Genomic DNA, 115,563 nt, shown 5'->3' with positions numbered 1-115,563 from the left:
AAGTGACTTGAAATATACCAAACTCACAAGAAGACACAAAAAGACGCAGGATGGGCAGACATGGAACACGGGAGGCAACGCAGCACGCAGGGGAGAAACACAGACGATCTGACAAGGGAGACACTGAGACTACATTTACACGTGCCCGGCTATTTTCATAAACGGACGTTTCACCCTCTCCGTTTGGCTAAATACACAAGGGAAGACACAGGTGGTGCAATCAGGACAGGTGAAACACATTAGGTAATCAAACAGGCAGGAGAACACAGGAAGACAAGACAGGAACTTCAAAATAAAACAGGAAACAACTCAACTACACAAAGAAACAGACACCAAGACACACACAGGGACACAGACCATGACAAGTAGCCTACATGGCTACAAGAGTCTGGGTTAGTTGTTACAACAATGAAAAATGTGAACCTACTCCAACCAGAATCTCAATAGCATGTTTTCTTTCAATTTCAGTATGTTGAGGTCTTGAAAGAGAATGACAAAATGGTTATGGTTAGGACAGTAACTAACATACTTGAGACATACACAGGTGTTACACAGATAACATTTAATAACAGACACATGTAACTAGTTAGTATCACATTTTGAACACACTATAGCTTTGAAGAACTTTGAAGATACAGACAGAAGTGTCAAAAATGTTACAACCATGTTACAATCACTAAATTAACATCCGTATCTGTACAGTGTGCACTGTTCCTGGTGGTATCCACACGCAAGGCAAGGACACACACTGGACACTATAATGGCAGCACTGGATGTTATGCACAGGGTTAGGGTGACCTTAGGTATTCCTCATTCAAACAGTATGACATGAGGAATACTCTTAGTCTTTATTTTTTGTGACTACAGTTCTGCATAGGATTGATCTAAGACCTGAGCCAGACTTTAACAGGTTGCTTTTAAGATGTACAAAAGACAGTGAGGACCACATGTTCTTCTCTTTTTGTTTTCTTTTTAACAATTTTGTCTTTAATCCTAGGATTTTGACTTTAAATATAAGAACTCTCTTATAAAGATGCAACCTGGCTGATCTTAAAACGGTCTTTTTTAACATATCATCAGGTTCAGTTGTGGTGACAGAATATTATCGTTTGTCCAGGTTTCATTTCAGAGTTAGAGTGATACTTCAGTGTCAGATAGTGATTATGTAATGATGTGGACTGTATAGAAGTGGTGGTGTTCCTGGTAGCTGCATTGTTTTAAAATACACTGGTATATGAGCTCGGAGAGTGGGAGTCATCAAAGAATGTGGTCTATTATACTTCAGAGGAGGCAGAAAGTCATGTGTATGGAGTCGGATCCATTATGCTGCCACTTGATGTGATTTGAAGTTACTATTATCCATGGGTTGTGTGTGTTTCTATAGTTGCTGATAGGTGAGAGTGCCTGTGATCTTTTGTTCACACCTCAGAGTTGTGGCCCAGCATCAGGTGTGGCTGCTGATAGGAGCTCTATGACTGGGCTGCTCCACCCTGGGCAAATCCTGTGGGTTTGTTGTGGTGACCTCCACTTATTACCTGACCAGACATGGTCTGTCCAAACCTCTAATGAGTAGCCTACAGGACCATAAATGTGGGAATGCATTTCCGTGTGTGTAACTCCACGTTTTGGGATGTTAACTCAAATTCAACTGGACAGGTAATTTTGCCCAGATAAGGCTTGTGCATATTCTCTCTCATCCGGTGATGCAGATTGGATGGTGCCGTTGTGCTTTCTGTGGCTGACTGCTACAGGGTGATTAATGTGTTCATTTCCCATTATTAAAGACTAGAGCAGTGCTGCAGGCTACAGATATAGGGCCTCATCATAAATCTTAGCCAAATGAACAGTCAAATAATTGCTCATCAGAAATGAAATTTGGGTTCATTAATACTGACTCCCAGACTGGGGGACGAGGACACACACACATACACACACACACATAAATACACACACAATGAGGACTTGAGAGGTCTCTGGAGCTAGTGTATTCCTCAACACATGGAACACTAATTATTAAAGAAGAACACACACACAGATTGGTCTCATTGGTCACACACAGGACAATGTAATCACACAAAATAATAACTTGTGCACACGGTTTGACTCCTCAACCCCCATGACTGCCTCATGGTCTCTCCATAGATTTATGGCTCATAATTTAATGCACACTTGCATACCATGTTTAAACAATTTTGTTGTATCCTTGCGCATATAATAATGATATATATATATTTCCATTCCAGTTAGTGAAATCACATGAGAAAGTGAATAAACAAAAGGATACAAGTTCAAAGTTTAGATTCATAATAATAATAATAAAAGCTGTGGCAATATTTTGGTTTTGTTCTTTGTTTTTTTCTTCAGGGAGTTCTTAACGAAAGGAAAGTCTGAAGAAGCAGAATATTACAATTCATGCCACAGCCATGTAAAGTTATGATGATTATGGTGGGACGATTGAATCAGATGATTCGTAATTATTACAGTGTACAAAATTATATCTCAAAGTGCTACAGACATAGCTAATAGTGTCATTGTATGAAATAAGCCACACTCTGGATGCTTCTGTCCACGGTCACTATGATCACTTAAACTCCTTTGTTGTATTTCGTGTTGTTGATGGATCAAACGAGTTGGAACAGGCTCTCGATTCCCATCCCTACTGCTCTCCTGGACTGTCCTCCCTGGTCCCTCTGAGCAGCAGTTCTTGTCCTGCCAGTCTCAAATTTAGCTGGACCTTCATCAGTGCTACATGTGCATTCATCTCACTGGGTTTAAGGCAGTAATTATTGAGCTTTCATCATTTCCATAAACCATGAATCAAAGCTTACTTAAATCTGTGAGCTAATGCAGCCTGCACACACCATTAATCTTTCTGATAATCAATCCTCTGTGGCTATTAATCATTTCACTGCAGCCTACAGAAAGTGTATCGCCTGTTGTTCTGTCTTTTCACAGACAGGTGAACAGATTTATTGCATTTAACTGCAAAACCATGCTGTGTATTGCGTCTAGACGTGTAATATTGCAGTCTCCATGTTGTTAAATAAGCAGGATTGAATGGAACTGAGCTCACAGCTGAAGGGTGAGCTTAACGCATGGACATTAAAGACAGAGCAACTTTTGTTGTGTTGCAGAGTCTATGCATTAAAAATGACTAATGTTATGGATCCTTCTAATGATTCCTTTTCATCCAGTAATGATGAATGATGCCAATATAGGCAAGAGTTCCCCTTCAACCCTAAGGTGACCAGTCCCTGTGAGGAAGAGCAGTATTGGACGATGTCCTCCTCATATATTGTAGTGTAAAGTGTCCTGGTGACCAGTTCCTTCTCCTTGCGTTCTGCAACCATTGCTAGAACCTGTCACCATTGCTGCACAATCTTCATCTGCAATCCCTCGTAGGTTGATTAAGTACAAAAAAACACATGCAACAATTCAAGTATTAAATTATAATTAAACATCAAACCCTAACTCATTAAGAAATAACACATCACAATAAATATTTAACTTCACAGTTACAAAATCACTAAGCCACTCTATGTATGTATGATTAATCACAATATTAAGTGATTGCCCTTTGTTATTCCAGCCGTCATAAGTGGCAATCTTAACATTTGATAAGGCTGGTACACAGTGGAGGGCACTCGAGCACAACAACTCGGACAGTGGTGATGTAAAAGTCTTTACTGGCAATAATTTGGCAATCAGTCATGGATACAGCAACCAAATCCGACAAGGAAAAGGCATGGACAGGGTCCAGGAGGCAGAGCACGGATCAAAAAACCGAGGGAAAGACTGGAAAAGGTTGACACAGGGGTAGAGGGATGAACTGGCACAGGAGACTGCAGCACACAGAATATACACAGGGGAGGTGGGGATGATAGAACAAAGGTGAAACAAATCAGGGCCCGGGCAGAGAATCAGGAGTGCATGAGGGCACCTGAGGATAGGCAGTGGAATCTGAAAGGAGAGGAGAGTAACAGGAAATGAGAAAAATTACTTGCGAAACACAAAATCATAACTTAAAGCAGAAGTAAGTGATATATTTGTGTTAATATAAGTCTTAAATAGTTATATCTTCCGACAGCAATCACTTACATAGAGTGTTTGGACTGAAACACGGGTCTGTCAGTCACTCTGCTCTGCTCTGAGTCGAGGAGAAAACATTTATCGTATCCTACAGTTTTTATCCAATGAGGAGAGAGAACGGCATGCAGGGCTGTGTGTGCAGCCAAGGGACGCCGTGAATGTGGCGACGTAGGGACGAGGACTGTTATGGTGCGTTCAAGGAAACTCGTATTTTTCCGACCGTGAAGTGGTACCAGTTCGATCTGGTAGGAGTTCACCGGTCAGAAGTTACGAGTGGCCGTTATAGTGACTTTCACCGGTAAAACAGGTCGGAAAAACACAAGTGGGTTGCCTGGAACGCTACAAAGTCGTAAGTTGTGACTTGAAGCTGTAATTTACGATTTCAAAAGCCTGCCTGGAACGCAGCATTAGCGAAAACGACCGGACCACTTACTTCTGCTTTAAAGGGATACGCCAACATTTTTTTGTGTGTCTTGCTGCACTCCCGAGTCCATGACAAGCAGATAGACACCATCCTTTCGACTGTGCGTGCAGTAACAAGGGAGAGCCCGTATCACCCGTAATTAGCTCAAACGCTGGAAGTGTATAGGTAATGTTAGCCTGCCTCCACCTAAAGTCATCAGAGAAACTCTTCAGCAACTCTAAACGGACCGATCTTCATCTCAGAGCTGACAAAACTCTCCGGTAAGGCATCTTGAGCGGTCAAATGCCGGTAACGGGACGAGATCGGTCAAAACGGAGGGTTCAAGCAAAGACGGTTTATTTTGATTGAAGCTAGCTATGGTAGGGTAGCTTCCTATTTCAAAGTAAAAGCACTTCTGTATGTAAAGGGCAAAGGGTGTTTTATTTTTGTGAAAGTAACCGGAAGTGCGTTGGTCACAACGGCTAGCTTGAGTAGCGCCTAATACGTCTGAACAAAATTGTAAACAGCTGGTATTTAGACAAATTAACGACACACTGCTGATCTAAGTGTCCTTGGGCAAGACACCTTACCCACCTTGCTCCTGATGGGTCGTGGTTCGCGCCTTGCATGGCAGCTTCCGCCATCAGTGTGTGAATGTGTGCGTGACTGGGTGAATGTGATGTACTGTAAAGCGCTTTGGGTATCGTTCAGGTATAGTAAAGCGCTATATAAATACAAGACCATTTACCATTTACCATTTAAACGGCTACTTTCTCACCTAAAATGTTTGAAATGTTGATAAAGTGATAGCCTATATTTACAGAGTTTAGAGCTAAAATGAAATCAGCTTCTGATTGCTGATTTCGGCTCGGGTAGGAGGCAGGCTAACACTAACAGCGTTTGAGCTAAGCTAATTACGGGCGATACGGCTCCATCTCCCTTGTTACTGCACGCACAGTCGAAAGGCTGGTGTCTATCTGCTTGTCATGGACTTGGGAGTGAGGCAAGACACGAAAAAAAATGTTGGCGTATCACTTTAAGATGCGGACTACCCATGACAGTGTTGACCATATCTTGTTGTTGGGAGCATGGATCAGATCCACCCCTCACTCCTCCCCAGTTCCACCTTCTCGTCTCAGTAAAGTGTCTTTTGGTTGCAAAAGACTAAAGATGGCCGAGCTAAAGGCTTTACAACAGCAGTTCACAAACCAGTGGGTAACACTTTGGAGGGGAGCCACGTGGCTTTCACCAGCAGAGTGACAGTCATTTCGTCACATTTCATCAACACAGCACAGCTCACAGCAGTTCAGCACACACACACACACACCCACCCACACACACACCCACCCACCCACACACACACACACACACACACACACACACACACACACACACACACACACACACACACACACACACATCTCTGTTGTCCTCCCTTTCCCAGTGAGTTCTGACAATTCTAATGACTCTCACTGAGGCACAGGATGACGGGTGACAGAGCCACCTAGACCAGGGCTGGCTGATGATGGAGGGGCAGAGGGTGTAAATGGGGAATTGGAGGGCTGTGTGTGTGTGTGTGTGTGTGTGTGTGTGTGTGTGTGTGTGTGTGTGTGTGTGTGTGTGTGTGCGAGAAGCGTAATGGTAGAGGGAGAGGTCAAGAGTGGTGGTGCACAGGCCCCTTGTCTAGTGATGTGTCAGAAGTGATGCACCATTCCCCGGCTCGATGCTAATTTATTACAATTAAGACAAGGCCTGACATCCTGAATCAGCCTCCATTCAGATCACATCGGCTGGCCGGGGTGGTGGGAGAGTGTGTTTGTGTGTGTGTGTGTGTGTGTGTGTGTGTGTGTATGGGGGCGTGGGGAGGGGGGGTTAAACACAAAGGAGGAGAACGTAGGAAGAGGAGAGAAAGACTACATGGAAATGATATGCGATGAGGGGAGATGTAGCCAGAGGCATGGTGCATGTTTGGCCTGTGTCCTTATAGTTAGTGTATTTATAATTCAAATATATGCCTTAAATAATTCACACATGAGGCATATCAAAGGAAAGTGTATAGCAACAATATTTCTGATGATAAAAAAAAAAAAAAATTTGGAATTATTCCACTTCTTCAACAAATACTTTGTCAGAGAGAAGAAACAAAGCGGGATCAAGATATGAACGTCATCATTTACATTATGTTATCTTTTATTATAATATCACTTGATTCAATTTAATGTTTTTCATTTTAATTTATTTTCAACAAGTGTGTGGAGACAGTTCAAGGAGTTGCTGTAATATTGCTCTAACATTCCTGTGTTGCTGTGAATTCTCTCAAATGAATCAGTGACTATTCAGTGATCGAACGTGAACGTTTTATCATGTACAAAGAGCTTGTTTTCACTCATTAGGGTTAGATCACTGATTAAATCAATTACTTATTATTAAATCAAAACTGAGGCATTCAGTGAAACCTTGTTGGAAGAGTGACTGGAGACCTGAGACTGCAACATTCACAGATTCACAGGGAAGATGAGCAGATGACTGTGAGACATCCTTAAACATCATGTTTATTAGACTTCTGTACATAACTGTGATTTTGGATGGTTGGTGCACAGAAAATATGATGTAGTGGTCTTATGCTACAACCATACCATACTGTGTGGTCAGTAAAAGATGTACAGTAATAACTCAATCAATCACTTGACTTAATGTGACTCAGTCTGTGTTTTTAACTGAATTGAAAATGAAAGGTAAGAGTGACACAAAGAAGAAGAAAATAAAGCAAACAAAGATGAAAGTAAAGAAAATAGTAAAAATCAAAATAAAAGCAGGAAAACAGCTAAAGAAAAATGAGATAAAGAAAAGGATAGAGAAAAGGAAAAGAGATGTTTTAGCAGCAGTTTCACAATACAGTAGATGGCTCTTAAAGGAGACCCTGACCCCAGACCCCAGACCTCTGACCTGACAAAAACAGTGTAAGGCGCTTTGAGTAGTCCGAGTGACTAAAAGCGCTATATAAGTGCAAGTCCATTAGACTGTAGTTGACCTTGTCAGGGTGAAATCCTGAAATCCTGGTCCTGATCTGCTTCTAGCAGCAGAATGTCCGCGATCATGTCTTACACTTCACCTCACATGTTTACTTATCCAATCCTGACATGACACTGGATGAGGGTCTTAATGCATCAACCCTGTGTATTTATTTCATGTAATATTCATTTACAGTAGGATTCACCCACTTCATATCAAGGTTGGTAAATGCTCTTCAGCCTCAAACAAGCAACTAACACACAAGCTGGTGTCCTTTTGTTCTTCATTCATTCTGGATGTATTTTTTCATTTGTAAAATGTGCATATAAATCAAATGTGGTCAAAGAAGTAAACAGTGTAGGGTACGTTATTTACGTGTAAAGTGTATGTTATTCTACGTGTTTTAAAATAGCAAACGTGCCCAACAGCGCTGGTGACAGTATGTACTGACTGACTTTGCATCTTCCGACACACGTGACAAGATTTTGGTTGTTTAAAGTTTGAAGGACTGCATTACAGAGTAATTAGAACGTTGGAGAGAAATCTGTCAATGATACTGCCCTACAAAGGCAAAGTGCAGTATAAAAAAAAAAAAAAGAAAAAAAAAAAAGCCTAACTGAGAAAAACTGCTTTTTGTGTTTTTCATTGTGAGATTTAAGCATCAAATTATGAATAACTACCAAGTCTATATTTGATTAGATAATGGAGGACTGAATTAAATGTATTTTGTCTTTCTGATCAATTTTGACCGTTTTATGGCATATTTTGTGACCAATTTTGATAGTTTTATGGCAGATACTGCACTTTTGCCTTGGTTTTGGTGCAGATACTGCACTTTGGCTTGGTATTAGCTGCAGATACTGCACTTTGCCTTGGTTTCACCGTGCTTTTTTGGATGGACAGCAAAATAAAAAGCCCAATAACTCTGGAAATTTTAGCAGTACCAATATCAAATTCTACCAGATTGAAGAGAATATGCTACACATTTGATTGGTCAAAAAAAAAAAAAGAAAAAAGAAAAAATGCAGATACAACTGCACTTTGCCTTTGTATGGCAGAATAGACTAAACACTTGTATGTGTTTCCTACAGGGTCAGTCCAGTAGGTCGTGGCTCACGTGTTTATTTTGAAAGTAATGACCGGAAGACAAAGTTTAAAAACACAGTAGCTTGTCAGCCCCCCCACCCCCACCCCCTCTCCCCCTGCCTTCGTCATCAGCCTATAGACGCTCCGCGGCGAACCTGTACACACTGAGCTTGACGGCGCGCGAGGCATGGGCACGAGAGCGCTGAGCACAGTGTACTGAGCTGGACAGTCAGTCAGTGGCGGCAGTGCACACACACACACACACACACGCACACAGCATCTAACACATGATCACAGAGCCTCCAGCCGGTTGTCGCTGTGTGTCTCCTCGGTAACGGGCCGACCGATGCTGTTTCCTGTCCGCTTCACATGTCCGCGCGCTGACTTCAGTCCACAGTGACTTCTCGGGACAGAGCGGGATTATAATCTCTTGTTGGATTTACGGGTTTCCTCTTCATCAGACTTCTCTTCACACGGCTGGAAAGTGCGCGCGGAGATGGCGCAAAGGGTGCGTCTCATTTCATTTCATTTCATCCAGGCAACATTTTCTCTCATCTGACAGATCGTTGACTTTATGCTGATGTATGAATGAAATGTTGTAGCCTACTGCGCTCATGTGTTGAACGGGTTCCAGGTCTGACACAGCCTCCAGTTAATTGATTGGAATATCAGGTGTCACTTCAACCAAATGTGTCCCAGGCAGTTTTTATTCCTAATCATTTAGACAGAAAGAGAAAGGTTGTTTTTGTCACCGGTTGATGTCTCGATGTCCTCTGCAACTGTCACCTCAGTACGACGAGCTTTCTCATTATGGAGGCGCGATGGACGGAGTCGGAGTGCCCACCATGTACGGTGACCCGCATGCCCCCCGGCCCCTGACCCAGGTCCACCACCTGAACCATGGGCCACCCCCGCACCCGACCCAGCATTACGGAGCCCACGCGCCGCACAACATCATGCCCAGCAGCATGGGCAGCGCCGTGAACGACGCACTGAAGAGAGACAAGGACCAGATATACGGGTGTGGATAAAAAAAAAAAATTAGCCTATTATTATTACAAGGTTGACAATAATAACAACTCTACATCATCATCATTATTATTATTATTATTATTATTATTATTGTTGTTGTTGTTGTTGTGGTGCTTGTGGTTGTTATAATTTCCGGTATTGTTAATGTTAATGTTTTTGATGTTGTTAATAATAGCCTATGATAAAGTAATAAAGTGGTTATTGTTTTTAATAATGTAAAAAAAAAGAAGGTATTATTCAACAGTAACAGCAACATTATTTATCTTAACAGAACAATAATAATGACATGATATTATTATTATTGTTATTATTATTATTATTAGTAGTAGAGCTGTTATTATTTTATAATTAGAATAATTGCTGCTATATGTCTATATAAAAGTCTAAAAAATAGATAAGGATTATTAAAAATAACAGCCAAATAAAACCGTTGTTATTATTAGTAATAGTTTTTGTGGTTGTGATTCTTGTTATAGTTATATTATTTTAATATTGAGGTACAATAATACTTACTTTGGTTTTCTTGTTATTGTTTCATAATAAACTGGTTTTATTTCAGCTGTGAAACTGAAATGTGTTAGAAAAGTTGCAGTCATTTTCGATGCAAGTGAAGTCTGACATGACATGAACGGCTGTTCTCAGCTCAGTGTGAAGTGATCAGACCTTAGTTCCGATGCACGGAGAAGGATCGAGTATAGCCATGAGCTGCAGCTCCTGTGTGCTGGTGTTTGGTGTGATGTGGTGTGAGTGGAGGTCCAGGCCTCAGAGGGAGTGTAACCAGCCTCTCTGGTCCTCTGTGTTGCAGCCACCCTCTCTTCCCTCTGTTAGCGCTGGTGTTCGAGAAGTGTGAGCTGGCGACCTGCACACCCAGAGAGCCCGGGGTGGCGGGGGGAGACGTCTGCTCCTCCGACTCTTTCAATGAAGACATAGCCGTGTTTGCCAAACAGGTGAGTAGCCTACACGTGCTGAAAATGCGGGAAGTAGGCCCACATTTCCCTTGGAGTGTGTGTGAAGGCTCTCCTTTCTTTCCCGCTTCAGATCCGCGTAGAGAAACCTTTATTTTCCTCCAATCCGGAGCTGGATAACCTGGTGAGCGCCTCCTCCAATACCTCAAAAACACCGTATTATTATTATTATTATTATTATTATTATTATTATTATTATTATTATTATATTCGTATTGCGAAAGGTATGATCATTTTAACAAGGCGGCTTGTTTTTAATTCACCTGTTTCAGATGATTCAAGCGATCCAGGTGCTTCGGTTTCACCTCCTGGAGTTAGAGAAGGTGAAGTTCTCTGCCCTTTGCTCACGTGTTACTCCTGCTCACAGATAAAACTACAGGCTCTAACGGACTGACAACCTCACTCCGCAGGTCCACGAGCTTTGTGACAACTTCTGCCACCGGTACATCAGCTGCCTCAAAGGCAAAATGCCCATCGACCTGGTCATAGAGGACCGAGATGTCTGCAAGTCGGACTTCGACGACCTATCAGGATCCTCCACCAACCTGGCAGATCACGTGAGTCCACCTGCCTCTCTGTGTGACGTGGTTATGAGAAATGTGTGTGTTGCTGAGGAGCAGCCCCGGCGTCAGGGGGTCAATTAGGGGGGCAGTGCCCCCCCGCCCGTGCCTCCTTGCCCCCCCATTGGCTGTTAGAGGAGCAATGAGTTTTTTTTCCTGCTGAATTTTTTTTGGGGAGCAGTCATAATTTGTTTTGTGTGTCGCATTGTATTCATTCATTCAGTTAACTGAAATCAGTAAAATTTAAAATACAAACAAATATTTCATTATGATTTACGTCTCGGCTTGTGTCACGTGACGCGTACGTGCTGCTGCAAGTGACGCGCGGAAGTTTGTTTACATTCACACTGCCGTCTCGGAGCGAGAGGAAACGTGTAGGCTAATTAAAAACTGATATCAATGGATATTAGGAAGTTCTTTTCCGACCACCGCCACAAACACTACCTCTGATAGGACAGAGCAGCAACCTGAGGCACGAGTGACAGCTGAGCAGGAGAACCGTAACAGGTGTGTGAGTGTGCGTGTGCTCGCGTGCGTGTGTGTTTGTGTGTGTGTGCTCGCGCGTGTGTGTGTGTGTGTTTGTGCTGCGTGTGTGTGTGCGTGCGCTCGCGTGTGTGTGTGCTCGTGCTGCGTGTGTGTGTGCTCGCGTGTGTGTGTGCTCGCGCTGCGTGTGTGCTCGTGCTGCGTGTGTACATGCTGTAAAAGGTTTTATTCTATAATCATAGAAGGCTGAAAATCTCAGGACATGTCCGCTCCAATTATTCAGCAGTATAAAGCTAAAGCATGTGTGGGTCTTATATTAATAGGCTATCTGACAGTAGCTACAGCTATCAACATAAAGATGAAAATAGGGCAGAAGTGTGGAAGGAGACAGTGAGTTCCATGGTGAAGCAGAGGAATCAGGCCCTTGAAGGCTGGTCCAGGGCGAAAGATTTAAAAACTGAGTTTTGTTTTTGCTCTCCAGCCACAGCTCCCCAGACCAGTTTCATACACTAGCCATTCTTGCCATTACAATGATAGGAACCCCAGTCAGTAGGCTACTGAATCTGTTTGTTTTTTTTAATATGTTTTTTCATCTGAAGCAATGTTGTCTTTCCCCCCTATTTCTCCTCAGAGTGCACCAGAATGCCTCATTTATGTGTTATTTATTTATTTATTTTTCTGGGGGACTGCCCCCAGACCCCCCTATTGCAAGTGGTGTGTGTGTGTGTGTGTGTGTGTGTGTGTGTACTTGTGAAGGGGGGGCGACGACACTCTATTAGATATTACAATATTTTTTAAAAGTGCGCCCCCCTGAAAAGATGTAATGCCCCCCCTTTGATTTGGTTCTGCAGCCGGGGCTGCTGAGGAGGCCTTTCATGTCTGTGACAAGATCCAGAATTTATAGAAATCTGTGTCCGATCGACTGGAGCTCAAATACATGAATGGACTTTCTGTAAGTCCTGGACACAAATAGCTTCTCTCAGTTTCCATTCATCAAGATTGAGGAAAAGTGGCTATAAGGATTGTTTTGACCTGTAGGAGTTGCAACAGTTCAGCAAGTGGTCACTTAAAATGGTAAAAGAGGAAGAACCTCAAAATCTCATCACTTCTTAACATCTAATGGACATCAATAGCCTACTTATTAAATGAATGAATGAGGCTGCTGGTTGATAGACAGTATTCAGATTTCTTCTGATTTTTTGCTTCAGCCGTGTTTTCTCACTTTATTTGAAAAGTACAATGATGATGATGACGATGATGGTGATGATCTTCACACTGCAGCTGCCAGTGCTGTGTTTGCTCTCGTGCTTTAGTAGTCCCTCTCAGACAAGTGTTTTCTCAGCCAATTGGATTATTACAGCTGAAGTGGAGGGGGTCTTTGTGGGGCTGCCCCCCTGCTGCGCGCCCTGACACCGCCTCTTCCTACGTTTCAACCTGTGTCCATTTAGAAAGAAGAAAACTCAGATGGCGACTCAGTTACAGACTGTAGGTCTACCGTCTAATTCATCCACATGTCAGTGGAGTCTGCATGGACCAACAACACTGCTGCTGCTGCAGGTTCCACACTCATAGAGGTGTGTGTGTGTGTGTGTGTGTACATCATAGACTAAGCGATGTTTGTTAAACTGTGACACCAGCTCTGACGTTTGATTTTCTTATACAGTTCAAATCGGCCTAAAGTCTTCAAATGATTCTTCTTTTTCTTTCTTTTTTCTGTCTCTTACTAGCCTGTCATATACTTGGTGCTACAAAAACTGTTCAATTTTCAAAATGTTCAGCTTTTTCTGCAACAATCTATATATTTTTCAAAAGATTAAGCTTCGTCTGCAATATTTTTGCCCTTAGAAATGAAAGGGGACGGTGTGAAAACCCTTGAAGTCGTTCTGCTCTGTGAACTCGAACTACCTCATTCACACTTTAATCTAAATACTTTTCAACCTTAAACTGCTCACAAGACTTTCAGCTATTAAGCTTGCACAGATTTTACTCTTTAATTTGTGCTTGCTTTTTTTTCTCCCCACAATGCTAGACACGTTTGTTTTAGTTCAGAAAATCTAAGCTGATGGACAAAATCATGAGCTGATTTGCAGAGAAAAGCAGAAATGAAAAGACAAAGGATGTTTGTGAACATCTTTTGTTTCTTATTCCCTTTGTCCCATATACTGTAGGATATTTAACTTTGAGCCCTAATCTTTGTCTCAGTGGGGAAAAAAATAGCCCACTATATATAATAACCATGGCAACCTCTGCATGGGGGCACACACCTGTGTTAAACTAATTTTTAGGAACATGTAGGATTTTTTGGGTGTGTATTAACTACTCTGCCAAAGTCCAACACACACACAAACACAAACACATTGGATTCAGACTCGTGGATTGATTGAGTTGGTGTCAATCAAACATTTGGCAGTTTTTCCCAGTAAGTCATTATGATTTAAGTCCAGGCCCAGTGGAAACACTAATGAAAAAAATGTAAACAATTAAAACTGGATTTGAGTCCAGTTGTTCATGTTTTACTGTGTCCTGTTGTATGACAAATTCGATTTTTTTTCCTCAATTGGAAAGCCAGATGAATGGAGCTGATGAAATTATATTTGGACAGGTTTTATTGAGGCAGCGGCAGTAGGCCTACAATCTTTTTCAAATCTTCACTCTCAGCATCAGGTCAGACTCACACTGTCCTAATTGCACAGTAATAATAATATCACAGTGCTGAAGTTTAAAGATTGTGGTGGGTGAAGCATCCAGATGAAGACATCACTCCGGTTTGAAGCTCACAGTGGCCTGCTGTGCTGTTTCCATCTTGCCAGCACTCAGCCGAATGCCTGGCTAACCCAAAGATGTGCAAAGAGAGGAACGTATATTCCGAGGTAGCTGTTTGCTTTTTCCACAGTCGACTGTCCTGAATCCTCTGGATTCCCTGAATCTCTCCTCTGATTGAATGTATTGTTCCTGATATATACAGCACACAGTCCAAACTGTAGGATCCTACAGTCTTTGTTAAAATAGCAATAACAGAATAATGTCAGACTCAGTTTGATCTGACAGTGCTGAACAAGCAGTCTCTGCCATGTTGGAGGGAACAGCTCGTATTGGTTGCGGCTAAAATTAGGTGGAGGAACGTGTTCACGGTTCCTCCTTACCTGTGTGTGGATGTGTGTGTGTCCGGTTACCTGGCTTTGAACAGATGGGCTGTGAGGACATAAGATCTTCATTAGGTTGATAAACGTGTACACACATGGCGCCTCATTGAGGAGCTGCGTGTTCTCAGGAGTTGTAATCATTGTGTGGCCGGATAAGAAAAGAGGGCCCATCACTGAGGGGCCTCGTTCACACTGCGCCTTTGTCTGTGCTTCATGTTGTCATCTGCCAAGCTCTTCATCTGAACGCCATCCGGCAAACAGCTGACGCAGAGAGGCTGAAGAGGAGATCTGTTGTTTGTTTTGGGCTTTGAGCCGTCTGAGTAGCTGAGTAGCTTTGCCCCATAAATACAGGTTTCTCCTCAGCCCTGGTCTCAGACAGACCAGGACACAGAAGGATTCACATGCTGCAGGGTTGCTGAACTCTTTACTCTACATTTAAACCTCCCTATCTGAACTCAACAAAATGGTAATATTGTCCTTATATGTTTTTTTCACAGCTTGGCTCCTCAGAAAGCTGTGTGTGTAAACTGCATAAGGGACCTCATACTATTGGACCTTTCTCATCTGTTTCTCCCCCCTCTCTTTCCTTATCTCGTGTCCCCTGACCCCTCAGAACCCAGCGTCCTGGAGAGACATGGATGATGCACACTCCACGCCGTCCGTGGGCACCCCAGGACCATCCAGCGGGGGACATGTCTCTCAGAGTGGAGACAACACCAGTGAACTCGGTAGGATCTCTCTGCATTTCTCCCCCATATGAAGCTTTGACTTCTCTGTGACCTCTCCACCAGGCCTGCTGACAGGACAGTCATTATGCGCTCACTTAAATCACTTTCTTCATTACACTGATCATTACTGTAGTGGGAAACAAACTAACTGTCAATCAGTCTGCAAAAATGTTTTTGCACCTGTATGATTAACATTTAAAACCGAGTGTTTATTATCTTTCTAACAAGCCATTATCAAAGACTGACTGACTGACATGAACCAGACTGGCTTTTATCAACTGGAGAATGATTTAACAAATGACAGAAAACTGACGAAGTACATTCTACATTTAGAAGTAGACCTTCATGGAGGAGGATTAGAGTATTAGTAAGTTTTTTATTTTTTATTTTTTTTAATCACTGGTAAGTGGGGATAGACAGATTTGTTTTTTAATGTGTTTATTTTATTTTATTTTTTACCAATAGCAAATTAATTCAAAACTACTTCCCCCTAGACTGGAGGGGGAAGGGGATTGGGTGAGATGAGGGAATCAAAACATTTAATATGTTGCTCATCATAATATTAAATAGAATTATTAATGTAAAAATCATCTTTATGCCCTGTGTATTAGTTTCCAGCTAAGTATAGCACTAACAGTAGACATAGAACAACATTTAATTCTACTGTATGATCATTGAGAGGATGTAGTGTTTAGAGTTGCATTGCATTTTATAGAGGAGTTTCAGTTTTTTCTGAAATGATTAAAATAATAGACACACTTGTGGCAGTTTGCATGTATAAAAAAACATGGGAAAACTTGACATCACTTGCAAAAAAAAAAATGTGTAAGCTGATCTACTAACAGTGCGCTTTCAAATGAGCAAAACGACATGCGCTGTCCATTTAGCACCTTGGTCCTAATGAATATGTAACTTGGGGTGTTTCTGCCCAGTTGAGCAAAATGCTGTGAGGATAAAATGCAAATAGCTTGATTTAAGACACACATTGTGATTCACTTAACCTGGAAGTAATTGCGATGATTGCGGCTATGTCTGTATTTAGTAGGCTATGTTTGAAAGGAATGTGCTGATCAGCCCAGACTTCCACACAATTGCTGCTGCCACTGCAGAATGAGACAAAGACATGAGAAAGTACCTATAGGGAAGGAGTTTTTCTCACTTTTTCTCACATTTTTCTCCATTTTTGAAATGGGGAAAAAAATAATTCAGACATAAATCGTTTCTCCAGCTGAGTCATTTCGGAGACTATCATACAAAGTTCTTGTATCTCTGCATTTCTTCATGTGCGGCTCAGTCCAGCTACCACAGCTGTTTCTGCTGGGGTCTCCCAAACCAGTTTCCTCTGGTGCCTTCCTCTCCTCCCTCTCCCTCTCCAGTCCCCGGCTGCTCAGCTTGGGGACCACTGGGACTGAGAGACCCTCACCACTGCCTTCACCCCATCTCCGATCCCTCTCACCGGGGTATTTGGGGCCATCAGACCAGATACAGCATTGAACAGCTGCTGAGTGTGGCCCAACGTCCTGCCTGAGCGCTCACGCCATAGACGACTTGCACATTCTGCACAATATATGACAGTCCATCCTCAAGTAGCCTACTGCAGATGGATTTTTTTTGTTCCTTTAGCAACTCCTCATCAATGTAGAGGGTTGTACTCCATTCCTCATCGCACAAAATGAGCTGCACCTATTGCACAACACTGGCCTAAATTTGATCATTTTTTCTTTCATTCAATAACTTGCCCTATTCTCTTAACTTCATCAGCTGTTTTTCTTGTTTCACCAGCTGCAACAGAAACCCTTCCATGGTGTGTTTCCACTTTGCTTTAGGGTTTAGGGTTGCCTTCCACTAACACTAACACCAGCTCAATTGGATCAAATTGTATATTGCACCAGTGGCCATCCTTCTTTCCATCCAAACTCTACATGGCAGAAACAATTAGCTACAACACACAAATCTCCCATTTAAATACTGTTGTTTGCTCCGATTACCCAATTACTCCTCAAACAAACAAACAAACACAAAAATGTGTATTTGGGATCTTAGGCCCTTGAAGTCGTCTTGTAGCATCCATTAAATTTAAGAATTGGGCCTGAAAGAAACACGGGTCAATCAGATGAAGGGTTCACCGCTAGAATTAAATTCTTGAAGCTACAGAATATAATTGTTCAGATCCTCAGTGGCTGTGGACAACAGCAGAGGGGGGAGGTTGATGTAGACCTGTGGCTCCCTGACCGACAGCCTGTGTGGGTTCTCAGTTCCAGGTCAGTTCATGCTAAGATCATGTTGACTCTGGATGTGTGCTGCCTCTGAAGCTGTCCTCCCTCTCTTTATGTGGTTTCTGATGTGCTAATTGGAAGCTAAAAGGGTTTTATGGCTTGTTTTTGTTTTTCTCCCCTTTGGCCACAGTAAAAATAGAATGGACTTTAAAGCAACTTTCTACCCTTTGCCCATCAGGCATCAGTGAGTCAAGCATTGACAAGAACAATAGGAGGATGCTTTGCAAGACAAGAGATTAGGAGACAATCAGAAACAGACAGAGTGTTCTGGGTCTGCTTTTAAAACTTCAGCTAACAGAGAAGTGTGACATGTAGGGCTATGCTTGGTCATTTTTTGATTCACCTATATCCAGCATTTTGTCTTTAGGTGAGTTGAGAAAGTGTGTGAGTAATGTTTTTTCTTTATTCTATTTTTTATGATGATGGTGGTGGTGGTGGGGGAGTGAGGGGGGTTGGTGTGGGAGGTGGGTTGCCCTTTTGACCTGAAGGAGAATGTATAGAGGATGGGGGTGCAGAGTGCTCCCTGTAGGGATGTAAGGACAGAGTACTTTATGTTTGAGGAACAAAGGGGAAGAAGAGGGCAGAATGATCAGAGATGTGGTTGCTGCAGCAGGATCTCCTGCATGCTACCTGCTGCTTCTCCCCGGGTCTGGGGTCTATTCTCAGTCAAACACACAACCTGAAAGGATAGGAAGCTAGGATAGGATGCTAATCTGGTTTGGAGGAGTCGGCCTCCATGCAGCTGCAATAATGCATTCATACAGACATGATAAGGCAACAGCACCATCTCTGTGATTTCATCCTATAATAAAGGGGTTGTCCCTCCAGATCCCACAGACTACATCCAAACTGCTACACATATTTTGCAGTGTTTCCCCTGCCATCGCAATACTTTGGCATTTTGACACTGAGGAATACGGAGGAATAATAAGACAAATAGAAATAGGATCTAAACAAATGGAATTAAATGGAGAATAAATAATAATTATGTGCAGTTTGTGCAGTTCAGAGTAAGTGGTGGTGCAGTTGAGGCTTAGGCTGTTCAGTGCTGTGGTGTTGTGCAGTCTGATGGCTGCTGGCACAAAGGAGCTTTCTTTGCTGTTCCTTAGTTAGTATTTTTGGCATCAGCTACAGAGAAGACAATCTGCTTCCTGTTTACACTAGCTGGCACACATGCCCAGTGTACGGGATTGTGCATGTTTACAGGTGCGGGTGTTTGGATGGTTTTGCATTGGTTTCTTATACAAAGCTAAAATAGACATCTGGACAGAGAACCATTTAGTTGTTGAGTATGTTGTGTTTGCTTTGACATCACAATTACTTCCAGGATTCTGCCGATTGTCTTTTCTGAGCCACCGTCATGTGGAAGCACCGTAGGTGGTGGCACTGTGGCTTTCATCACCAGCTAACCACAGGTAGAGGATGTATGTTCCTGGTGGTTTGGCCCCTCTGTGAGCTCCCAGGCTCTGCTTGTTGTTTTGTAAGCTGTGTGATATGCAGAGAGAGCTGATTTTTGATAGCTCAACCCCCAGGGGGACTTCTGGTGACCACAGCTACAGGGGCTGAGCTCTCCAAGGAATGTTTGGGAAGGGAACTGGAGGAGGAGGAGGAGGAGGAGGAGGAGGGGGCATGAAATGTCCATTACAAAGAGCCTAATAAAACAAAAGACCCTGCACACTGGTGTAGAGAAGAGGAATGAGAGGAACAGCATGGGTTGCATCTTTTTGTAAAATCCAGAGCATGAAGAAGTGAGGTGCAGGTGTTGACTTATGAGTGATGTTGCAGCATCCCCGAGACTGCAAACATTTGAAAAATACTTCAAAAAGAGATATAAGATGTTTGCCTATTTAACTCTTGTTTGGTGATCTTACTTTGCAGTGTATATTCCTGAAAATGTTAAATGTCACAGAATGGTCAGGGCTAATACAAAGGAGCTGTTCTAGTCAAGTGTTTGGAGATTTGTCTGTAGTGCAAAGTTGTGAACATGTATATTACCATCAGTGACTATAGGAGAGCAGGTGTGAAAACATGCACACAGATCTCGATATGTTGGAAAGACATTTTGCTGCAGATTTTCTGAAGAAAAAATATCTGCTTAACTCCAGATCTAAATGAGGAAGTACATGAACTTAACCTACAGAACAGAGTAAGGGTTTGTTTAAGAGACACAAACCGTCTTCCGGTTTTTAGTGATAAATTCTGTGAGGTGCAAACTCTTCACCTACAGTCTGATGGATGGCCTGGCTGGGAAACTGCCTGTTTCACTGGATTTGGTTCATGTATTTCTTCATTTCTGCAGTAACACTTTGTAACATGGCACCTCTCATTGTTGTGTGTTGCTGTTGTTACATGTGAACTGCTCCTCCATTGCGTCTCCAATCAGCAGCTTCTAATCCTGTTCACCCCCTCACAGGGAGGGTTGCCCATGTGTTGGAAGCCTTCCAGACTGCTCCATTTAGAGGCCTGTATCATGTCTAATAAGGGGAGGAACTGCGAGGTGTCACTGATGATGGATCAGAGCCCCACTGAGCTCATTAGGTGGGCTGGGCTGGCTTTGCATCACTGATGCAGCTGGAAGTGTAGCAATCAGCTCTGCTAGACACTCCACACTTTGTCTTCTGGACATGTCAGCCAGTCTATCAGCCACGGTACAGACCGGAAAAAAACAAACTACATTTCAAAATATACAAGAACATCTGATCCAAAATCATAAAAAAGCTGAACTGTGTGGGATGATAAAACAGTTAAGTAGTGACAACAAACTGAAATCAAATCTGAAACAAGACTATCAGGAGAATATGTCAGCATGTTTGTTCCCCCTAAATTTTATTTTATTTTCAGTGATCATTATCTCAGGACTGTGTAAGATTTTTTTAAGATTTAAGATTTTTTTCTAATGGATATTATGACAGGAACCTTGAATTGTGTTTACTTTGCAGTTATTTTATATTATCTAATCAGTTATCAGTTATTTTATATTATCTAATATAAAATAACAGCTGCAGTGTGGAGCAGGAAAAAAATAGAATGGAATCCGGTGCCAAATGAAATTAAGAAATTGCAATAATCATAATAATTCAATAAGTCTTTCAGAATGAACTAAGAAAGAGAAACAAAGAGACTTTTTGTGTCAAATTCACAGCTTGATTAGTCCAGTGTCAAAGCTTATTGTTGCTCCAGTGTACAGTACAAGCTGCAGAATAAAAAGGGTGCAGTCTCATTTGTCAGTAAGTCAGGTTTATGCAGCGCTGATGGCATCTCTCTTCTGAAAGTGTACAAAGCTTTTGGTCGGAGCAGTCCTCCTGCTACTGTTCATAAAGAGGACTGAAGTGTGTGACAGCAGCTCGGCTAGAGGACAGGAAGACCTCTCTTCATATCTCAAGGTGCTGCTTTTTGCTGCTTTTTTCTCCCATAGCCTGGGGGCAATATTCCAGCCACCCCCCCACCCCCCACCCCACAAACATACACACACACGCATACATACACATACACACACCGTCCCGCATGCAGACACTGGCAGGCAGGGAGGGGGTGAGGTGAAGGGGGCAGAACAGACTAGCACGGGTGTACAACTTTGGGACTGCATCGTCACACACTGGTTAGATCACCCGAGCTGCCATGGAACAGTCAAAAGAGATTAGTGTAGCGCAGGATCTGCCCCGCGGCTTTCCCTCTCTGGAGCGCAAGGGGAGGCGGGGGGGGGGGGGTGGTGTTCCTTAGATATAATTAAGCAGAGCCAGTCCTGTTTTTTCTTTCTTTCTTTCTTTCTTTCTTTCTTTCTTTCTTTCTTTAGATCTATGATCTGAAGGTGAATCATATAGTTACAGTACACTACACCCACACATACATTCAAATCACTGTTTATTACTTTGGTTACTCTTTGATTATTTGATTTTGTCTCATCACTTGCATCAAGCAGGTTGAAAAAAACATTTACTTGCCTGAAATATTTAGAATCCAAAATAACAAGAATATAAAAGAACACATAGGCACATATTTCTTATAAAGTATATAGAAAGAACATATACGACAATAACATATATAAAAAGGCTACAATGTGTAAGAGTTAATCAGAATTGAATAGATATTATATAGCTTGATGAGACGCGTTCCTCTTCATCAGCCTCCTTCTTGACAGAGGAGTCACTGTTCAACAGAATAGCTGGACATTGAGGCAGGTTGTGCGTTTCAGAGTTTCTATTGTGTAGCAGTCTTGTCCTCTGTCTTAACCTCAACACATTGATTATTCTAGAACCAGGTTGTCTTCACCTTATCACCAGTGAAACTTTAGAGTCTCTGCCACTGATTATCTCCATTCACATAACTTTGTTCTGATTCTGATCTGATTTATGGAGAGCTTAGAATTAACACAGTACAATACTATGAGACAGGAATACAATGATACTAGGACTACTAGGATTTTACCAAAACCACACCACCAGCACCACCACTTTCACCAAAGGGAACCTGCCCCAGAATGGTGTAACTTAACCAACAAGCTGCTGGAGAGGTGGGGGACAAACCACAGAGAGGAGGACAGGCAGTATGAACTCTGATCCAGTGTGAGTCAGGGCTGGACACCATCAGTCAAAACTCCCACAACCCCCAGAGCCCTAAACCCTTGAACACATCCTTTTTAATGTCAATATTCATTGGGTGAAATATTTATGCATGAATATGGCTCATATAGGGGTGTTTGATTGATGCATCTCTAAAAACAAAAAGACATGCTAGGGCAAATCTTAAGAAAAGTAGGGTTTCTGTCCCGCCTCGGGGGAGGAGTCTCTCAGATGCATAATTCACATGCCCTCCAGGCAGGCTTTCAAGGCTTCTCTGCCCCGAGGGCAAGAAAAATAACCACCACTGTTAAAAGTAAATCATCTCAGCTGATGCACAATTAATGGCACAGAGGGAAGGAATGGGAGTGCCCCTTGTGTAGTGAGAAAGAGAGAGTTATCTTGCAGGGGCGGAAATCTCAGCTTAGAGGAAGCCTCCTGTTTCCATCCACAGTAGTTTCCTGCTGAAATCAAACAGGGATGCTGCTAATGGAGGATCCCGACTCCCCGAGCCCGGGATGCTGCCGCACTGCAGACAATCTGACACAGACGTTGTTGTGTGGGGGGTGGGGTCGGGGGTGTTGGTCACTGAACACATGAGAGCACAAAGGTGATGGCTTCATGTCCTACTGACCCTTCCACCCACACATCCTCTCATTCTGCCTCAGTTGCTTGGGTAAATGTCTGACTCCAACTTCAAAAAAAGCACAGGGTTTGATGTTGGCCTGACTTTACTTATAAGGAAATCATTAGTCTTATTTCAAGTAGAGGTCACATATAAATAAGTAGTACATGGCACTGATTCTGACTGCAGTCTGCACGTTCATTATTTCATGTCAGGCGCGCAGCTCCCACACTCATTACTTCATGTCAAACGCGTGGCTCAGATTGAATTAATAGCTCACAGTTTTATGGAGCTCCCACCCCGAAAACTCCTCTTCATTATCCAGCGGCTGGGGAGTCAAGCAGAGGTGAGAGGAAGATTCTTACGCTGTCGTGCCACAGAGGAAAATTCCCCGCAACTGCCCCTTCACAGCACATCTCAGCAGAGGAGGATGAAGAAGAAATGAGAATGAATGTTTTCTCTTTTTTTTTCTCTTGTGTTTGATTGCAGGAGATGGCCTTGACAACAGCCTGGCATCACCGGGCACGGGAGATGAGGACGATCAGGACAAGAAGAGGCAGAAGAAACGAGGCATCTTCCCCAAAGTGGCCACAAACATAATGAGAGCGTGGCTGTTCCAGCACCTCACGGTAAGAAGAACCCACCCTGCACCCTGTGAAGCCGCTTCCTTATATGAGCCAGATCCAGCTGCAGCTTTTCTCAAACACATTTTGTCCTCTCTGTAACGGCACCCTTTCACTAAAGCTAGAGATGACTGTTGTCTAACCCTAGCCCCCTCTATTTTTTGCCGAGGAATGAGCTCAGGCAAGATTTCCTAAAAGCATCTCAATACCAAGTTCATCTTTGTTCTGTTGTAAAAGAGTGAATGTGTGAAGCTCCTTTTGAAAACCGGTCTTGGGTTTGTAAAGAAATCAGTAGCCTCCTGCTCACAGGCAGCAGCAGAGCGCTGGGGTGGGTGGGTGGTGATGTCAGCGTGGGGAGATGAAGAAAGTCCCAACCAAGATACCACCACTGCTTCCTCCTCAGCCTTTCTGCCTCTGCTGCTCTTAGATGTGGTGTAACCCTTCACTTGTTAAGTTTGTAAGAGGCCCACACAGGTCCTGTACTTGGAGTAATCCCTTCTTTTCTGCAGCCCACCTTTAGATTTTCCAGATAAAAAAGGGGTATAATTGAATTATCCCCTCTCTGTTCCCCGTCCTCTTTCAGGCCTAATTTGTTAAGCACAAGTGTTTGCCCTGGCAGGATGTGCCCATGAAGGGTGTGCAAGGAGACTTTGGCCTCTGAAAAGGACTATTGCAATACCAAAGCGATCAAGCATTCATCAATGGCCGAGTGTGTGAAAGGAGCAGGATTATGTTTTGTCAGATGTTTCAGTGTGAGGCCGTTGTAAGAAGGCCGCCGGGGGCAGGGGCTCTGTCCACCACCAGCCGTAGCCTCCTGCTTTTGTCATCTATTCTGTGTTGTGAAGACCCTTAAACATCCCCTTTTGAGGAGACTGTGGAGAAAGCAGCTGTGAAAGGTTTGGTTTAATTATATTATTTGTTATAGGGCCATTAGTCCATCGTAACTGTTGGTTTCCTGCATTTAATCAAAGAGATCTGTGTCACAGTTTGAATTTGAGGAGCAAACCTGGACTCCACAGGAGGCAACAGTGTTGTATCAGAGGCAATGGAAATAAAAGACTGAATTTATTTAGTTCATATGTGATGTAAAATTAGAAAAGAACAAATTGTTCAACTCCTTGTTAGCAAGATCTTTAATGGGGCTGAGGTTGAATGGCAAGTAGAGCTACTTCAATCACACTGTCAAAATCATGTACAGCAAAGTGCAGTGGAAACTGTAATATAATTAGTGTATCCTTAACAGACATAAGAATAATGAAAATGAAAAGGTTATTTTCTTGTTTAGTTTTTTTTTACATGGTCTAAATATCAGATGAAGAGGAGTTCAAAGGAGTGAGTCCAACTTGATTAGAATGAGTGTGACTGTGATTTGGTTTTAGTTTTGTGCTTTGTTTGATCAGATTATTGATTGTTGAATATTGGTGAGTGGGAGACTGCTCTAGGTTTTTTTTAATCTTTTTTTTTTCTCGGACAGATCTTAGATTAAATCTATCATTCAGATGATTACCTGAATCAAGATTAGTGTGTTAGATTAGTGTTCGTATAGAGTGCACATCTAAGCCATCCTCTGTGTGAGACGGAGGTGCAGATCCATAAAAAGTTTGATCCTGATGAGAGGTGTGTCTGCAGCTCACTCACTGCCTGATGATGATGCTGTAAAATCAAAGTCACCTTATCTCAGTCCAGGTGAACAGGTGTTGGAGCAACATGTTAAGAGTGCTCTCCTCCACCATCACTGAATACCACATATATATATATATAGTGTTGATCCTGCTAGAACAAACTTGGAGCAGTGGAGCTGATCTGGAGGATCAGTGTTGGTGGAGTCACTGTTGCATATTCATTGCATCTGTGTATTCATGACTGTGTGCATGAATGCTCTTTTATGTCTGCATATATAAGTGTACTGATGTGCGTTTGTGTGTGCGTGTGTGTGTCTGCTGTGATGAAGTGGTTGAAGATCATCCTTCACTGACGACCACAGGAGGCGGCTGCTGGTCTGACAGCAGTAGAATGGGGACTGGCTCGCAACCCTGCTCTCAGAGCACAGGTCACCTCTGTCTGCCATCTGCTGCCCCCCTCCAACTGTCTCACACCGAGTCAGCAAATGGACTGGGGCTGGAGGGCAAGGGCTTTAGCAAGGGGTTCAGGACGGGGGGGGGAGGGGGCCATTGTGCCTCTTTGTATCCCACCCGGTCATTTGTCAACCTATGTCAAATAATGCCACGTGCTTTCAGCCTCAAGTGTTTGGGGCCACACTGTGGTCGGCAAGGCCTGGTACTACATGGCTTTGATTAGGAGGCAGCGAGAGGTGTTGACTGGTCGCTAGGGACAGGTACCAAGAGTACTTGAGTACTTGTTGACATCATTATTCATGTAGTGTTTCGCTACTCATACACTCATACACCTGCCAAAGTACAGTGTATCAACTCACATGGTGTTGTGTGCACCACGGAGGCTGAGACCAGGAAAAGTATATTTAAATTACTGAAAATAGCCATCCCTATAGGTGTTCTACAGTAGTACAGCTAGCTATACTATCTGTTTGCCTGTTTCCTGTACAACATGTTCACATGTCATCACTGCAGTCATTGAATCAAATAATAGGTACCCTCCACCTCACCCTTATTTAGGGAGACGATTTTATCATTATTATTACCCATTTATATGGGGCACTATAATAGAATTGACAATGTCAGTTTGGGCAAATCAAAATGATAAATATAAGTATAGACAGAAATTAAAGGGACAACGAGGAGTTTCTATTTGGTTATAAAAAAGTCTCACGTTAATGTGGATGAATCCAAGCTACCCACACTTGTTAATGGGCCCATTTTCGATAAATATATCGTTTTGTCTCTATCGTTATTTTGTTATTATTAGTGGTGGCAGAAATGCTGGTCGAGCCGACCAGCGTTGCTTTACTTTCGGTTTTGTGACGAGTCATGAGAATAACGCAGCTGAATCGCCGTTTATGGTCAGAACTACAATGGTATGTGATCGTCTTTGAACCTCTGACTTTAATTCTTGATGAATGAAAACATGAGTCTGTCTTGCACCGGTCAAAGAATTTCACGGTGCGCACGGAGGCTCATGAATGTAGTGTGAAAACGCTTCGCTTTTCCAAAACTCCTCGTTGTCCCTTTAATGAATGAATGAATCTTTATTGTCATTCTAAAAAATGTACAATGAAACTCTGTTTGGCTTTTCTTGGTTAAAGATAAAGTAGAAGCACACAAAAAATAACAACAAACAAGAAAGTAAATGGCAATGATAATAGCAGCAGCTTTATAATGCATTAACTTATCAAGGGGCAATGGCAGCCACAGCTAGTCTTAGTCTGCTCTCCCCATCCAGTTTTTATGTGGCCAGACCAACCAATCTGATATGAATAAAGTTCCATTTGAATGTGGCATATTGATCTAATCAACAGGAAGAAAATAAAATACTCGAGACGATCTGGTGGAGCAGACAAAGCATTTGGTGGGGTGTTGCTGCCCCGTTTCCTAGGCCTGTCGGTCATCCTCTGTGTCTCCATCTTCTGACTTCTCCTGCACTTAAGGGAAAATCATCACATCTTGATATTCATGAAGTTTGACTCACTAAATGACTTATCTTTTTGTCCCTCACAGCACCCATACCCCTCAGAGGAGCAGAAGAAACAGTTAGCGCAGGACACAGGCCTCACCATCCTTCAAGTTAACAACTGGTAAGGCTTAAAAGCAGTTTATCACATACTTTTGATCTGAACGTTCTCACACCCTAAATCAGTCTGGGCCTATGTAACATCAAACACGTTTCAGTTCATATCTCAGTCTGTGAAGGAAGACAGTATTTGCAGGCTGCAAATAAAATGTTTAAATGTGAATATTCTGGCTGTACTATTGTTGTCAGTTTGATCAGTATTTCAAACTAACATGATTCCTTAGTCTCTGCTGACATTATGATTGGTATAATGATTACTTGCAATACATTTCTTACATATAGCTCCTTTAATGTTTAATGTATCAGGTTTCCACCAGACCTGCTTATATAGACCCACCCCTGATCCATGAGCACAGACCAACACATATCAAAGGCTCAGCATTCAGAATAAACTGTGAGACTTTGGCAAAGAGGTTAACCTCACCGCAGCCCGAGGCTACAAGGCTAAATCTAAATCAATACATTTGTAGACGTGAGACTTAGTCATAATGGAATCAACTTGGTTATTAGTCGGATCGATGGAGACACAGTGAGATACGACTCTGCTTCAGAAGCTACCAAATCAAATGTGATGTTTCAGAAGATGCATGTACAGTATATCTTCAGAAATAACCAGTGAAAGGAAAAGAAACTGTGATTCCTGTTTAATTAATCATTTAAACTCACTGCTATTTCATTGTCTTTTTCTGAGGCTTTTGGCTGTTTCTTGTGGCCTTTTTTGTGTTATTTGCTCTGGAATTACATGGGAGATGATGTGAAATATTGGGATTCAAGTCAGAATTCTACAAAAAACAACAAAAAACAAACAAATTACATTTTGCACTAATCCTCTAATGTAGGATTTAACCTGAAAAAGACCATGACTCACTGTCAAAAACTCATAGAGATGCTAGAAAGTGATTCTTGAGTTTTCATGTTGATTTCATGGGTCAAATGTGTTGTGTTCTTTGTTTCCAGGTTTATTAATGCAAGGAGGAGAATAGTCCAGCCTATGATTGACCAGTCTAACAGAGCGGGTAAAACCTCATTCAATGTTCAGTGAACTCGATGACAGTATGACAGTGTGGCTATAGAGTGGTGTTTGTCTGACACTCCAATGTTTCCTCCAACAGTGAGTCAGGGTACAGCTTACAGTCCAGACGGCCAGCCAATGGGAGGTTTTGTTCTTGATGGGCAGCAGCACATGGGTCTTCGACATGGAGGTGAGCAGTCTTTCACACATGTAGGCCTATCAAACTGCTGAAAATAAGACAAATATTACATACTCTACAGACTGTGTAGACCCTAAACTCTCTGTATCACTGTCTCCAAGACAACCGTTGTACAGCAGCAGCTCGGTTGAGGTGTAAAGCCCTCGTTATACTTGCTGTAAACTACGCGTACGCGAGCGCATCATGGCTGCCACGCGTAATCTGCGTCCGTTTGATGCGTCGGCTGCGACCGAACGCACATATCGACGCGAGGTGACGCGACGCAGGATACGCGCGGCAGCTCGCGTACGCGTAGTTTACAGCAAGTATATCTCGGCCCTAAGGGTTGTACCAACAAGTTCACCTGTTGTTACAATGTCAATCATTAATACCAGTACTTCCCTTGAGTCTAAGAGAACCACACTGAGTTTTCATTGGAAGTCTTTGTTTCCTTCATGTTTCCTGCTCTCAGCAGCACAGTGGTTAACACGGTTGCCTTGCAGCGAGACAGTTTTAAGCTATGCATGTTTTCCCTGTGCCCGGTGCATCTGCAGTTTCTCAATTGGTTTGATTAACCAACGTTAATGTTAATTCTCTGGTTTTGCAAAATCAACCAACATGAGCATCAGTGTCTGTAAAACTTTACAGAAGGGGAACTCCGAGACTTTAGATCAGTACAAACTGTTTTAGTCTAAATCTAAAACCAGCAGGTGAAGACTATACACTTGTTAAAACTCTCAGCTGTAGGTGACTAAAGACAAAGATCATATACTGACACAGTAAGACATGTTCTATGTGAGTCACACAATTTCTGTACTCATCATCATTCATATTACAGCTTCCTCTAGCAGTGACATGATTACACAAAGAAAAGGCGAGGCAGTTTTATTTGTATAGCCCATTTTTACAAACAGTTTGTCTCAAAGGGCTTTACACAGCATCATAACAACATCCTCCGGCCTTAGACCCCCACACCGACTGACATGTACAATATATAACAATAATAATTGAATAATAATTTAAAGGGATAGTTCACCCAAAAGTGAAGCCCTCCGTGGCTTCTCTGAGTTACAGGGGGTCTCGGCGTAGCAGTGCATGTCCATACTGTATAACGGTTGCAAATGGATACCAACTGTCTTTGTAACAAAAAGACACAGCAAAAAACATCCAAATACCTCCATGCTGCTCGTATGTAATGTCCGTCTTGTATTGAAGCCCCGAAATGCGAAATTGTCCCGAAAAAAATTAAAAGTGACATAACTTTCAAGCTTGTTTGTAGCGGAAGCTTCTCTTCCCGGTTCGTCAAATTTGGACGAACCAGGGTCTGTCCTCTTCCCGGTTCGTCCAAATTTGACGAACCGGGAAGAGGGTGAGTAGATAATGAGTGAAATTTTAATTTTGGGTGAACTATCCCTTTAAAGATTTGAATCGTAACCTCTTATTATAAACGTCACGTGGAAGAATGTCTCCATTAGTTCCATGGTTTGTCCTCTGTGTGTCACGCTGTCGCTGTTTAACACTACAGTACATTTACTTCTTTGTTCTAGGACCCATGGGTGGCATGGGCATGAACATGGGCATGGATGGGCAGTGGCACTACATGTAAAACCTCTCCAGTGAGGCGAGCCTGAACAACAGGGTGAAGTAAGTCTCAGTCCATCTCCATCTATCTCTGTTCCTCCCTCTTTTCTTCATTGTCTCATCACAGTGTCCGTCTGAGTAAAGTGTTAGCCTTAAACCTCAAAGCCTTATATGATTATGATATGATTGATTATTTCTTCACCAGGGTTTAGTTTAGTCCTGTTGATGTTACATCTTTTAAAACTGCCCCTCTCTGTTGCTGATGGATTTAATAATCTTTTGCACATCTAATCACTCACATGTTGGGAGACATTTCTCTTTCCACGTAACTTCCTCTTTTGCTCTCATCCCTCTAACCTCTTCTTCCTCCATTTGCCTTTACATCGATCTCCCACATGCGATCTGATTACGCATGGGACTAATACTCCCCCTCCTCCCCCTTCAGCCTATATCAGGTCCCGACCACCGCTGACAGTTCTCAAATCAAGACACATTGGCTGCCAGAGGCACCGGAGCACGGAGAATTTTATTTAACACCCACTCTCCACTGCTCAATGAGCCTCGCTGTAATGACACTTACCTTGATTAATAGAGCTCTTTATATGTAAATACGGGCTGCATTTGCTTCAGTTTTTTCAAGGAGCCAATTTTCAGCAACATCGCCCCCTTCTCTCCCTGGGTCTGGTAATTCCCCTGGTTCTGCTAATAAAGCTGAGAAAACACTGACACTTCATCTCCAAAATAATAAATAAATACATTTGGATTTGCACTGAGCTACCAGCTACCAGCCAGAATTAATGCTCTGTATGTGTTTTTGTAGTGTTTATGTGTTGAGAGTGTCTGCCAACTGACAGTACATTTTTTAGCACGGAGAGATGATGGGCTTTACATTTGGAATCATATGTTAAAGCCCAAACTAAGACATTCATCTATTATGGAAAACACAATCTCACCTTTGCAGGGCCGTTGCTAGGAATTCTGGGCCCCTGGAAAAAATACTAAAGTGGGCCCCTGCCCCCTGACTTTTCCACTTTTTTTTCTTAGACTACATATGTATTATAATTTTTTTTATTTAGCCTACTTTGTTTTGATGCTAATGCAGCATTATTGTGAGTACTAGTCAGGGTCTTATGCAGAATAATTCAGTCATACAAAGATTAGACTACTGTTTTTTTTTGTTGTGGGTTCCACTGGGCGCTGGGCCCCTAGAATTAACATCACCTTTCTCCCCTATACAACGGCCCTGCACCTCTGCTTAGTGCAGCTGACTCACTGTAGGTTCGTTTGACAAAGAAGACCAAGCTGATTTCCACAGTGACCGTATGTGGTTGAAAGCTTCAGCACAAACTTGTTGGAGTTCAAATGTCTTCATTTTAACACATCGGCAACAAAGATGGAGCAAAATGCTTTTTTCTTCTTCTGACTCCAAAGGAGATTTTCTAGAACAATGATGATGTTTGTGTTGTGATTCTGAAGAAAACGCTCAGTCCAGTTAATATGCCATTTAATCGTGTTGGTGTGTGGTGGGGACATTCTGACCTTTAGTCCTCTTCAGGGCCGTTGTATAGTTGAGAAAGGTGATGATAATTCTAGGGGCCCAGCGCCCAGTAGGGCCCACAAAAACCCCAGTCTTTGTACGACTGATTTATTCTGCATATGACCCTGACTAATACTCATAGTAATGCTGTATTGGCATCAAAACAAAGTAGGCTAAATAAAAAATGATAATACATATGCACTTTAAAGGGACAACGAGGAGTTTTGGGAAAGCGAAGCGTTTTCACACTACATTTATGAGCCTCCACGCACCGTGAAATTCTTTGACCGGCGCAAGACAGACTCATGTTTTCATTCATCAAGAATTAAAGTCAGAGGTTGGAACGATCACATACCGTCGTAGTTCCCACCATAAACGGCGATTCTGCGGCGTTATTCTCATGACTCGCTGCAAAACCGAAAGTAAAAAACGCTGGTCGACTCGACCAGCATTTCCACCACCACTAATAATAACAAAATAATGATAGAGACAAAACGATATATTTATCGAAAATGGGCCCATTAACAAGTGTGGGTAGCATAGATTCATCCACATTAACGTGAGACTTTTTTATAACCAAATAGAAACTCCTCGTTGTCCCTTTAAGAAAAAAAAGTGGAAAAGTCAGGGGCCCACTTTAGTATTCTTTCATGGGGCCCAGAATTCCTAGCAACAGCCCTGGTCCTCTTACCCTCTGTTCTTTGACATTATGATCTTTGTCATCTGATTTTCTATCCTCGCCCTCTGACTCTGTATGTTCTGATCTTCTCTCCCCTCCGACTCTCCGTCCTCTGACCTCCTTCACTCTGACCCTTTTCATTTGTCCTCTAATCTTCTGACCTTCTGTCCTCCCACCAGGCCTCCATGGTTGGCTCAGGGATTTTCTTCCATCCAGCAGTGGAGCTCAGAATGAAGTTGTTGCTGCAGCTGCACATCACACCCACCTGACCACTCCAACCTCACCTTGCCTGAGCCTGCATGGTGCACATGTGTGTACAAGATCACCATGGAAATGCCTAACTTCTGTACGAGAGACTGCCCCCATGGACTTGAACTTTTACAGTGAAGACAGACTGTGTGAGAGAGCGTGGAGTCTTCAGGCTGTTGGGAACCACACCGGAGAAAGAAAGCAGTGTGACATACTATCTCCTCCATTTCCATTAAATTATTTATTTATTTTTCTACGAAGAAGAAGCTCCCTGTTCCTCTCCTTTTAAAAGTTCTGCCCCACCACATCCTTCCCCTTCACAGGATAGAAAACACTGTGGGACATGTGAGATGTGTAATTATTGTGTGTAGATTTGTGCCCTTCATCTGGCCTTTTCTCTTCATGTTTGTGGTTATTAGTCTTTAGATGAGCTCCTGTTACGTTTTTAAAAGATTTTGTAAGAAAAACGATGTGACTGTTTCTGTTCTTCACTGCACCTCTCTGTCTTCTGTTCAAATCCACTTGTTCTGAAACCTGCAGCTGAACAGACTCGGGGAATAAGAACAGATGCGAACTCACCTCCCTTTTTTTGACAATGTTTTAAATAGTCTGGTTAGCACCACAACACAGAAAAAGTCTGGTCTGCACTAAGATCAAATAAAGACTTACCTGAGGAAGACAAACACAGCACAGTGTCCTGATGTTATTATCACAGGGACAAGGGTCAGAGCAGGGACAGAGTGGTTGAAGCTGCAGTACAGTTCAAGGAGCAGGTCACTAAGCCCTGGCTCCACTGTATGTGTCTGCTTTGCGTGGATGGATGGATGGTGACATGGATGATGGATGATCACGTCAAATCAGCTAAGGTGGCAGCTTTTACTCCCAGTTGGTGTGTGTGTGCTCGCGCATGTGTCCGCGCGCCCCATTTAGAGTAATTAAAATGCTGAATACAGACTTGTCGTTCTTTGTCTAAACTTATTAGGAACATGAACAAATGAAACAACTCACTAATTACTGTCAGCAGATAATGACCTCTCATTTCAGCGTTTATGATCATTGATTGTTCATTTGAATTGTCAGGCAACGTATCTGATCGCGCGCTCTGTGAGTAATACCGGCAGGATTTGACTTTATACCATTTACCATTTCTAAATAAATAAATAATAACAATAATAATGTTGTCTTCTTGCTGTTATGATTATGAGACATATTATAATCATTGTCATCATTGTTATGCTCTGATAAATTAATTCTAATTTATATAACCATACCTTTTATTATTAGAAATATAATATATAATTTGTTATAGTAATTATTTTTATTTACAACGGATGAGTATTAGTCCGATTTGCCTCAGCAGCCGTCACACTCTTCTCTCTCTCTGTCTGTTATTCCCTTTTTTCTCGCCATCACTGAACCAGACAGCGCCATGCAGCAGGCCTGTTAGTCCGACCCACTGGGCCTCTCCACCGTGACTGCAACAAATACGTTCATGTAAAATAATGTTCTGTTTTCTTAGACCCGCCTGACGCAATCGAATAAAACCATGATCGCGGTCAGTGAATCGAGTTTCCTCTCTCCAGAAAAATCTCTTGCGGGATAATTGGTTAGATTCCCATGCGTTCACTTGATCATTCGATTTTCTAAGAGTTTTTGTTTCATGGTAACAACGGATAAAACGTGTTTTTAAATGCCACTAACGAAAATCTCCTTCATCATCTCAAAGGCCTCAGAATAAACGGCGATCGAGCTAATGCCTGAGAATGCTCGTCTCAGGCCTGATTCATTCAGCCCTGTCGACTTTACATAAATCCATTGTGAAGGCTGCCGGAAAAGGCACGATCCTGCCGACATGAAATATGGGTCAGAGCTTCAACGGAGAGCTGCATCACACGATGAACACACCCGGCAACAGCAGCATGAGCACGATTATGTTTGAGTCGCTTTAGATACTGGGGCATAGAATAAACTCTATGTGTAACCCGTTTAAACACATTACACCACAATAATAGGCTAATTATAAATTATTGAATATTTCACAAACCACAGGAAACATTGAATGAAAATCTCACTGACAGTTTAAAAATGTAAAATATGAAATATAAGGCACAGAAACACCCAGCATACCACTGCTGGGATGAGTTATTAAATTCCATCTCGTGATTTTCTTAAAAATTGTTGTAGAAAATCGAAAATCACTACTTTTTAAATTTATTTTATTTTATTTTTAACAAGCCTTCATTTTACTATGACCCATTTACATTTCGCAGCTCTTTTATTTTGAAGAGGTGTTCTTTAATGTTGCTTCGTCCCATGTGCTTATTATCTTATCTGATTAGGCACCTGGCTGGACTGCGAATAAAATAAACATGGCATGGATGTGGGTTTGATGTAAAATTTACTTTGATTCATTTATCTGTGGCTTTTACAGTAGCCCGGTGTGAAAACATCACCAAACACACATTAATGCAATTCTGATAATTCCATGGGAGTGTAAGGGGTTTGGGGTAACAGTTTGGAGACCTGCAACATTGTTTTTCCAGATATTAGGACTCTTTTGAAGGTGAATTTAGCCACAGCCATTTAGTAATACTAATAATAACGACGCGACGTGTCTGTATTTGTTGGACTTACAAAGCATGTCGAAATTTGGGGAACGGGGACGTGACCTGTTAGCTACCGTCGCTGTTTGTTCTCCCGCCACATATTCCAGTTCTGCCCATATATTCTCATATTTTTTTCTGAAGCAGACTAGATAAGTCAGTGGATACAAAACAGCTAGTATTATTATTACTAAAAACAAAAGTATCAAGAAGGACCTTTTTCATTTGTTTAATGTATTTAATCATTCCTTCTCGACTGAACCCTTTTTTTTTTTTTTTGCCAATAATGCTCAGATGCAGAACTGGGAGTACTGCTCAATAAATATACAGTACAGTCTACCACAGTTGATGTGTTACCCTGTGTTTGTGCTGTTCATGTCAAGTTGATCATACTATAGAGTCCTCTGATTTACTTCCCAGGAAGATCTCAGTAGGCCTAATGAGTAATTCTAGTATTAAGATGTGTGCCCACAAAGTTTAGGAGGGGAAAAAAAATACTGTTTCATGTATTTGCAATTAAGGTTTCTTGTATACAGTATGAAACAAGACATCACCCGAAAACAAACCAGAGAGCCATAAAAAAGTATTGAAGAAATGCCGCTTCATTTCTTTTTACAAAATTGTGAACCTTTTAAAGCAGAAGTAAGCGGAATGTTTCTTATAAGTCTTAAATAGTTATATCTTCCGACAGCAATCACTTCTATAGAGTGTTTGGTCTGAAACACGGGTCTGTCAGTCACTCTGCTCTGCTGTAAGCCGAGGAGAAAACTTTCCTTGTATCCTACAACCTTTATCCAATGAGGAGAGAGAACGGCATAAAGGGGCGGTCCTCTCTGTATGTGCAGCCAAGGGATGTGCGTGAATGTGGTGACGTAGGGACGAGGGCGGGGACTGCTACGACATCTATTGCACGTCTGTCCGTCCTGGGTGAGGGATCCCTCCTCTGTTGCTCACCCTGAGGTTTCTCCGATTTTTCCCTGTTAAAAGGGTTTCCATGGAGTTTTTCCTCAGTGGATGTGAGGGTCTAAGGACAGAGGATGTTGTTACGATGCCATGTAAAGCCCTTTGAGACAAACTGTTTGTAAAAACGGGCTATACAAATAAAATTGCCTTGCCTTGCCTTGCTAACTCCATCGGCTGACAGGAAGTTAGCAAAAACGACCGGATCACTTACTTCTGCTTTAACAAAAGATGCTCATTTGCTGGGTACATGCTCAGGGGTCCTAAGGGGTTGGGTGGAAGATGGGACCTGGACAGGCCCTACAAGAGGCTGACAATTATTTTTGCACAAATGACAGTGTGCTAGAAAATGGTAAGAAAAATGATGAAAATGGTGAAAAGAATGAATGATAGGGCCTAGTCCCTCATGTGATGTGAGTCGTGTTGTGTCTAATGTTTGCTTTCAATTTTTTAAAGTCTTGTGTGCGGGTGGGGAATATAGTGTATGTGTGTGTGCTCAGGTGAGAGCAAGTTTGGTAATATGTACCACCATGGCCATTATGATCATTTTGACCATTTTCAGATGTAGGCCTATGTGCTTTAAAGATATGGTTGGTAATCGTTCAGAAACACTTTTTGTATACTGGGTGAAATGGTCCTTCTATCCTGAGAGTAGTCAATACATTATGTATTCAGAAAAAAAAAGAAAATAATCAGACCTCTGCAGCTGCAGGACTGACAAAACTCTGACCAATCCATGCTTTTCACTCCGAAAAGGAAAAACCAATCAGATGCCTTCATGTCTAGTTCTGCCTACACCCAATCAAGCTGCCTCTTCTCTCCCTCTCTCCCTCTCTCCCTCCTCTCGCGTGCGCGACCAGAGTCTTCACCTACTTCCGCAGAAAAGCCACACTCTGGCAGTGCACGTTGGGTGTCTTCACCTACATCCATGGAAAAGTGAAGGTGTGGCTTCAGAGAGAAGTCTGAAGAAAGGAATCTGAGGAATCTCCAACCCTACCTTTAATTGAATTGAATTGAATTAATAAAATATGCTGTAACTCATGCAAACTCGTAGAAGGAGGCGCAACAAACAGGACAAACTGCCATTTCTGAACACCTTTAAGAGACAGAGCTGTTTTCTAGGCAAATGCAGAGTCTGCTTGCCAAAAAACTGCTTCCGAAGGGAATGCGCATCAGCAGTTTTGTATCTATTTACCTCGAAAACAACTCCATCTCGAACGTTCCATTATTATCTCATAGCGTGGTGAATGTGCAGGTCACAACTTGTCCACCAGAGCTTTTTGGAGTTTTGGGATTTTGTATTTGATGAGTTTGATGAGGGAAACCAAGAAATCCCAATAGCCTCCGTAGCGTAGCTCTGAGCAGCTCACGGCTCTGCTCTGCTGTTCTGTTTCCTTTTTTTTAATTTTTATTGCACAATTAAACACATATTACAGGACAATTACACCGACAGTTAGACGTGTACGAGAACGTATGGGACAAGGGACGCTTTTACAAAACAAACAAACATACGAGCTAGGAGAGATCTAATCACAGATTGGAGAGTGGAGTTACGAGAGGGGGTGTTGAGCAGATGTATTGGGAATAAAACAAAAATAAAGATAGGAATAGGAATGAGGGGGAAGAGAAGGTGGGGCAGATATATTGGAGAAAACAGAGATAAAGATAGGAATAGGAATAAGAATGAGGGAGAAGAGAGAGTTGGGGGAGGGGGGGGGGGGGGGGGGTTCGAGGAATCAGCTCTGGACGAATTGCATGAATGGTGACCAGGTTTTATTGTAATGGGTGATATTGTCTTTCATTGTGAATGTGAGTTTTTCCAAATTTGAATGTTCAGTTAACAGATTATACCAATGTTGTATTGAAAGTTTTGTTCTGTCTTTCCAATTGAGTAGTATTATTTTTTTGGCCATGGTTGTGGCGATGAGGATAAATGTTTGATGATGTTTTGGGATTCGTAAATTAGAAATGTCACCGAGTAAGGCTATGGTGGGGTGGATTGGGATGCTGAGGCTGAGGATCTTGGATAGTTCTCCCATGACCTCCGACCAAAAGCGTCTAATTGGGGGGCAGTACCAAAGTGCATGGGGGTAGTTGTCTATTGTGGCTGGGCAGTGTACGCAGGTGTTGGTGTCGGTGAAGCCCATCAGGTGCATTTTGTGGGTGGTGATGTGTATTCTGTGTAGTACTTTATATTGAATTAACTGTATATTGGAGTTGGGTGACATAGTGAATGTGTTATTACAAATGGTTTGCCAATTGATGTCTGTTTGGATGTGGAGGTCTGAGGTCCATTTGTCTATCGGTAATGAAGTGGTGTTGTCATGATGGGAGAGAAGTTTGTAAATCTGGGAGAGAAGTCTCTTGGGTTTGAGGAGATTTAGTTTCAGTAGTAGGGGGGGGGCTGGGTTGTGGAAGTTGTTAATATCAATAATTTTTTTAATGGTTTCTTTTAATTGTAGGTATTGGAATTGACAATTTTGTGGGAGGTTATATTTCTGTTTTAGTAGGTCGAAGGTCATGAGAGAGCCATCCCTGAAAAGGTCCCCTAGGCTGGTTATTCCTCTCTGTCTCCAGGATGTAAAGTTGATTGTTTTTTTGTTAATTTTGAACATTGGGTTGTGCCAGATGGGGGTGGAGTTGCATGGGGTGAGCTGGAGATTTAAGATTTCATTTGTTTTCCACCAGGCTGCAAGGGTAGTGTTTATAGTGTTGTATTTGAAACAGTCATGGGTTCTAATGGATTTATCTATGAAGATTATGTCTTGGATGGTCAAGTCTTTGCAGATGGTTTGCTCGATGTCCAACCAGGCAGAATTTGTGCTGTTGGTCCAATGGTGAATATATTGCAATTGGTGAGAGAGACAGTAATGGTAGAAGTTTGGGGCACCGAGTCCTCCATATTGTTTTGGTCTTTGAAGGGTGGTTAATTTGATCCGGGGTTTTTTTCCTTTCCAATAGAATGAGTTTACTGTTGAATTCAGAGAGGAAAACCAGCCCAGGGGAGGATTAATGTGTGTCATGGCAAATAGGTAATTGATTTTGGGGAGAATGTTCATTTTGACAGATGCAATACGGCCAATCAGGGATAGTGGGAGTTTATTCCATCGATTGAGGTCTTCTTTGATATTTTGCAGTAGTGGTGTGAAATTTAGTTTAAATATGTCTTTTGGGTTTGTTGGGATATGAATTCCGAGGTATTTGATGGACTGAGCTGCATGTTTGTAGGGTAGATCCCCAACTTCAGCATCCCAATCAATGTGAGTAAGAGGCAGAATCTCGGATTTTGTCCAGTTTATGGAATAGCCAGAGACTGTGCTAAAGCTGTCTATAAGATTATGGACTGATGGAAGTGAGGTGGAGGGAGATGTTAGGTACAGTAAGATGTCGTCTGCATATAAACTGATTTTGTGACGGTGTGACATTGTTTGTATACCTGAGATGTTATTGCTGGTTCGATAAATAGTGCGAAGAGAAGTGGTGATAACGGACATCCTTGTCTTGTACCTCTGTGCAAAGTGAAGGGTTTGGATATTAAACCATTGGTGATAACAGATGCTGTAGGTGAGTTGTATAGAATTTTGATCCAATTTATGAAGTATGGGCTGAAACCAAAGTGATTGAGAGAGGTGAAAAGGAAGGACCATCCTACCCTATCGAATGCCTTTTCTGCGTCCAGAGTTAGTGCTATGGCAGGGAATTGAGTCTTGGTGTGAGTTTTGTTTCTGTATAGTTCTATTATGTTGAGTAGTCTTCTCGTGTTTTCTGAGGAGTGTCTCCCTTTAATGAATCCGGTTTGATCTGGGTGAATAAGTGATGGAATAACGGATTCTAATCTTATTGCTAGGGCCTTGCTTATGATTTTGACGTCTGTGTTTATTAGAGATATTGGGCGATAGCTGGAGCATTGTGTGGGATTCTTGTTTGGTTTGAGAATGAGTGTGATCAGGGCTGTATTCATGTGGTGGGGGATCTTTGAGTTACAGAGGGTTTCAGAGATCATATTGAAAAATAGAGGGGAGATAAGGGACCAAAAGTGTTTGTAGAATTCTACAGGGAAGCCGTCTAAACCTGGGGACTTGCTGTTAGGCATGAGTAGTAGTGCTTTTTCCAATTCTTTTATTGAGAGTGAAGTATCTAAATAGTCGGTTTGATCAGTGGACAGTTTTGGAAGGGAGACACTCCTCAGAAACGTTTCAACATCTGTAAGTGTGGGAAAATGGTCCGGAGTGTACAAGTTGGTGTAGTAATCCCTAAATGTTTTGTTTATTGCTATGTGGTCCTGTGTTATATTTCCCATTACATCTTCTATTGAAGTTATGTTATTTTTTTCCCTTTGTTGTTTCAGTTGGTTGGCTAAAAGTTTACCAGTTTTATTGCCAAATTCAAATTGTTGATGTCTGAGTTTGAGTCTGCTCTGCTGTTCTAAAAATAGCTTGCACCAACAATTAAGGTAACAGACCTACTCCTAAAACTACAGGAATTATGGCAATGGGCCAATTTGCCAAAATGTTGAACTATCCCTTTAAGAATGGATGTGTGTAGGTTAGCAATGACATCGTTTTGGCCCTGTGTGTTTCCAGGAATGCATCCATCCATCCATCCATCCATCTTCTTCTGCTTAGCAGCAGTCCTAAGCAGGGATGCCCAGACTTCCCTCTCCCCGGACACCCCCTCCAGCTCCAGGAATGTTATTAGCTTGTCTTACCCTTGTTAATAAATTTGTGTATGCCTAATTGGATTTGACAGATCTGTTGAGGATGCTTGTACAGTATTACTGTCTATTCATTTGGAGTGCAAAAATTATTGTCAGAATGTTTTTTATGGATTATAGCTCTTTCCTTTAACACTATTGTGCCACATTCTGTGACAAACTGTAAACTGTTTTCTTGTCTGTAACAAACATCTATTGCACGTCTGTCCGTCCTGGGTGAGGGATCCCTCCTCTGTTGCTCACCCTGAGGTTTCTCCGATTTTTCCCTGTTAAAAGGGTTTCCATGGAGTTTTTCCTCAGTGGATGTGAGGGTCTAAGGACAGAGGATGTTGTTACGATGCCATGTAAAGCCCTTTGAGACAAACTGTTTGTAAAAACGGGCTATACAAATAAAATTGCCTTGCCTTGCCTTGCCTTGCCTTGCCATCAAAACTAAAGCTGACCTGGGGCTCTACCGTGTGCAGGTGGATTTATGACTTTCTGACAGGCAGACCTCAGACAGACAAGTTCATTCACAGTTGTTCTCAATACTGGAGCTCCTCAAGGCTGCAAGTCCATCATAGATCTATGCATTATATTAAATAAATGTAAGTCAGACAAATTGAGTTTAAAGCCTAATGCTGTGGGTAGGGAGGCTGATGGAGTGCGGGGGATAGTTCAGACGTCTATGCCCTCAGCTGAGCTTCTGACACATGAATAAGACCTCGCTCAGTAGCTGCACCCCTCAGCTCTACTTGAAAAGTGTCCTGTGTGTGCAGGGCTGCAGCTCCTGTACAGACATGCGTTTACGTCCACACATTGGTACAACAAAGCAACGTGTAGTAACAAGGATACAAAGTTTGGGTGAGATGTCAGCTACCCATTGTAATAAAGTGCTCAGCCTAATTTAATAACTGTCTAAATGTGGGACATGTCAAGAAGATTTTGAACAGAATAAGAAAAGACAACCTTGGATATCACATAAGCTCCTGCAGTTCCGAGGGGCGCTCGATTTTCTTACCCAGCTGTCCATATTATGTTTTAGTATTTTGTGCGCACATTATACCTACAGTACAGTATGTCATGGCCACAATAAGTAGCTACTAGTGCGCACGTTATATATATTTTGTGGCCACAAACGATTTCACTGGAACAAATTAGTATTTTGTGTGCACGTTATACAGTATATCGTGGTCATAATTGATTTATTTTTTCCTCATGTCTGGGGCTCCATACATTTTGCCATATGTGCAGAAACCGTCTGGACTGGTCATAATCTAATAAATCTAATAAAGGTATAAACTATTGAGTTGTCAGATGTCTGATGCATCAACAGTTTGTACAAATACAATAAGAAACTCTTATGTATGTCAGAAAATTTAATGTTTTGAGAAATTCTGATCTGAGAATTACAATGTGATTAATAATTTATGATAATTTAGTTAATTATGTTTTATTTTATTCATCCTTGATATTTATTTAAACATGATTATTGACTCAAGAGAATACAATTAAGTAAGAGCAGTCAGGTCATAGTATGTTCATTAGTAGTGTGGCTTCATTCAGCAGTGGTGTCCCCCCCCCAGAAGATATTTCTTTCAAACCCGGATCATGTCCAGTTCCCTTAGGTTTACAAAGAAATCAGTGGTTTCTGTCAGCCAGACTCTTCTTCCCCCACAGTCCTGTCCATCTGGCTCTGGATAGAAATGTTTTCCTTCAGATTAGGGGGATACAGAGGAGAATTGGGACAGGCATGCTGGACACTGAACTAGCAGCGCTGGCCTCTGCTCTGGAATCAAAGTGACACATGTCGTCCCAGGTTCTTCACCTGACATTTGTGTTGTCACTGTTGTCCAGTCTCTGGCACGGCTCCTCACACTAGTTAGGACAAATCTTCAACCCCTGATCCTGCTGCCCTCACCCACGATTCAGATCCTCGTCTCCTCCTCGTCCTGTGGAGAAATTCAATGCCACTTGTTTTGTTTACAGGGTACAAGCAAAGATTTTAATTCCATTATCCATAGCTCTGTAGAGAAGGCTGGCAAATGCACCAGCAGCAAACAACTGAAAAAAACAGGTTAGCAGTGTGTGTGAGGCTGTTTTTTTTTAAATTATCTATGAATAAACAGAGCATAAAACATAGATGGAGAACATACTGAAACGGAGGAATTGTGTATTAAGATACAAAACACATTCACCAAAAATGTAGGCAAAAAAGGACAACATACACATTTAAATGCCATGAGTATTATTTATTTTATATTTTGTTGTTGTTGTTGTTTGTTAATTTAAAGCTGTTTATTTTTATGAATATTTAGTTTCTTTACGTATCATCATAACGGGAAAAAATGTGTCTTCTGTGTTGTGAGACGGACTGATTTGGCTGTAGCACTCCACTCTAGAGAAGAGTCGGAAGAAGTTTATTTTGTAAGGTGGAATCAGTGTCTCAGGTGTGCAGCCAGTGAGGTACTTTTATTTTTTCACATATCATGTATGTGTGTAAATGTGTTTTAGTTGTGTGTCTGAACAGTTGAATGAATAAAGTCATAAGTCCCGCAAGAGCTGTGGTCCATGTTTCCCTGTCGGAAGTCTTGAGTTGGTTTTGGAATATGTCCACAGAGTTTGCACGTCCTAGTTCCAATGGGGGTAGATCCAAAGTCCACTGTCTCCTGAGCACCTCGGAGGCCTGGTGGTGAAGTAGACCTCTTAGCCCCGTGCTTGGCCATGTAGTGCTTTAGAATGGATAATTCTAAAATGTCTTCATAATTTGACTGCAAGGGAGTAGAGTTGCAACAATTAATCAATTAATTGAAAAATAATCATTTATTAAATTAATCGTCAACTATTTTAATAGTCAAATAATCGTTTTGGGTTGTTTTTATGAGGAAAAAAAGTCAATTTCTCTGATTCCAGCTTCTTAAATGTGAATATTTCTGGTTTCTTTGATACTTTATGACATAAAACTGAGTATCTGTTTGGTTTGTGGACAAAACAAGACATTTAAGGATGTCATCTTGTGGAGGATTCATGGTGTTGTCAGAACTGGCTCAGATCTCTGACAAACAAAACACAAGAGGGAAGATGCTGGCAATAATACTTATTTAACAAACTAACAATAACTAGATACAACCTATATCTGTAGTGAGGTAGGTCAGCAGTGTGTGTGGGTGCATGGCTGTGTGTATGAGTGTTGGGTCAAACTGAAAACAATAAGGAGAGGACAACAGGTGAGCTGCAGGGTGCCAGGCCGGGAATGGGAAGAGAGAGACAGAACTGTTCTCCACATGGCTGTAACGATGTGGCCCCACCCTCTCTGGGACGGGAAGGGAGAGAGCCAGAGGGTCACCACACACACAACAACCTTACATCCATGGAAATGCCTTCACTTTTCCATGGATGTAAGTGCGACACCCAACATGCATTGCTAATGCTAGACTGCCACCCATCAGACTGGAATGTGGCTTTTCTGCGGATGTAGGTGAAGACTCTGGAGTTTTGTCAGTCCTGCAGCTGCCACAGAGGTCTGATCATTTTCGTTCCTATTTCTGAAAACAACCACACCCATTTGGGGTTGTCACAGTGTCAAGTAACAAATACAATGTAAACACAAAAATAGGACACGGTTCTTAACCCAAATGATGCAGTGTTTAGGGTGTACATCCAAAAAAGTTCACGTTTGGGTGGGGGGCTCATACTGTACGTGAATAACAGATGGCGCAATCCTTCTTATCTGACTGTTAAGGGCACTCTGTGCTGCCGTGGTTTGGAACTTCTAGCTGGAGCAGCATGTGAGATCTTTCACACGTCAGTTGCACGGCTACAAACTCAGCACTCTGAAGCTCTTTCTGTTACATATCGGAAGACTTTAATCGTGTCATGGCTGACTTTCATCAGTTTGTGGATTGTCCAACTCCTAAAATGTCGATGCCCACTTGGCAAGTGGATTAGCACGTCTTTTATGGGTGAGTGAGTTAAACTTCAGTACCACTAACCATCACACGCTATCACTTCTCCTGACTGGTACCTCATGACTGTGTTTCTCTGATGTGGTCTCTGGTTCCGCTGTTGTGGGTCCTGGTGCTTCTTGTCTGGTCCCTAGTTCCTCTGATGTGGTCCCTGGTTCTTCTGATCAGCACAACCTTTAATTCCCAACCCCCTCAGTAAGATCTAACGCAGAATTTGTCCAGCTCTCAATAATCAATAATTGGTCCTCTTGTGTGCATTCAAAGTGCTAATTGACTGATTGAAGCAGCACCCTATAGAACCAATTCAGAGTTGGACTTGGGAGATAGACCTTTCTGGATGAAGTGAAAAAACATCCTCACATAATATCACTGAAAATTGTGTCAAAGAGAATATTATAAAGGGTTTGATTTATATTTCATCACATTACCTCTGCTCCATATACAGATACAGGAGGGAAGAACTTCACAACTCAGCATTAACACAAAGGAGGCACAACTTAATTGAAACCAATCAAAAATCACAGGAACCTTTAAATTATTGAAACAGCACACAAACACAAGTCAGCAGGTGATGAATGAGCAAGCTGGGGCCAGGCTCATCCATCACCATGCCGGTTCGCCTGGCAGCACCAACGTGACAGGAACGGTCAAATAACGTTTAGCACACTGGGAACCCCGTGTTTGGGGGGAGATTATTACTGTCACAGCTTTAATGGATTAGCTTGGACCAGTGCAGGTTCAGCCAATGGTGTATGAGGAGTGTGCATTAGCATAGCTATCAGAGGTCCAGCCAAGCAGCAGCAGGTTGGTGATTGACAGATGGAGGTGACTGCCCAGCGGACATGTAGCCAGTCTGAGGCCAAACAGCAAGGAGCCAATTATGTGGGGAAAAACAGGGTCATTCATCATTCAGTTAGACACCTGTCCAGCCACACAAAGGAGACTGGAGAGCCTCAGCCAGCATCCCCAGACAGAGATGATGCTCATTAGATTGGACTGGGAGAAATTAAAAAACGCACATGGTTTACATCTAGGGCATACAATACAAAGGATGAAAATGTGAGCAACATAAAGCCAAAGGAGCAGAGCTTCTCCTGTCCTGTGGACCTCAAGCAAAGAGAGGGAGGGCTCCATGCGCGCTGCTGCACCAGACCTGAACCTCTTAGGTGTGGTTCAAAAATATTTCAGTAGAATCTGTACAGTCTGAACAGTGGTGACATCACATACAGATACAACACGTGTAGATGTACAGTTAAGAAAACACATGCGAATACATGAACTTACTGCTCACTGCTTCTGTTTAATTTGTTTGAAAATTAGCAGTTTGTTTGGTTCATTATAACATCACTATTCCATTATCAGAAGAACCAGAATCACATTTATTTGCCAAGTAGGTATAGACATACAAGGAATTTCTTTATCGTCACTCGTTTGGACACACATATTTATATAACAGAGCATGCATACATGTACAATATAAATAAGTAAATTGGCTGGTGGATTAACGATGGTCAGTTAGGGTCGTGCAAATAAACAATGAGGTCGTAGTGCAATGAGATAAATAATACTGTAAATATGGCAATGCAATGCAAATGTGTACTGTCAGCTTAGGCTTAGTCTTTTTCTTATAACTGATGAAGCCCCTCGGATAAGAAGTGAAACGTCTTCCTACTACAAGTCCAGTTGCCTACGATTCAATTTGCGAGAGAGAACAATGACCTGGATGAATGAGAATATTCATAGACAGACAATCATGGATGTGTGTATGAAAATGCATCCATGTACTGTAATATCTCAGTCTGGACCAAAGACTGGGTTCCTGTGAGCGAGCACAATGGAACTAATATTATCTTTTAGTTTGGTGATCTAGTCTCCAAGATCCAGTTTTCTGTTTTATTTTATTTTTTCCCTTTACAATAGAACCTCTTTCGATGGACAGATAGTTGGTGCTGTTAGTTGCTTCTCTGACCTACCAGAATATTATGGAGAGGGTTCTCCAATAACAGTCTTGACTGAGTCCAGTCAAAACAGCTGCATTGCATACAAAATGTACAAAATTCTCATTGTCAGTTGTGACCACCAGGTAGAGGCAGAGCCATACAATAGGTTGCACTGAAATAGATTTCAAGTGAGAATGCAGACATGTTCAATGTGTGTCATCAAATTTGGACAGTTGCTGGAGGAAATAAAGCGACTTTCTCCTTAATTTGAGGACAATATGCAAGAAAATGATGTGACTCTCAAAGATGACAGATGGAAATCAATCAAGTGTGTGCTCCACAGGGGCACACACTGTCAAACCTCAGACAGAGTCAAACCAACCAACTATCAAACCTCAGATTCAGGAGGAACAATCCAGATTCTGTCTTGGATGAGGAGCAGTGGATCAGCCCTTTACCCTTGCAGAAGTTCTGAGGGGGTTGGAGTTGAACCAGCCACCCTAAATGTGGTTATGTTTTGTGGACCTGAGTAAAGTGTATGCCTGTGTCCCTGGGTGTAGGATACTTCAGGCTCACTGATATGAGCCATTCGCTCCCTGTGCAACCAAAGTGAGAGCTGTGTCTACATTCTCAGCACAAGGTCAAACACATTCCTGGTGAGGGTTGGACTCCAAGGTTTTCCTGCAGATCAAGTTTGTGATCTAATGGACAGGATCTCAAGATGCAACGGAGTGTGTCAATTTTGGAAACCTCAACGGGGCGTCTAGTCTGTTTCACTGGAGCATGGAGGCATACACCACGCACTTCTTGCTCACTGCTCCATACTCTTGTTTTAACCACCACAGACAAAGAAGTTGGCCTCACAGTGGGCGTATGTGTGCCCAGTGCCTCATCTGCCCCGCCTTGGCTCCCTCCACTGATCTGACTATACAAACGCTTTCCAATTGCCCCATATCCAAGGCTGAACACATGTTTAATCAACATTCGTATCCCCCTGGGACGCTGCAGGATCTCCCTGCTCCACCACCCCGGCCACATTAGGCGTGTTCACCGGGGCCATCTTGGCAGACGTCATTGTTTATCTTCTTCCAAACTCCGCTGGAGACAGTGTTGTCCCCCTTTTTCCTGGGCGTCTTATTGGACATGTACCAAATCAACCACAGGAATGTCGTTTTGGGAACAATCTACCTGCCACAAAGGGGTCAAGAATACTAAATAACAACCAATAACAACCCTGACTGCTCTTTCCCTGGTCGAGTTGCCCAGCCTCCGTCCTTGACAGTCCAACAGACCTAGCAGGACAAATATCTAATAACCCTGCAGCCTGAAAACAATATAACGCCATAATTTCAAACATATTTCCCAAATTACACCACCTGACCTCTTTAATTAAGTCAAGAGACTGTCACCTGTTCTAGTGTAGATCAGTTAGAGTGAGGTTCTGTGAAAACCAACAGTGTTGCCTGGTCAGCATCCTCTGTCCTAGCAGTAACGCCATCCCTCAGGCCAATGAAGGAAATCTCCAGGATACTGGACCCGACTACTGGAGAATAATACATGATTATGACAAGCCTGACCTAAGGCCCCAACTAACATACAAAGGTAATGCTGAGAAGAAAATGTTAGAAAAGGAAAATCCAAGGCCCCTCAGCATGCTGGTGCTCCTTATATAGGATGATTGGAATCACCTGGAAAGGTAAGAAAGAGGATCATGGGAACATGGGAGAAGGGGAAACATGACCAGTAGATGGCACCACCAATTGTTCAACCATGAAATTCAGAAAGAAAATATCAGTGTTTGTGGTCAAAAATGTCAAGATAAGGAAATAATAAGTAGTTGTCGCGAGAAAACGGACTTATCACGGGAAAACGGTCCTTGTTATATCGAGATAACAAAATAATAAGTGGAAGAGAAAATGGACTTTGTTATGTCGAGATAAGAAATAATAACTAGATATCACGACAAAAACGGACATTGTTATGTTGAGATAACGTAATAATAACTAGCCAGTTATCACGAGAAAACAGACTTTGTGATGTTGAGATAATGAAAAATAAGTGGGTAAAACGGTAATAAAAAAAAATGGACTTCCATAGATAGATAGAAATATATGATCTGTGGTCGACAACTGGGGAAACGGTATGCACCAATACAACATGAAAAGCACACATGCTACACATATTCCTAAAAAACATTTTGTTTTCAAATAATGGTTCAAAATCACTGTACAACTCCTGGATACACAATTGTTGACTGTGAAGTTCACAGATCACACAGACAGAGACAGAGCAGAAACCGAGCTAGGGACACACACATAGAGCACAGACAGAAGCAAGGATAGGGAGAGAGGCTATGACAGAGAATAGGGACAGAGAAGGACAGAGACAGAACACAGACAGACTTGGACTGCATGGGACAGACACAGAGACGGAGACGGAGCAGGCATAGACGTGTCTAGGAATTGCCAGGCAGCTGATCAAACAGAAGATTGCCTCTGTATGTATGTGTGGTGCACATATAAGTGGATGTGTCAGTGGATGATGGATGACCAGGGCAATGTGCTGCATCCCCGAAGTCTTATACAACCAGCCCAATCCCCCTTCCATCTGAGCCTGCCCCAGCTTCCTCATCTGTCAGGGAAAAGCCATTTTCTGTGCAGCAGTGCATGATGCTTAAGGTTATTCAATTTCTTTATCACAAAGCAGGAAGTGGTCCTCCTAGTAAACTGTACACCAGTCCAAACATTGACCAGCTGCTTCATAACACACCTTTAATCAAGCTGTCATTGCTTTAACTCTCAGAATATATAATTACCGCATTGAATCAGATATTTCTCAATGAATTCATTAAAACCAAGACACCCCCACCACTATGACAGGAAGCAATGCAATGGGAGCCCATATTTACATGGCAGGCTGCCTGCTGTGTGTTGATCTGTGCAGGGTTAATATGAGATAGGTCATGTTTGGAAACTGTGCTGTGCCGGAGAAGCCACATAGTGTGAGACAAAGACAGGGCCATCGTCATCATTAATCTTAGTCAGCGGGCAAGGCTGGCCCAATCTGCATGACCGGGGCAGTGACAAATGCCACTATTGGACTGGGGCATCGCATCTCCCCGGCTTCATTTCCCATTAATGTCACATCCATCATGGCCGGCCCTGTCTTGCCATGTCAGAGGAGATGAGACTGGTCATGGGTAAGAATTAATTGGAAGGACAAGAGTGAGGTGATTGGGTGTAAGCAAATCCTCAGCACAGCAGCAACTTAGAGAAGGAGAAGGAAGGAAGATCCTTTCAAAAATACCTTTTTATTGTTTCTCATAGCTGGTGTTGGAAACAGAGGAAATCTCTTAAATACTATAATAGCTTAAGTGTTAATATCGTTACTATAAAGAGTTGTTAAGTAATTAGACTATTGCTTGTCTTCTAAATGGTGGCTCATCTTTGTGTGTGAGTATGGGTTTATTTCAGGCTGCACCCAGTGACACACCACTGCCCTCTTGTGGTATAGATTGTCTTGACAAACAAGAGTGACAAAGCTGTGTGTCCATCTACACTGGCAACAAGTGATAGCTCCACTGACTATCATAAATGCAGGAAATATTTATATTACAAGTATTGATATTGACTTGCATTTATTAAGTTCCTCCTTAAGTAGAAGAGGATTGCAAATGTTGTTTCAATCCATCCTCAAATTATTACTAAATGGAACTCTCATTTTTAATTAACTTAGTAAATGCAACCAAAATCACCACACCAACAGTAAGTAACTGTTGAAGAAGTAGTGTGTTCAACATGAAGTAGCTAACAAAATACAATTATTCACAATGTAAAATAAGAGTAAAACACACAATGACTAATTCACGCAAATTTAGGTATAGAATAGAATAGAAAGAAAAATACTTTATTCACCCCGCTGGAGGGAAATTGAAGTCGTCCAACAGCTTACAATTGTTCCCTGTTAAAAGGGGTTTCCCTGGAGTTTTTCCTCAGTGGATGTGAGGGTCTAAGGGCAGAGGATGTTGTTATGATGCCATGTAAAGCCCTTTGAAACAAACTGTTACGGGCTATACAAATAACATTGCCTTGCTTTGCCTTACAATAACACATGACAAAAAGGATAAAACACACACAGAGCAATAATGATATGAATACAAAGTAAAGGTGTATAGCCTAACAAATGGCATTGTGCATCTTGATGGCAGCAGGAATGAAGGATTTCCTGAATCTTTCTGCTCTGCAGGTCAGGGAGATGAGCCTGTTACTGCGACAGGTGTGTGTGTGTGTCTGTGTGTATGTGTTGACTGATTCAAAATGGTTGCTGTGGCCATATGGCCTAACATACTACAAGATGGTAATATACACAGCAGAAGACGATAGAATTTGTAATGTATGTGACATCTAAGAGGTGGAGAATGAAATTCATTTTGTGTTCTACTGTCCTTCCTATGACTCCTTAAGACAAAAATTGTTTAGTAAGATAGATAACGAATTAGTGTGGTTAGACGATGCTGAGAAGCTAAAACATCTTTTTCAGTTGAACATATTTGCATTTTCTTTATTTCTTGAAAAGGCTTGGGCAATGAGACGAAGAGCGATATATAGTTGAATACTGAAAGTAATCTGAAATTGTTTATTTATGTCACACCTGTGTGGCAGGTAACACCAACAGGAAGGACTGTCTCGTCTTTTTTTGTGTATTTGTCATTAAATGTGTCTTGTAATCTCATATGGGATGGGCCACAGTGGTGGCATGACACGAAAATAAAAAATGCATTCATTCATTCATTCATTCATTCATTCATTCATTCATTCAGAGTGACAAGGACAACAGTGTACTTTTTAATATCGGCATAGACAAATTAGATAAATAATTTTTAAAAAATCTGTTGAAAGTGATAGGAAGCATGCTGTCTTTGTTCATTTTTATTTACATACATTTATTTTTTTTTATTTAAATGCGTTCGCAAAAGCAGTGTTGTGGTTTAACGTTTCAACAAATTATGTATTCATCTTCTGAAACTCTACAAGTTATATTTAAAGACCAAATTTTTTCCTCCAAAAGTATTTCTTCATATATTGAAGGTGCACAGTGACTGGCTGATTATCTCATGAGGCGGGTAGCAGGCTGCTGATAGCTGCCAGTTCTTTCCCATACCTCACATCCAACAGATTATATTCTCCCTCTTCCTCTCCAACTCAACCAGTCGAGGCAGATAATCACCCAACATGAGTCTGCTCAAGGTTTCTGCCTCTTAAAAGAAGTTTTTCCTCACCACTGTTGCCATGTGCACTTGCTCTTTGTGGGATGTGTTGGGTCTATAAACTGTATTTATAGTACAATTTCTAGTGAACTCATGTTGTGAATTGGCACTATGTAAATAAAACTGACTTGACTTGAGATTTTGTTTACAATAAAGAAAACATAAATTCACCCAATCCCCCTCTACAAAATGCCCCTGGGAAATGACAAGCCCCAGAGCCATCACTGGCTGCAGCTCCATCTTTATGGAACGTTGCAAATGATGACAAATTCCTTCATCCCTCATCATGTATGTGCAGAGAATTGGTGTAACACACAGGGATGGGCATGTCTTTGCACTTAGCTAAGGGGCTGAGCTGCCTGATTAAATCATTCAGAAGTAGTCTGTTCTCAGACTTCTGTCAGACTGCTCAGCGCTCTCTTCTGGCCAGGGTCTCCATTCACTTACAACTAGAATCTTTACTGCTTTCATTACTCCCATTCATCATAGGATGAGCTTGTCAATTCTACTCACAATTTACATGTCAGTGCCAGGCAGAGGACTGTGCATTTCATATTTCCATGGCTAGAATACTGTCTCATGGAAAGTATCACCTTTCTGTCCCCAACATGAAAATATCACTTGGGTAATCCCAGCTCCTCCACTCAGTAGTCTCAGGATGTATCCCTGTTTATCAAGAGTCATAAAATATTAACTATTTATGAGACATTTTGTATATCTAATAATGGCTAAAACTTTATTTTCAAAATCGGGCTAAAATCGTACAGTGTATGCCTGGCTTCATTGACTACCAATCAAAAGTAGGAGCTGATTTTTTGTCCCATGTTTCTGGCTCACAATAAAATCTCCGATCTTTAGAAACACCAAAATGTGAGTGTGTGTGTGTGTGTGTGTGTGTGTGTGTGTGTGTGTGTGTGTGTGTGTGTGTGTGTGTGTGTGTATATATATATATATATATGTATATATATATACATTATTTTAAAAAAAATGTTCTTCATACTTCATAACATTCAAACAATTCATATATTTTCACTTGTTGCTTTAGCTGTCAGGTTGCAGTGCTTTTTGGCAGCTAACTTCAACTCTTCAGACTCTTCAACTGTTATACTTAATAATGTAGGATTTTCCAACATATTCCTCTGCATTTCCAATAAGTCTACTGCTTTCAGACTTTTAACACATTTACATTTTTTACATTTATCCAAAACAATTCAGGAATTTTCCCACCATGTCATGTCATTCAGCCTCCTGCTTACATGTTCTACTTTTACCCTTCAGATATTGCTTCATTTGAGATTTGAGTAGTTTACAACTTTTACATTTCTAACTAATCTTCAATAATTCAAGTAATTTCCAGCCATTTCATACAAAATCAGCCTTTTTCTTACATGTTTTTAATCTATTCTCAACCATTGCTTCAGCCATGTTAGTGCTGGTTTATCAGTTTTCCTTCCTGTCAGATATCAACTCTTCAACTGTTCAATTTAAACATGGAGGATTTCTGCCTTTTCTTCTAACTTTTTTAACTTTTCTACTGCTTTTCACCCTTAGAAAGGCATTCATCTCTCAGCCTTTTAACTTATATGTTTCAGCTTTAGCATCAGCCCTTTTCAACATTTCTTCAGCAGTTTCTTCAGCTAATTCATCATTGTTTCAATATTTTTTTCAGCTCATTCAGCATTGCTTCAGCAATTGCATTCAGCTGCTTTCAGCATTCACACAATTTCCATTCTTGGAAATACTTTTTCTAGTCATAATTACATGCATTATTTGAAGTTGTATGCATTTGCCATGCACACATTTGGTTGTTCTCTCTGAAATCTAGCTTACAACTTTGTCTACACAAGAAGGAATTACTTTTTCTACTCATTCTTGTGCCTTGTGATAAACAATGGATCTGACAGACCTTGGTTTCCCATCCAACCAGTAAATCTGTCATCAGTTACACTTGAGCTGGAGCTGCTGCTATGTGTTTTTGCCTGGGTGCCATCTGGTGGTCAAAAGCTGAACAGAGCTGATATCCTGGAGGAGTGTAATACTGTAACAAATTCACTGCTCAAAACACTGGTCCAATCTTATTTAATTGGTTCAACAAGATGAGTAGGAACATTGTCAGTAGGTCAATACATCAGAGACATTTACATCATACATGTGATAACTGCAGCTAAATCAACAAACAAAACAGGCAGGTGATGTTTAGTTAGAATGAATGAATCCCCTCTGGTCCAAACTTCAGGGGACAAATACAACATTCACTGTTAAATGGTCAAACACATAGAACAAATACAAAGACCGGCTTCACTCAGATTGGTGACTGAGAAAATTTCTCACCTTATCTGACCCACATGACCTGCCACCTTCACTCTGCTCACACACCAGACTAGACACAAACAGAGAAAACACACACAGACCAGACAACACAACAGTAGACAGAACATAAAATGACAGATTGCTGCTCAGGACATAACCCGAACCACACACAGGTTTGACAACATGATACTTTACTGTACACTGGACTCTGTACTGGACACATACACACACATCAGGAACACAGAAATAAGCACCACAAGTGGTGATGACAAACATCAGAATCAAATTAGACATGTAGTGAAAATAAATGTAATGAAATCCTACAGGGATAGTTTTCCAGAACCATTCCCTCTGAGCAGTAGCCTACCACCTGTCACTTATATCTAAGTGAGGCTGTCACAGGAAGATATGCAGTGGCTTGAAAATAAAACTTAAAACACAATAACTTGGGCTTGTTCTCTTCATACAGCACAGTATTCATCTGAAACAGACGCAATGGCAGAGGATCATCAGGTGGCAGAGCAGAGGAGTCTCCAACAGATGAAGAGTAAAATCAATGGGTTTTAAAAGAAGCAGTTTAGTACCAGTCTATGCCAGAGACTCTTTTCTAGTCATCTGGGCTCATAGCACCAGACTGTGTTAGTGTTGAGTTACAGGATTCTTCATCCTCATCCTCCAACAGACTCTACTTCGAATACTTCAGGGCCAGCTGATTGGGAAAAATAAATACACATTCAGATATATGCAACATTATGTTTATTGATAATTTCACCTATAAAAGGGGTGTTGGTTATATATAGTTGTGTATTTATGTCACCTTGTGGGCGTTGTCTGCAAACTGCTGAGCTTTGCGCATCAGCTCCACAGTCTTGTCCTCAGCATGAGTCAGTTTGTCTCCACGCTCCCCCAGAGCCACATTCACCCTATGGACAACATTACTCACAGCGCTCCCTGTGAAATGCTGACCTATTCATATACACAAAAAAGTATATACATATTTACATGGGAATGTATGAGAAACATAGATCAGCATTAATACCAGAGATGGACAGAGTACTCGACCCCAGTACTTGAGTAAGAGTACAAATACTACTGGTCAAAATTTACTCCGTTATAAGTAAAAGTAGCTCAGTCGACATGTTACTCGAGTAAGAGTAAAAAAGTTCTTGCTTTTAAAGGTACTTAAGTATCCAAATTACTTTAAGTAAGTAAAGTAAGAGTAAATTTCTTATTTTTCACATCAATGAATTACTATAATTTTCTCTAAATGAATTTAAGGAGCTTTTAACTCTTGTTTCTCAGAATTAACTCTTTGAAACCATTTTAAGATGTGCTGCTTTTAGTGGTTAGGGTTTCCTTCTTTGACAAACACAGCCTGAAAAAAAAAAAAAAAAAAAAAAAAGAGCAGACCTGAAAGTAACGAGTACTTTTCAGCCTTCCTAGAAATTAACTTGAGTAAAAGTAAAAATATTTGTCTTGGAAATGTATTCAAGTAAGAGTAATAGTACCATATAAAAGTAAAAAGTATAAAAGTATAAAAGTACCAAAGAAATCTAATACTCAAGTAAAGTACAAATCCTCTGGATATGTACTTAAGTACAGTACTCAAGTAAATTTACTCCGTTACGGCCCACCACTGATTAATAATCTTAATCTAGGGATAGGTCAACATCCACAGTGGTCCCACATGTACTTGCCCCCCCGCCCCCCCTCATTTACTGAGACACTGATGACACCTTTCACAGCTGATGACAAGTCACAAACACAGAGAGATGTCACCCATCCAAGTGTCAAAGTGATTGGATGAAGCATGACACCGTAGTCAGCTGTCGGATCAATGACACCACACCAACAGGTCGACTGAGGTTAAGCTTGAATGTGTTGTTGGACTTGGTGCTTGGCTGCAGCCTGGCACGTCTCCCATGCGTTACACTGGCCTTGTCAGTGGGTTCAATGGGGCGCCGCGCTCCCTCTCTCTGTCTCAGGGCCTTCAGCTTCATAAAGACCGGCTATTGTATCCACCTCCCCGAAATACACAAAGTGTCCTCTCACTGGACCGCTACGCCACAGAGAGGCCTTTCTGCTACAGCAGAGAGGTGCACCACAGTGAGGACAATAGACAAAAAGACAGAGACGAAAATCACACACTAGCCCAGGATCATGTGACCTGACCAGACAACATGGTTTCTGGCAGGGAAGGTGAGAAGAAAACCTGAGACAGGAAGTCTCTTGATTCAATATCCTTGAGAAGGTCTAAGTAGAGCTTGTCCTCCTCTCTCTCTGATCTCTCTCCTGCCTAAATACTTTTCACAGTTTGACTGACTGACTGATTGATTGATTGACTGACTGATTGGGACTCCGGATGGAAATTAGCATTGATGCTACAATCCGGCACATTTACATGTTTTTTATATGTACATTGATGTGCACTGTCCCATCCAAAGAAACAAATAAAGTCAAGTGATTGATTGATTGATTGATTGACTGACTGATTGACACTGATATTGTGCTGAGCTGATACTAACCGATGAATAATTTGCATAGAAAAATCACATCAGCTGGCCATCAGTTTATCCAGCACTGGGAATGAAAAACAACAGTGACAAAGTTACAGAGTTGATGATGTGTTCAGGGACCAATGTCAGCAAGGCTGTGACTGTTGGAACCATTAGGAAGCAAATTTGTGTATCAACATTCACATCCCTTAGAGTTGCATTAAGAAGGGGGTCTTTTCACAATACAGACATCAACCTCAAACTATTTCAGAGAGCACATTGTTGTGACAGAAACAGTCGATTAAAGCTTAGGACTCAATGGTGGGGAAACAGAGCCCACCTCCACAACCCATTGCCCATGGATGTTCCTGCTTCCCCCCACGTGCAGCAGTGATAGTGATACTTGGTACCTTACACACACTGCAAAAACTCAAAATCATTCGAAGAATATTTGTCTTATTTCTTGTCGAAATGTCTAATTTCTAGTCAAAACTAATCTCTTTCCACTTAAAATAAGACTCATCACCTAAAAAATGGACTTGTTTTTAGATAATTTTCACTTGTTTCAAACACATTTTCATTTGAAATAAGTAGAAAAATCTGCCAGTGAAAGCAAGTTCTTTGTGCTTATAATAAGAAAGAAAAACTTGCTCCACTATCAGATTATTTTAAGTGAAAATCTGCTTTAAAGAAGTAAAAAGTGTCTAAAAACAAATTACTTTTTAATGTGATGAGTCTTATTTTAAGATCAATGAGATTTGTTTTGACTGGAAATAAGAGACATATTCTTGGTAAGATTTTGAGTTTTTGCAGCGCAGGCCAGGGTCATGTCTTTCAACAAAGTTATGACAAGAAGCTGAGGCTATTTTTTTTTTTAGCTTCCTGTCCCAGTGACCCTCTCAAAAGTTTAAAATAGACACTATAACAATTTAAGTGTATTTGTTTCCAGGGTGACCTGATGGGCCGACACCATACAGGTGTATGTATGTACTCCATCAAATGGAGGGAGTCTCAGAGTTTTGATTCCAAGCAGTTGTAGCCATTGTTTCCAACACCAATATACAGGAGTTCAGCCACATTATTAAAACTGGGCAACATGTGAAAGAGAGCAGAGGCCACAGTGGGTCAAAAAACCCTTAATCCTATATTTCCCAACAGTTTAGTTTAATCCAACCTCACAATTACATCACTGGCTATCATCCCTGATTTTACTAGGAAACATGATCAGCAAACATACCTGTTGGGCGCCGTTGGTTTGCAACTATCATCTTCCTCATACGATTCAAGAAGGCCTTGCAGCGATAGATCACCAGATTCATGGTGCGGGCATCTGAAAAAAAGATAGCTTGTTACAAGTAGCCTACATTCACACATGCACTAAACATCAGTCAAGGACATCAGTTATACGTACCTGCTGTGAGTTTGGACTGACAGTTAATGAATTCAGTCTGTTTAGGAGGAGCGTAGCTCTTCCGTCGGGCCTGCAGGGTTCTGGATCCAGGGCCTGGTGAGGAGGCACTGGGACCAGCTCCAGTGTCACGGTGAGAACCATGACTCAGCCTCCCCTGGGGGCTCTGCTTCACCAGCTTTCCAGCCTTGTCCAGAGGCCCGGCTTTACCATCCCAGTAGGTCTGGCAGGCATGGTACAGAATATGGATAAAGATACACTTCTCTGCCGATGAGCTGGCCACCCACTGATCCACAGAATTATCAAACACCAGGTCAAACTCGGGGCAGTCCTGGAAGGGCAGAGTGTACAGACATACTGACATGGCAGCAACACATCATTTTTGTAGATTTGTCAGCTTTCATGATGCCAATCTCCAATTCTGCTACATCCCAAAGCTGTTCTACTCGATTCAGGTCTAGATTGGACAGGCTAATGGCGTTCACTTCACTCATTGTTGGTGAAACCAGTCTGTGATGTGAAGCATTAGTCTGCTGGATCGATCTGTTATAAGATGATAAACTGTATCCATGAACATGGTCAGCAACAATATTCAGACTATGACATACAGACCATGATTGATTAGTATTAAGCAGACATTCCCACACCATAATACCACCAGCACTAGCCTAAACTGTTAACACAAGTGAGGTTGAGTCAAACCCAGATTCTGTCAGGTTGGTGAATCTGTATCCACTACAGCCTCTTTTTATATTTTGGTGACAGGAAGTGGAACCTGACATGGTCAGCACAGTTGATGAGTGACCACAGCCTTGTCAGCTCCAACCAGTCTGTCCATTCTCCTCTAACCTCTGTTATCAACACAGAGCTGCTGTCACAGTCAAATCACATTGTCCCTCATTTTCTGAAGCTGAAGGAGTGGACGCAAGACTAAGCAAGCACACAATAGTCCTAATCAAGTGCTTGCAAGGTTATGTATGTGGATTCATAAATGTGCTGCTCACCTTGTTGGGATTGATGCCGTTCACCTGCTTGAGCTTCTCCACTGTCCACTGAGACCTCTTTGTAAAGGAGGAGGAGCCACCAAACTGCTTTACTTTTGTGACAAGGAGCTGATGTGGTCTGGTGTTGGTCACTATAAAGAGGTCATATACAAAAACTAGATTACTTTACTAGATTTACAACAATATTAGTGACATTTGTCATCTTTACTTTTTATATAGGAAAATATGTCATGTATTCACAATGAAACAATCTGAAAATGAAACCAGCATTTGACATTTAGGTCTTACACTGGGGACTTCTCTCACTAACCCCAAACTCTGAGTGGAGAGATGGGAAACTCAACGTTCTGAAAACTGAGCTTTCAGTGCCAGAACAGCTGATTTCTTAACTTCATGGGGAATATGAAAAGCCATTTTCAGTTGAGCTCTGAGGGAATTTCAATTTCAATTTCATTTTCAATTTCAATTTCAATTCAATAAGCATCAAGGTTGTTGAAGCTGAGTTTTAATTTTCAAATGTCTACATGTGAAAAATCTTGTTCAACAGCATCAGTGATTTGTAGTAAATTAATATACAGTAACTGAAACAGATTCAGACTATCTGCAGCCTTCATTGAAATGTTCACTTTCAAACTACATCCAGTACATATTCAAATGTTTTAAGTGTTTTTAGCTGCACTTGGGTCACCTTTGCTCAGAAACATCATATCTACAGAAAAATACTGGGGGGCATTTGCTCTCAGGACTTTCTGGTTTAGATTTTGATTAGGAATTTACCATGATGATCCTATATCGTAGCCACCTTACTTTGACCTATGATACTTTTCAGCAGAAAAGATTGTGTCATTAAAAGCTAGAACCACTGTCTACGTTAAACTTGCAGCAACCATCTACTGACAGATGTTCTTGTTCCACTCTTCAGCAGTGAATTAGCAGTAGCATAATAACATAGGTTCTCCACCAGTGAAACAAAACTATGTGTCACCAGCTACAGTCCAAGAGAGTGGAGTGTCTGTCAGTCTGTGGGTCGACACCTGCCTCCTGTAACTTAGCTGGGTCTATCCAGTCAGCAGTGACTGAACCTTCAAATCAAAACACCTAGCCTACTCATAGCAACTTGTAGATAACTATCAGCACTGTCCAAACCAATACTCAATATGAAATAAACTAAGTGACGTCGGTTGTTAGCACACAAAAGATAGCATTATGGGTGAAGAATAATGCCAAGCAAACAAGCACTTGAAAAAAGTGTTCAAGTGACACAAAGATATGAAGTACAATGGCGAGGATTCGTACAATAAAATCAAAGTTAAAACAGCAGGCTGATTAGTACATGGATTGTGACTGTAATGTGATTTTTTTTGTTTGTTTTTTTGCCAGATGGACCCTAGTTTAGATAAAGGTCATAATTTGGGTTAACGAGACCTTTTCACAATGGTCACCACATACAGGCCTGTTCCATATCTGAGGACTGAACCTCCTTTCATTTGCTCCATTCGTGTAGCTACATCACAGACTGTGAGTCCTTCAACAATGTTCCCCAGATACATGGTCTATCTATGCGGTCAGATTGTACCTGACACACAGATGAATGTGACATAGTCTCCTTTGGCTCCAGTCAGGAAGGACATCCTCTTCCTCTTCCTCCTCTGCACCTCCACTGCCACCAGCAGCCGCTCATTACAAGGGACAAAGACCTCTTTGTTGATGGCAGACTGAATGTTCATTGTGGTCCTGAGACCTACAGGTGATGGATAGACACGACTGTGCTTGTTAAGACAGTGAACCAATGTCCATTGAGCATGGATGTGCAGCGCTCTGCACATTATCTGAGGGTTCAAACAACATTACATTGTAATTATATAGTGCCATGAGACAGCTATTGATATGATTTTCGTTTTTTGAATTCCCATGGCATTTTCTGGTATAAAGTCTCAGAAAATAAATCCACTCTTATTTGATCATTCATTAATGGAGTCATTTCGTCAAACACAGACACCAATGTTACTCCACTATGAGTTTGAGCTGCTGTTTGGAATAAAAGCGCTTGATGTTTGGTGACAAAGACATATCTATGCTGACCACAGCATCTGACATGAATGTTACAGTAAATACAAGTGAAATCAAAGCTCAGTCAATGTCTTTGATTTGGTCACTTAGTCATACAACCTTAAGTTTATTTTTTTTTAAATGGGAATTGGGAATTTTAACAGCAAAGCAGCTACAGATGTTACTGCTGGTTAACACGTCCCCTTAGTGGACCATGTTTCACTAGTACCGTATTGTGAGGCCAGAGAAAAGGACAGAAGAAAAGATAAATAAAGTACTGAAACCAGCTGAAGCTATACTTGATGTTGTCCCGACCGATACAATGGCTAGACGTAGTCCTTTTTAGCCTTGGTAGAGGATTTACAGCTAATGCTATCACAGTTTAAATCAACCAAAAACTTTTCATTTCCAGTGCATGATTGTCTTTCTGCAGGTGGGTTTGAGATAAGCCTACCTGGTCTTGTCATCTTCTCCACCCAAATGCTGGACTCTTCACTCCCACGATGGTTTCTAGTACGGCGAGATTGTCTCCATAGGTCAAACATAAAATAAATAGTAGTACCAGTGTAATTTATACCCAGGCAGACCCAGCAGAGAGCCTTGCTCTGAAGGCACAAATTAACCACAGTCCATCCTATTTCAAGAGACTGACAGGCACGTGGTGAGATGCTGAATGTCAGAGAACAGTCACCAGCTGTCTTTTGGACACACACACACACACACACACACACACACACACACACACACACACACGCCCTGGTGGTGAATGTGTATTATTCTTCTACAGAGACCCACATTTCTTACAAATACTATATTATGGAAAACAACAACAAAAACTAAAAAGAAACAGAAAAAACTATTAACTAAGCTATTTTTTATCTTCTTATGTCTTGTCAGTCAACGCCATTCAATCTGTCATTTAGAATTTGTGTCACTGGTGATGGATAAGAAATCAGGAAACATGACTGACTATGTTCAATGACAGATGATGAGAGACAGATTTGATTTGATTCAGAAAATTAACTTTTTCTAGGAGTGTGGTGAATGCTGTAACTCCACAGCAATGTGCAAGCTTGAATTATACCAGGAACAATTGAATTCAGTCTGCTGCCTGTGACGACTACTGCCATGTTTTATCACAAAAACGTGGTTCGATACAAATCTAGTCAATAGGAAAGGGAAGTGCGTCATCAAATCAGAGGAGCACGGAGTCTTCACAATCACTTCCTGTCACTGTAGTGAGCACATACACTGCCTGTCCAACAAAAAAAGTCACACACTCTAATATTTCGTTGGACTGCCTTTAGCTGTGATTACGGCATGCATTTGCTGTGGCATCATTTCAATAAGCTTCTGCAATGTCACAACATTTATTTCCGCCCAGATTTGCATTAATTTTTCAAAGATTCTCAGTGGGGTTCAAGTCTGGACTGAATGGTCACATTGGACCATGTTTCTTCATTGAAGAAGATGTTTCCCCACTCTCCTTCCAGGTTTTAATAATTCGTTGGACAGTTCTTAACCCAATTTTAGTCTCAGCAATCCCAGATGTTTTATTTGCTTGATGCATGTCAATAAGTTGACCCTTCTGAAACAGATTGACATCCTTTCCATAACCACAGGATGTGTCTTTCAACATGGTTGTTTAAGAAATGAGACTGCATTAAGTTTTTCCAGCTGAAACATAATCATGCAGTAATTATCCAATTGGAGGCTCTTATCTATTAGCTTAGTTAAATCCAAGTGACTATTTTTTGGGACTGGCATTGTATTTACAACTTATCTTGGTGCAAAAGTAGTAGAAGTGCTCCCTGCATTGATGTGAATGGAGCTTCATTCAGGATTCAGGAGTATCCTCCTGCAGCTCCTCTGGTCCGTGTGTGTGTGTGTGTGTGTGTGTGTGTGTGTGTGTGTGTGTGTGGTGGCAGAGGTGAAGTGTGAACAGATAACTTGAAAGTGACCTGAGTTGATGTGACCTATATACAGTATGAAATAAAGAACTGATCCTATAAAGAGAGAATAAGTAAAGGGATGCCAACACTTCACTCTCACTTTACAGCAGAAGGAAAACTAGTACTTAGTACTTAATACTGAGCTCAGACACCATTGTTAACCAGTACAGCTTCATAAAGGAGCCTCCAGGGTGAATCAGTGATCAGACTGAATGAACGAGGACCAGAAGTGGCTTTGTGGAGGCACAAATCTCATTTATTTTAATGAAAAACCAAAGTCCTTTGAAGGAAAAGCACCACATCATCCAAGAAAGAATATAACAGAGTGGAATAGAAGCATGGCAAACAACTGACAGTGCAAAACACACACACATAAAGGAACAGGAAAACAACAACAGAATGGCACCGTGTAAAGTAAACAGGACGCTGTCGTGTCAGTCACTTTTCAAATGGTTGACTGCCAAACACATGCTGCATCAAAGAGGATCCAACAGGACCACCTCAGTCCTCTCCAGACCACCCTTTATGTTGTAGAGATATGGCACAGGTGATGGTGGGCCTGAGGTGGTCCAGTCTACCAGGACACAGAAACCAGGGCAGGACCAGGCCGAAGTATCAGTTATTCTAGTGGTTTGTAATGAAATCTTTTAGTACCTTCCATCTAGCTTCTTGTGCACTTTCATATGAGCAGTCATTACTGACATTTTCTGTTTCATTTTCACACAGTCATCATTCACCCAACAGTACAAATCAGAGCAAATCTGTTGATGGGTCATCAAACCATGTGGAGGATGCAAACATCACATATCTGACCTCACACATACACACACATTTGTACCTCAGTGTCATTATTGCAAAATCTTTGATAACGCACGTATATGAGCTCATGCTGGTTCATCATGATTCACCTGATATTTAACTTCTTTTAAGTGTAAAAAAAAACTCATGAAAGACAGGAAAAGACATGACAGAAAACAAAAGGTCGGATCAGAGGAGCAGCCCTGGAATCAAAAACCACTTTGAGATGAGAGTTAAGGCTGCTCCTCATCTGCAGGAATGTGACTGTCTCTGTGTCTCAAGGCTCTACCTCTTAAAGACTCACATCGACTGAAGGAGAACATGAGGGTGAACAGATTCAGTCATGGCAGGTGTGAAGGGAGCTCCATGTCTCAGTCACAATAAAACAAAGCCCATCTATATATACTGTACATCGCTCATATCCACATCATGCTTTGTCTGAGTCAAAGCATGTTTTTTAGTGCCTTCAAAAGGAAATGTGAAACAATGGTTCTCTGATGGCAGCTTGCTGTCATGGATACCCAGATGCCCCACAACCACAGGCTGTTGGCAGCTCAAACAAAACACCACAACACAACCACACAGGTTGAGATGGGACTATCGGCTCCATGAGGTGATGTGGCTCTGGACAGGAAGTCATCACTTGCTTAACCCTCCTGTTGTCCACCTGGGTCAAGGAAGGAAGACAGGAAGGACAAAGGGAAAGAAGGAAGGAGGGGGGGAAGGGAAAAAGGAAGGAAAGAGAGAGGGATGGAGCGAACAGATTGCATCAAAAAGGAAAGAAGGGGAAAAGGATTGTGGAAAGAGGGAAGGAAAAAAGGAAGGAAAGATAGATGGAGGGAGGGAACATATTGGGTCAAAAAGGAAGGAAGGAAGGAAGGAAGGGGAAAAGATTGTGGAAAGACGGAAGGAAAAAAGAAAGGAAAGATAGATGGAGGGAGGGAACAGATTGGGTCAAGGAAGGAAGAAGGGAAAGAAGGGAGAAAAGAAGGAAGGGAAGAAGGAAGGAAAGAAAGATGGAGGGTCAATTGGATCAAAAGAGGAAGGAAGAAGAAGTAAGGACGAGGGGAAGAAAGGAAGGAAGGAAGGAAAGATAAATGGAGAGAGGGAACAGATTGGGTCAAAAAGGAAGGAAGGAAGGGGAAAATGATTGTGGAAAGAAGGAAGGAAAAAAGGAAGGAAAGATAGATGGAGGGAACAGATTCGTTCAAGGAAGGAAGAAGGGAAAGAAGGGAGAAAAGAAGGAAGGAAAGAAAGATGGAGGGTCAATTGGATCAAAAGCGGAAGGAAGGAAGGAAGGAAGGAAGGAAGGAAGGAAGGAAGGAAGGAAGGAAGGAAGGAAGGAAGGAAGGAAGGAAGGAAGGAAGGAAAAAGGATTGTGGAAAAAGGAAGAGAGAAAGGAAGGAAAGAAGGAAGGATGGAGGAAGGGAACAGATTGGGTCAATTTGACCCAGCAGGACAACAGGAGGGTTAAGTGACCTCTGTATTGCAAATGTCTAGTAGCTTATTAATAAAACTGTAATGCTACAGCCACAGCCTGGAGTGATAAATAAGCTTACATGCATTTGAAAAGTGATGTGGGTAATTAGGGAACAGCAGTACATGCACTGCAGTAACCAGGTGAAGGTACGGCTCCACAGCGCTGAGCTGAGAGCCTGGTGATCACATGACTGATCTGACTTCATGCTACTTTAACTCAGAGATCAACTTTTTCTGCAGAGCCATTATACAGTAGCAGGGGCGCGCCACTAAACATTTTGTGAGGGATCTTTAAAAATGTTTAAAAGAATGAAAAACCCTTGTAGCAATGAAGAAATCAAACTGCCTGACATTTAATATTGAGAATTCCATCCTTGGTGACAGTCACAGGACCAATCATTTCATTCAGGCCGAATGCATACCTGTCTGTCAACAGTGTACCTCTGGCTTACCTGTGAGTAGTAAGAAGTAAGAACAAGAAGAAGCAGAAGAGGGAGAAGTAGAAGAAGAGGAAAAGGAGGAAGGAGAAGAAGAAAAACAACAAGAATAAATGGTCTGCTTGAAGAATTTCAGTCATTAATTTAGAGTTCATCATAGCACAGAAACAGCTCTGGTTATGGTGACTAATGATCTCCTCAGACAGGGCTTAGCACTGTAGCAAACCTCACAAGTGTCTAAAAACAGAAACCTGCAGATGACCAGCACATTTCTACTTGTTAACTCAGACAAAACTGGAGTTATTGTAGTTGACATTAAATACCTAAGACATTATCTGATGATATACTCACTCTGGATGACATTACCATGGCGTCCAGTGCTACATTCAGAAACATTGGTATCATTTTTGACCAAGACATGAAACAAGTCTCTAGAACCTTCCACCTGCACACCATTGAGGATTATGAATGACTAGCCCATGCATTTGTAGTAATACTTTCTTATCGGGATGCTCCAATAACTCTGTGAAAAGAGTCTGTCTCATTGAAAATGCTGCAGTGCGAGTACTGACAGAAACCAGGAGAGGGTTGTTACACCTGTGCTTCTCTCCCTCTCTTGAGTCCAGTAAAGCTCATTCATATTTTCAGGGAGCGCCTAGTATATGACCTACACCAGCTGGAAGAATCCCCCCAGCCTCCTCTACTGTACAGAATGAGTGACACGACCATCACATGTAACGTGTATGATCTCACATAGTCACATCCAGACGTCATCCTCAGCAGATCTCTGACACAGCAGCGACCACATGACAGGTCTGAGGTCTGAGCTCAGTCAGGGGCAAAGACCACTTGGAGGTTACAGTGTGTAAACTAGGAGGAGTTTAGGTGTTGTGTGGTGTGTATGTGCTCATGTATGTATTGGGTCAATTCAATTTCACTTCTTTTATTTCTAACAGTTGGTTTAGTTGGCTTTTTATCCAGTGCTGCATGATGTCAAATCAACCTTCAGTCTCCTGTTTGGTTACTGCCAGAGCTGTGGCCACTCACCTCAAACAGTGACAACAAATCACCCTCAATCATTAACATCTGCATTATAGTTATAATAAGTTAACCTACAATACATCTTGATAAAAAACATGTAAACACGGTGTGTAGCTCCAAGAACTGAGCTTCAGCTTGTATTTCAGAAGGCGGAAAAGTGAATTGACCCCGGCTCTGGTGTTGATGCCCCTGCTGATGTTACGAGACATCTGGCTTGTCTTCCACAGGCTCAGCCGGCTCTTGGGGTCTGTACATGAAGGTAAGGAGGAAAAGAGCCACGTCGTAAGAGCACCAATAGGCTGTGTGTGAGGTCACAGCTGACCAGTACCGGCTCTCCACCAAACCCTCCCTCAGCTCAAAGTCGATGCGTCTCTCCAGCTCCACTACAGCAGAGACAAAGACAAAAACATTCAAATGTTTTTAAAAATGTCCTTGTATTGTTAATTCTTCTTTTTCATTTTATGGCCTGCCTCTGTGATGAGGCAAACATAGGAACCTCTATGTTTTTTCTGGCCAGACCACATGTTTATTTGTTATCTCAGTATGTGTGCTACAAGATTACATCTGTGATAAAATAATAACTGAACAGAGCAAGAATAAAAAGAAAAGAACATTCAATTTCAATTCACCCCTGAATTTTCAATCATTATCATTAAAGGTGTACAGAAATGGCCGTTTGTCCTGTTTGTCGCGCCGAATTGTCACGAGTTGCCGCACAAGTTTACCCGAGTAAGGAAAACAAATTTGGATGACGGATCCAATATCAGTGGCTGGTGAATCGTGCGCAGGCTGACGTATAATCCATGCGCGTGCATTATCCAATGCGAAAGAAAAATACCACACTTTCATCCCGGATTTAATCAAAAATAGAATTTTGCACAAAGTTTGGCCTACATCGTCTGATAGATGAGTTATTACACTAATTTTATGACCAGGAGTGGGCTCAAATTCAATTTTCTTTTCTGTACAGCTTTAAAGAGTGCTCTGAAGAGGAATCACTGGCCTTTCTATTGTTTCTGGGTCAGATATGGGCTGACAACAATTTTGAGATTTTCAAGAGGGCCATGAAGTGGAAAAGGTCGGAAACTTCTGTTCTAGTCTGGTAAACAACTGGTTAACTAGCTATTTAGCAGAGGTAAAACTTACAAATAGCTCAGTTTAAAATAATTTATGATAATTATTAATATTATTACTAAATATTTCCTACATTATTGTTATAATGCTCTATTATTAATGTGGTCAGGTGAAGTCTGCACCAAAGAAGTCCAAACAAATCTACATGATACACAGGTCTCCTTCATCAGAGCCTCACAGCCGGATTGTAAGAAAAAAAAAAACCTATACAACTTTGATCTAATTTGCCATTTGTGTCAGTGCATTTACACATACCACTATAAAACAACAACTACGTGTCTTCAAGGAAAGAACTAGCCTATTCCATCAAGGGTGCTCTTTTGGACCCAAAATGACATTTCTGAGTGTTTTTTCCACTTCCATGACACAGGAGTACAACCACAACCAAGATCTTTGGAGCCCCTGTCCCCCATCAGAGCCCACTACTTACATGAGGTGCTGTCCATGATGGCTGAAGTGGACTGGGACATTGTGGGCTCCACCTCCTTCCTCTCGTCCTCTGTCTGTTTGTCCTTCCTCTCGTCTGCCACAGCCCCTCCTTCCTCTCCTGACGATGTATTTTCCACTTCAGAGGCTCCGCCCTCGCAGTCAGACGGCTCCTCCTCTACTCCAACCGCCTGGCTGCTGGAGCGCGAGAAGCGGGAAAACAAGATTCCTCCTATCCCTTTCCCAAGACTTGCAGCACCTGTGGGGCAAGAGATTCATCATCAGATAACTGATTCATTTAAACAGACTTTAATTTGTTGAATTCATTCCTCATCAGAACCAAACATGAGTGAGCTCAACACCATCCTGAGGTTCATAGCAACCCTGTCCTCTGCTGCTGGGTTTGCCATACCATATCTATTCATACTCACCAGTGAGTCACACAATGCATTGAATATAGCCTGGGTTATCTCTGCAGCAAGGTTAGAGCTGTCAGGGAGTGGTAGGGCATCATGTGGACAAGGCCTATGCCTGGTGTAGTTTGGTTTGTACATGGCTGTCACATGTTGAAGAGAGAGATGAGGGAACACAGCCAAGATAGTTTTTGTTTACCTCAATGAAATGTCTCTAGACTATGATACACTTGCACAAAGACAAAGACTCTGCAGAGCCCAAAATCCCCGAAACACTTGACTATTTGAAAAGTTCAATGTTCACTGGTTGCATGGTGCTTACATATAATAAAACAAGTTATTTGTTTCCTTAAAAAAAAAATATATATATATTTATATATATATATATATTAAAGCAGAAGTAAGTGATATATTTGTGTTAATATAAGTCTTAAATAGTTATATCTTCCAACAGCAATCACTTACATAGAGTGTTTGGACTGAAACACGGGTCTCTCAGTCCCTCTGCTCTGCTCTGAGCCCAGGAGAAAACATTTATCGTATCCTACAGTTTTTATCCAATGAAGAGAGAGAACGGCATGCAGGGCTGTGTGTGCAGCCAAGGAACACCGTGAATGTGGCGACGTAGGGACGAGGACTGTTATGGTGCGTTCAAGGAAACTCGTATTTTTCCGACCGTGAAGTGGTACCAGTTCGATCTGGTACGAGTTCACCGGTCGGAAGTTACGAGTGGCCGTTATAGTGACTTTCACCGGTAAAACAGGTCGGAAAAACACGAGTGGGTTGCCTGGAACGCTACAAAGTCGTAAGTTGTGACTTGAAGCTGTAATTTACGATTTCAAAAGCCTGCCTGGAACGCAGCATTAGCGAAAACGACCGGACCACTTACTTCTGCTTTAAATTTGCACATTTTAAGACCATGGATGTTCTACTTTGTGACACTGTCCATTTTGCCAGTTTCATCTCAGTTGTCAGTTTTTGAAACAGACACCACAGTTTACTGAATAATACAAATATTGTACCCAAATACTTTTCACCTTCCCAGGAACATTTTTCCTCTTCCGTTACACATACATCATGATATATCATAGATCAAATTGCAAATGCAATAAATAGAGTATCTCAGATTCACAGTATCATAATACCATCGTTATCATAAAACAAAACTGTCTTGTAGTGGGAAGTACACTAGAATGTTTATGTTGTGATTATTCTTGCTTCACTAAATGCTGCAAAGCTTCGTCCTTTCTGTCATCTGCTTACCTCCACTCTAAAGACAAGAACTGAAACATCACAAGCTACAACACTACAGCGTCCCACAGTGGTCGGAAGACGCCACTGCCCATCTCCAGGGCTCCCCTGCATCATGCACTGACTGGAGGATTTTGGATGGATTTTAAGGCCACAAGGGGCACGGAGGACACGGAGGACACGGAGGACACGGAGGACACGGAGGACACGGAGGACACGGAGGACACGGAGGACACGGAGGACACGGAGGACACGGAGGACACGGTGGACACGGTGGACACGGTGGACACGGTGGACACGGAGGACACGGAGGACACGGAGGACACGGAGGACACGGAGGACACGGAGGACACGGAGGACACGGAGGACACGGAGGACACGGAGGACACCTTGGGCTGCCTGATCACATCAGCATCACCTCCTTCAGCTCAGCGGCCCCTTCTGTCTGATCCACCTCCATCCAGAACTTCTTTAGTGACTGCAAGCGGTGCAGGTGGACACAACCACATAATCAGTAACCACAACTAACACTGGACTGGAGCACCACAGTGTTGTATGCTAAGCCCATTCAAACAAGCACTTAAAACACTAGACAGGAAACCCTTTAGACATCACCATTGTCATATCCTGAAAAAGTATAAACTTTTGAGCTGGGACAACCTAATTACATACAAAAACATCTGTCAAGTATACAAGATCATGCAGGGCTCAGCTCCTCCTCCACTATCCAGTTTTATTAAGTTCAAATCCTCTGCTATTAGAGCTACACGAGGTGCAACAAAAAAGATTGCATAACACCACATTCAGCCAGGCTGTATTCTCATTCAAAGCATCACATCAATGGAACACAGTGCCACAATCGATCAGAGAATCTCCATCATATCACTCATTCCAAGCAAATGTTAAAAACTGGCTTGTAGACACCCAAAGATGTGAGCACTGATGTTGATATTGTTGTCCAATGTGTATTGTTGTCCAAATGTGTATTATTAACGTGGACACACATCACCTTGTTGTCGTCCAAATGTGTATTTATTATGTATGTATTTACGGACAGTTAGTATGTGTATGTGTTCTACCCTATGTAGTAGTAGTTTTTTTTATTTTTTTTATTTTTTATTTGTCCCCGTAGGGAAATTGAGTGTGGTACAATATTTTATTCCATTGTTGTTCTTTTTAAAGGTTGCCTTGTACAAACTGGCAGAGGGACAATCGATGAAAACTAGCTTTTTAAGCTAATTCGAGTGCATTTACATGTGTGTTTTTTTATACAATGTTTATTAATGTGCATTGTCCCTTTCAAATAAACTAAACTGAAACTGAAACATTCCTCTACACCAATGATAGCCCATCACCCATTACCATACCTCAAATACTCAGATGACACGGCCATCCAACTCTGTCCTGGACGACCACAACACCACTCCACACTTCACTCAGTGGTGTGAGGATAACTATCTCCATCTCAATGTCACTAACACAAAGGCATAATAATTAGTCCCCCCTCATCAAGCATGATCCAATCCATCCTCATGTACTGTCCCACCTGCTACTTCAACATGTTATCAGTTAAAATAAGGCCAAACCCACACGCATAACCACCTTCCAAAATAATCTTTCTCCCCACACCAAACCTTACAGATCTAAACAACAGAAAAAGGACATCACACGGGACATGATTTGTTTGTCTGTGTCCTAATGTGTGTGTTAAAGGGACAACGAGGGGTTTTGGAAAGCAAAGTGTTCTCATACTACATTTACCATGAGCCTCCGCGCGCACCGTGAAATTCTTGGACTGGTGCAAGACAGACGTCTTGCCAAGAATGTTTTCATTCATCAACAATGAAAGTCAGAGGTTGGAAGACGATCAGATACCGTCGTAGTTCCGACCATAAACGGTGATTCGGCGGCGTTATTCTCATGACTCGCTGGGCAGTGTCCGCGAAACCAAAAATAAAGAAACGCTGGTCGGCTCGACCAGCATTTCCGCCACCACTAATAATAACAAAATAACGATAGAGACAAAACGATATATTTATCGAAAATGGAGCCATTAACAAGTGTGGATAGCGGAGATTCATCCACATTAATATGAGACTTTTTTTATAACCAAATAGAAACCCCTCGTTGTCCCTTTAAAAAAGATTTTCCCCAAGGGTACAATAAAGTCTAAATCTAAGTCTATACATCTAATGATGTGAAGCAGTTTGTGTTATGATCCACTAGAGGGTACTCTATAACTTGTTTATGCTCTTAGGGGTGACAGTCTTCTAAGGTGCATAGACTTGAGGTTTGTTTGAATGTATGTTTTATTGGGCTGTGCCTGGTTAGAACTCTGTCGAACTCAAACAGGCACTGAACAATGTCACTTTGTCACATGATATTTAAGGGATAGTTTGGGTTTTTTGAACTAGGATTGTGCAAGATTATGTATGTCATGAATTTTCAGTACATTTCCTACATTAGATCAATGTATGGTCAAAGATCAAAGTATGGTTCCAGTCAGTAGATCTGAATGGGGGCACCAGCAGACTAGCAGAACTATAGATATACTCAGTGTGGACAGTTTGTTAGTGTAAAAAAAAACTTTTTACAGATTACTAGGGATTCGTCATTTGATAACACTTGACACAAAAGTAGGCCTATATGTCAATTTTTGTGGCAATTCAATGAAAACTTGGATTTCCGTGGATGTGATGAAAGAGTTTCATCTCAAGTCATTTATTGTGATTTTTATAAGTCTGGCAGGTGGGGAGGTAGGGAAACTCGCTTTTGTTTATTTTGCTCCTTTTAAATGGAATAATTTACTGTCTCAGCTTCAGTTGGATACACTGATTCCTTTTAATCATTTTAAATACATTTTTGTTGATCTTATTCTGAATGTACATGTGCTTCTTGAATTCACTATGTGCTTCTGTTGAATGTATATATTATGGATATGTATCGTAATGTGTTTGATTTGTATTGATTTGTATTGTGCTGTAATCAGGGCGCCTTTGGAAATGAGAGCTTGCTCTCAATTGGCCCCCCTGAATAAATATAGGTGATGAATGAGGTGGGGTGATAAGGAATTTAGATATTTTTTGTGAATCCCGCCCCTCTAATAGTTAGCAATTTCTTTTGTTAGACAGAATAATGATAATAATGATCCTGACATTCTCTGGATAACTTTATGTAAAATGATGTAGACTATGTTTCTAAATTTGGATAAGAAGAACAAAAACTGCCTTGACCTCGTCTTGGCATGCATGGAACACTGTTTTTATTCTATGGGTTCTATGGGTTATTCTATGGTCCGATAGTTGTTGTTTTTTTTCGTGCTGCATTTACCACCCACTAGAGAGCTGCCCTGTCTGCCACTGACCAGTCGCCATCCCAGTCCAATCATGATTCAGGATGTTAATATGCTTTCCAGTGTGCAGCAAAAGAAAGACTCCAGTATTTAATGACAGATTTTGGCGGAATTAAAGCTAGTTTCTTTTTATTTGAGGGCATAACTGCACCCAGTGTGCAAGGAAATGATGTGACACTCAATCAAAGGTCAAAATTGATCATGGACATATAAACAGAAGGCAGAAAGCTGTTACTCCTTTTAAAACAGTGACATAGGTGGATGTACTTGGTCTTAATGAAAAGCACCAGATTTTTTGTTTACCCTGAAAACATATTCCTATTGCTCTTTAGCCCCAGACCCTTATAACAGGTACATTCTGAGCAGATCTGATGGGTGTGCAATGTTTCATTAAATTACAAGAACATTAAGGCCATCAGAAATGTGATGCATTTATGCTATGAACTAGACGTCGCCACAGCCACATTTTAAACTCAAAGACATTAGGAATGAATTAAATATAAAACATGATGTGTTTTGGAAAATTTCCAGATGGCGCTTTCAAGGTGTTGTCACGCATTATTCACCAGGCTCAACAGGTATGCAATGTGCTGTCAGGTTTTGAGCATGTTTAAAAAAGCCATTTATTTACTTGTCCTAAGGAGAAACCATCCAGTGTCGGGGCCCTAAAGAACTAGTAGCAGAAGAAGAAGAAGAAGGTGGAAAAGAAGAAAAATTTGAAATACATAGTATAGGGTCCTCACACTTTCAGTACGTTCATGAGAGGACCTATAGAGTTTATAAAGATTGACTCACTGTTGCCAGACTCTAGTGGTCATTAGAGGGACTGCAGGTTTTGCCACTCGAGTATTGGCTTCATTTTTCAGCCTGGACGTTGATAGTTGGTCATAGTTCAAGCTGGTAGAGAGGTTATAGAGTTCCCTCTGCTGGATCACAAGGCAAACTACTTCACATGGTCTGTTGGTCTTCTAAGCTGCAAGTGTTGAATCCAAACAGTTCATTACAGTTTTAATATTTTGACTCTTTGAACCATGTTTGAATTTAAATAAAAAGTGAGAGTCCCTCCACAGTTTTCTGCATCCGCCATCACTTCACTGTGACCTGCTCTGTGTGCTCACCCATGATGCTGGCCTTGCCCAGGTTGGTAATAGACTCTCCATAGTGGCGTCGGGCCTGGGGTGGGGAGGTGCAGGGGCTGGGGATGCTCTCTGAGTCGGAGACAGAAGTGGTCTCCTTCGGTGCGTTAATCAGCGTGGGCCGGATCTGATCGTACGGTGTGGGGCTGGTGGTGTTGTACCTACACATCACATCACATCAAGCTCAGGCCACTGGCTCTAGACCTCATTCTACTACTACTTATACAAGCTAATTATATCATTATTATTCAATCATCATTACAATTATTGCAAGCTGATAACACACAACAGAGAGGGAACAATCTAAAATAAGCAGTGCATTGTTTTATGTAAAACCACAAGACTTACCAGTGGATTTGAACAGGTGCAATGTTACTGTAGTGTTTTAAGACGAGGGGCTCCAATCTGTACGCCTGAAAGACAAACTTCTGATTAGGGTTTTTTCTTTTTATACACTTTAATTAAATGCAAACGTCAACATTTCTTTAACGCAGAAGTAAGCAGAATATTTGTGTTAATATAAGTCTTAAATAGTTATATCTATATATAAATATATAAGCACTTATATAGAGGTCTGAAGGTTTGGTCTGAAACACAGGTCCATCAGTCACTCTGCTCTGCTGTAAGCCGAGGTGAAAACCTTCCTTGTATCCTACAACCTTTATCCAATGAGGAGAGAGAACGGCATAAAGGGGCGGTCCTCTCTGTGTGTGCAGCCAAGGGATGCGCGTGAATGTGGTGACGTAGGGACGAGGGCGGGGACTGCTAACTCCATCGGCTGACAGGAAGTTAGACATAACCACCGGATCACTTACTTCTGCTTTAATATAACATCACCACAGAGCTACATAGTATACGTGACACAACGTGACACACACTTGTGGAAAGTGTAACTCACCACAGGGTCTGTGGGATGGAATATGTTGAAGAGGCGTTTGCAGATAGTAGTGGGGAGGATGTGGTCCTGCACACAGTTGTTATCAGGCCGGATCCCACGCAGCGCCAAGAACACAGCCAGAGGAGAGCCCATGCAGAAGAAGTTCTCCACCTGGAACACAAGGGGGGGGGGGGGGGTGATCCTGACAATCCTTGGCTTCATTCTGTTCATATGGAGGACTAATACCACTATAATAATGAGTAAATAAATGAACACATAGATTTAACATTTAATCCAAGTGTTTCAGAGTGAAGCAGGAAAGAGTGCACAGACAGCTTATATATTATATTCCCACTCTTCTCTTGAAATCGTTTTCCAGGACATTTTCAGCTGCTACACTTTGACAGACATTAGTTTTTACGGCATACATCGATTCATTCCCTGTCTCGTTCAAGCTTTGGAGATGTCAGTGGTACCTTATTTTTTAAATTTAATGAGTTTGTTTCTATGTGTATTCCTCTCTCATTCTCTCTACCAGAAGTCTGATTTAAAAATGTGCAGTCTATGGCTCTAATTTATGAAATAATCTCTTAAATGCTAAGAAATTATGAAAAATGTATCATAGAACAGCACAAACATGTTTTTTTTGTTTTTTTTGAAACAAAATCCTTAGCAGGGTCTGAAAAAGTCAAAGAGAGCTCTGGTAGCTGATGTCATGATGTGATAAATCATTTTCCAGGACAACTTAAGCTTTTCCAGGACATTTGACTTGTTTTTCTCATTTTCCATGTGTTTTTCATGACTAGAAAATTGGTCAAACTTTTCCCAGGTTTTCCAGATTTTTCAGGATGCGTGGGAACCCTGGATAAGTATGAAGTTTTTTATGGTTCAAAACTTTCAATAGAGCCCCAATGGGGTCCAATATCATGTTTAAAGCCCCTGAAATCATAATAGGTCCTCTTTAACACTCCAAAGCATTTATCTCAATCCTGATTGGCTGGTGAACATGTTCATCCACATCCAGTAGTGCCACCAGTAGGAGAACCTGTGCTAAGTAACCTGTGTTCAACCTGTATAGTTGTGATGCTAATAGGTGTGTCTGTAGTTTAATCCAAAAGGTCTGTTGTTACAATCATACACATGTGATATGGTACAACTTGTTAGTATTACCTTGAATTTCAAGGCTGGCATGCCTGCAACACAGGACGAGGCCTGCAGACCCTGGAACTGATCCTCTAGGTCTCTCAGCCTGTGATGATACAGAGATTACATTATGTTGATGTTAGTTATCAGTCCACCTACTCTCATGAATGCAATATCTCAGTGACACCTAGATGGAGCTTCTTTAAATTTGGTGCAAACATTCACAAAGACAACGAAGAATTTGGCGTTCAAAGGTCAAAAGTCACTGCATCCTCTCAAAACATGTTTGAGACAATTACTCACAAACAGCAATTATGAGAAAATTGCAGACACAGACACATTTAACTCAAATCTCTTTAACATGAAGTGATGCACACTTAGGGCTCTATTTTCGTAAACTAGCGCAGGCGCAGCGGATCTGCCCTGCGCTCACCTCACAGACAGGTTTCCACAGTTCCAGGCACATTTAAATGCAATTAATAATCACAATAACCCCTATTTATTGTAACTATCTGAATCAGCACATACACGTATATCTATATCGATTGTCCCGTCACACTGATGACAGATCAAAGGCTGTCGGCATGCGTAATGGAAACTCAGCCTGACTGAATTAACACAGATGAAAAAAAAAAACTATCATCTCTCACAGCAAGTGAGACGGGAGGAAACTGATGTTCTAGTCCGGTCAAAGCTCGCAGTGTCCGAATATATGGTCGCGCGAACAGACCGCGGGCTGATGATGCAAAAGTCTGGGAGGGAGGTTATGATGTTATCCAGGTTTGCTCTGACATATTGAGAGCTGTTGCCCAGTAAAAAAAAACAAAAAAACATAACACACACACACACCTTTTCCATTAATAAAGACACTCATATTTAGTAACCTATATTTAAACCCATGTGCACAGATCACAACATAAACAAACAGCTGTGCGTAAAGGAGGCATCACGGAGCGTCTCTCTTTTTCTTTTTTCTTTAGAATTTACCTGAGATGGGAGATGTGAATATCTGCTCACTATGATGCCGAGGCTGATTGTGGTTTGCTGTGAGAGATGATAGTTTATTTGTTTTCAGTTTTATTTGTTATGGTCGCGTGACGATGCGGTGCTCGCCCGCTAATAAATCAATAAGTAAATAAATAAATATAGCGGATCATCGCAACGGCACAGTGTGTAGTGTCAACACAGCAGAGACATGCAGTCATCACTGTCCTGCTCTTGGGACATCCACAGCTGCTTTTTAGTCCCAGTCCCTCCCTGGTTTCATCTGTGTTAATTCAGTCAGGCTGAGTTTCCATTACGCATGCCGACAGCCTTTGATCTGTCATCAGTGTGACGGGACAATCGATATAGATATAGATATAGGTGTATGTGCTGATTCAGATAGTTACAATAAATAGGGGTTATTGTGATTATTATTATTATTATTATTTATTGCATTTAAATGTGCCTGGAACTGTGGAAACCTGCCTGTGAGGTCTTGGTGACGTGGGCGCACTGCGCGCTGGGCAGTCAAAATACCAGTCCGCTGGCTGCGCTTCGCCTTGCGCTGAGAGTAGACCAGGTTGGAGCTGGCGAGCTTTCGGCGCACTTTCAGCGCACTCTCCGCGCGGTCTATCGGCAACAAATTGTCACTGCGCCAAGGTGAATCTGTCGACACCTCCCCCTGCTGCGCGACCACTCCCATCTCGGTCTGCCAATTTATTTTTATTAACCAACTCACGTACCCCTCTCTGCCCAGGGTTAGCGCTCGCCGCAGCAGTTGGTTAGGTCCAAATAAAAACTGTGTTTTTCCTGCACTTTGAAGGGCTGGAAAAAATTATATTATAGCGAACAATGGAACTGTGTATTTTTTTTTCAGGTAAAACCTCTTTTAGGCCGCGAAAATAGGCCGTTTCTTTGGGTCTGTTCACAACACTGTATGTTGTAAATCTCTGGACAGGGCTATGGGCTGGCGTTGCTAACGTGAGGAGTGCAGAGTCTTCTACTGCAATTAAAGTACTTAGGGGATGTTTGTAGATCATACAACCCCACTTTAAAAAAATGCTACTGTCCCTTTAAGGGGGAAGACGGTTCAGTTTGAAGTTGCACTTTACTTCAAGTTTTGAAAACTAGTCTTACCTCTGCTTATATCATTGAAATGTTGAAGTAAGTTTTATGTTACAACAGGTGAAAATTCTAACGTGCTGTACCTGAGACGCGTGAGCCTCAGCTGCTCCTGAAGGTGGCGCTCCTCGTTGCTGGACCAGAAGACCGTTGGTTCCTCTGGGTCTGGTGCTTCTTGGTGATGGAAGCGAACTGGATCCCAGCCTGTCATGATGTCGAAGGTGATGACGCAGCCCAGCGAGTGCGACACTATCGACACTTTGCCATGCTTCTCAAAGTCTGGATTCCGTGTGCAGAAGAGTGAGTAAAGACGATTCAGCTCCAGAGACAGACCCCTGGTGATCTACACACAAAGACACACAACAACAAGAACAACACACATACGTACATAAACTGAACCAAATTTACTAAGATCCCAAATAGGGATGTCACGATAATAAATTTTCTTGATACGATTATTGTCAGAGAAATAATCACGGTACTACGATTATCATGATTATTATGCTTTAATTAATTTCACAACACTATGAATGTGTAAATTCAAATATAGTCAAAATATAATTACATTACTCATTGTTTACACAAAATATTATAGTATAATAAAGTATCTATTAATATATGACAAATTCTTAATCCCCAGGGGAAATGTTTGAAATATTCAGGTCATGAATTGTTATCTATACAAAATGTTTGCGTTTTATCGTTTTTTGTTTTGTTTTGCTTTTTTTTTTATTAAAAATGACACGCTAACATTTAAATTCCTACCAATTCAATGTTACCTTAGTTAAATGGACCAGTATCTGTGCATTTACCTTTATTTATTTAGGAATCTTCATGAATTAATTAATTGTGGCGTTTAATACCACGATTAATTGTGAAAACAAGTAATCGTGAAATCCCTAATCCCAAATAAAGAGTGTTCATTGTAACACATTGTACGTTTGGTTGTTGTATTTTTTGCAGCTGATCAACTAAAGGAAACTGGTTTATCATTAAACCTTAACAAATGGAAGGCCAGTGGAAGGAGTGCCTCTAACCCCCCTAATGTCCCAAATTCATTCCGGCAAATGCACTATGTGGACAGCACGTGCTGTTGCACATTTAAAGAGTTAGACTCATGACACCAATGTGCCAGTCTCACCTCGTCTCTGTACAGGGGGCTGGTGTAGTACATGATGTCCATGGCGCTGCTGTTCAGCATGTCTCTGAGGCCTCGCACTTTGTCCGGGGTGATGGAGTCCACTGTGTCTGCAGGGCAACACACCCATACACCATCATAACATAACCATCACACAGTCCTGGTCTTCTTCTGAAAAATCACTGATTCTGGAACTATATGTAACAAATTCACATGAACTCAGTTATCCACAGGGAAAACAGTGTGAAGCACAAAATTAAAGGGACATTGTGTAACTTCCTTTGTTATCTATTCACGGAAATCGATTATTTCGTTCAAAAGTATGTTTTTCATTCATCAATAATTACCCCCATCAACAAAGTGAAGTGTTCCTTTCAGCTCTGAATGAGCCGTTCATATCATTCATATCTCCATGGAGCGGGTAAGCTCGGTGCTGCTGCCATGTGGTGTCTCCATGTTTTTACCTTCAGTGGCAGCGTGACGGTAGGAAACCACAGAAACTCAGCGGAGACACCGGAGCTGTCGGCTCAGGTCGAGGTGGCGTCTGTGAAAAGTCACCGCGGTAACGCAGTGAGGACTGTGAGGACTGCACGTGAATGCTGCATTCAGGTGTAGTCGGAAAAACGGCAGTCGGTAACAAACCAGATGTCATTTTAGTCACAGAGGTCCAGAGAAAGCCGGTAAAACGTGGGTCAGGTAAACAATACAACATCACCATGACAACGTATTGTCGCATGTATTGTTTTGTCTCACGCTGACGGGCCACTTGTTTACATAGAGGCTTGTTTATGCCGTTACCTGCAGCGGCTGTTGTCCGTCTGCCTTAAGCCCGATTTCACGTGAATGCAGCATGAAAAATACGACTGAGTTGCTTGCGATCTACAACCGCACCACTAGATGGGAGTAATTCTTACACAATGTACCTTTAAGAACAGATAATACCTAATTAAAGTGCAAGATTAAAATATTAAATTAAGACCAAGTAGAAAAGGGTCGTTATTAGCTTCTTTGTAATAAGTTAAACTTCAAACTTGCAAAAACCTGAGAACTGGAATAACATGCTGCCTTTAATAAGAAGCAGCATGTAATTGAGCTGTACTGTATAGTGGTTTGATTTGGTGAACCAGTGAGTAAATTGTAATAATCAAGGATATAAAGGCATACAGTAAATGACTTTCTCTAAGTCACGGTAGGCACAAGGTTTCTGAGAGAGACCTGGTGTGGGTTAACTCAAGTGAAGATAAGTTGGAGCCCTGCATCTGCACTGACCCCCACATAGACAGCGTACCTCCGTCCAGAGCCAGCTTCGACCTCCACTCCACAGGAAGGAACTCTACATGCTCTGTGGTACGATCAGAAAAGTGCTTCTCCTCCATCTTCCTGGCAGCGTCTCTCATCCTGCACACCACCACAGACAAAACAGTTTCAACACAGGATCTGCTTCCACTCAGGTCTTTGTTGTTTCCTCACTAGAAATCTGATTATCTCACATGCTCGTGTTCCTGATGATGCGGCCCTGGTCCATCTTCTGGCCAATACCATGAACGACAAAAACGATGTGGGTGGTTTCAGGTGGGGTGTCCTCGGGTGCTGCCTCCTCCACGTAGCCTCGATGGAGACGTGTCCCACTGCTGGAGGCTGAGGACACCAGAGGAAAAACTGCTACCAAACATGTTGTGTGCTAATGGAACAGTGGGTAGACCACAACAGCAGGACCAGTCTAGCTCAGGGAATGGGAAGTGAGGAAGTTCTTTCACTACACTGAGCTCTGCCTCCATAGCTAATAAACTACTTATTACGGTACTTGTATTATTATGACCGAGTCTACATATCAGAAGGAATTAGACAAAGTCTCTCTCTCTCTCACGCTCACTTTCTGCTCTTAGTTCCATTTTGCAGTAACAGCTGAAAGGCTTAGTCTTTGTCTTCATTCATAATAAATTGTATGCTTTATTTATGGATGCCTTTCAAAACACCTAAGGTCAACTTCCAAGACGTGTTGAAAAATAGATCAAATAGATCAAATATATAATGTATATCTGTGTTTGTTGATATATATATATATATATATACACATATATATATATATATATATACCGTAACACATTTACAGTGTAAAAATCAACAGGAAATAAAGGAATGATGTGGAGAAAAAAATGTGTATTTTGATGCAGTTGGCAATTTGTTTGTAGTTTGAAACTAACCCTCTAAAGGCATTTATAACTGTGATAGACACATTTCAGCTGTTAGTATTATTATTAATTGTATCTTATCGTATCTCAATGTTTACATTTTATCTTTGTTTCATTCGTTGATCATTTAATTATTTTTCATTTAATTCCTACAGTGGTGAAATAGCTGCACACAAAGACAGGACATTACCACAACACACTGGGGGCCGAATATCTTTCATGTTGAATTTATTGGACAGTTGGAGCTCCTGACATGGTTCAGCAGCATACCTTTAGAGAAGCCCAGTTTCTGAGTGACGGTGCGTGCAATCTTGGAGGTGGTGGCATCGCTGTACAGGTACACCATATCCACACTGTGCCAGTCCACGTGACTCCTGCTCAACTTCAGACTGTGGACAGCTGGAAGACAGTCACACTGTGAGTAACAGTGACACACTTGAGATGACACATGACTTCACCATTCCCAGAGAGAGACAGAGACAGAGACAGAGAGAGTGAGTAAGCAAAACATCGAAGCACAGGTAGTGTTTTTGTAATTACGTAGAATTCCACTAGGGATCTACAGAAGTTACGCACTTCAGCTTTAAGTGTTTCCCTTACGAAACATAACTAATGGGAAATATTAATAATAATAATAATAATAATAATAATAATAATAATAATAATAATGGATTACATATATATAGCGCTTTTTCTATCAATACCCGATATCCAAAGCGCGTACCACATTCACATTAATAATGGAAAAGTAACAAATACTAAAGCATCTTATCACAGGACAATGTGTGATGGAGTTATCACGCATTGTCACGCACGAGTTGATGCCTCATGGTGAAGGATCAATCCTGCATTGCCACAGGCACAAAAGTCAAGGATGTCATCATGGAGTTTCATGAACTTGTTAAGCATCTTTTTGAGGACAGAGGTAATGTGGTGAAGCAGTTCGGATGTCTGTTCATTTCACACAGCCCTAGAGGTCTTTTCCATTCCTTACCATCCTTGCTATCGACTGTGGTGGTCACAGCCTCCATCTCATAAGTGTCCCTCATCTGTTGCCCCCGGAAACAAAGAAGGTGCTCCAGCTCAATGAGGTCACTCTCATCTTCCTCCAGGGGCAGCCATGTTCCATCAATGAACCACTGACCCCTCATCACAGGAATACGGTCTTGTTCTGGTCACAAAGAAGGAGATGAACTCAGTGAATAAATTCTATGAGTGAATGTGTGTCTGAACAAACAAACTGTTGTATACACCTAAAGACCATCACACAATGCACTTTGAACTTTGCACTCGTGTGATTATTGTTAGCCCCAATGGATATTTGGTGGAAGATGTGTCATGTGTGTGTTTTATTTTTCTTTCCAACTTCTATCTTTATCGATCTATTCATTTCAAATGTTTTATTGGCATGAAAGTCTAAAAAGACAATTTTGCCAAAGCATTTCAGTGGAGAGTATGGGCGTTATCCAGCAATAACTGCTGAACTCATGGCATGCTGCTATCTATCTATCTATCTATCTATCTATCTATCTATCTATCTATCTATCTATCTATCTATCTATCTATCTAATTGTAATTTAATTAATGAACCAATCAACCAAAATTAATCCCATACTCAGATTGTAATAGTCACCTTGTGGTTTTGTTCGTTTTTGCAAAGGATATTGAGTTGGAGTTGAGGGAACTAGAAATGTATTCCTCATTGAGTGATTATCTTTGCCTGACTGTATCATTAAACTTTGTTTTATTGAATGTTGACAGGGTTGATCGGTCACATGGTTTCTCTGGCTCATATCTAAATCCTACTTTTGACATCCAAGAATTATAGATGCATATTAGTGTCAAACCAAAGTAAAAGAAATTCAACAGTTTCAGTTTCTCTACATCAGGACCAGCTGCCACAGACAGTCCTGAGGCTGACAGTGTGACTGACAGTAGGTCTACCACTTCAGGACCAGTCTGGTTGTTGTGTAGCAGTGGGTAGGTAGGTGTTGGCAGCAGGGTGGCGCTAGGAGCGTTGATGACAGTAATAGTAATGTTGTGAATCATTGAGAAAATAAATCGCTGCTCACGGTTCCAGTAAACAGGGTAGCACTCCTTCTCTCGGATGTCCACCTCGTAGAGACCCCCCCTCACACACACCGCCTCCACGCTGATGCTGATGTCGTCCAGGTCCTTCGCCTCCTGCTGTCCTCCGCCACGCTGCGTGGACGGCTCCGCCCGGACACTACCGTTACCGTTACCGTTACCGCTGTCCATGACCACGCTGTCCGGCTGCGCCTCATCCGGGCTCAGCGCATCTTTCAGCTCCACCTCAGAGAGATCCACCGGGGGTCTGACTCTCACCTTATCGGGATTTAGTTCGCAGAATTTCCGATAAACGATCTCGATTTTTAGAGAGTCGTGTCCGACGAATGGCTTCCACGTCCGCTTGTCCTCTTTGTAAAACCAGCGCACCTCCTCCGGCCCCAGCTCCGTGACGATGTCCCCGCGGTGCCGGGAGCTGTTGGACCGTATGCGTTTCTTGGTTGTGATATTCCCGTCACTTTCCGTGTAGTTTGACTCGATGTCCAGATAGGCTGAGGCTGGGTACTCCTCCGGAGCCAGGCCCAGCAGCATGCCATCTTGGGGCAGCAGCGGCAGGTGTCTGTCCAACACGGGCTGCGCCAGCTCTCCGGCCGCAGCGATGTCCGCCAGTGGGTTGTCGTCGTAGCCGGACACGAACACATCGTTCGCCATGTCCCACTCGCTGCTGCTGAGCGAGTTGTTCTCTGAACTCTGCTGGCGGACAGGAGGTTTCTCCGTCATGTTGCTGCTCTCTCCCCGGCCGTCACACTGTTATACCAGATCAACGACTTCTTCCTCCACAGCTGCAAACATCTGTATGTCCAAGCGTCTCCACTGTCCCCACCATACCCCCCAACATTACCGCTACAGATACAACACTAGAGTCTAGACTGTTTGAACGGGACATGGAGCTGCTGTGTCCCCGCCTGCTTTACAACGCGTCCCCCGGTTTTCGAGATGACTGCTCAGATCATCAATGAACGATGCGAGCCAAGCTAGGAGGTAATCTCAGCTGCTCCATGCCAGCAGCCCAACTTCCGGTTCAAACATTCAGAATAAAACTCCACACTCGCATACAGGAGCCACTGTTATATATCATGCAGAGTACGGTATAAGAAGACTCCGTATGAGTTAAGTATAACTAGGCACGTTGATTTTACTCGTATACTTAAGAGTTTAGCAACCCGCGACCGTTATTTCAATTTCCGTTTACAGACGGCTTTTATTGTGAAGTTGGTCTGTCAGTGGATCTTCCATCTTCTCTACAGTGTCGCTCTGGTTTGACATTATGTGTTTTCCTTCCCATGGACACACTGCCGAGTACCGACCATAGAATGTATATATACAGTACTGAATATAAAACTACTACTGTTCTACTGTGGTGGCGCTTGTTTTGTTTTTTAAATTGTAAATGATTTGAAATAAACCCAGGTTTCCTCGCGCACTAGTATCATTTCGGCCACCGTAGTTGAGTGTGACGTGTCGTGTCATGGCCGCTATGTAGAGAGAGAAATCTTACCAGGACATTATTTGATCAAGTAACGTTACACACTATCTTATACAGATAGTATGAAATGGCAGCCGTCTTCCTGGTGACCCTGTACGAGTACTCCCCACTGTTTTACATTAGTGTGGTTTCTCTATGTTTCCTCGTTACCGCTGCTATGGTGCTCGGCTGGTAAGTGAGATTTAGCTCAATTAGCTTAGCCAACGTCGGTGCAGCAACAGCAGCCCGACACCTTAACCCAACTAAACTGCGTTTCTTTGCCGTTTTATCTTTTTTTCCCGTTTTATCTTATTGACCCACAGTAGGAGCTGTGACGTCAGCAGCGTCCATTGTCAAGAAGATGAATGAGCTGAACTGTGACAGGTTTTGTTAAACACTGTCCTCAGCTCACCCATAACATCCACTCAGCCTCAAATATAATGATTGAATCTGAATGACGATTCTATTAAGAAATATACGGTGGTGCTGTGACCTTTGTGAGCTACAGGTGGCCATTGTACACAATAGCAGCAGAGACAAAAACGTGACATAACGTAATGGATCGTTTTTGGTATCAGTCCTGTTCCCATGGTTTAACCCAGACTTTGCTTTGGGAGCATTGATATTTTGTGGATTTATTAGCTCTGTGAGTGTATGAGGCATTATATGCAGAGAGTACAGGAATATACCTCAACACTTAATGACAGGCGGCCGCCCCTAACCCAGAATGTAAAGATGAGAGGATGTGATGAAGAACACATGTACACTCTCTCTGCCCCCCCCAGGTTTGGCTTTGATGTCCCAGTGATTCTTCGCAGCTCTGAAGACACAGAGTCCACCCTACCAACCCCTGAGAAGCAAATGGTTCAGGTGGCCAATCCCTTTGCCTTGGAGTTGGGCTCTGGAGTGGCATCTGTCACAGGTGAGAACAGTCAGTGGTAGAAGGTTGAAGTTAGTCTAACCTGGAGTGAATGTGTTGGTGTGTCATCATTTCTCCTATTTCAGTGTGAAAGAGTCGGGGCAATGTAAATCAAGAGTTACCAGTGAACCAACCAATCAGCTGTATAGCATTAGCTGCACACTCACCCCTTGTGTCCCCAGCCAGAATGACATCAGCAAACGCTCCCTTTCAGATGGTGCATCGGTGAGGTGCAGCTGTCTGGAGCCTTGCATCCTGAGCTACTTCTGGGGCTGCGAGGTCAGTGCCCTGCAAGGAGCCATGCAGGCTCACCAGCACGGCCTAAGGCTCACCACCCCTGAGGATTTCCAGAGTGCCCTGCACCTGCGTTACCACCACTGCCAGAGCTTCCAGTATCCTTTACTACTCCAACAAAGACTTGCAAGGCGGCAGTTAATCTTACAGCGACAACATCACCTTTTAGCATCTTCTCTACCAACCGCCTCGTACAGTGTCTCAGGCTTAACAGGGCTGCAGACTAACTTTTTTTTTACTAGGAGCACAGTGGCCATTTTGTTTGTTTTTATTTTTTCGTCGTTTTCTTCTTCCCTTTTTTGCAGTCTAACTAGTCCTACATATTTTGTGCTACTTCAACAATTCATCAAATTGTGCAGCTTCTTCTGGACATGATGATGCTATTATTATATAATACTCTTTATACTTTTTGAAATATTCAAGTTTTTCTGCAGTTTTTCTCTCGGATAGGAAACGCATTGAACGGTCCTCAAACTCCTAAACTCGTACTCCTACTTTGAACCTCATCTGCTTCCACATAGTTTCACCCTACAGGCTTCATCCACTTCTGAACTGTAGACAAACATCTAATGTATTCCCCCTGTAGACAACTTTTTCATATCTTGTACCGCTATTGTTGATGTAGGTACTATCTAATGATGTAGGTACTATCTAATTTGTGAATTAATTCTTTGTAACACGGGGTAGACAATATAAGTTCGCTTCTTTCTGCCCCCTTTCATTCAAGAGTTACAGTATTGTCATTGTTTATTTTATTTTTTGTTTTTATGCTCGATAGATGAATGAAATAAATAAATGAACTAAACTAAACTAAACTATTGAGATAAAGCCTTTCAATGCACATGAGCATTTCTGTGTATTGCGTCAGCCAGAGAGAGTGACATCATCATCAGAGCGCAGGAGAGCCAAAAAAGCGACTGGAACTTTTCTCTTTAAACTGTCACCGATACCACAAATGACACTCTACACTCATGATTTTGGCACAGCCGTTCCGTGGCGCTGGTGGAAATTGTTGGTTAGAGATTAAAAAATCAATTAATGCGATTAAAAAACAATGTGCTAAACATGAGTGTAATGAATTAATCGCAAAAAACGCAATAATTTGACACCCCTACTTAAACCTGATGATGTTCCCAATGCAGGTTGATCAAAAGTGTAGGAAAGAGATTATTTTGACTTTTCAACCACAAGTTTTCAGTTTGTGTGATAGTGTTGGAAGTTTTGAGGTGAACGTTTCCTTTTTTAATGTACACTCATTATCACAGTGCTCCTGCTGGCTGAGATCTTCTCTATTGGATGACATTCGTTGTACCTATAGTAACTCCTAGGTTAACGTCTTTAACTCGAGCCACTCAGTGTCACCAATGAAGACGGTGAAGAACATCACACAAAGATTCCCGCTGAGCAGGGGATCACAGACTTTGGTCGGTTGCCAAGGGAACGCTACCCTCTTGTGGCTGTGCTGACACTAGCAGAGCCAGAAGCTAGAGACACGTACAACATTGTGAGTCCACCTCACTGATGTTTGTTGAATCAGATTCGAGACTGAATAGGTATGGTTGTGTACACGTAACACTGACTTCAGCCCCCTCAGCTAATTCTATTCAGCGTTTCTTCCCTGTCTGGTCTCACCCGGAAATGCATTACATTTCATGAAATGAAATGAAATGTAATGCATTTCCGGGAGAGGCTGGTTTACGAGGCTAGTCTCCATCTTCTTCATCACCAGTTTGACCTGATGTCGGTGGAGTCAGTGTTCAGATACTTACTGGGTCTCATTCATGAAATGTGAGCGGCACGTCTGTTACCTCCCTACAGGCCTTTGATTCACCTGTCCCAGTCACACCACTGTAACAAAAGAGAATCAAATATTTTTTTGAACTCCTCTTCACCTAAAATTACTTTGATCCCCAATATCTCTTTTTTCTCTCTCTCTCTCCCTCTTTCCTTGTTTGCGGGAGCGTGCTGTTAATTTACGATGGGTTGGCATTCCTGATCAAATCCGAGATTCCTGCAGTGTTAAAGGGACAACGAGGAGTTTCTATTTGGTTATAAAAAAGTCTCACGTTAATGTGGATGAATCTCCGCTACCCACACTTCGATAAATATATCGTTTTGTGTCTATCGTTATTTTGTTATTTTTTTTTTTTTTTTTTTTTTTTTTTTTTTTTAATTTATTTTTTTAATTTTTTTTTTAACTCTTTTTTTATTTATTTTTTCCCACAGAAAACAATACAGTCAAAAGAAAAAGCAATCAGTAAAGCAATAAAGAAGAACAGAACAGCCAGTCACATCGACAACAACAGAGAAAAAATTAATAAGTAAAAAAAAAAAAAAAAAAAAAAAAAAAAAATACATGACAGAACAAAACAGAACAGAAATAAATAGATATACAAACAACCAAACACAGGTATGTCCAAAGACATTATATCAAAATGGGCGCCATAGTTCTATCACAAAATCACAAACACACAAACAGGGGCGATACTGCCACACCAAATCCCCCCCCCCCTCTACCTCTTTTTCCCCCCACTCATTCCATAGCAGTTAGAAAACAAGACCACACTTTTTCATATTTATCCACAGAATTCGTGTTACAATATATGACTCTTTCCAGTTTTGCTATTTTAATGAGTACATTGAACCAGACTTGGATACTAGGAGCTGATGTGCCTTTCCAATGGCAATATAGTAGCTTCTTAGCAACAGTAAAGGCTATTGCTAGCCATTTATTAGTTGCCTGGTTCGCAAGCCTGGAAAAGATACCCAGAAGACAGACAGCAGGGTCCGGCTCTATATGAGTTCTAGTTATTTTGCTCACACACCGGCAGACCTCAGTCCAGAATTTTTTAATTGGTCTACAGTCCCATACCATGTGCAGATAAGTGCCCTCGTGAGCTGAGCACCTCCAACACAGGCCAGTTGGTCTGAGGCCCGCTCTGTGTAGCTTACTAGGGGTCCAATGATATCTATGTACAGTTTTAAGTTGTGTTAATTTTAATGAGACCTCCTTTGAAACTGTATGTGCTCTGATCCAAATCTGGTTCCACTCATCTTCAGTTATGTCACAACCCAAGTCTGTACTCCACAAAGCCTTAGTTGCTTTAAAATTTGATGTTATTTTATCAATAAGTTCTTTATATATTTCAGGTGCATTTATTTTAAATTGGTCCTTTTCCAAAAGACAGTTATCCCAATATGTTGCCCTAGGAGGGTCTTTATATTTATTTACAATGGCACTTCTTAGTTGAAAATATTTCCACCAGGGTAAACAGTGTGGGGAAATTGCTGTATTCAGTTCTAAAAATGATTTAAATTCAGCACCTGTATATAAGTCAGCAACCTTGCTGATGCCACTCTTATGGAGCTCCGTCCAATGGATTGGCTTCTTATTAATAGTTATGAAGGGATTGTTCCAAATGGGTATCCATGAAGACTGTGACATTGTTTCTTTAGTGAGTTTGTGGATTGATTTCCAGATGGTTTGTATATAGCTCAAGCAAGGATGAGGCTCATCATCTCTCTGCTGTTTAATATGCAGAGCATCCTCCAAATAAGCAGGTGACATAAAATGTTGCTCAATACATGCCCATGATGGTCTTGGGTAAACAGATCTGACTGTTCTTACAAACTTATGGAGTGTAAAGGCCCAATGGTATAGCTGGAGATTAGGCAGATTAAATCCTCCTTTTCTCTTGGGTGTTTGTAAAGTTGCTAGGCTAAACCGTGCCTTTTTCCCACTCCATAGGAAAGCATTAATTAGTTTATCAATTTGCTTATATATATTATTTGGTATTTGAACTGGGAGCATATTGAACAGATAAAACAATTTTGGGTAAACCATCATTTTTATAGAGGAGATTTTACCCCACAGGGAAAGATTGAGTCCTTTCCACCTATCAAACTGCATTTTCATTTCTTCAAGTATGTTTGCATAATTAATATTTTGTATATTTTTTATCTCAAGAGGAAATTTAATGCCGAGGTATTTAATACCATGCTTAGGGGTGCTAATGTTAAAGGCACCTACGTCAGGCATGGGCGCTAAATCAGAGAGGGGGAAGGCCTCTGTTTTAGACCAGTTTACTTTGTAACCGGAGAAGGAGGAAAATTGTTTTATGGTGTTCAAAAGACTCCCAATTGATTTGGAGGGCTGTGAGAGGAACAGGATAATGTCGTCAGCATATAATGACAATTTGTGAACCTCATTTCCAATTGACACTCCTACGATATCAGCATTCTGCCTTATAGCAATAGCAAGAGGTTCAAGGGCAAGGACAAACAACAGGGGGGACAGGGGGCATCCCTGCCTAGTACCCCTATGAAGCTCAAAATTACACGATGATATGCCATTTGTTATGACTGAGGCTCGGGCACCAGAGTATAAACTTCTTACACAGCGAGTAAAATTGGGTCCAAAGCCATATTTCTGAAGTGCTTTGAACAGGTACCCCCACTCCACCCTGTCGAAGGCCTTCTCAGCATCTAAGGCCAACGCCAGGGAAGGAGTGGGGGAATTTCGATTTGCCCATTTTATATTCAGTAGCCTTCTTATACTATCCGAGCCATAACGTTGTTTTATGAATCCTACTTGGTCAGGGTGGACCAGTTTCGTTATCACCCGTTCCAGCCTATTTGATATAACCTTGGCAAATATCTTTATGTCACAATTCAAAATTGATAAGGGGCGTTGGCTCTCACATAGTAGAGGGTCTTTATTTTTCTTAGGGATTAATATTATTGATGCTGTATTTGAAGATGGAGAGAAACAGCCATTTTTGATGACTTCCTTATAATAAGATAGCAACAGAGGGGTGAGCTTATTTTGAAATGCCAAATAAAATTCTTGTGGTAGTCCATCAATACCAGGTGATTTTCCAGCAGCCATTTGGCTGATAGCTCTATAATTTCATCACCCGTTATCTCCTCCTCTAGCTTTTTATTATCTTCATCAGCAATAGCAGGGATATTAATATTATTGAGGAATAGCTCAGCCTTTTGATTAGTGCTGTCATAATTTGAGGTTGTTATTTCAGATTGGTAGAGTTGCTCAAAATATTCCATATAAATATCATTTATCTGCATTTCATTAGAAATTTGGTTGCCAGATTTATCTTTCACCGCAATAATTATGTTGCGGGTTTTAACCTTTTTAAGTCTGGATGCTAGTAGTTTAGAGGCTCTCTCTCCATCTTCATAAAATTTGGCTTGTGTCCTGAGAAGTGCAAATTCCACTTCAGTGGTATACAGAGAATTGAGTTGAAACTTGAGACTAGACACTCTCCTGATGTTCTCTGATGTGGGGTTCTTGTACAAGTCAGTCTCAGCTACTTTTAAAAGGGCTTCAAGTTTCAATTGGTTCTCTTTTCTCTGTTTTTTTCTCCGAGATTGGAATCCCATTATCTGCCCTCTTATATAAACTTTTAAAGCCTCCCACAAAATACTTGGAGAAGATACTGACCCCATATTAGTTTCAAAGTAGTTGTCAATTTCAGTACCAATGAACCTACGCAGTTCCTCATCCTGCAGAGTACTGCCATATAGGCGCCAGTTAAAGCGCTGCTTAGGTTTTGGGGGAAGAAGGACGGCAAGTTCTACTGGGCTGTGATCAGAAATATGACGACTACCTATATTACAGGACAGTGTGTTATCCACCCAAGGCTTATTCACCAGGAAATAATCCAATCTCGAATATGAATTGTGGGGTACTGAATAGAACGTAAAGTCTTTCTCTTTTGGGTGTGTTAGTCGCCATATGTCCACTAGCGCATGGTCTTTAATCAGAGTTTTCAGCGCCGTTTCAGCCTTACTGTGGTGTCTACTTACAGCTGATGGTGATTTGTCAATTATTTTGTCAAGCACAGTGTTATAGTCTCCCCCCATCACAAGAGGTATATCTCCCAGCATAGAAACATGATTATTAATTTCATGAAATACTGAACCATCAGAGCTTGGAGGGGCGTATATATTGACAAATGCCACCTTTTCATTATTAAGTTCACCAACAGTAATAACAAATCTCCCAAAAGCATCTGCAATATTTTGTAAGATGACAAAATTCAAGTTTTTATGAAACAAAGTAATCACACCTCTACTTTTAGAGTTATATGTACTATAAGAGATTTGACCGACCCAATCCCTAATCAGTTTCACTGCTTCTTGATGAGATAAATGTGTTTCTTGCAGGAATAGTATTTGGCATTTTTGACTTTTAGCAAAATTCAGAATTTTTTTCCTTTTAATAGGTTTTTGTATGCCTCGAACATTCCATGTCATTAAATTTATATTACACCTGTTCATTTATAGTATTGCTAATGTTTTTACACTGATAGGCAAGCCCATGACAACAGTAATACGAAAAAAAAAAAAGAACAAACAAAAAACAAACAGACAAACAAAAAAAAATTAATAAAAGAAAAGAAGAAAAATGGGGGGCCCTGCCCCCCACCCCACCCCCAGTCCCGCCCCTGCCTCTCATACCTAAACTATGAGAGAGATACCCTAAGTAGTATGGTGATGACATCTAATATGCCCCACCAAAACAAAAAAGACTTCCGCAGCCACCCTCAATACAATGCAAGTTATGCCTAGGGAATTTATACTTCTTTGCTGGCTGCGAGAGGGAGGGTTTAATCCAACATAAGCACTTATAGTCCATTGCTCTTAAACAGGCTTGAGACTCTATTTTAAGACGAAAATGTTTAATAATTATATATTTAGGATGAAAACATTCAAGCAAACGAAGATCTAGGAGGGCTTCTCCATATAGGCTGACACTGAATATATTATGTAGCCTATTACAAAAAAGAGAAAACATTTTTTTTTTTTTCTAAAGAAAAGAAAAAAAGAAGAAATACATAATGGCCCATAAACAATTCTGTAGCAGTAGCCTACAAGTAAAATAACTGTCAGTAGCCCCTCCAGCCAGAAGAGTTCTCAGACCCCCCGCCCCCCCTCCCCTCCTTCTTGCAGTTAGTAGGCCTATCTCCACGTTGCGGGCCTAATCTCAGTTTGTATACGATTAATCAAAGCATTCAATCAATTTATTAACCACTGTTACTTGCCAGGGCTTGGAGCAGAGAGTCCACTTTTGATGATTTTTTTTTGTGATGCTGTCTTTGGGATCTTGATTGCTGTGTTGTCCATCCTCCGCTGGGTGCAGCTGGATCCCTCTGAGCCGATTGTGCCTGGTGTTGCTGGTCTCCGCTGATGATGCCGTCTCGCAGGAGAGCTTGACTTGCTTCACTGGCAGTGGCGTAAAGTTGAATGCCGTTTGGAGTGAACACTTTGAGTTTAGATGGATATATCACATGGGATTTCAGCTGTCTCTCTTTAAGCTGCTTTCTAATGGGCACATAGAGATTCCTCTCTTGGCGGAGTTTTGCGGAGAAATCATGATCAAAAAAGATGCGTGATCCCTGGTAGTTAATAACTCCCTTTGACCAAGCAGTGTGCAACACTTTCTGCTTCACATCCCACTTCAGAAATCGGACAATAATTGGTCTGGGGGCCGATCTCTCTGACACTTCTCTGTTTGTGAAAGTTCTGTGTGCTTGCACAATGTCAGTGTCTTGGGCAGGAATTCCCAGGTTATCTGTGATTAAAGTTTTTATGAAGCCCGACATGTCTTCACCCTCACTCCCTTCTTTCACCTGGGTAATTCTGATGTTCAGCTGACGGGATTTGTTTTCCAAATAGTCCACTCTGTCTGTTAACTTCTGTTGTTGCTGCAGCAGGTGTGTGAGGGTTACAGTAACAGCTTCTTCTCGCTCCTCCACCTGGTTGATCCTGTCCTCGGCGTCTGACACGCGGTCCGTCATTGTCTTCAGATCCGATGTCAAGCCTTTCACTTCGTTTTGTAATGCCGTAAAGTCTTTTTTTATTTCTGCTCGGAGTTCTTGGAAATCGGTTCTGAACTCACCGATTTGGCCGCTGATATCAGACTTCAGCTCATTGAGCATTTTCTGGATGATCCCCTCCATTGTGTGGATATCTTGGCGTCTATTCCGCTTAGTTTCAGCACAGACGTTTTGCGTTACGGCTCCAGATCTAAGATTCATGCCTATAAGTTGTTTTTGCCATACTTCTGCGAGAGTGTAGGCACAGATTCCCTTAGATTTAATTAATTAATTTGAGGGTTAGAGCGAGTGCTTCACAGCAACATCGCTCGTACGTGACCCGGAAGTCCCCAGTTATTTTGTTATTTTAATTAATGGTGGAAATGCTGGGCGAGCCGACCAGCGTTTCCTTACTTTCGGTTTCGCGGACGCTCATGAGAATAACGCCGCCGTATTGCCGTTTATGGTCGGGACTACGACGTAACTGAACCTCTTTGAACCTCTGACTTTAATTCTTGATGAATGAAAACATGAGTCTGTCTTGAAGAATTTCACGGTGCGTGGAGGCTCATTAATGTAGTGTGAAAACGCTTTGCTTTTCCAAAACTCCTCGTTGTCCCTTTAATGAATCTGGAGTAGTGTTTTAGTAGCTGTGTGTGCAAATCTACACACAGATTGACTAACGTTTCATGAATGAGACCCAGGGCCGTTGCATAGGGGAGAAAGGTGATGACAATTCTAGGGGCCCACACCCCAGTAGGACCCACAAACCCCCCCAGGAGACTGATTTAAAAATTTTTTTTTACTAAATTCCTTCCACAGTCAATCAAAAAAATATCGATGAAAAGTAAGGGGGTGGGGGCCCACTTCAGTATTTTTTTCAGGGGGCCCAGAATTCCTAGCAACGGCCCTGATGAGACCCCGTGTGTGGAGATCTCTCAGCAAAAGGAGGAGAGAAAAAGTCATTGTGCGTCTTTCCTCTTTCAGGTGGCCAGTGTGACAGTTATTCATGTTCCAGATGACAAATACAGCATGTCTGCACGGCTTCTCTTTCAATACCTCCTCACCTCCCAGGGGAACATGTATGAGTTAAAGGTAGGACATGTTCTGGCTCTCTCACAATCACAAGTTGTCATCGTGTGTTACAGCTCTTCCTCCTGTCCTCTGCAGCCTCTCTTCATGTCAGCTGACAGTGAGGGGGCCTCGGGGCCTCCGGACTCGGAGCAGAGCCCCACGCCCACGGAGGAGGCCTGCGAAGTGGAGCAGAGTCCGGTGTTGGAGGAGGACGAGAGCTCATCGGAGGGGATGAGCAGAGACTGCGTGGTCTGTCAGAATGCAGCGGTGAACAAAGTGCTGTTGCCCTGCCGACACACCTGTGTGTGTGACAGCTGTGTGGCGCACCTCCAGCACTGCCCCATCTGCAGGGGCTTTGTCCTCGAGTCCTTTGCGCTGACACGGGGACCAGCTGCAGAACAGTGACTCCACACTGGCACAGTGAACGTCATCTCATTTATAACATGCAGCATCTCAGTTATCTGTGCTGAAAACCCCCCGCAGCTCCTGACTCCATCTGGATGGAGTGATTTTACATCTAGCTTCCATGAACAGAAATATTCATTTGGACTAAAGAGATGTATTATCTGTAAAAGCAGCTGTAACACAACCTGCACACTCGCACTTACCGCTGAATCTGAGCAATGTGGATTGTGACCCTGTTTAACAGGGGCATGTAACCTGTTACAGCTCTAAACTGCTTCATGTGGTCACATCTGTAGCCAGCCCAGCACAGATGCTGAAGTGGAAGCTTGAATTACTGCTGCCTGATTTAAATCTAAAACCTGGTCAGTTTCAGAGTTGTGCTCATGTGTCTAAAGGATGTAGATAACACAGTTTGTTATGTGTCCATGTACAGATTAAGTTTACTCCACTGTGTGGATGGCACAAGGCAGAATCAAGTGTAAGTTCATTGCCAGGTGGGTTTTCACTTGGAATTGGCTGCAGCCTCCCCACAACCCTTTGAGGTAAGTGATATAGACAATGGATGGATAGGTTTACACTTGAAAGATATTAGGTTTGATGTTTGGTGTAGATGACAGTAAAGTAAATGTATTTATACAATACATAGATATGCATAGATTAAAAATCAACACAGAAAAAGAAAATAGGACTTTGTAAAAAAGTGTTTTAGAATGACAGAACTGCTTTGGTGCAAGGTGTGCAAAAGATCAGTGTGGACAGTATCTGTTATGTGCAGTCCAAGGAGTTACTGAACTGTGATTGCTGAGTCCAGATACAGAAGAGACAACAGGGTGCTGGTTCATCACTGGGGAAGAACTGGAAGTCTGGTCCTGATACAGACACACGTGTTGGGGCAATTTGTTTCAATCATACAAGTTCTTTATATCAATTAATTCAGCCTACAGTATGGTGTGTATAATGAATCGCAAAGATGGATATGAACATGCTGAAATAAATACAATATTGGCATACATAGCATATACACCAACAACACTAGTAGCTGTATGAATCTTATGTAGGCTACATGCAAGGACATGAAGAGTAAATAAATGATAAGAATTCAGCACACACACTGTACATCCCTACTACATAATGGTGTGGTACAAAAGCTGAACTGTAAAATACATAACCACGATAGGCAGTGGTAAAACTGATTTAAGCACTGATTATTATGAAACTGCAGTATGAATATGTGCATACTGTGGGTCTGACATGATCACAGGGGTATGGCAGAGTTGAGCAGGGTGATGACTGAGCAATCTACTGGTTCTGGAACTAAAGTTAATAAGTTGAAACAGTATAGAAGTACAGTAGTACACCCTTTGTTCACCCGTATGCTGTTGGTGGGACGGTGGGAGCTCAGGTTTCAACAAAGACAGAGATGAAGCTGAAATCTCCTCAAAAATAAACAGGCTTAGTGAACTTTTGATCCTGCCTGATCTTGTTATGGTTTCCATACAATTTCAATGCAAAGTCACTAGTTATGATTAAACTAAAGCTACAGATGCAATGAACTGAGAAACAGGTGACAGAGGCCAAATTCTCCTAAACCACTGAAATGGAGCCTGTCGACAACTTCTAAGCCTATCACAATATTAATTATAATGAATTTATACCATTTGTTTGTCAATACACAACTCAAGTATTTTCATTTAGTTTTTCTCCATTGGTTTGGCTCATTTCTCAAAACTCTAAGATCATTTGGCAAAGCACTGTTACAGTTCAGCACAACACCAGAGATCACTTGCAAAAGCTCATAGGGCTCCCAGAACAGTTCACTAATGTGTCAAAACTACATTTCTTTCTCATACAAATAGTCAGTGCCCCTAAAATGAATCGTCCCGTTGGCACTGTGTAAGCACTGCAAGTCAGAATGTTTAGATGTTTTGTCACTGTGGCAGAGGACCATTGAAATGTCCATCATAACATATAACAGGACCACTGAAATGTCCATCAGAACATATCATAACAATCAGCTTTATAAGGCTTAAGCACTGCTGTTCAAATGCTTTCAGCATTCAGGTATGAATGTGGCACCACATAAGACCATGTAGATCTTCCTCCCATATGTGACATAAGTTCTGTCACTCTTCTATTAAACCATTACCATAATATGTGCTACAATAATCAATTTCATGTACAAGTACAGCAGTCTTACTAAAACCCACTATCAATGAGGTTTTGTATATTACCGTAAGTCAATGCGTTGTTTCTTAAAGACATATTTTAAAATCTTTCTCTACCTATATGATTGAGCTGTTGTTAAATGGCAATGTCCAAATTGTAGGATGCATTGTAGACCATACTGCATTTTTATTATGAATCCCCCATGCGTCTCCCAAGTAGAGCCAGAGCCCCAGAACAAGTAGAGTCAGTCATGAGTATCTTGTTTTCAGTGAGGAGTTAAGTGTAAACTTAGACCTGTCCAGTGCATGTGTCAAACTTGAATTCAGTGAAGATTTGACAATCTGTGAGGAAATAAAACCACCTCCTTTTCACAGTGCCAAATCCTTACCTGAAATTGTTGATAAAGAAGCAGACAAACACAGAACTTATGACATAAGAGTATATTTGTAAATGGAAGTCATTTATACAGGGGTCGTCGTGAAGAATGCCAGAATCAGACTTAACAAGTGGAAACAGAAGTTACTTTGGGGATCATATACTCTTTCTAATGTGGCCTTTCACAAACGTAACGGGTTGTTTCTGGCCTTAAAGATGAGAACACGGCAAATCCAGGACAAAGATGAAAATGAAAATATCAGGTATAGAAAAGCAATGACAGAGAGGCTTTATACAGGCTTGTAGTCGAGCTTGGACTCCAGCTTCTTTGAATCAGCCACCTTCCTCACAGCTTTCATGAAGTCCTCTTGAGTGACATACTCCCGGTCAGAGCGGATGGCAAACAGACCTGCAAATGGACACTTGGTCACAGCTGTTCATGGATAACATGGACTGTACAATAATGATGAATGATGAAAGACCATCCCACCTGCTTCTGTGCACACATTTCTTAGATCAGCTCCGTTGAAGCCGTCTGACAGCTTCACAATGGCCTCGAAATCTGAAAACAAGCAGAGGAAAGATTCTGTGTTCACAAAACTGTCCGACCACTCCTTCCACTCTTCTACATCGCATGAGCCATCATCTCTTTTCATTTTATCCATGTTCACCACAATTTGTGTTCTACACTGCAACTGGTATAAGATTCAGGCGAGGTTGTACACTGAACCACCGTTGTTCCCCAGAGTGTGAGCAGCTGCTCATAGTTCATTCAGTAAGAGCAGCATATGGGGCGTGCTCTACCAAGTGAGATGTAAGCCGCTCGAGAGCGGGGCTGGTGTCAGAAAGCAGCATTCTCCATAGACCCCCATGTTAAAATCGCCGACTTTAAATCCTCAATAAACATGATCAAAGCCTGGTGTCAGAACATTTTTTGGTCTCAACCGATAGTTTCTACCCCCGCACACACTCTGAGGGGGGTGAATTTTTTTTTACTCTACCGTTTTACTGTTATTAGGTTAAAACTCTGGCCAATTAGGGCGCGGAAACATTGAGTGACAGGTCCGGAGACAGGCTGCTTCGAGGCCAGTGGGCGGGTTCTCGGCTGGTAAATCCAACATGGCGCTGTTCAGGCCGCCATATTTGAGTCACAAAAACGACTCCCCAAAACCAATGGGTGACGTCACGGATGCTATGTCCATTCTTTTTACAGTCTATGGTGGCAACATAGAAAACTGAGGATGTGATGCACCATATAATTGAATCGTAGACCGGTGAATCTTTATCGAATCGTGAGGCCAGTGATGACACACCACTAGAGCAGTCAGGGGTTGAGTGCTTTGCTCTGGGGCACCACAATGTTGATAAGGACTTTGATAGGTGGTGTTTATATTCATCTGACCTTTCAGGAAATATTAGAAACAATGTTTTACACCCATGAGTACAGGCCAGCACCCTGCTACATTCATTGCACTACTGGGGACTGGGGGATGTCACTCCCCTCCTCTCACCCTTAGTATAGCTTACACTGCTCCAGCTCTGCCACCGGTTGACAGATCAGATCTTAATCAGCCGTCCTACAGATTGAGCCATCCATTTATTGACCCATCCATCCCATTTCCACTTCAGCTGCTTCCCTGCTTGCAAGTGCTGAGGCTCAGGAAACTCACTGGTGATGCTACAGAGTCAAACTCAGACAGACACTGACAAAGGACAAGGTGAATTCACTGACCTATCTCTCCATGCTTGGTGATGGGACTGGAGTGAATCTTGAGGATGTCCAGACGAGCCTGTTCGTTGGGCAACTCGATGTCTGCAGGATACAAGAGCACATTGATTAGGTTGTATGTGGCTGCACAGAGCTGACTAATAATAATCAACAGAAGCAGGAAGTCGTACGGATCTTGCGGTCCAGTCTGCCAGGCCGAAGCAGGGCCGGGTCCAGGGTGTCAGGTCTGTTGGTGGCCATGATCATCTTGACTCTGTGCAGTGTGTCAAAGCCATCCATCTGGTTCAGGAGCTGATGGGAAGGACACATACACATCCATTGACATTGTAGCTCCTCTGTGTTTCCTCTGACGCTCATCAATATTACTAATGTTAACTGATCAGATTTAAATGCTCTATTGAATGTCTGTGACTAGGCTTGTGACAGCTCCTCTGTGGGGCTGCAGGTGAACGGGCTTTTTTAAATTAGCGCCTTTGATACAGGTGATCATGTCTATGTGCACGTGCATATGAGAACTGATTTTGAATCAAATAGATTCACCCAAAGATTCACATCCCTACAGTCCAGGCTTTTGAAAAGAGAGTATAAGATGAGCTAAATGTAGCAGTTTACTTTAAAATGGTTCAAATATATTGCTGCTGAATAAACATGATGTGCATTTTTGGGGGGCAAATATGGCTCCTGATCATCATGTAGACATCATCATTCATCATTCAACTTTTTCACATGGTCTGGTGTTGAAATTTGAATCGAATCAAATCGTGACCCTAAGAATCGCAATCGAATTGAATCTTGAGACACCCAAAGATTTCCATCCTTACTACATAACAGTGTTAGGTCTGCTGTGTTGTGACAACATTACCTCCATCAGAGTCCTCTGTATCTCCCTGTCAGCAGAGGTTCCCTCAGAGAAACGACGGCCACCTGCAGGAACGAGGCAGAAACATTATGCGATTGATCGGCATTGATTGGACAGTTTATTTAGCCATCAGTATCAGAAGAAGTAGCTGATGGCTGTGCAGAATCACCCATCAAACAGTCAGACTACATCATCTTCTCACAGCAGAGGGGTGGGGCAGGGAAACACTATTGTGTCCCTTTATTTATTATTACTCATATTAAAGGGGGGGGGCAGAGGACTGCGTAGTTCCTGATGCACCGATACCGGTATCGGGTATCAGTTCGATACCGGGCACAACTTGTACTCGTACTCACAAAGTTGCCACTGATACCACTTTACTGCAGCACGCAGTTTACAGCACTTAACTGCAAGTACAGGAGTCACATCAGAGGTGTGGAAATATTTTCAGGTGAATGAGAGCAACAAAAACAAAGCAGAATGCAAATTATGTCCAGCAAAACTCTGGAGAGGAGAGACAAAATCTACCGCTTATAACACGAGCAACCTAAAGAGGTAACAGGATTTTCCCCCGTGGCAATGCTACATTTTTACCTTCATTAAAAAGCTCCGGAGTAATTGTGACAGTTAACTACATGACTTCTGACTAATGAGTGAGAACAGAGGCTCTTTATCTTCCACCTGGCGTCTCATGGCTGAAAACCAACCTTGCGACATTCAGTGTAGTACTCGACCGCCGCTCCGGTGTCCAAGCTCTCTCTCTGCGCACCGCAACACAAACACGCTCCGTAACCCTCAGTCTTTTGTTTATAACGGTTAAGACTACATACATATACGTCGTAGCATTGCAAAACAGCAGAAAAGCGACCGGACTTGCATAGTTCCTCTTTGATTAAACATGTCATGTAGGCTATAAATTTGTGTTTGTACTGCAGTGAAACTTGTGACATGTAGACCCATATAGTAACTTTATGTGTAACTAAACAAAACACAACTCCGCCCACACCAGTACGTCTTCCTCAGAATGAGGGAATAAATTAGCTCCATAGAAAAATAGATATTTATATGGCGTAAGTACTCGGTATCGATTAGTACTCAAATGCAAGTACTCTACACAACTCGTTTTGGAAAAAAGTGGTATTGATGCATCCCTACTCCAAACTGTAGAAAAATGAGCAAGTGTTGCCTGGGAAATGGTGATGTCATGAGTTGCAGGCAGCTGACCATAATGACATCACCATGAACCTTTCATTAACTCCAAACTCTGTTGATATTTTCCACTAATACATATCAGCAATGCACTTGTTAATGCAACATGTTATGTATGAACTGGAAGTCACAGTGAGGAACTGGTGGCACCCTGCTGAGGTGACTTTGCTTGGCTTGGTGCTCACAGCTTTAAAACATTTGAAACATTGTAGTGTAGAAGAAAAGAAGCATAAACCACTTAAAAACAATTTAGCTGCTTCAGGTCCAGGAAAGAGACAAGAGAGTCTGAAGCCACTCACCAATGGCATCAATCTCATCCATAAAGATGATGCATGGCTGGTGGTCCCTGGCGTAGTTGAACATCTCTCTGATCAGCCTGGCACTTTCACCAATGTACTTGTCCACGATGGAGCTAGATACGACCTAGAGCACACCAACAGACACCATCACGTGACTGACTGCACTGCATTGTGGGAATGCATCATAAGCCTGCTCCTGAAAGTTTACGCACCTTGAGGAAGTTACAGTCCAGCTGACTGGCCACTGCCCTGGCAAGAAGAGTCTTCCCAGTGCCTGTCAGAGAGGGGGTTCATGAATTAATACCACATGACCATTTGTGCTCAATTAAAAAGACTAAAATAAGATTCACAAATATATTTAGAAATAGTCAGAAATGAATCCCTGTTGAAATCTCTTTTTGTACTCACAAAAATAATGGGCATAATGGCTGCCATTAACAACTATTTTTTCTAACAGTTAATCTTAAGACTATTTTGACAAATAGTCAATTATTGTCAACAACTAATTTTTCTCTAAAAAAAATCTAAATGACAATGTTCTGACAGAATCAATAAGATTCAGGCCTGAATATTTTTCTCAAACACTTATTCAATAAAGAATCAAAACAAGGCTCCAGAGCGCCCCTAAATGGGGGCATTTGACCCTAAAATTTGAGACAGTGCAGGTAAATTTTCCTCGAAGAATCTGGAAATCTGTCATTACAGGTGGCAGGCCAATGTGTGTGAGGATCATGAATGAAAAGGAAATGTGAATATTTGCTTTGCAAGTCGATTTACAGTGTGTGCCCCTAAATTTACTAAGTTAGGGGCCACTGTGCTCCTAGTCAAAATCCTTATTCTGGAGCCCTGCCAAGTGGATGATTTTGTGATCATTTGTCAGAAACAAGAACACAACAACAAGATATTGAGTGAATGAATAGTTATTTTGATGATTATTTTTAGGGCTGCCCCCGACCAAAGATTTTCTTGGTCAACCAGTAGTTGTCATTTATGGCGATTAGTCAACTAATCTCTCTGAGCTTATATTGCACTTCTCTGATCTGCTCTTTTATCTGTATGGGTGTTTGTCAACTTAATTATGGCTACCAACCGTAATGGATGGATGTCATTTGTTTTGCTGAAGCCCAGTAAAGATTCTCACTGAATTACTAACCTGGAGGCCCATACAGCAAGCAGCCTTTTGGAGGTATGATGCCCACTCTCTGGAAGAGCTCGGGGTTGGTCAGGGGCAGCTCGATCACCTGTGTCAGAACAGAAATCCACATTTAGCATTTCCCTTGTCAAAACCATCCAATCAAATCCCAAACATCATTTCATTAAACAAATATAGTGCTAATGCATCATTGTGTTAACGTGATACACACAAACAGTGTGGCTAGCATGGTTTACCGTAAAACTCAGTGTAGAAGTCACACTTTTTTTTCCATCTAAAAAGTTATTGTTGTTCAAATTACCCCGCGATCTCTTTTTTCTTTTAACAAGAAACAGCTACACTGCAGCACGGAAACTACACATTGTGGACTTGGGGAATAACTTGTATAATGTTTTTCTTAACAAATAGCAATAGAAAACCTTGTTTTCCCAGTTTGAGACCCTCAAAAATAAACTGCTACTTATATGCTAAGTATATGCTTATATTCAGAATTTTACGGTAATTGCAGATTGTCTCAGTAGATTTTTTCGTACCTCTCTCAGTTCACGGATCTGTTCAGACAAGCCTCCAATCTCAGAGTAAGAGACACTGCCTGGGTCTTCATGAGACATATTGTACACAAGAGGGTCCACCTCCCTGGGTAGGTACCTTTGAAAGGACAGGAGACATGCTGAATACATACATACACATACATGTATTATTAAGATATAATCTAAAATAGCATAAAGACAGTGTGTAGCATTTTAAAACTGAAAAATGTCAGGGTATTTTTTTAACTGTATTGCTGATATCAAATTTTAAAATTAAAAGGTTGAAAAAAAAAAAGTTGGGAGAGGGTCATGTTTCATGTTTCCCACTCTGTTGCATGATCACCGCTCTGTAAAAAAGTGTGTGGGAAATGAGGAAACCAAGTGCAGTACTGTTTAAAGTGGGAGATTTTGTTAAATTGCACTGCCCCGATCAAATAATAAACCAAAATAAACACTGACTCACACATAAAGAATCATAACAGCCATATTAATTATAATCTGTTCTGTGTGAATATGTGGTAAGAAGCTGCTTCAGTGCCATAGGTAGGGGACACACACCAGGACATCCACTATCCAGGCAAAACATCTGCACCTGTGGGTTCAAGGTGTCCAGCCTACCTCATTATAGTGAGTGTGGTCATATCCAAAGCCACTCTGGTGCCTGGCTTCAACTGTGACTTGTCCAACTGAAAGAGATGGTGACAATTACTGATTCTAGTTTACACTCTGAACACTGAAGTCACTATTTACTGCTCCTTGTCGACAAAGTTTTAATTTTTTGTGTTGAAAAGGGAAAATATTTTATTCCTTTTCTTTACTTTTCTTCTTTTCTTTTTAAAGCAGATATCAGTGGCACGGCCGTTTCGGCTAATGCTGTGTTCAAGGCAGGCTTTTGAAACCGTAAGTTACAGCTTCAAGTCACAACTACGACTTGGTAGCGTTCCAGGTAACCCGTAGCTCGTGTTTTTACCGTCCTGTTGTCTGTGAAAGTTCCCTATAACGGCCACTCGTAACTTCCGACCCGTGAACTCGTACCAGATCGAACTGGTATGACTTCACAGGAAGGAAAAACACAAAGTACGAGTTTCCTTGAACGCACCATGAGTTAGCAGCCCCCGCCCTTGTCAGGCATCAATTGGTCCTCGTGCTACGTCACCACATTCACGCGCATCCCTTGGCTGCACACACAGCCCTTCATGCCGTTCTCTCCCCTCATTGGATAACACTTGTATCCCACAAGGAAAATTTTCTCCTCGGGTTACAGCAGAGCAGAGTGACGGAGAGACTCGTGTTTAGGCTGAAATACTTCATGTAAGTGATTGCTGACGGAAAATAGGACTATTTAGGACTTATATTAACAAAAACATTCCACTGATATCTGCTTTAAGTATTTTCATTTGAGGACTCAGTCATCCTGCTTAGACAGGATAACTCCAGCTATCTTGGGAGGAGCTACGGTCTACCCAAAAATTGTAACTCCACCCTCTTGGAGTGTAGGTTCTTCATTATTCTTGGTCTGGTTTGATGGAGAGCATTTAGATGATCTGCTACAGCAAGCTCACAGCCATCACCAGCTATACAGTCAGTGGACTAATGCTGCGTTCAAGACAACTTGGAAAAAAATGAGCTCCGACTTGTCAAAAACGAATTGAACGGTGTCGAACTCGGAAATTACAGGTCGGAAACTCGGGTATCAATTCAGAGCTCTGACTTTCCGACTTGACATCACGACAACATCAAAACATGGCAGCCCTTGTCTTAAACGGTTAGAATTTAGACATTTTAAGTTATTTGTTGAGGTTTTAATGCATATTTTTAGTGTATTGTTGCAGTAGCCTATATGAAATACGTTTATATTAAGCTGTGATTGTTGTATTGAATTGTGAATTGTGAAATTGTGGTCCTCGTATGTGACGGAAATAACGTTTAACTGTTAATTAAGGCTATAACATTATATGTGCACTCATCTGCGGACTGCGGCGTCTGCTCTCCTCTTCATTTGCCTCCAAAATAAACATAATTTACTGCTGCGCATATTTTTTGTATTTGGCTATGAGCCACAATATGCCAAACTTCCTTCAGGTGTCCATGATTTTTCTCTTCCGAGTTCCTGCAGCGTGAACGCAATGATGTCGGAAATTTCCGAGTTGGGAATTCCGACCTCCGAGTTGTTATGAACGCAGCATAAGTGCAGTTAGGTTGCTAGCTGCTAGTGGTCTGGTTGCTTATAAGTTTTAAACGATGCAAGATGTACAATTCAACTGAAAAGCACATTGTGTGCCAAATTAAGACTGTTAATGACAAGGTGTATTGGTTCAGCACTTACCTGTCTGCGACATCCAACCACATAGCGAGGGCCATTGGTGGCCTTGACAATGACTAGAAATACAAACAAAACATTGGCATCATAAGGGCTTAGACATTTCAACATACAAGCTGGACTGTAGTGAGCAATGACAGTGAAAACTACACATGTGACACATGTGAACATGGCATATTACATATTACTTACATTTCTCCTCAGTCAACTGTTTGAGCACTTCTCCAACAATCTGCAAGAAAAGAGGCACAGATGAGGTAAGTAAAGACAGGGGAAATTAGCCTGTGATTGTATGCATCCACTGAGCTACATTACAGGATCATAATGGGTTGTCATCATGGCAGTATCATCATGTAGTAGCCCGAGTGTATATTTTTAAATATTATGTACTAAGTCATTATTAAAATCTAATAATGATTATAAAAAAAGTATCTTGCTATAAGAATTGTTTACAGTTGATTTAGTTTATTCACTTCTTTACTGGCTGTGCTCCCATATTAAGAATCTGAGTCGTTACACAGTCATAACTATTATTTTTGCTTGTCTTCAAAATTGTAAGAAAATGTTTTAGAGAACATTTAGTTTCAAAAAATCTAAATATGTGGACCACCAATGACTACGACCACCGGTGATATCCACGTATTTCTGCTGCAATGGTGCTAACTGTGTACTCCCGATTCACTGCACAATGGACTGACGACTGAAAATCTAATAATTCGAGGATCACCACCGTTTGGCCTGTAGTTGACTGAGTTTTCCGTAATGTTAAGGGTTGTGTTACTCTGAGTGGACTGTGTTGATGTGCGCTCCGTCCTTACCTGTCCGACACTCTGCAGAGCCTTCAGGTCGTTCTCTGACTTCTCGTACTGTTTGGTTTGCTCTCTCAGCTGCTCTCTCACTGAAAAACAAACAAGCCGTTCATTACGGACTTCATATAGAACTCCACACCGTGAGCTTAAGCACAACGTGAATACGGCAGAAAAGGCTAAACATTATGACTTTAACAGGTCAATAACCGCCTTGTTGTTTGGTAAGCTACAGCATAACTGTCTGTTGGTCCCTCGTAAGCTAAGTTAGCAGTGCTAACGCTAACCGGTTCACTCCCATTCATTTCTATGGAGATGCTAACTGCATGACAAAGCACTAGCTACCCGGCTACCCAGCTAACTAACTATCCGATAACATGGATCCAAATCAAAGCGAACGAGATGTCAGCAGCAACTTAGATGTCAAGGTGAACTCGTCTATTACATTCTTTTAACCGCCCATCAACTTCTTTATGTTCCAGCAATTTTTTCCTGTAGTCCTGCAACGCTTTCTCTCTGCCATCCGCCATGATGCCCCAGTGAATGCTGGGAGAGTTCTTCTGTGTGGGGTCTGTGTGGGGTATAAGGGCGGTTAGCATCTAGGATGTTGCTCTACCGCCATCTATTGGGGTTAAATGAAGGGCTAAATAGAGTAAAATACATAGCCAGTCAGTCTGATTTCTGCCTATCAATCCAGTTTTTGTTAAAGAAATGATTAGGTAAGCTATCTCCTGCCTCGTCCATCTCCCCCACATCCCAGCATGTCTTTTAGTCTCATTCTTCTCGTCTTGCTCTCTCAATTCCCTCCATCACTGTCTCAAATATTTAAAGGACCTTTACTCTGTTGGAATGGGGTAAATGGTTTTGGTGGACAATTGCCAAATCTTGGCTTGGCCATGTAGGCTTTAGGCCTATGTATGGGTCTCCTCTATAGGTAAAAGTTTTGAAAATTTCTTGTAGGTAGCTATAAGGTTTGACGAGTGCTGATTGGGCCAGTATAGTAAAAACAGTAGTAAGTGCCATGAATAGTTTGGCTTGATATCAGGCAATGACAGTATAGATCTTGATTATAGATGTTTTGTTTATGGCACTGGTTGGTACTCAACAAAACAGATTTTCTCCAATTTTTCCCTGTTAAAAGGGTTTTCTTGGGAGTTTTTTGGTGGATGGAGACCGGTGCCGCATCACTTTGATTGTTATTTACACAGGCATATGCACACACACACAAAGACAATGCTAATCAGATTAACAATCAACAGTAGCCTACATATTAACAAAAAAGATCTTTTCATACACACACCTACACATAGGCTAGCCTAGTGGAAATTATAATAGGCTACTCACAATAGTAACAACAACAAAAGAAAAAAGGTGAACAAAACATGGTTCCTTTGAATTTATAGGTCTATTAATTTGTGATTTAAGTTCCTGCAACTCCTCTCATTCTACCGAGAATCATAAATTAAGATCCATACATGTAGGAAGATTTTCTCTTTGTTGTTGTCCTCCATTATCGCCCTTTGAATATTCAAATAAGTTTAATATTTACCATAGTTGAGTTATTTGTCCAATTTGAAGTATTACATTTCTCAAAAACTAAAGATGAGAAAAGTATTTGTAGCTGGGTATCTTTCTCAGAGTGACGCTGATAAACTGGTCCATGCATTTATAACTAGACTGGACTACTGCAACTCTCTCCTGTCAGGATGTCCGAAAAACTCACTAAAGAGTCTCCAGCTGGTCCAGAACGCTGTAGCGAGGGTTTTGACAGGAGTTAGGAAGAGAAAGCACATCTCTCCCACTTTAGCTTCTCTCCACTGGCTTCCTGTAGGATTTAGAATAGACTTCAAAATCCTTCTGCTGACTTATAAGGCTCTTAATGACAAAGCTCCATCCTATCTGAAAGAACTCGTTATTCCTTACTGTCCCACCAGAGCACTCCCAGAATGCAGGTCTGTTATGATGACTGGGAGGTAGAGCCTCCAGCTCCTTTACTGTGGAACCATACTCTCTCCATGGGTCAGAGAGGCAGACACTCTAACTACATTTAAGTCCAGGCTTAAAACCTTTCTTTATGACAGGGCTTTTAGTTAGGGCTGGTTCAGCTCTGAACCATTTGCTATAGACTGCTGGGGGACACATCAGGTTTCATGGAGCCCTGTCCTCTTAAAAAAAAAGCATAGAGCAAATTAAAATGTCAGACAACTTCACTGAATGTAATAATTTGAATGAAATTCAATAGCTGATTTTGTTGGATTTAACATATGACAGAGACTCAAAATATATTTTTAATTCTATTAAAAATAATGGGAATGAGGGTGTTGCCTTGGACATTTTGACTTTATGGAATTTAACTATATAAAGAGATTAATTATGTAAAATTTATTATTGTGAGGAGCCAAAAATAATAATTTTCTCATCAAAGTGATGTAGTTTTAGCGAAAAGAAAATTTCCCAAATAATTTCCAAAAGGTGATACAAAATGGACATTTATAAATTAAATGAATGATACCTTCTCTATCTTTTTTTTTTTTTTTTTTACCAAAAGGTACAGCTGTCATCGATGTCGGAGAATTTGTGCATTAACCCTCCTATCATAGCCTAGGATAAAAGTTGGAAACCACCTTCCTCCCATAAAACGTCTTCGCTGTCTTCACTAGGCGGATTCAGTGTTGCGTCACCGTAAACCTGACCAATCAGCGTGCTACGTGTATCACGTCTAGGGTTTACACATACAGGTCAGGGGTTGCCAAGGAGAGAGGAAGATGGCGACTGATAGAGCCAACTATAAGCACCACTGAAGCATATTTAGCGGGCAGTGCTTCGTGGGAGAGTTCATATTTTATACCTAAGCTACGGGAACACGGCGCTAATGGCGCTGTTGTACGGCTTGTTATGGAGACTCTTGCTGTTGTTGGTCCACGTCAACAGAGCGCTGGTCTCCTGGCTCCGTGTCTGGCTTCGGAACTGGAAGGACCGTTTGTGGGAACGGGCGATGGCGTCACTGCAGCTCCCGGTAGCCCTGGCGGGGTTTCCGGACCACCAGAAGAGGTTAAATCACAACCCCGATGCCAACACCGACCCGCTAACAGGGAACCACAATATTGGTCGCCGGTCGCGGTGGATTTCCGACGGCCGGTCCCTGGAGAAGCTGCCGGTCCATATCGGCCTGTTGGTAGCTGAAGAAGAACCGAGCTACACGGACATCGCAAACCTGGTGGTCTGGTGTATGGCTGTCGGCATTTCATATGTCAGCGTCTATGACAATCACGGTAAGTTCAACAGTCTCTGCTGCTACTGACTGACGTCTCACTGCTGTGTGAATCACATCTACAGGCATGTTGAAGTTGTTTTAGTCAAGACCAACGACTCTACGCGTTAACGTTAAGTTACCAAGTCAGTCAACGAGTTTCAACCCAGTGGGCTGACATTCAGAACCGTGGGGTTGCTACCGTTATCTTTTCATCTGACATTTGTAACGAAGTAACTCTTCTCAGTAACGTCTGCTCCTGGCTACTGTTGTCTTGTTGACTTTCATAACATTTCAAAACTCAAATGGCCATAATTTATACAAACAGGAACAGTAACACCCCATCCACACGTGACCCCATGTGATTATAGAGATTCTATTTGTTACAGTTGTGTAGGTCTAGTCTTGCAAATCGATTTTTACACATTTTAATCACCAGCCTCCCCAAGCATCAGTTACAACCAATAACATGATTTGTGGTAAAGACAGCAAAGAGAGGGGAGTTTTTAGAAATTGCAACAGGTGTTTTCCATTTTAATTCTTCTACTGTATTGATTCAGTGTTTGCTGAATTTCCAAAGTAAAACGTCCTTGTAACTGTTACATCAAAACAGTCTCAATTAACCCCTACAGCTAGTCTCATCACATAATGAAAGTAGGTAGCCTAATTTAAAGTTACTTTATGAATCTTTATTAGTTTTTTCTCTGCATACCCTCTTTCTCCCTGATGCATCTTAAGCAAGGCAGGCTTCTTTGAAAAATGTCATTAGTCCTGGAGTTCACTGATCAGTTGATTATGGTTAAAGAGGATAAAAGAACAACTTATCTGATCCGTTCATTAGGTAGGCTACTTCAGAAGAAGCTACGTAGAACAAGTAGAACTACGTAATCTATCCAGAGTCAGATCAGAGGTTTCATATTTTTCTGCTGGTCTTTGCTGCCTTTTTCCCTGTAGCATGTTAGTGCAAAAAACAAAAATACACTGTAAGAGCCTTTCCATTCATATTTATTTTGGTGGACTTTTTGCGAAGGAGGAAGTGATGTAATGCACAGTTGGAGTAAGGTGTATTTGACTCAGTTAGGTGATCAGACTCAGGGGTAGCTGATCACAGGAGCACACAGGTTTTTGACAGCGCTTAATTGCTGAAGTGTGTGTGTGTATGTATTGGTTATATTGGAAAATAAACCATTTTTGTTTGCAAATGATTTGGATTTTGTTTAGTTCTTCAACAACATAGAGAAAGGAAAATCTTGGTTATCATTGGAAACTTTGTTTGGACACTCACTTCATTTCATCACTGTCATCAAATCACCACTTGATCAGCCACAGTTTTTTGTTTGTTTTGATAAGAGAAGGGTTCACTACAGACAATGTTTTTATTTTTAGTGCGTTAAATACATTCATATATAATATAGTTATATATTATATTCTCACTGGTCTCTCCCTCAGGTATCTTTCGGAAGAACAACTCCCGTCTGCTGGAAGAGATAGTAAGGCAACAGCAGGATTTGCTGGGCATGGACGGATCCATACACAATGTGGAGTTTCTGAGCAAAGGTGGAGACAACCACCAGCACCAAGGTAAGGACTTCATTGAGCGAGGGTTAACATTTATGAGCCATTTATATCAGTGTAAATGGTTTACAGTAAATAGCTTTTTCTCTAGATTTAAAGGAGAGACCTGGTGGCTGTAGTCAAGGTAATGGGTCAAGGAAACCCATTTTCCATGTGCAAGGTTTCTGAGAAACTTTTTACCTTTCAGCCACTCGGTTTGTCCATGCATTCAGGTCTCTCATTAGACGTTGGACAGTCCATTGCCTTGTGTCTTTGACAAAATAGAGCAGTGACCCTAATGACATTTAAGCTGTCTTTGTAGTAGGGCTGCGTGGTATACGCGTCATACTGATTTTGAGTCAATTGATCACGTGACCTGCTAATATTAACTCTTTGTCAGTTGAAGGTAACAATGTATTTTGTGTGTGTCCTGCAGTGGTGTCCTGCAGGCCCACAGTTAAGGTGCTGTCTCCTGAAGATGGGAAGCAGAGCATTGTCCAGGCAGCACAACAGCTCTGCCGTGCAGTGGAAAACAAAGAGAGGACCTCCAAAGACATCAGCGTCTCCATGCTGGACATACTGCTCAGAGGTACACTTCAGAGTGTGTGTATGTGTGAGACATGTCTTAGCTTAATTTGTTCAACACACCGTTTGCATAAAAGCAATACAGATAGGTCAAATGAGAAAAACTGCCTGGGTTATTGATGCAAGGCTCTTTCGTGTTTGCCCTGAACCAAATAATACACACGTGACCCAAGCTGAGACAAGCAATCCAAATGCAACAGATTTTTTTACATGGACTGATCCAACCCTAACACCTTCTGTTTGTTTCTCTGTGATAGCATCATGAATCTGCCCACATTTTCATTAATCTGGTGGATGCTGTTTCACCAGATGCATCTGGCTGTTTGACTGTGTTCATCCTTATGTATATGAACCTGCTAAGCACCATCTGCTTTACTATTTCCATCCCTTGTTTTCTACATTTATGGATTTTTTAAATTAGTGTTGTCAAAATGTGTTAATATTTGCAATAATATAAATAAGGCCTCACTGATTGAATCATGAACACTGAGCTTAACTGAAGCCAGAGACTGGGCAGAAATGGCATCCATGGGGCACACACCAGCAAGTCCACATCTGGATGGGCTACAAAAACAAAATGAAGGTTTTCAAGTGATAGGTAGGCAGTTCATGTTACAAAACCCTCCAATGTCGCTGAATATAAACAATTCTGCAAAAATTAGTTTTCCAAAAGACATGTGAAAGACTCATTGCCAGTTATCACAAACACTTGATTGCACTGCACAGATTTGCAGAATTGCAGAATTACTTTTTCAAAAAGCCCAGGTAGGTTTGGATAGCTTTTTTCCCATAATAAATGAAGTCATCGTTTAAAAACTGCATTTTGTATGTATATGCTATATTTTTTTTTTTTTTTTTTTTTTTTTTTGAAGTATATTTTTTGGGCTTTTTATTGCCTTTAATTTAAGCACAGTCAAGAGAGAGACAGGAAATGGGGAGGCAGAGAGGGGGAATGACACGCAGGAAAGGGCTACCCGATGCGGGATTCGAACTGGGGCCGCCTGCAGTGAGGACTGTAGCCTAAAACTGCATTTTGTATTTACTCTGGTTATCTACGTATATCTAATATTGAAATTTGTTTGATGGTCTTAAACATTTAAATGACAAATATGCAAAAAAAAAAATTTTAATCAGGAAGGGGGAAAATAGTTTTCATATCACTGTATATGTAATAGAGCTGCGGCAGCTATTGGACGAATGAAGGGGAATCACTGTCTTGCCAGTACCCTTCATTCAGGTACAAGTTTCAGTGAATGCTGACTGCCTGCCTGTACCTGTTTCAGAGTCAAAGAATCTACCAGATCCTGAGCTGGTGTTGAAGTTCGGTCCTGTGGACAGCACGCTGGGCTTCCTCCCCTGGCACATCAGACTTACTGAGTTCATGTGAGTCAGTGTCTCTCTCTGTTCCAGTGTGTGAGATAAACGCTGAAAGTCTGGATTCTGTTCTGATTCAGCTCACACAGGCTTCATGATGAAGCTGCAGTCTTATGAATGCTGCAGCATGACCAGTAGATGTCACTGCTAAGCTGTGTGCAGGTGTTTCTCTCTGCATTAGTAAGTTTTATCTGCTGTCTCCTGCTCTTTGTCCTCAGCTCCCTGCCATCTCATAAAAAGGTGTCCTATGAGGACCTGCTGGGCGCCCTGCAGCGGTACAGCACCTGTCAGCAGCGACTTGGTCAGTGATTGTCATGCCAACTTCAGGTTCTTCAGATGGGAAGAAGTGCTGGGTTCACACAGTCAAACTGTTGGAACCACAAGCGCTAGCCAGCTCTTGTCCTGCCACCAGCTCTTGTCTTATAATGAAATCACATTCCACAGGACTTGTGGAACATGTTTTCCAAACCAAGAGAACATGGGACATCAGAGACAGAGACAGTCATAAGAAGAGTGTCTGCACAGACTCAGTGTTCCACAAACCTTGTTCTGTCCTCTCAAAGCCTCTGGCCTGCTCTGTGTCTTACTGATGAACACTTGCCTCGGCAGACAACAAAGAAGATGTTTTTGTGCCTGTCCTTGTGAGGCATCCTGGGAAGTACTGCTGCATATTAGGAAGAATCTCAACCACCAACTCCATGTGAGCTGAGCTGAGGGACAGGCTGGTCACCGTGTGTAAATATGAGAAATGAGTATGGCTCAGTATGTTCATGTGTAGTGTTGCTTCAACACATCCAGAGGTTTCTTTAAGGCTCTTGTTGAACTACTAAGCTTAAATAAAGGCCACATCTGTCTGACTGTCTACCTATCTGTGTCTGTGCATCTCTCACAGGAAAATCTAAATCATCTAATTCATATTACAGTAAATGTTTACTAAGGTATCAGATGTTGGCTTATCTATTTTCATCCACTGACCCAGATGATGACTGATGCAGTTCCACAAGAAGATGCTGCGATGATCGTTTGATTTAAGTTTCACTCGGAGTCTTATTCTAACAGACTGAACTTTTTTGTCAGTAATAACTGACAAAGGAATTAGTTAATTGGATGTGGAAAACCGCACAAGACTGGGGCTAATCTGCTGATGGACACAGAAGCAGTCAGCTGGTTAACGTTTTAAA

At 41.8% G+C, this 115,563-nt stretch overlaps 6 protein-coding genes across 8 annotated transcripts; 3 read left to right on the top strand and 3 right to left on the bottom strand.

Moving 5' to 3' along the window:
- The first annotated feature begins 8,958 nt into the window (after positions 1–8,958).
- On the top strand, positions 8,959–33,208 carry meis2b (Meis homeobox 2b). Its single transcript, XM_085770223.1, has 13 exons — positions 8,959–9,098; positions 9,382–9,611; positions 10,428–10,569; positions 10,661–10,711; positions 10,860–10,910; positions 10,998–11,144; positions 15,387–15,501; positions 23,448–23,587; positions 27,214–27,290; positions 28,244–28,302; positions 28,399–28,488; positions 30,024–30,120; positions 32,453–33,208. The coding sequence occupies exons 1-12, from the start codon at positions 9,087–9,089 to the stop codon at positions 30,080–30,082; spliced, it is 1,173 nt and encodes a 390-aa protein (XP_085626349.1). The 5' UTR covers positions 8,959–9,086; the 3' UTR covers positions 30,083–30,120; positions 32,453–33,208.
- A 20,803-nt stretch (positions 33,209–54,011) lies between these two features.
- stxbp6l (syntaxin binding protein 6 (amisyn), like) lies at positions 54,012–61,888 on the bottom strand. Of its 3 annotated transcripts, none has more exons than XM_085771096.1 (7): positions 61,670–61,888; positions 60,743–60,907; positions 59,167–59,297; positions 58,166–58,493; positions 57,992–58,084; positions 55,077–55,225; positions 54,012–54,968 (listed from the first exon to the last, which is right to left on the bottom strand). In XM_085771096.1, exons 1-7 carry the CDS (start codon positions 61,758–61,760, stop codon positions 54,945–54,947), a joined length of 981 nt encoding a protein of 326 aa, XP_085627222.1. In that variant the 5' UTR covers positions 61,761–61,888; the 3' UTR covers positions 54,012–54,944. The 3 variants fall into 3 exon arrangements, with proteins under 3 accessions (XP_085627222.1, XP_085627223.1, XP_085627224.1); XM_085771097.1 differs by having other exon boundaries at positions 60,743–60,930; positions 61,670–61,811; XM_085771098.1 differs by lacking the exon at positions 60,743–60,907 and having other exon boundaries at positions 61,670–61,868.
- A 4,943-nt stretch (positions 61,889–66,831) lies between these two features.
- ddhd1b (DDHD domain containing 1b) lies at positions 66,832–85,144 on the bottom strand. Its single transcript, XM_085771032.1, has 13 exons — positions 84,163–85,144; positions 83,085–83,261; positions 82,361–82,489; positions 81,389–81,536; positions 81,187–81,296; positions 79,902–80,008; positions 78,847–79,103; positions 76,682–76,760; positions 75,533–75,682; positions 74,983–75,047; positions 74,617–74,795; positions 68,487–68,741; positions 66,832–67,305 (listed from the first exon to the last, which is right to left on the bottom strand). The coding sequence occupies exons 1-13, from the start codon at positions 84,896–84,898 to the stop codon at positions 67,121–67,123; spliced, it is 2,577 nt and encodes an 858-aa protein (XP_085627158.1). The 5' UTR covers positions 84,899–85,144; the 3' UTR covers positions 66,832–67,120.
- A 483-nt stretch (positions 85,145–85,627) lies between these two features.
- Positions 85,628–96,837, top strand: cgrrf1 (cell growth regulator with ring finger domain 1). The gene is made up of 6 exons (XM_085771196.1): positions 85,628–85,835; positions 86,429–86,565; positions 86,777–86,954; positions 88,213–88,360; positions 95,682–95,789; positions 95,865–96,837. The coding sequence occupies exons 1-6, from the start codon at positions 85,732–85,734 to the stop codon at positions 96,171–96,173; spliced, it is 984 nt and encodes a 327-aa protein (XP_085627322.1). The 5' UTR covers positions 85,628–85,731; the 3' UTR covers positions 96,174–96,837.
- Positions 96,838–98,869: 2,032 nt separating this feature from the next.
- On the bottom strand, positions 98,870–108,162 carry psmc6 (proteasome 26S subunit, ATPase 6). Its single transcript, XM_085771723.1, has 14 exons — positions 108,065–108,162; positions 107,632–107,711; positions 107,006–107,045; positions 106,820–106,872; positions 105,112–105,179; positions 104,497–104,611; positions 103,964–104,051; positions 103,023–103,084; positions 102,811–102,934; positions 101,306–101,367; positions 100,614–100,734; positions 100,447–100,527; positions 99,205–99,276; positions 98,870–99,123 (listed from the first exon to the last, which is right to left on the bottom strand). Exons 1-14 carry the CDS (start codon positions 108,147–108,149, stop codon positions 99,005–99,007), a joined length of 1,170 nt encoding a protein of 389 aa, XP_085627849.1. The 5' UTR covers positions 108,150–108,162; the 3' UTR covers positions 98,870–99,004.
- Positions 108,163–110,370: 2,208 nt separating this feature from the next.
- Positions 110,371–115,240, top strand: nus1 (NUS1 dehydrodolichyl diphosphate synthase subunit). Its single transcript, XM_085770272.1, has 5 exons — positions 110,371–110,891; positions 112,319–112,450; positions 112,860–113,012; positions 114,292–114,391; positions 114,601–115,240. The coding sequence occupies exons 1-5, from the start codon at positions 110,492–110,494 to the stop codon at positions 114,689–114,691; spliced, it is 876 nt and encodes a 291-aa protein (XP_085626398.1). The 5' UTR covers positions 110,371–110,491; the 3' UTR covers positions 114,692–115,240.
- Positions 115,241–115,563: the final 323 nt, after the last annotated feature.

This window comes from Trachurus japonicus, chromosome 24, assembly GCF_045865225.1.
Source record: "Trachurus japonicus isolate A0001 chromosome 24, Traja_1.0".
Classification (NCBI taxonomy): domain Eukaryota; kingdom Metazoa; phylum Chordata; class Actinopteri; order Carangiformes; family Carangidae; genus Trachurus; species Trachurus japonicus.
This window is presented reverse-complemented; position numbering and strand designations above follow the sequence as displayed.

What these genes read in the sequence shown, in the direction of transcription:
- meis2b (XM_085770223.1), top strand. An exon ending in GGCTGTTCCAGCACCTCACG is followed by an intron (nt 23,588 to 27,213) that starts GTAAGAAGAACC and finishes TGTCCCTCACAG; the next exon opens with CACCCATACCCCTCAGAGGA. An exon ending in TGACCAGTCTAACAGAGCGG is followed by an intron (nt 28,303 to 28,398) that starts GTAAAACCTCAT and finishes TTCCTCCAACAG; the next exon opens with TGAGTCAGGGTACAGCTTAC.
- stxbp6l (XM_085771096.1), bottom strand. Translation starts at nt 61,760, where the DNA reads ATGTTTGACCTATGGAGACAATCTCGCCGTACTAGAAACCATCGTGGG. An exon ending in GGAGAAGATGACAAGACCAG is followed by an intron (nt 60,908 to 61,669) that starts GTAGGCTTATCT and finishes CATCACCTGTAG; the next exon opens with GTCTCAGGACCACAATGAAC. An exon ending in AAACCAACGGCGCCCAACAG is followed by an intron (nt 55,226 to 57,991) that starts GTATGTTTGCTG and finishes GTATATGAATAG; the next exon opens with GTCAGCATTTCACAGGGAGC.
- ddhd1b (XM_085771032.1), bottom strand. Translation starts at nt 84,898, where the DNA reads ATGACGGAGAAACCTCCTGTCCGCCAGCAGAGTTCAGAGAACAACTCG. An exon ending in GAAGCTGGCTCTGGACGGAG is followed by an intron (nt 80,009 to 81,186) that starts GTACGCTGTCTA and finishes GTTGCCCTGCAG; the next exon opens with ACACAGTGGACTCCATCACC. An exon ending in CATCATGGACAGCACCTCAT is followed by an intron (nt 67,306 to 68,486) that starts GTAAGTAGTGGG and finishes TCTCTGCTGTAG; the next exon opens with TGGAGCTGGAGAGACGCATC.
- cgrrf1 (XM_085771196.1), top strand. Translation starts at nt 85,732, where the DNA reads ATGGCAGCCGTCTTCCTGGTGACCCTGTACGAGTACTCCCCACTGTTT. An exon ending in CTAGAGACACGTACAACATT is followed by an intron (nt 88,361 to 95,681) that starts GTGAGTCCACCT and finishes TTCCTCTTTCAG; the next exon opens with GTGGCCAGTGTGACAGTTAT. An exon ending in GGAACATGTATGAGTTAAAG is followed by an intron (nt 95,790 to 95,864) that starts GTAGGACATGTT and finishes TGTCCTCTGCAG; the next exon opens with CCTCTCTTCATGTCAGCTGA.
- psmc6 (XM_085771723.1), bottom strand. Translation starts at nt 108,149, where the DNA reads ATGGCGGATGGCAGAGAGAAAGCGTTGCAGGACTACAGGAAAAAATTG. An exon ending in TGGTTGGATGTCGCAGACAG is followed by an intron (nt 105,180 to 106,819) that starts GTAAGTGCTGAA and finishes CATCTCTTTCAG; the next exon opens with TTGGACAAGTCACAGTTGAA. An exon ending in CAGACTGGACCGCAAGATCC is followed by an intron (nt 100,528 to 100,613) that starts GTACGACTTCCT and finishes TGTATCCTGCAG; the next exon opens with ACATCGAGTTGCCCAACGAA.
- nus1 (XM_085770272.1), top strand. Translation starts at nt 110,492, where the DNA reads ATGGCGCTGTTGTACGGCTTGTTATGGAGACTCTTGCTGTTGTTGGTC. An exon ending in CAGCGTCTATGACAATCACG is followed by an intron (nt 110,892 to 112,318) that starts GTAAGTTCAACA and finishes TCTCTCCCTCAG; the next exon opens with GTATCTTTCGGAAGAACAAC. An exon ending in ATCAGACTTACTGAGTTCAT is followed by an intron (nt 114,392 to 114,600) that starts GTGAGTCAGTGT and finishes CTTTGTCCTCAG; the next exon opens with CTCCCTGCCATCTCATAAAA.